Consider the following 122,708-nt stretch of genomic DNA (forward strand, 5'->3'; position numbering starts at 1 on the left):
ACAAAGCATTGTGATTGAGCTTTAAACTGCTAACTACTTTGCTTTGAAATTGTTTTTGGAAGGATTAAAAAGGAAAACAATTCAAAATGGAACATTTTATTCCTAATAAACTTTATTGCAAGAACTATAATTTAGAGAGTAAAACAAATGTGAAAGTAAAGTTGTGTATTTATTGGATTTATAGAACAATGATTTTTAAAAGACTCTAGGTGCTAAACAGAAGTGCCTACAGCCCAGAGCTCACACATGTTGGTAACAGATGATATTCTCCAGAAATGCAGCTTACTTTCAAAACAGCATCAGTTGGCCTTCTTAGTTCCCCGCATATTTACAACTATGTAAAAAGCTGACGTGCTGTAAACCTGATTCAGACTGCATAAATTTAAAACATCCTTATACATTGACTTCCTGGGTGTGGTGTTCAATCCCTATTTCTTCCTCTGCCTTCTAAAGATACATAGTTAAGTTTAAATAATGTTGTAGTAGAGGTACAATAAAACACAACAGTGCAGTAAGTAACTAGTGGATGACAGGATTCCAGCCACTGCCACTAGACTTCCTTCTGTGATGAAACATTTATTGTCTGCGTGCCCTCTATCTCCGAGTCTATTCTACTGTCGCTTCCTCTTATTTTGTCACTTACTCTGTGATGTGTTCCTCACTGTTACCATGAGTCAGCTTTGCCTGGCTGTTCCTGTCATAATACAAACAGAGCTCACAGAGGGAATCCCATACATTTTTGCTTTTTGATGGAGCTCCCATCTCCTAGCACTTAAAAATACTCGATTGCTTAAGAAAATGAGAATGTTATGAGAAAGTTCATTATGTTTGAGAGTCATTTCAAAAAGTGATCAGATTCATTACACATATAGTGGAATATTTCAAATCTTGTTTAAAAAAAGAAAAAGACAAAAAAAAAACATTTGGAAATATTATAAGCTCGGGATATCTTTTTTTCACCCAACTCTTCTTTAAATTTTTCTCCAGCTTTATCCCTGATGTGTCTGAGTTGTTGCTTGGTCTTCCTGAATCTATCTCTTCACTGATAGTCTCTATCAAACCTCTGAGACCTTCACATATCAGCTGTATTTAGACTGAGGTCATATTACACAGAGGTAGGTTATCTTTGCAAATTAGTTGACATCTGAAGGCATTCAATTGCACTGACTTTCTTTATTAATTAAATGTACCTTAAAAATAAATGCACACCACTATTTTTAGGTTTCTATTTGCTAATAATGTGTCCACGTTTGTGTCCACGTTTGTGGTTATATATATATATATATATATATATATATATATATATATATATATATATATATATATATATATATATATATATATATATATATATATATATATATATATATAAGGCACTGCATGTGCCTGCATTTTCTGCACAAAATCTCTAGAGATTTTGTGCAGAAAATCTGAAGTGAATATCTGGTGCAGCTGTACTCAGGTTCTGAAATAAATTGATTTTCTAAAAGTATATTTAAAAAAGTGGTGTTAAGCGAGGCAATTTATTTTTTTTTGTCTGAAGCACAAACCTTCTCAGACTGACACCCACAGTTCAACCCACTGCCACCACGAGACATTGGTGCAGCGGAGAGAAAGATGTGGCTGGCTGGCTGGTTGGCCGGTCAGGCTACACTGGAATGTGGGGTCTTTTGTTTGTCTGGGAGAGGAGTGGGTCAGGGGGAGAATGCCATTGATGATTGCGGGGAGGAAGAATGAACCTCCAGGAAGTGTTCTTGCTGTCCCCTGCTTCCCCCACTCTCGTTCTCTCTGTCTCTCTCTGTCTCTCTCTGTCGTTTTTTTTTTTCTTTTTTTCCAGTGTGTGAGAAACTTCACCGTGCCGAGCCTCTCTCCGCTGAGGCCACGGTCCCCAGGCACAACCACTGCTTTGTCTTGCCCTGTGAACACACACACCCCTCCTCTGCTGGGTGCCTACGTTTGCCAGGGTATGAGAAACACGGGGCCAAGGCTCCTATTCTTATCCACATCACTGCCCCTGGAAGGATGTGACTGTGTCTCTGTGCTTTGGTGCTGAATGATAAATTGTGTTTTTGCACACCCTCACTTTTAATTCATCAGGACTCTGTTAGTTTTACATCTTTTGTTAAGTTTAGTCTTGTTCTTATAGTCTACTGGTAACAGCCAGACTAAAAATGGAATACAGTACTAAGGGGATAAGAATCTATCTGGTGGCCTCTTCCAACCAGTGGCTGCCGTCTCCCTTCACATTGCTTACTCCCTTCTGTGTCAGGAGGCTGCGAGGAGCTGCAAATGGCCCTTTCAAAGCGCACGACAGCTGGAACACGGGGCAAAGGTGACTGAAGCAGTTGGGGGAGCACAAGAAGGGCCAGAGGGGGGAGGAAGGGAGACAGAGGGGCCACGAGATGAGCAGCTGCAACTTCGAGCCCCTGTTTCTTCACATTGTCACCGCCTATTGCCTTAATGATTACAGAGGAAACTCAGGATGGTGTTTTACTCATTGCTTTTCAAAGGATTTAATAAAAGCGCTCTTTTGTAGCATAAATCTGGTTCAGAACCTGGTCTTGTCTGAAGAAACAAAAGCACTATTTTGGTTTGGAGCCAGGGATTTTTTTTGACACAAAACTGCCTCAGTGGATTCAACCTCCAGAAGTTCACAACAGGCTACTGACCTGCTATGATACAATAAGGTATTTATGCTTCTTTGATTGGTTCAGATACCACAGAGATCACTTCTCTGAGGCAGAAAATAGCTTCTTTCATCCAAAAGCAGATGTAAAACCACATGCAACATTTTTGAGAAGCTTGCTAAACTAATCAAATTTAAACTCTGTTTTGGAGATACTGAATATTTCTGAGAAAATGAAAGAGCTACATGGAATTCCCTGAGCAAATACAAAACTGAAGCCTCAATCAATTTTGGAGTTTTATTTATATTTATCAACTAAGAGACAATGTAGATGAATAATAGTTTGTGGAACCTGAAAATGTACCAGATTTGAACTGATTTGTTTTTGTATAGATTTGAAAAATGAATGAAGATACATCCCAACAGCCACAAATGTTAAAAATGACTTTGTTTAAAATGTTAACAATTTTGGCAATTTATTTCATATGAATTTTGGATCCTGAACATGATCCAGACTTTGAGGATGTCCTATGAACATTTCATTGCATATCTAAAAAAATATATTTACTGTATACATACATGTGAAAGCTAGTGCACACATCTGGTAAATTATTAATTCAGAAGGGTCCAACAAGGCAGCCTTGTACAACACCTTTGGAGGTGTCAAAGCCCCAAAAATATCAGAGTAAAAGGGGCTGAAAGCAAAATAAGAGTGAAACATTTGAAAAACGTACAATGATGTGGAAAAATCTCAGGAGTTATGGCTACTTTGGCAACACATAATTTTGTAGGATATGTTAGTTTTAAACATTTATCTGCAGTTGTTCCAGGTTCGCCACACACTGAAGAGATTTATGACGCTGAAAGCCAGCTCTGTTCGTGGGACAGGTGTTTTAAGCAGACAGCAAATGTACTCTGCCCCCTCCCCTCTTCCAGTGTAGTACTCTGCTACTTGCTGCCGCTGTGTGAATTCGCGGAGTAGTACAGAACTTATTGTGGCGGAGTGCTATCGCGAGACTTGTACCATTATCAACCTGCTTTGACACACACACAGCAGCGCTGTGAGCGCAGCCTGCCTGCCTTCCCAGGGTCGGGACTGGAAGCCTCAAGAAACGGCAAGAAGAAGCGAACATCTGGCCGTACATCATGAGAGCACCCCGGAGCTTGTAGAAGGGGAGGAAAAAGACGACGATAGGAGCGGTAGTACATGTAAGTAAGAGTGGGTGTTGTTTTCGTGCCTTTTAAAACGGAGAAAGCGAAAGTTTAAAAAAAAAAGAGTGTCCCCCTCTCGGCTTCGTTCAGCGCAGTTGGCTTTCTGCTTGTGAGTTCCTCCGCTGTTTAAAAGGCTCCCAGTACGGACACGGAGCTCGGTTTTCTCCTCCTTTTTCTTCTTTGTAAAACAAAGTCGCGCATAAATAAGAATTTTGCATCATAAGACCTTAGCGTCGGGGTGCTTTTCTATAAATACTTTGTATTCTCTTTAAACAAGTGCTTCCAGTTCAGCGCGTGTTTGACTGTTCATTAAAACGCTGTTTTGCGATATTAAAAAAGTTTAAAATGCAGCGTAATGTAGCAGCAGCTTTAAATACATTCATTTTTTTTTTTTACCTAAGTTGTTAGGCTTTTTTTTTTTTTTTACTGCGTTGCCCAGCGTTAACATATGGCATAAAGAGGAGCACAGCTGGAGGTAGCGTTTCCATTGCGGTGATGTCAGAGCAGCTGACTCCACAGCTTGCAGTGTAATTAGCAGGCAGAGCAGCAGTTTACTCACTCTGCACCGCTCTTATTTTTTCACCTCAGCCTCCCGGACGAGCTCTTTCACTCGCATTCCCACTTGGTTGTCCCGTAAAAGGCTTTTTTTTCCACATACGGAGAAGCCCCGGTGAGTGTGGAAGCGCAGGCAGTGGCGCAAAAAGTGGGTATGCAGGGTATGCAACGCATAGGGGCGCAGCACCAGAGGGGGCGCCAAAACCCCGTCTGGAGGGGGCGGCGCGCCGATGATGTTTTCCCGTACACTAATGCGCGCCTTACGCTCCTTCACCTCGCGCACATAACGAGGTAAATGTAGCGAGTTTTACCCTTCACCTATCGTCGCCTGGGGGGGGAAGGGGGGGGGTGCTGAGTGAGCGTCGCTCCTTCACCCTGACGTCCCGTCCCTCGGTCGAGGGGGGGGTTTGGGGGCGCCGATCTATGTTTTTGCATCCACCTGAATAATGTGTAGTTGCGCCACTGAGCGCAGGGATACTCACTTGGGAATCATTTGGAGGGGGTCCGTTCAATTCGTGAATCAAGGGAGGGTGAGCGCAAAACTTAAAAAAAAATATATATAATTAACTTTCAAGTTGGGCAAAGTTAATGATATTGAATTTTAAATTCAAAACCAGTCCAAGTTAGGAGCGGACCAAGCAGCTGTTTTGGGGGCCCCTGAGAGCACACAAAATATGCCTCAAAATTTCAAATTTCTGCTCTATAAAGACAATTTAAATAGATTTTTAGATTTATATGCATTTGTAGAATTGGATATAGACGGTATGGCCTTTTGCCCAGGATGTAGCTGTGTCAGAGGGTGTCATAACTATTATGAAAATGAAAAAAACAAGAACAGATCAAATGTAGATGTGTGACCTACACAGTGAGCACAGATTCCTCAAAAGACCATTTAGGTATTCGCAAAAAAAAAATGCAACAACTTTATATTTTACATAATCTGAGTTGTTTTACCATTTCATATCTTTTAAATAATAGCCACAGTTATTTCTACACCAAACAATGTCACCTTAATAGTATGGCATTTTCAACACCAGGACTCTGTGTTTTTCTGTGTTGCCCGGGCTTAATAGAGTTTGGGTTAGTGCTGCATAAATCCATACCGTTCACATTTAGAGCAAAACCCTAGTCTCTACAGCACTTTCACTTACATCTTATTCATGTCTCATTAGAATTTAGTTTTATGTATTTGTTTATTACATATAGTGAGTTAAAATTGGGGTACCTGATCAAATTCTGCTCCAGAATTTTTTGCATCTTTGTCCAACTCTGTTCAGATCTTAAGGTATGAGCGGTGGCCATTCATGCTTTAATGATGCCCTGGGCAAGTGCCTCTTTAATTTATTTTCTCCAATTGACAAATGAATATATTTTTTTTTGTGTTTAGGAACATTAATCAAACTAAATTTCAAATATTATAAATGTAGAATATTTATGTCCAGGTTTGACACATCTTTATATTGCAGTTATTACATCTGTCTCGATTTAAAGATTGCCGTAACTTCACAAAATAAAAAAAATTAAAAATAATTTTTTCTAGCTCTTGTGCCATCACCAGTTTAATGACGCCCTGAGTGGGGAGCCATATCTTCCATATCAGAATCTACCATTGGATGTGCGCCTTTTGTTGTAATATAAAGTCATTTAATATCTCTGTTTTTGCGCTATTTAGCTCATATCGCTGCTCATATTCTTTGTGCTTTAGGTCACTACATGTTTACCTCTAAAGCTCTGCGCTGTGCCCTCTATGTGCTCCTCGCTTGGTTTATCCACTATCCTGTTTTTCCTGTTTTTCCATCAGGTTATGAAGGAAGAATGGAGTTCCCAGACCATAGCCGCCAGTTGCTGCAATGCCTGAGTCAGCAGCGTCACCAAGGCTTCCTCTGTGACTGCACTGTTCTCGTCGGGGAGGCTCGGTTCAAAGCGCACAGAGCTGTGCTGGCCTCCTGCAGCATGTACTTCCACCTCTTCTACAGGGACCAGCTGTACAAAAGGGACGTTGTGTATCTCAACAGTGACATTGTGACAGCTCCGGCTTTCAGTCTCCTCCTTGAATTTATGTATGAGGGGAAGCTGGAGTTTAGCGCGCTGCCCGTGGAGGATGTTCTGGCCGCAGCCAGCTACCTCCACATGTATGATATAGTGAAAGTCTGCAAAGGCAAACTTAAAGATAAGGAACTTTCCTCCCTGGATGAGAAGTTAGGGGAGGGCCTAGGACTTGGCTGCGTGGACAGGGAGAACTCCTCAGATGGTGAGCTGCACTGTAAGCAACTCATTCAGCGACACATTCAGGGGCTCCAAAGGGCCCCCCCGGCAGAAGACTTTGACACAGACAACAGTGAAGTCAGGCTGGCTGTCACTGATTGTGATAGGTCCATGCAGAGCAGGCAGAAGGCGAACGGTCACTCCGGCAGGTCCCCGGACCTTGTAGGTGTCAATTATATGTCAGCGGAGGCCGAGACCTGCGTCCAAACAGCTGGAAAAACAAAAGCTGATGTCAGTAGCTCCACCGTATTGCTGTCCCAGAGGTCCTGCGCTTCAGATGACATGGACTGTGCGCTGGATTTGTCTTTCAAGCCTCTGTCTAGCAGAGATCTCTTACACCCCTCCTACGTCTCGGGACAGCTGGCCCTCGACAGCCAGCAGCAGGGCACTGAGCCACTTGTTAAAGACGAACACGACTTGCTGTCAGAGCAGGAGGACAGTGAGCCGATGAGCCCTGAGAGCCAGCGCTTTGGGAATAGTGCCAGGAGCTCAGTGGTGACAGGGTTCGCTGCCCTCTTCCCAGGCAACAACGGTGCTACAGCCGCCCTGCTCTCAAAGGAGGAAGACCTGATGGACGAGGAGGGGGAGGCATGCGGGAGGCGGGAGGGCGCCCCAGGCAGCGAGCCGGACAGGAGGGGCGGGCTACTGGGGAACAGCGAGGAAGAGGAAGAGGACGACCTGGCCTCCTCCGACATCTCCACCTCCAGCGGGGTGCTTCTACCTCCGGGGCAACAGGTGTGCGTGTGTCCCCTCTGCAGCAAAGTCTTCCTCAGCCCCCACGTGCTGCAGCTGCACCTCAGTTCGCACTTCCGCGAGAAGGACGGCGCCCGCTCCAAGCTGTCCCCGGACGGTTCCGTCCCCACGTGCATGCAGTGCAACAAGACCTTCTCGTGCATGTACACCCTGAAACGCCACGAGCGCACCCACTCTGGCGAGAAGCCTTTCACCTGCGGCCAGTGTGGCAAGAGCTTCCAGTACTCCCACAACCTGAGCCGGCACGCGGTGGTCCACACGCGCGAGAAGCCTCACGCCTGTAAGTGGTGTGAGCGCCGCTTCACCCAGTCCGGGGACCTTTACCGCCACATCAGGAAGTTTCACTGTGGCCTTGTCAAAACTCTTGCCATTGGATAAAACACCTCTCACCAGTGCCATATCAGACAGAATGTCCTTTCATACACTGATTACTACTACATTTTTGCTGTTCTTATACGCAAGTTGGCAGTTTTTTAAAGACATATCTTAAGTTTATAAAGATGTAGCAACTTTCAAACTGGAGCTGTTTCTTGTGCTGGACTGTGTGAGAGGCTGCTGAGATTACTGGATCTGTGTCAGAGAGTTCAACAAATCAGATGATGCACTTGATATTTTCTGTCTTGTTTATTGTCAATCTGTTGAGTTTATTTGCTGAAAGGTTCAAATCCTTTTGGCAATACGCAATGCTTACACACAATCGTCAAGAGAGAAAGAGAATGAGTTTTGTTTGTGCACATGGGAGATGAGAACCGTCCGTGAGTAGCAATATATGATTTCCTTTTGGAGCGCCTACATTATTTTATTATTTATTTGGGGCTTTTTGTAGCCCTTATGCTGTCATGAAGCATAAACACAAATGAATGAAGTTTAACTACTGGAAGTTTGAGTTTTTACTGTTTAGTTTTGGAAATGAAGTTTTTATGTTGTAAGAAAAGAAGCATGCAGGTCATCATATGTATTCTTTTGCCTTTTTGATGGATTAAATTTCCAGCTCCTTTAGTTTTGAACACATCTAGGTGGATTGGCCTTACATTTGCTACTTTATAGATGGAACAGAGATGAAAAGTAGCAGAGATGCACCGATCACGAGTCTCTTGATCAATACTGATTTCAGTTTTCCCACAAGGTCTGCCGATATTGATTCTTCATAGCTATTTTTTATCATTCCGGACTATAATACCCATGAAGTACAAGAACATTGAGTATTATACGAATATCCCAAATATCCATATTTTTTTGATCAAAGCATATAGTCCTAACCATCTGTATTTTTCTCTGAATTAAACTGAACAAAGTGCACCAAAGCAAATGCTTTTAATGCATTTACAAACATAGAACACTTTTAGTTGCATTTATTAAGCAGGGGAAAAAAAGCACATTATTTGACCTGCTAACCACCAGTCAGAAAAGACTGGGGAGACTGGCCTCTTTCAACTAGCGATTGATTGGTTTGTCGCTAGCGATTTAAATCATCTTTAGACACTAAATATAATCCATCCAACAAAAATATTTAATTAGAGTAGTTTCTATATTTGTAGGCAGCAGACAACAGCAAGATTATCTGCATAACCTAGCCAAAAATGGCTCGTCTACCCTGTTTTTCTCATACTAGGACATCATAGACCACAAACTGCCTGTTTTTTTAGTTTTAATGCATGTGATGAATTGCAAAAAAAAAAAAAGTTTTTTTTTTCAATGTTTGACATGTTTATTACAAATTTGAGCAAATCAGGGCCAGCTATCGTTTCTGATATCTGGCTCTGGCCCAAATGGATCGGTGCATCTGTAGTAATTTAAATTGTCATCATCAGAGACTGAATATAATCTATCCATCAAAGATATTTTATGGTAGAAATTCTCTTTTTTTTAAAATTAATGCTGCGAGTTAAATCCTCTGCTCAAAAATAATCACAAATCAGTTAGTCTGTCTTGTTTATGTATGCAAAAACAGGACAGACCAAAAATGTTCTTGGTTTATATCCATTTAATAAATAAGGGGGAAAACTGATTTTCAACTCTCCGATCTGATCAAGGGAAATTGCCTGATTTTCAGCTCTGACATATTGATCAGTGCATCTCTATAAAGGTATTAAACTAATGTTTGTAACACTGTTGCCTAATGAAATTCCTAATGTTTAATCTAGTGTCCTTCCTAAATTAGCACATGTTGCTATGCTTTTATTTTTTAAACTGTTGAAGCCTTTAAAAAAACGTGGATTATCTTCAAATGCCAAGTAATAACAAGTGTCTTTTTAAAAAATGATCCAAAAGCATTACCAGTCACTGAAAAAAGGCAATATGTTCTAAAATAAATCTGGTTTGGTTTATTGACTCAGTTGGGTCAGTTATTTGGCTGGTAAAAGACCTTGTTATTTATTTTTTTTGGTATGATACAAAAGGTACACCTATGGTGCAGAATCAAATTTAGAAAGCATCAAACATTTGCCATTTAGCTGCTGCTACTGAATTTTCTCCTTGTTTTGCACCTCTGTATGTGTCTAAGTTACTACTGATGAAGCCTTTGTCTCTTTATGGGCAGGAAATGGTTCTGTTTGTTTATGCATAGGTGCTGTTATGGATTCTTAACTTGGGAGTAGCACTAAAAGTTCAAAATATTCATCTAATCTGTCCTGAAAAGACTTGATCAGAACTTATTTATTAGTTGGACTTGGTTCAGGGTTTACTTTTAGGTGTTTGTTTTTTGTTGTTTTGCCTAGCGATGTTGGTACACATTAACTGGTGTTGGGTTTGTCGGTTTTTTTTGTTTTTTCCTTTTTTTTCTCTGTGCAAATCAACTTACTGTAATCGTATTTTAATATATAATGTTTTGGAAAATCTCTCCAGAGTTTTTTCCATATATCTCACATGGAACACAGAGAAGCACTTCTTTTTAGCATGCATATAATTTCAACACTATTGTCTAGGCTGCTATTTCTTACTACTTGTGTATTTAATGTAAATATATATTATATTTATCAAATGGGTTTGTTCTTTTCCCCCCATATCAGAAAGTGTGTGAGTTGACGCATATTTTTCAGAGTTTGTTTCCTTCTCCACGTCCAGGGGATCTATTGAGCTCCACCTTCTAGCTACAAATCATTTAGTAGTGCTCAGACATCTGCTCTGACAGGTGAAACAGTTGTTCACAAGCACAGCTGCACCAATACACTACTGGCTACCTATAGAAACCAGACAATACAGGCATTGTCCCCCCTACACCCGCCTCCTTCACCTCTCTCTTCCAATTCCAGGTAGTTCTCAAGGGATCATTGTGTATCTCTCTGCTCTCCGAAGCTATGGGGAGAAAAGGCACTTCGAGCCTCTTTTTGCACTTTTTCTGAGTTGAATGAAACCGGTGGAATGTGAGAAATGTATTTAGCAAAGGCGGACAGTAAACAGGTGCATTGTTTGAAGGCTTCAAAGCATTTGGTAGAAAAATGTCCATTGTTCCCTGATTAAATTTTTTTTTTTTCTGGTCTTTAGAAAAAATCAAATGAATTCAGAAACGGCTATTGATATTTTTTTTCTTACAATGAATAAGGAGGAGAATTTTGCTTGGAATTGCAAGAGTCTGTGGTTCTTCCACCCGATTCAAACCCAGCAGTGATGCTTGAATGAAATAAAAACACTCCTTTTCACACACATCACTTCTGATAAGTGCTGGTAAAGTTCATTTGAAATGGAGCACAAAGGAATGTAGATTTTCTTTCTTTTTTTTAAAGGAACTTTTCTGATCCTCTAATGTACAGTGGTAGAATAACTAACACGTAAAAAATGAGAAAAAAATCTTGATTTTGTTTGCTGTTTTTATTTATACCTCCAGGATGATCACCAAATGTGCCTTGTAGACACACGAATCGGTGCTGCATCTGGAGAAAACTTTTTCATTTCTATTTTTTGTTTTGCCTTACAGAAACAATTTCCTGCTGATATTAAGATATTTAAGTTGTTGTTTTTGTTTTAGATAAAATGTTTGGGCAAAACTAAAAAGCATTCATTAGTGATGTATTGTGAGAGATTAAACCAAGGGGGTTGAAATTTTGTGAATAAATTAGCTGTGGTTGTGTTAAATTGAAGTCAAACACCTTTGTGTTGATTTTTTTTTTAAGCCAATACTACTGGAAATTAATCTGTTTCATTTGTATTTTTATTTTTATGTCACTGTTGAATGTGAAACACAGACTTTTTTTCTTTTTCTTCTCGAAACAGGGCTACGTTTGCCCCTCATGCTGTATGCTCTTTCAAATCGAAAGCAAATCACTGGAATTGTGTCCTCCGCAGGTTACAACTGTGAATAATCATGAAAAATATTTATTATTTCATATGCTTCCTGTACGACATTTTGTTCTTGGTTTTAATTTGGCTCATATGTGGAAAAAAAAAATCACTTCTACATGTCGAACACATACATTTTCAATAGACTTTTTAGAAGTGCCATTAGAATCTAATATAATTTTTTAAATGAAAGTATATTTTCTAGCAAGCAGTTGCTTCAGTGTTAGCAGTGTAGAGATTTAGAGGACAATCTTTGTGCAGAATTGGCATTGCTTAGATACTGAGACAATTTTACTTTGATCTTTAATTGTGCATTTTTCTCTGTTTGGGCTTTTGTTTTTGGAGTGTGACTGTGTGTGTGTGCTGTGAAAATGTGACAATCTTGATTTAGGTCTTTTATTGAGATTCTACATAGAATTAAATGGAACAACTTTATCTGTTTGTGTGGCAATCTTTTTGTTTCCCCACCCCCTGGTTCCCTTTTTAAGCAGTTTCACACCAGCTGATTATCAACTAACTTTGAATAAAAAAACAACAAAGCAGATTTTCTACCATAACATTTCACAAGAAATATGTGTGTCAGAGCTTACGCAGATAGGGAATTTTTGTTTCTCTTATCACAATCCAGAGTCCTCTCTCATGTCTTTTTAGCTTGTTTCTTAGTTGTTATATTAGTCTGGAGACTTGTAGATAAATATTCAATTGAAAGGCCTAAAGACGACTCATTTTTAGTTTTCTGGCAGTCCACCTGATATTAATTTAAAATGCTTTACTATTTTAATGATTCATAAAGCAGTTTAACAAAGTTCACATAGAAGAGAAACGGGCCCACAGCTTCACATATCCTCCATATTTAACCAAGAGAATGAGGAGCCTTTTCACATATTCACAATTTTTTTGCTAAAAATCTCTTAGTCTCCTCTAGCAAACCATTCCAGGTAAATTCCCAGAGGATGTTTTGTTTGTGCTGGTTGGAGAGAAGAGTCTTCTTTCTAGTATCACTTAAAAACTCCACACTTGGCTGCAGTTCTCCAGGAAGCAGGAAATAATTTTTTTTTTCTAAAAGAGATGTGCCTTTTCTGCTGTCATATTTCTATCCCAGTGAAGGTTTCATAAAAAAAGAAAATCTTGACACTAAACTTTCTGCCCACTGAATAAATGTACTCCACTGGATTAAAAAAACCAAAGTAATTCAAGATTATGCTACTGCAGTAAAAGATGAATTTATTTGAAGGCTTTTTACACATTTTCACTATGGGTGCAAATACAGGTGGGTGTCATCGTATGCCAATGAGAAGTCCTTGTCTGACACACTAGTGGTTGCTGTGTGTATGGAGTGCTGCAGTGTGTACAGAGACAACAGTGTGACAGTACTTCAGGTCTTACAGGCCCTATCTGTCTGAAAGCGTAAACTGACCTCAAGGACAGAGCTGTTTCAAGACGAGCTCCTATTGTTTCTGACCTGTTTCCAATATACCGAAGAAGAGATAAAACCTCCATAACAAACCCACTTGATTGCTATTTAGTTTTTACCAAAACGCGACTTGATTACACACATTATTTGTGTGTAAACACACTCAAGCCAAATGTGTGTCTAATTAAGGAGATTCATGCCAATTCACTGAACATTTTCAATATGAAGGACTTTTAATTATTTCCCTGCTGCACCATGAAAGAAATCCAGCTGCTTTGCTACGTGATCCCAATCGGGATGTGCTCGGGTTCCCACCACCCTCCCCCAAATCCCAGCTCACCCACACTCTGGGAACGCCACATAGACAAGAGCCACATCCAGCTCGCCCAGAACTGCCCGCCCCCACGGCCCCCCAAAAAACCACGGCCTCATCCCACTGCTCTATTGTGTGCGTGGGTAGTAGCTCAGCCGGGCTATTGTCTGGCGCAGCTCCCCAGCACGTACTTTATGCACAAACAGACGACACGGCGGCGCTAGCCAGCCAGCTCCAACATAAAGAAAACAATGTCCTCCCAAGATCATTCACAGCCACCCCAACGGCCTCAGCCAGCTTACGGCACTGTAAATAAGGGCCCTTCTCAATGTTACTGTAAGCAGCCACAGTGGCAGCGGGCCTCAGAGCGCTCACCGGCACCAAACATCTCACATCTGCCTTCAGGGATCCGGGGCTTAAACTTCCTGCCTGTGTGCATTTCTTATGAACCAACACATTCACATGGAAAGCAGGGGCCATGTGATGGGGCTTAGCTGCAGGGTGACGAGCTGGGATATGTGCAGTGTAACTCGACGGAGTAATAAAACATTCCTCTCCAAGGCTCAAAGCCTGGTTCTTTTTGTGTGTTCCTGTGTATGTGTGTGTTTGTGTTTAGAGGTACTTGAGAGAAGTTGAGAGGAAAGTTGTAAGTGTCCACCACCTCAACAAGGCCAGCGGTGGGAGCCCTTGACCTCTGCAGGGACGGACTGCCAGGGACAGCTGGTGGGGCCAGTGTTTATTTATTTATTTCTTAACAAAGGACAGGTGGTCACACTTTGAAAAGGGCACACAAACACGTCCACACGCACGCTTGTGTACAGACAGTATACACACACACACACACATACGCATTGTTAGTTTGCCCCCCTGGCTTACACATGCATATTGTTATCATCCACTTAACGTTTGGAGGAGCCATTCTTTTGACTTTCAGAAAATCTGAGACAATATTTCAAAGGACATATAAGCATGATTTTTGCAACTTTTCTGTTTCAGTGGTGTTCATAGATGTTGCTCATGATAGTTATATTAATTTCAGTATGAGAAAAAAAAAAAGGCAGTCGTCCATTAGTAGTGGTGTTACATTTCAGACACCAAATCGATACATAATGTAATGTCCACCAAAGACCAAAGTAGCAATAGCAAAGGGTGGCTTGAAATAAGAGGGTTTTTTTTAAATATATATATTTATATGGTTTTTTATTCAGTGAGGTGGACAAAGTCAGGAGAAATGACTTAAAGCAATAGATTACAAACAAGCTTCCATGGTTATTATGTTGTGGGATGAAAGTGGAGACCCATGCCTGTACACATCAGAGCAACAATGTTGGTCAGTACCAGACCAGAAATTGCGTCTATATGAAGGAATTTTAGGGTTATGAATAACAATGTTGCTGTTTTTCGTGGTCATTTGCTACTGTGACGAATTACAGGCACTTTACAACAGAGCACTTTTAGTTTCCCCACAACAATCAGTTGTTCTGACCAAAAAAAAGTCACTTCGAGCTAATGCTCATTCATATCATTTCATCCATGATATGGATGAAATGATATGGATGAGCACCACAGAAGTTTGACAAAACTTCCCACTTCTTTGTTTACATCTGGTTGTAAATACAATAAGGCCATATTAAATACACTAAAATCGTAATAAAAGTATGTGGCAATCTCTCGTACTGTGTTGACCTTATTTGGACCGTCTCCCTGCAATGGTGCCAAGATAGCGTGTCCTTGGTCCAGCATACAGCTGTCACTAACTCACGCTCCATCCACTCAATGACTCATATTTATAGCAGCAGCATCACTGGGTTTGACACTCGCCACGCTCAGACCACAGCTGGTCCTCCAAAAGAAAGGGTGAAAGGCAAAGCCACGTGGCCCGGTCCAGTTGGTGCTGTCTGGTGCCTGATGGGTGATTATGTGGGGCCCCACTTGCTTCTTGCCACCATACAGATGAAGGGTTTTTTCTCAGCAAGGCTATATACTCAACGCAACTTTTTGGTGTCAAGGATGAGGATGTGCTTGAAACCCTAACAGCTGTACTCCGGTTTATGGAGGTACATAAAGTCATCATTACAGGGTTGAATACAGCAAGATGGGTTGAGGGAAGCTAAGCATCATATGCAAAGCAGTCAAGTCAAAGAAGATGATTGGAAAAGAATGCAAAACATGAATAATCATAATAACATGTTCAAAGATGGAGCTCCAAGGGTATGAAACCTACAGTGATGGAGAGAAGATGCAGTGTCCTCTACATTTGATGAAATCTCTGTATTTCATTTTGAACTTTTACGGCATCCCTTTTCCACTCTTGTTCATCACATTTTTTCAATGGTTTTAATTAATTACTCTGTCTCGATAGATGCTTATGAAATATGCTATTTTATTGAAACCACCCAAGAGTAAAAAATCAACTTGGGTCTGCCTTATTTGATTGTTCACTTTCCCATTTTTAAAAGTGCCCAAGATAAATGTGTTACGTTTCTCATGTGGATTATTCAATTCCAAGACACTTTGATCCACTTTATACATTGTGGATTACAAAAAAAAGAAAAAAAAAAGACTTAATTTCATAGTAGTTGTAAGGGAGGCAAATATTTGGGACACTCAAGGCTGAGTAACGCTCACTGACCCCTCCACGAGCTAAATGTGCTTAAACAAAGAAAGGCAATTTTTCAATAGAACATAGATTATCAACTTTTATCATGTGTGAATGTATTCAAATATATTCAGAGCTGCTCCAAAAAAAAAAAAAAAGTAAAATAATCATAACCGAACAATTTCAGCCACTTCCGTTGCCTAAAAACAAGTCTAGCTCGCATGTATTGAGCTTCTTTTGTCCAATAACCAGCAGAAACACTGCAGCTTTAAACGCCACATATCTACATCAAGTCTTTCATATCCAACTGAATTTCTTTTAAAAAAAAAAGTCTTATCAAGAAATGTGCAGACAAGTTGACGCCTGGCTCCCCCAGCAGCTGTCTGCTCACTCAGCCAGAAGTCAAGCAGTGCCCTCGGACACCAACTGCAACAGCTCCCCAAAGACCACGGGGGCCACAACTGGGCCGCTGAGCAAGCGATGTGACTCGACGGCTCACAGGCACATTTGCAATAAGCTCCGCGAAGCGCACTCGAACCGAACACCGGCATCCACTACTACGGCGTGTGACTGGTTGCTGTAAAGCGCTGCTGAGAACAATTATTTACAGTGTACAATATCTGACCCTGAAAGGCACCCGTCGCCAGTGTGATGAACAGCAGCCAACACAAAGTGATGACTACACCACCCCAAGGTCGGGTCCGGTAGGGATAACCGAAGCCAAACTGCTTCAAAGCACTGGTTCTGTTCCGTCTCTCGTTTGTCTTGTTTCAGCAAATAAATCTCAAGGTCATTCCAGAAAAGCTGGGTAGGAATTTCATTATCGTCGTCGAGCCAAAATAAAACACTTTGGTTGAAAGGTTGAAGGAGTTTGTCTTCAGACTGAGACTAATGTGTTCGCGCGCAAAGAGAAAATGCGAAGATGCCAAGACTCTTTTTAACAACTCAGCTCTCAAACAAGTATTTCATGAAGTGTGCTGCCACCTGCTGATGAGTAACCTCCAGACTCAGGTGTTTTTATATATATATATATATATATATATATATATATATATATATATATATATAAATATTTTCAACATATTTTAGTGCCAAATAGCAGGAAATAAATAAACCCCTTATGAGATGGAATATTCTGAAACGAAAAGCCCTCCTGTACGTGAAAGCATTGAGTTGGCCCCCTCATTGGTCCGATTATGAAGATGAATGAATTGTAACTACTTGGATGCGAAACTGAAAGTAGATCAATCAAGCATCTCTGCTACAAAGATTAACTATGCAGAAAACATTAGCGAGATCTACAACCAAAAAAGATCTCTCTGTTGGAAACAATCCTGCTTGCAGTTTTTATTTTACAATCATACAGTTGATCAAGCAAGAACATTTCTTTTACAGCAGTTTTAACTCTTGTGTCAACTGTCGGTACCGAACACCAGCTGATGCCCGCAGATTGCATAGTAATAATTACTCACAGCAAACATTTACCCAAATGAATGAGATATTTCACTGCACCTTTCCCACCATGCGCAGCTTTTAGAGGTCTAAACATCTGGAGAAATTAACAGTAGTGGCAATTATGTTGTTTTAAGTTGCTGACAGGTGTCCTATTTTATGTTTTAACTACATTGCTGCAGTGCAGGCAAAGCCTCACAAGTTAAATCAGCATATTGTATGGATAAATGTGACTTTCACAATCCATTCATGGCTCCCCAATGTATTCTGTTGATCGTTTCTCTGAGAAACAGAAGGACAGAGCATAGTTAGCATCAGAGTAATGCTGGTCAGAGCTGGAGCAGAAACTGCAAAATGTAACGTAAAGGCTGGTAGAGTCGTAAGTGTTTCAAATTACGTCCATGGGTTACAGATGGTGCTTCCCCTGTGTGGTAAATAACAGGCAGAGTCGTTTTAAATTCCCCTGTAACGTGTTGCTTTGCTAGGGGTCCAAGCTCTTTCAGGTTACTTTTCTCTCTAGGTAAACTACCAAATAAATAAGTATTCACTCAAACTCTAATTTGAACAATAGACTTAATTAAATATATCAATACTTTTGTTGTGGGTAGACTTTGTGTTATGCATTATTTTGGAATTTAAAAAAAAGCAACAGATCGTTCTTCTTCAACTTGTGACTCTGTCTTTTTTAAAAACATATATCCAATTTGGAAACAATAACTGAGACATCAATTTCCCCCCCCCAAAAAAAACATCTGAAAAATTAGAATATGCTATTTAATGCCGTCAAAACAAAATTTACAAAGTAAAATGGACTTAATAAAAAAAAAAAACATTCAAGTTTATTTCAGTTCATTATAGAATGAAACACATATATACAAGAACACATTTCAGTCATAAAAACACGTTTACACTGTAATCTTTGTAATATCTCATGGGGGCAACTTTACATGATCAAGTACACAATCTGGTCCTTCCTGTTGGTCCTGCTTATGTTGAACAGCTGCAGCATAGCACTTCATCGTATGGTCCGCTGTAACTGGAATGAAGAGGGTTTAAAATGTTAAATATCAGATGAAAACTGCTTAATTAGTCCAACAGAATTAAACATCCAACTTTCTCAAAATTCAGTTAGTTTGGTTTTTTTCACCAGGCTGAAAATGCTGCAGAGATGCAAATCATTTACAGCACAATTTATCTTTATTGATGTTATCTGAAGACTTTATGACTTGTGAAGATTCATCAGCAATAGTTTAAGAAAATATAGTCAGCTTCTGGTGTTTTATCCTTTTAATGCAAGTCAAGCATAAAACTCAAAATATATTTATTAATTGCTTATTTCAGGATTCAAATTAATGCCAAAATAATTGAGTAAATCAATGAAGTTAAATAGCAAAGATAGAAAAATTTAAATTCAAGGTCCAAAGTAAAAGGAAAACATTTAAAAGCTGCCTTGGGAGGATTTGTCTACCCCTTCTGGCAGTAAATGTGAATGACAGTCATGAGAATATGTAACATTAATCTACGTCCCTCAGTGCTTAGTTACAAAAATGCCATCCAGCAAAAATTTTATTAAACTTTTTTTTTTGAAACTCAGTATAAAATATTTCTGGCATACTTACAAAGATTAAAGCCCACTCTGCTAGTTTCTACCATTACCAAACAAGTATATAAAAAAAGCCATTTCAGACTAACAACTCGTATACGGCGTCTTTCAGATGCATCCTTAAACCTTTAACATTTTCATATTTGGTCTCATCTAACAAAAGAACCTTTTCCACAGATGAAGTATGCTTTGCAAGACTTGTGGCTGAAACACATATTTTCTTTCAAAAATGTTTCTTTTCCCACATTTTTCCATAAACCCAACAATGGCTGCTTCTGACCATACCGTAGTTTTACAGTCGTATCATCCTATTCCCATTTTCTCAATAATCTGTGAGCTCTTCAATATTTGAGATTTTATTTGTTCCTTTAAATTTGACATGACCTGCCTCATCTAAAGCCTTTGCCGAGTAATAGTTTTTATACCAGGATAAAAACAGCTGGACTCTTGGACCTCTACAGGAAAGGTCACTGTTACAATCCCATTTAACCCCAGAAAAGTCTGTAGTTGTAATATTCGGATAATCCCAGGAGCATTCAAACTTTTGCAAGACAATGTATAAGTACAGACAGGGGAGAAGTTAAACTTACTCTATGATGGTGCAGACAGAGCAGCACGGGCTGCAGCAGCTGGAACACTGTCTGGTACAAGAAGCACAAGCCAGTCTGTCACACTGGGAACACAGCGTCCTGGAACCCTGGTTTTTATGACAAACACAGCAGCCTGTGGGAGCCGCCGGCACACCTACATAAAAATACACCCATTTAGGCTCAGACATTAAAAACTTGCAAGCACAAGCCAAGCCTGACATCTGCTGGCACAAAGCATCAACTGTTAAACAATGTTTCTGCCAGAAAAAGAAAACAGGTAAGCTCTTCCAATCCATGTTTTGTAGCTATATCATTGGTGTAAGACACATTTAAACAACTGTGTAATTACTTAAAACCAACAGAAGTCAAGAAGCAATAATTTCATCTTGGACTTCAGCTGAAATCATGGTTTGAATCAAAGTCAAAGCCTACAAGTAAAAGCAAATGTTGTAGATCTGAGCTTTATGAAGCATCTGGTACATACCAGTCATACCAGTGCAGAGGAATGTAGAAACAACAACAGACAGGGCATTAATTACATTTACCATTACATGTTCCTTCAAACCGCTGTGTGTGAGAAGAGTTCGCCTTCCTGCAACCGCGAAGCATTTATGGATCGGAATGTAAAGTGCCTTTAAAAGTCAGTAGTGTTTGGATCAAAACTTTTACTGGCTTTGAGTTACCGATTTAAAATCTGCTTTGAATCTGCTTTGTCCAAATAGTTGTAGACCAATGTTGACTAATACGTGGAAGTGCTTCAAGTTAGGAGACAACAACTGTATGCTTGGGCACACAGTTACGAAGCAAAACAGCTCTCTGCTGACAGTAGTTCATAAAACCACAAATTATAGAACAAAATGCAGACAATAAACAAAAGTGTAATCTTTGTGCATCTAAAAAGTGCATAAATAAGATTGTGGGAGTCATGTATTATACTCCCCTTCACAAATTTACAAAACCTAAACCATCCTTCCGGTTACATCCTCTCCGTTTCAGGCTTGTTTTGGTAAAACAGGAAACCTAATTATTGTGCAGGCTGCATGTTACGGTTATCAGGAAAGTTTATCTGGCCTCTGGTCTAGTCCTGCACCACCGTGTATTGCAGATGAGATGTTGTTCTTCACAGCGTTTGTTTAAAGTTAATATTTAAATTATCTTTGCTGTGCATCATGTTTGACCATGAGACCACTACAGCCTGACCTTACCTTGTACAGCATGCGTTCTTGTGAGTTTCCCATCCTGCCCAATAAGTGTCTGTCCTCTCAGGAGTGTCTGACTGCATGCAGTGTTTTGTTCTTTAAACTGTGAATCTGGGCACTTCTCCTCTCCAGTCCATATTTTCCCCACTACAGCTTTCGCACCATTGAAAAGCAGGTTCTTTGTCTTTTCTGTAAGAGACAGAAAGAGCAAAACAATCACACAAGAGACTCAATAAGCTGTTTAACAAAAACAAGTGTGTAAACAGCAGCTGCAAATGCAGAGAACCACAACCAAATGTGCGCAACGAAGCTAACACCGTGGCTAACAGGGAGCAACAGCGATACGTCGTCCACAACCATTTACTTACCGTAAATTTCTTGCCTATATTTATTTCCAAACACGCCGTAACTGTTTATCTCCCGCTGCCCAATGTGTATTTTGTACTGGGAAGAGAAGGATTCAGGAAAAGGATAAGTTCGTTTGGGCATTTTAGCTGGTAAATGCGCAGTCCCCTGTTAGCTACGCTAACACCTCCACACTTGTTTATTGCGGGAAAAAATGGCAGGAGGCAGAAAGCAGCCAATCACAACCAGAACGTTATCGTCATGTGACAACAAGCTCCAATCTCAGATTGCTGCTCTTGTACCATGTAATCAACTTTCAAACCCATTTAAGGACATGATGTTGCATTCAGGGGCCGTCGAAAATATTGTAATAAGTGATTAAACTGGGGTCTTTTAGCTTTCAGAATTGGTTTTCAGTTCTTTTGATAAAACGAATAAAAAAAAAACAACCGGCAAAAGATTATTATATTCTAAGCTTTAAACTCCTTTAACACTGAAAATATTTGGAAACTGAAGAGCACAACTTAAATTTTGAACATAAAATAGTTTTAACATGTGGGGGACAAAGGCAAGATGAGGAACATTACTAAAGTAAATCCAACAACAAACAATTAGCCTAAACATTTCTCAAATAAATAACTGGTGTCAAATACAAATTTGGTATTTGTATTTTTATACTACCAAATAAACGAAACATTATATTAAGGCACTTAAATTTGAACATTTTCTTTTAATTTTATGTAGAAGGCCAACAAAAGTAGGACTCAGTTGTTAAGTGAGAGGAAAATGATTTGTAGTTTTCAAAATATTTTACTAATAGAGTTCTGAAAACTGCAGCATTGGTATTAATTAGTGATAGGCTATCTGAATCCAGGCTTCGAGGCTTGTACCGAGTAAAAAGAGGGCGTGTCCGATGAAGCCCCGCTTCGAGGCTTGTGTTGTCTTGCTGAAAACCACGTGACTGGCAACAAACGAGGCCTCGCATTACATGGATCACGTGAGTGCTTCATTTTGCGTGTCGGTTTTCAAAATAAAAGCGCGATGAGCCGTGCTGCATCATGGGTTGTTGTCCATTTGGTCGCGCATCAGAGGAGGATATTTGTCTTCAGTGACCAAAATAAAATGAACATTGACCAACATATTTGATGTGTATTGATGATGGCACTCATCAAAATGTAATGTTTGTTACTAGTTTTCTCAATTGTAGATTATGGTTTTTTTATAACTATATTTTTGTGATTTTGTGATGTAAATCTCTTTGAACTGCATTGTTGCTGAAATGTGCTACACAAACTTGATTGTCTGAAATGGAGCCAGCAAGAGGAAAATCTCTGACATCTGGGAATACTTTGAGATTAACCTCACAATAAAATTCTTCTTAGATAACAATAATTAACCTCTCCACCTCCCAATTTCTTACCTTCTGCAAAGTTCCACTTTATTTGTAGTCTAATTAGCAAAGATATATCAGTCTTTCACAGCAGAAACAGATTTAATCCTGTTGCAGAACAAGAATTCAACATGCAAATACAAGGGATCAGAGCCAATTAGAAATCCAAGAAAAAGTGAACGCCCCAACAGGCACAGCACTCCCGAGACACCAAAACGTCAAATGTCTTTATTGTCAAATCAATCTGACATAAAAGAACCCAATACAACCACTGACATTCAACATAAACCAGGCTTAGATTGGCTACAAATAATTTTAATAATTAAAACATATGACAATTAAATATGGGTTCATTGATTCTCCTGTTACTAAATATGAGTTTGATGAAAACTTTGACAATATTGCATTTAGTAATTTTTGGAAGCATGATCCACCTGAGTGACAAGACTGTTACAGTTTCTCCAGCAGATGTCACTAGTGAGCAATGAATGAAGCATCGAGTAATGAACCTTTTTGCAAAGCAAAGGGCTGGAAAGCTTCATTGCTTCATGAGGCTTTAGTATTACTCTCGCTAGACTCAGATACCCCTAAAATCTAGTGCAGCCAATCAAGCAATCAGAAATGATCTAATTAGTAAATATAGTCCACCTGTTTGTAATTTACTTTCAATATAAATACAAATTTACAGAGATCTCAGAGTTTTGTTAGTGAACAAACACTTTTAACATTTAGCTCATCTGGAAAAAAAGTTATAGGGAAGTTCAATGTAGGGTTAGATTATAATTTAGTATATCAAGCTTTGGAAATCTTCTTTACATATACATTAGTTCAGATAGATAGATAGAAACTTTGTTGATAGCTTTGAGGACATTCCTGTAAGCTTTTATATTGCTGCTCATTGTAGCACCTTCAAAACCGGGTATGTTTGATTGCCTCAGAAAACACTTGATTGATACATCTCATTTGTTGTATACATATCTCTTTTTTTAATTCTTTTTTTCAAAGAGAACATTTCTTTGCGGCTAAAACATGCCCCTTTGTGCCAGTCCTTTCTTCTGTGAGTTGTATTTTGGTTTAGAACATCTGGATCATGCACTCTCTGGACTTTCCAACACCAACCCACTTGACTGGAATGAGATAGAGAAACGGATGATCAGAAATGGCTATAGAAGTCATCATCAAAAGCTAAATAAATTTGTTTATTGTGTCTGTTACTAGACAACATTAATTGTTAATCTTTGAACTCCAGTAGAAACTGAAGTTTGAAGATTTGAGATTTTCGTGTCAAACATACTGGGGACTCCAATGTGGTTCTCAATGAAACGAATGTAGCTCTGTGCCTTGGCTGGGAGATCATTCCACTTCCTGGCTGCAGATGTGTCTGTCTTCCAACCGGGGAAGGTCTCATATTCCACCTCCACTTTGTGCAAAATGTCCATGTTGGCTATAATTAAAACAGAGCAGGCATTCTCAATCAGGCAATGTCATAAATCTTTTCTATATTTTTTTTCTTTTCTATTATTACCTGGGAAATGAGGGATTCTCTTCCCACTAAGTTTATAGGCAACTCCGACTTTAATTTCATCAAGCACATCCAGAATATCAAGTTTTGTCAAAGCAATGCTGGTGGACACAGGGACACGACACGCTTAATTCGATTCAGTTTTATCTCTTGAAACGGTAACTAGGATGGTGTAAGACTCCAAGTGTATGAATTACGCTTCACTTAAGCTTCTCATGATACTCACGCAGTAAAGCCATTAATCATATGAGCATATCTGAGAATGACAAGATCCAACCAGCCGCAGCGCCGCTTCCTTCCTGTGGTCACGCCAACTTCATGACCTCTTGTCTGGAGTAACTCTCCAACTGCCTGCAGAGAACAGAAAATAATAGGCCATTCTGTCACTTCAAGGACTTGAATGACGTCAGTTTACATATGCAGTAGTTACTTTGGCAACATACACAGAAGAAAATGACAATAACGCATCACACATGCAAGAAGCTGATTTGACATCCAGACCTTTAACTCTCTGGTCAGTTCATGCAAAAGGTAACATAATTCCGGCTCTTATAGTAAGAATATCCTTAACCAAGAATCTGGCCCTAAATTTATCCATAAGAATATGTGGTGTGAGAAATCTGACAGCTGCACCAGCCGAAATAAACTGTTTACACAATTACACACTGTACGTGTCAGACTGAAAATCCCAATGCTGCCCCATATACTAAGGTTTTCAAAAGTTACTGTTTCATACTCTTACATTTTCTATCACACCATTTCTGTAGCTTAAAGAAATTTAAATGAAAGACTGATGGCGCAATTATTTTGTCTTACTGTGTGGAGCTAAGAGTAAAGCAGCTTTAACCACCATTTACCAACCAAGATGCTCTTCAGATTAAGATGGATATGATGCAAGAAGAAACAATCTGTCAGCTGCTCTGAAACAAGATCTTTTTTTTTTTGCTTATTTGTAAGTTCGGTCACTTTGGAATTAGGTAGCGGTTAGAAAAATCATGGAAATTCTCCCTTTAGGTAATAACATGAAGATGGTATTGCATTTGAAGAAAGCAGTTTGGTCTTAAGCAAAAGAAGTATTTCCCGCTTATTTTAAAGGATTTTAGACTTTATAATCTTTCAGACAACCTCTAAAATACTTAGACAGGTAAAACCCAAATTAGGTTTTTGTACTCCAAACATAGATTAACAAAGATGTTTTGAGGTTTGTACTTTTCTTAGGATTGAGACCACCTTACATTGTAGCAAGTATTAGAGCAGAACTATAAAGCTTAGCAGCAATGCCCCCTCTCCACCTGCAGCTGTGCACTGCCAATCAGATGACTGAAATGAGAACTTTCCTCATCGAGACAGATGCATTTTTCTGTCACAGAATGTGACAAAATAAACACAGACAGATGGTTGTGAAAACTAAAGAAGTCCCAATCATTACTAATAAATAGGTGATCCAGATTTAAAGCAATTGGCAAGCTATGAGCGGCATGCTTGTTACATAGCCAAGTGCAGGCTAACTATTTCAGCAACTTGTCCAGCTAGTTAAGCTGCTAATATCAGTTTGTTAGCTTTGTGTTCCTTTCTAAAAAAGCACAGTTCCTGATAAGTGTAATATTCTGCATTATGTAACCGTAAAACATTGTTACAACTTATAATATAACTAATGTTCACTGTTGTATTGTTTTATCAGCAATAGAAATAATTGCTAATTTTAAGTTTTAAGTGATCATAAGATCCAACAATACATTTTTGGGTTTACATTTCTGTTTAAATACCACCTTTGACTCCTTTGAGTCAAGGATATCACACTATTAGACATGAATACCCACACGGTGTTAGCAATATTAGCAGAAACAAATTTTCCCAGATAGCAAATTATTGATGAAACATCAAAGTCTTACATTTAGTTGTTCTGTGGGAAAGGCTCCAATTCCCACTCTGGTGGTGTAGGCCTTGGATACACCAAACACATCACCAATATTGAGTGGTGGGATGCCGAGTCCAGTGCACACCCCTCCCACAGTGCAGTTTGATGAAGTCACAAAAGGATATGTGCCTAAAAAAAATGCAGCATCACTGGTCTTCACTAAAAACATGCTATGTTATGTGTTCAAGATTACTTTGGAATGATGAAGTTTTACCAAAGTCAATATCAAGAAGAGCAGCATTGGCCCCTTCAACCAGAATCTTCTTTGGAGGTCCATGAAGAGCCTCATACATGTAATAGACTCCATCTCTGACCATTGGGCGCAATCGCTCTGCAAAATCCTTTGTGAAACAAAACACTTTCATAGTTGAAACAAAAGACTTTTATAGCAACTTTCAAAGTTGGAAGCTTTGAAAGTTGCACGGTGTTCATTGAATGAGATAATCTTGGTGTTTTGCAGTATTAATACTCTCAAAAGTATTAATACTGAGTAGGTGGCCAGATTAGGTGCATTTGCCTATTTCATAAAGACCTAATGAAATACATTGAAATATAGTAAACTGTGGAAAAAGGTCAAGGGCTATGAAAGATTATGAATACTTTTCCACGACTAACAAAATCCCACACCTACCTTTAGTTTTTTTAGTTGGTCATCAACATCAACTGTCAAGGAGGGATACATGGACTGGTAATTATGCACAAGATTCTTAAATCTGAAAAGAATTTTCAAAATAGTATGATCCATGTACATGGAAGACTTTGACATGTTGGAATATTTTTCTTTTATTGATACCTGGTGGAGAAGTCATTGAAGTCGCCCAACAGGTCACATACACGCAGCCCAATGCGAGAAGCTTTGCTGGAATATGCTGGACCAATGCCCTTCTTTGTTGTTCCAATGCTGTCATGGAAAATAAGACACAGCATTAATGAGGATTAGGACAGATTAGGAACATATCCAATTCTGATTTTCCTTGTATTCCTCACTTCTTTCCTTCCTGCGCTTGTCTTTCTGTCTCCTGTAAGCCATCAACAACTTGGTGGAAGTCAAAGACTGAGGGGAAAGATAAGATTTAATTCTGTTAAACACACAATTATTGCGACAGATAGTTATCTGAAGGAAATGTGCCTACCCAGGTGAGCTCTATCTGAAACTATCAGTCTCTTCTCCCAGCCTTTCAGACCTGGTCATGGAATAAAAATCACATCTAAATGAGAACACAATTCCATACTTCAGACTTTCTTTTAAAAGTATTTTACAACAAAATACCTTTCTTCTCATTTTTATCCCCCTCTTCAAACAGTCCAGGTAGATGTATGACCACTCCGTTACCTAAAGGAAAAATAGGAAAAGACTCAGTAATGCTGTGAAGGCTTCAGTTTCTGTAAGAGTCATAAGAGTAAAGCCTTGTTACCGATGAGTGAAATGCCTTTGGTGTTTATGATTCCACTGGGGAGAAGGTGGAAATCATACTCTTTGCCGTCCACTACCACTGTGTGTCCTGCATTGTTGCCCCCCTGTAAAAGTAATGGTAAATGTATGGCACCTTGCAAATATATTCATGAATTTTTCCACAGTTTGTCATGCTACAACCAAAAACTTCACTCTATTTTATTGGGATGTTTTCCGATAAGTCAGTACAATGTAGTGAATGGCTGTAAAGTGGAGGTTTTTACAGACAAAAATTTAAAGGTTTGAAATCAGTCTGTGTTACCCCTTAAATTAAATCTAGTGCAAACAATTCCCTTACACCTAATTACCAAATAAGTACATCTGTGTGTAAGTTAACCTCAGTATGAATCCAGCTGTCCTATGAGAACAGAGAATAGCAAGGAAGCATCATGAAGGTGAAGGAACCTACCAGACAGGCCAGAGATAAAGTTCTGGGAAAGTTTAAAACAGGACTGGAATATAACGCAATGTATGAAAGTTTGGACATTTCTCTGAGGACTGTTCACATGAAAACTATGTCTGAGTGTGGCGCAACTGAAAATCTACCAAGAATATCCACCTTAACTGATTTGCTGGGAAAAGAGAGAATTAATCCAATGAGCAGCCAAGAGATCCATGCCATCTCTGAATTAGCTGCAAAGATTAATAGCTCAGGTGGAGGAATATGTTGCCATTTTCTTCCGTCATAATTGTATACCTTTTCTGGGATATCCAATGATAGCCATAAAAAGTCTCATATGCAGTTTTCCATTATCCCTACTGAAGACAAACATGGGGAAGAAAGTCCTCTGCTTAGATTGTAGGGAAATTGAACTTAGGAATTACATGTAAATCAAACTAAAACTGGAAATTAATCTCAACACAAAATCTCCACTGTGAAAAATGATGGTGACGGCATCAAGGGGCAGGGGCACTGGTCAGAGTTAGATGGTAAAATGGATGATGCTACATACAGGGCATTCCTAGAAGAAGTTACAAAAGATGTGAGACTGGGGCACTGATTTGGCTTTGAACTGAATAAGGACCCCAGAGATACAACCAAAGCTTCCACGGAACGGCTTAGATCAAAACACTTATATTAGAATGGCTCACTCAAAGTCCAGACCTAAATTCATCTGAGAAACTGTGAAGAAAATTAGATTATTGTTGTCCACAGTAATTATGGAATTATGAATGTTATAGAATAGTAAGTAATTATATAAGAAGTAATTTTGTTGGTCTATCAGGTAAATCCTCATAAAATATGTTCATTGATGCTGGTGCTCGTGACATAAAGAAATGTGAAAAGATTCAGTGGGCATCAATGCATGTTACTGTATTGTTACATCAGAATGCTGAGTGGCAATGACAAGTCTCATATTTGTGTGAGACATGGTGACATTTTGTAACCACCAAGCTTTTCCAGAACCCAATTTAACAGGCTTGGCGCTCTGCTCTTTCCCCCCCACTAGACTGGCCTTCTCACATATCAAACCAGCCAGAGAATGTGACCTCTCCGGCCCGGAGGGTGGGGGTCTAAAGCCTTCAGAACACAGGGTACCAGTTCCCGACAGCGAAGAAAGCAAAATACCCCAACTGCTGAAAGGGTTGAGTGTGTCTCGGTGTACGATTGACCTTTACAATGTTGTGTGTCAATGTACTTGGACAACAAACCTGCCCGAGGTTACTTCTCCTAATTATTTGACATGAGATGGAAATGATATTCCACTTTATGCTGCATTTATTGGTACACTTGCCACAATTATTGTTACATCAGTCAACGACCGATAATAATAATAATTAAAAAAAACTTGCTAAAAGATAAGGGTTCCAGAAAGCACACTTGATTTCCAGGTGTTTTCCAGTCTGAACGTCAGCACATGCCCGCTTTTATTCTAACATGTGCAAACCCTCTAAAAGGCACGTCACTGAAACCACCAAATAAAAAAAAAATCCCAAATTCTGATATTTACCTGGCATCGGCAGATAATGTCAGCTTCGGTGGCCAAAAGGTCGACAACTTTCCCTTTTCCTTCGTCTCCCCACTGCGCACCGAGAACCACCGTCACCTTGTTCCCCGTCGCGTCGTTGCGCGCTCGCTTCTGTCCAGCCGCTGACGGCTGGTTCTGGGTTTTCTGCTCCTTGGACGACCAGTTGAGCGACATAACGACGCCTGCTTTAGTCTTCCAGTCTCAAGAAGACTAAGCCGTCTCCAGGAGAGGCATTGCCATATCTGTAACTTCAGAAGGGGTGATGTCAGAAGCAGACGCACAGAGACACGTAGCTCTCCAAGTGGTTTCCACCTCTGCTCAAAAGCTTTGACACGCAAGGGAATATTCATAAAGGAATATTCATATATTTAGGAGCATGACAGGCAAATATGTTTATGCAGTGATATATTTTCACACTGAAAATGCAGAAAAAAATATATCTTTGAGGATGTTGATAAGGACAAAATATATATTTAATCGCTTTAAAATTAAATCATTATGGCATTTTGCTAAAATAAACTTAATGTCAGACAGTTGTATGTTGGTCTTACATTTTGAAAACTAAATATTCATAAAAATGCTTTCTTTTTTATTCTCAAATTGATTCCCCTTAAAGCTTGTTTATGAACTGAAACATTCAAAGTGTGGCAAAAATGCAAACCCGAGGGTTGTTTCAGGATAGTGGATGAGGATATCCTGGCTGTGTCTGGACTCGGATTTACAAAAGCAGCAGCACAAAAGTTACCATGGCGATTTATCGCAGCTAGCCTGCGCCAGACCAGGTTTAGTTTTGCCTGGTGTCACCTGCTCAGTTTGTGGCCGATCAGAAACCAATTTCATTGTATCTGTCTGTTTTAGTCTTTCTATCATCCACTGATTCATTTTCAAGTATTCATTTGCTGATAGAGAAGCAAAGGCTTTGTAATCAAGTCAGGCCTATAATTTGTAGCATGCCGCCCTGAATGAAGAATGACCCTTTACTGATGATTTGTAAGTCCAATAGTAATAAATCTGAACTTAAAAACGTTTAAAACTTAAAATAACTCTACTTTTGTAATTAAAATGCATAGTTTGAGTCCCACAAAATTTGAAGCATATACTTATTTAGATAGTAAACATACCTTGTGCCTCTATTAAGGAAGTTGCTCATAATAAAATATATTTTATAAGCTCCGTTACTCTGTCTTTTGATTGCCGTTAAGCTGCATTTGCGCTAACAGTTAAAAGGGAAGCGGCGCCTTCAAAATAAAAGCATCACAACTCAAACAGGAAATCAGCCATGGTTAAAATTAATTAAGACTAAATCATTGGTACAAGTCATTTGGACGTTATACTCAGCTGTAAAATTCTTGACTTGTTGTCGTGTTTGTTCTATATAAATAAGATGTGTAGCAAAAAAGAGCAACATTAATTAATAATTAAAGTTATGATTAAGGTTTTGAAGTGAAGTTCAGATATTTTGCTTGAAGAATTAGTGCCAAAAAGCACAATCCATGGTTCCATAAATTAAGGCACCATTTATGGAACCTTAATTAATATATCAGCCCACCACCACCATCATGCTTGATCCTCTGCATGATGTCCTTTTTTCTGTAATGCTCAGTTTTTTCCACCAGTTTTCACAGCACACCTTCCAAAAAGTCAACCTTTAAACTTTTCAACTAATTGTTTTCACAAAAGTCTTGGGTGATAAGTTTTTTTGTAATATGTTAGAGAAGCCTTTGTGTTCGTAATTCACGACTGGTTCTGACCTTGGAAAATTGCTATGGACACAATTTTGCCCAGAACAATGGCCTTAACTGAAGCAAGTAATCCCTGCAGTGCTTTTTTATTGTGACCTCCTGACTCACTCATTGAGGTCTGTGCAACATAGCTTTCATTTTCCATGGTTATATTGTGCTCAATAACTTTGAATTCTTTGTTCCGTTTTGGGACTGCACAGTGGGATATTGATTCCTGGGAGTGAATCCCAAGATGGGGTCCTTCTGATTGGAATTTTGATGTTTTCTCTGTTCATGTAGGAATTCTCTCCAGGGAATCCAGCTTGCTCCGAAAACATGACAGTCAGGTTAATTGGTATGTATACAACTCTTTGGACTAAGTGTGCTAATGCATTGCAGTGTCCAGCACCAGCACTACCCTCCGCATTGATGAGCGCATGTCAAAAAATACACGTTCAAAAAGAGAGTACATACAAAAATGAACTATTTTGTTTAACGTGAGATCATGTTGTAATATAAACTTATTTGGAGACGTTTTACCCATTTTCATCAACCGTCAATAAATGTGGCCAGCAATGTATATCATGGCAAATTTTATTGTTATGAAGCACCCAGCAAAAAAACACAAAAAGGGCTGGGGGACAAACACTTTGAGGAAGAAAGAAAAATACAGTAATTTTATTAAAATATATTCAACATTAAAAGTTAGTTATTTATTTCACAGATTGCTAGAATATAAAGAAATTGAGACAAAAGCTGCTTTTTTTGTTTTGATAATTTAGACATCTCGCAATGACATTATCTTCTCGATGGGTGCTGCAGGGTAACCACAACTCATAGCAAAACACATTTCACTAATTACAAAATATACAAACATATAAAGCACATTCATATTTATATATCTTAGTACAGCTCTGCATTCATATAAACAACAAACTCTAGTTTACATAAAGTGACACTTCAACACCCATGCTGTGCAAAATCAGACCTGGATGTTTTACTTCTTGGTCAAAGGGAGATTCTGTAGATGACCGATGACAACTTCAACATCTTCAGAGTTCTTGCAGTAAATATTCTCATTTTAGACCATTAAAATTTTTTTCTTCAGCTTATAAATCCAGCATGAAATTAACATTTTCTTTTTCCTCTCGGTTTCCTTTTTCTGGAATCACCTGTAGGGAAACAGATATTGAAATGAATACAGGCTAGATACATTTTTCCAGAAATACTTTAATATATTTAGAAATATATAAATGTACAGATTAAAATGCATCTAAACGGAAAAAAAATACATATTTAAATGTTTAAGTGATGAAACATTTGAATGCATTTACATTAGTTTTCATTGCGTTAAAAGCACAGAGCCAAGTTTACAGAAAGCACATGGAGACTGTTGGTAGACAGTCCCACTTGTAGTTCCAGAGAATGGACAGTTAAATATGGACAGAGGACACAAAAGTGAGATTTTATGGGGAAAGTCAACAATGACACCACAGCGACTTTCACACTGCAAGTCCGACCGAGATCAGAACTGGATTAATTGCTGCGCATGGCAGTGCGGCGGCAGGTTTTTGCTTCCACCAGCTTTGATTGGCATTAGAATCACCTCAAGGAAAGATTTCAGCATGGCCAAACACTGAGTCTGAAGAGTGTTAGAGAGCAAGCATTAAAAAGGGGGTCAGACGACACAGACATATGAAAAATATCCTGATTCCAGTTAGACCGACAGATGACGTGTTATTGGCACAGAGCTCTGACGATGATTGAGTTCGTTAGGATAATCCTGATTACAGTCTGGCACCGGGTCGATGTGACCTACCTCACTGCAACACACAGCCTGATTTATGTTTAGTGTGTCGTTTCCCACTTTTCCCACTGTTACCTTGTGTTTCAGAGAGTCAAACGGAAAACAGAAGATTCAAAACAAACTGACCAGAGAGTTAAATCCATTCAGTATTTAATATTTGCATTTGTACTGTTCCTTAAAAATGGATGAGGTCATGCAAAAGTGCTCATATAAATTCACCAAGAGATACAACATGACAAGTAAATTGAACAAAGCAATATAAAATATGGCCTCCCTTTTAAGAAACATTGAGAAGCTAGTATTCAAAGCATGATCTTTATTGTAATGAATGAATGGGTTACCTTGACTACTCCTTTTTTTGCTTCGCTTAAAGAGCTTCAGCTGTTTCTTTGGTTCAGGCGCAACAGAGGCGGACACTTCCTCAGAGACCGACGGCACGTCTTCTGGTTCCTGCCCATCTGGGACGTCGCACCCGCTGATGCCCTCATCGAGTGCAACTACACTCGTTTTTGGTTCCGAGTGTTTCCTACTCCAAACTTCGTCCTCCCCGCATGTCCTCACAGTTACATATTCCTCGTCTTCACCTTCATCTTGTCCCCTCGCTTCTGGTAAATGGCTTGTTTTGTGGTCTCCTTTGGGAAGTTCACCACATTTCCCGTTAGTGTCTGTAACAGATGAACCTTCTTGGTTATCAAGGCTTTTGCTAATGCCGGACTCGTCTGAGACTTCATGCACCAAGGTCGATGCGCTGTCCAGCACGGCCTCAAGCAGGTCTGAATCTGACAGGGATGAAGGACTGAGGACGCTAGTCTCCGTTGAATCTAAAGAAAAGCTGTTTGTATGCAGTCCTGGTTGAACTTCAGCCTCAGGTGGTGGTGTTGTGTCTGGCACAGAGGCAGTGGGTTTCTCTCGGCCGTTACCGGCCTGTAGCGATGCCGGCCTTTCCAGAGGGATGTGCGTCGTCGTAGATGGCTGTCCAGGGGTTGGATTGGGAGGCACCGCTGTCCCATCTTGGCCTGCATTCAGCTGTGGAGCTTGTGGAATCTCTTCTGTCGGGCTGATGAAGCCGTTCACTTCGCCTTCGGGGCGCTGGTGATCCTCTGAGTGAGGCTTGGTGGGAGTGGAGGGTGCGGCTCCTTCGTCTGCAGACTTCACACTTGAACCTGAAGGAGAGATGCAGGTTGTACTGATGGAGATACACAGGGCCAGCCAGAAGTTTTCATCCACGAAGCATGAGTTTCAATGGGTTTTAACTTTTAATGACCGATTTGAAAAATTTTTTCAGAGAAGGAATGACTAAAAACTACCCCACTGATAATTTACAAAGGAAAACGGTATAATAATGTCAGGATAAAAAGAAAAGCTGAAATATGTCAAAGGCAAAATTATAAAGACAGACTAAAAAGCAATGTTTTGGTGCCTACTAATATTTGCATAACCATCTCTAATCACCTATAAGCATATTTAATGATCAATCAGCAGAATTGGCAAAGCTTATCTGGTTTCTTAACATGACTGTGACTTTTAGTTTCAGCATAATTTTCCTTGTAAATTTATTGAAGTCGTTTGCTGTGTAACCATTTCAAATAAAGATCGGTTCAAATATTGCCTCAAAAGCCAGAAAGAAAAGACAGCCATGTCAATCAGAGCACGTAAACTCCTGAGTGGCACATATTAGCTGAATTACTGTCCTTCACTGGTGAATCACAATAAGCAAAAAACACACAGCAGGCATGAGAAAGAGCTCATCAAGCAAAGAAACTCTATAGTAGCTTCACGAAGCAGCTGCAACAACGCTAGCTTAGCTAAATGCAGGCTGGGAAGAGAAGCACATATAATCTTAGAAGACAGGTTGGTGGTCTGCGGTTAATGCATTGAGGGATGGAGCAAGGAGCTGAGGATGGAAACCACCATCTCTTGTCCTTACCAGGTGGGCAGGCATCTCTACGCATTTCACTAGAAGAGAGGCTTTCCGAATCGCACCTTGGCCGGGTCTTTCTCAGGCTGAAACCTTTTCTGATGTCTGCCAAGAGGTGGTCGATGATACAGCCATCATTTTGTGGCAAAACGCCTCTCTTTACTGCAACAAATAAGGTCATTAAAACAATAAAAAAATATTAGAAACACTTAGGTACACATTCTGGTGAGAAATATACAATTACTGCTCGTAGGACAGATTTACGTTGCAGCACTGGTGTTGCACAGAACATAAACATACATTTATTTGGTTATTTGGACATCAGAAGTATAAGGAACCACTTGATTCTGAGGAAATGTTTACAGTATGCCCTTTATGTTGAATTTCTAGGAAGATATCAAAGCACCAGGGCAGAAACTCAAAACTACATTTACTAAGGATTTGGGTTGCACATCAAGTGGGCTCATGGTGCTCATTACCTCTATGATAAATGCCAAGGGGAAAACTTTAGACTATTTTCTCATTCAAATCAATCAAAAGTAAGTTTGTTGAGAACGCAGCTTGCCTTTGATTAAAGAGCAGTCAGCCTTCTTGTCGGGAAAAGTAAATTAATGGTCAGGAGCTCAATTTAACCAAAGAGTTATGATGTGCAGCAACTGAATGGTGAATTAAAAGGCCCAAAACCGCAAAGCTGACCTGTCAGTTACAACACAGGGATGTTTAAACCCAACTGATGTGGAACAGTGATTTTCATTAGCGTTTGTTCGTCAAACTATAAGAAACAAAAATCATAAAAGCTTAAGTAGGTGACTGAAAGTTATTCTTTTGCCCTGGAAATTTTCTCCAACTCAATTAAAAAAAAACAAAAAAAAAATCTATATTTTTGGGTCAGCATTTTAGATTTCCAGAGCAAAACTTACTTATTTTTCCATTCTCTCCCTTCCGTCTCTTTGATTCTTCTTCTGCCAGCTGCTTCTTTCTCTTCTCAGCCTTGGCAGCTTGTTCTTTCCTCATTTTGTTCTCCTTTCATCATGAAACAAAGAGTGTCACCATCACTGATGACTACCAAATATACACCGCAATTTGTCTTTGAATCACTCGGGCGGAAACAATAAGCCTTCATTCAACCTCGAGTCAATTGATACATATATTCCTAACTGAACTCCCACTCATGCAAGTCAGCCTCAGCTGTGCAGTGTCGTACAGACTCCACACACACACACACACACACACACACACACACACAAAAAAAACGGTTTTAAAGTAAATCTGATATTATTTGAGATAACTAGCATTGAATTATTTTCCCTCACCTTTAGTGCCTTGATAAAAAGTTCTCTGAAAGTTCTGATGGTTCCGAAGAGCTCCTCGAGCGACAGCTGACTCACATCTTCGCACAAGTAGACAGCCAGGTCACTCCTCTGCTTCTCGATCTCTGTGAATCTTTCATTTAAACTTTGGCACGCCTTTAGATTTTCCTGCAGTAAAGAGCAAGGCCACCTCTTAGGATGTGATCCAGCTGCAGGGAAAGAAAACATAAAAAAAGGCAAGCATTTTTTCCTTCAGAGTGACCTCTTACCTCAAGGATTTTTGCGTATTGCTCCTTCACCTCATCCACAGAGTTTGACACTTTCTTGGCAGAGTCATTGAGCTGTTTGAGCAAAGCACCGGTTTCTGCCTGCATGGACTCCAAATTGGCCCTAGGAAGAACCCAGAAAGCCCTTTGTTACACATCTCAAAGATCTGAGAATCAAGAGTGAATCGACATGAAAACATCTGTGAAATAGAGCCACAAAAAACGACAAATATTGAAGTTAAAAAAAATACATCCTATGTCGTGTTTCCAATTTTCTCTCCAAAGCAGATAAACCAGTTTTTAAACAAACAAAACGCACTTCTAAAAACAGGAAGAAATTACTATATATAGACGAGCCATTTAGGTTAGGATTTTTACAAAGCAGTCATCAAATTGATATGTGACCAATCAAATTCAAGACAAAAAAAAAAAAGATTGAATGATAATTTTTCTGTGGGCTCCACCACTATTAAACATCTTTAAATCTGCAAATGGTGATAATCAGTAACCACTCTCACCAAATTATCCCTCTACTTGTTAAGCCACAATATTTAGCTTAAACAAATTTTGCTCAGTGTCGGAGCCACTTTGCACTTTAGATTCTGGATGGACTTTTAATGGTAACAAGAACTGAGATAAAAAATTAAAAAAAAAAAAAGGTCACAGCGCCATATAGTGCCCTGGAATGGCAACTACAGCAGATGCAGTGCATATTAAACGTGGAACTTTTCCCCAATCAACATCCAAAAATACTGACAGTTTCCAGACATGTATGTAAACAAAGCCTAAGTTTCTCCGTTGGGTTTTAAGTTTCTAAACCCCTGGTCTTATCTTCTTCCTCCTCACCAGATAAATGGCCTCAAAATTTAATTTCAAGAACTAAAAGTCAAGCTGAGGACTTTAACTGCATCACAATGTGTATTCTGCAACCAGTGTACTATGCACTGCCTCCCAGGATCAGTCTTCTGCAGTCCTCAGCTGTGGTCTCAACTATTTTGTTCGCAATTTTTAATTAACATCTAAATGAATATAACTACAAGTACCAAAAGAAAAAAAAAGTCATGAAAATGAGTAAATATCTCTGTACCCTGCTGCTTTCTGACATATCTCTATGTCATCCGGCAGAGCCAGCAGCTCCTGGTGGTTCGCCTCTGCTTCCTTTGGAAAACAAGACGCAAAGTGGGTAATTAAACATGTTCATGACTGATTGAGAGGGAAATAAGTCTGGACAGCTGTTAGCCTGTATGTATACCTCCAGGATGTGATGAAGCAGCGTGATACGGCTCTTGTTGGCCTTCGTCTCCGTTAACTTGAGCAGAGAGCTGATCTTAAAACCCTCAGCATTTCCTGTGTGACTTCCCTGAAAGTAGATTGACAATTAAAAAAAAAAAAAATGCACACGATGGCTAAATATCATCTCAAGTAAATGCATAAAAGAGTGTAGGGGGTTGTTACATAGTTGAGAAAATTTCCAACATCGAGGATGAGTCTGCAGAAACTGGGCAGCAATGTGCTCATCTGGAGAGCTGGGGAAAAAAAAAAAAAAAAAAGTGTTGCATACAGTTTAAGCGTTTCAACTGACGTGCACCGCCCGTGTACTTACACTGGCAGGCCTCCTCGACAAGCTTCACTTTAGGCCTGAGCATCTCCAGCAGTGATGCCGTCTCCTCACACAGCAACATGCATTCAATTCTGAGCTGATAACTGAGGACATGGACAGGAAAACGTGTCAAGTAGAGGTGCATCACAATCGTTCAAATGACCAAAACCTTCATCCATTTCAGCAACCGAATTCAAACAGTGAAACTCCTGTACATCAGTATTTTGATTCCATCTTGCAGCTGACGGAAACAAATTTTGTCTCCGACAATTTGATTACATAAGTGTAATTAAAAAAAATTGGATTTTTATGAGATATGCTGTACGGCAAAGTGTTTTCTGGGGGCCATTTGCCGTCTCTGGATTTATTGTTCTGCAGCCCTGAACTGCAATTCAAGAACAATTCAAATTTTACCCACCAACACAGAGGGAGACTTTATTTTTGACTAGGGCAAAATTATAGTCAAATTAAAAATATTACAAAACTGAATGCATTTCTTATAATATTTTGCCTTTCCCATAACTTCAAAGGAAGTAGGGCCACAGCTATCCAGCAAGTTTTATTGCTAAAAATCAGACTATTTACATGTTAATCTACAAAAAACATTAAATACACTTAATGTATCATTGAGCAGCGTAAAATGTAGCTGGATGTGGGCCATTAAAAAAAGGAAACAAATTTTACAAAAATTGTTTCCTTGTTGGGATCTCATAAAATATAACAATTTTCAAAAAAAACTGAATTTTGAGTTTCCACTAGCTTTGAGCCACAAGCATAAAAAAAACCACTTGAAATATTTGTACATACAATATATACTGAATAAACGAGTTTCACTTTTTTTAATCAATTGCTAGATTAAAACCTTTCGACAGCATTAAGATGTGCACGTATACAACCACACAGAATATTTGAAATCAAGATGAGGTAATCTAAAAATGTGCGGTAAAGCTAGAAATAACGCTGAAATTTACCATGGCATATTAAGCAGGGAGGTGTAAAAGCGATCAACATTTGCCAGCTTGTCTTTTTCTCCTTGGAAGGACTTCAAGTTCTCAATCTATGCCAAAAATACACAAGAAGTAAAACTTCAAAAATAGGTAACGAGTTAGCAGACAGGTGTGCCAAAACTATTTGAGTAAAGACTGCAACAAACCTCATGCTTCTCTGGTAGGAGCTTCATAAGCTGTTTTAGCGCCTCTACATCAAACCTACTTCGGTCTCCTGTCTGGATCATGGCTACAAACTCCTCATTTGTGCTGAGCATAAAAAAACCCAAGACAGACACTTTAGAAATATAGCATGATGCACAATAGCTTTTTTTTTAGACAATTGAGAGTAAAATCTCACCATTTAAACTGCTTCAGGAATATGTTCATATTCAAGTTTTTCTTTGGATCAATGAATGTTATCTACAGAACACATAGAAGATACAAAGATTGATGCGTTTTTATCAAGGCTGACAAAAACACACGTGCGTTCTGTCTGAAGTAATGTTTCTGAGGTGTTCACCTCTTTGGGCTCCTTCTTCACAGGAGCAGCTGCTCCCTTGTCTTTGGGCTCGATGACGGGCAGACAGAAGAGCTCCTCGATGCTGCCGTAGTCTGGCTCGTGAGGAGGCGGTTCTTTCTGAACCGACGCCCACATGGACTGACCATCTGCGCTCATGGAGAGGAAGAAAAGAAAAAAAGAGAGAAAGGAGACCTGATTTAGGATCATTAGGATTAATGTTATATCCAAACACTGGTTTGCAAAAATGCAGCTTTTCTAAAAATTAAACAATGATTAAAGAAATTGTTTATTTTGATGAATCTTTCATTGTCAGTTTGGGGTGGCATTCAGTTTCTATGCACCATGAATCTGGAACAAACTTTCAAAAAAACTACAAAGATGCTGAAAGGCTTAATTACTTTAAATCAACATGGTTATGGAAACCCACCTGTTTCCATTAACAATGCAATATGTTCCTGCTCATTTAATAATTTGTTAAAGTAATATGTTTTTAATGGTGCAAAGCATTTTGAACAGCTTTGTTGCTGAAATGCGCTATACAAACAAACTTGACTCAAAGAACAGATACTAAAGAGTCTATATCTTCAATTGAATTTTCAATAATTTTAATCACATAAAATCCTTAAGTCTCTTTAGAAACTATTGGAATTACAGAACTGTTAATTCTTCATCTGTGAAAACAGTGAAGCCTGGAATAAAGTTGAAAAAAAGTTAGTATTTCCATTATTTTTGCACTGCAAAACAATTATGAAAGTAAAAAACAAACCCATGTGAAATGCATTTTACCTGGGCAGGAGAAGCCAGAGGGAAGAAACTCCCAAATCAAAGAGTTTGGGAGTTTACAAAATAAGGAATTCAAATTGTTCTGGTGATTTCCCTGAGGTTCTGGGCATGATGGAACAAGTCAAAGACGCAGTGATAAGGCCTAACCTTAGGCCCCCCCGCCTAGTAGTGTGTAATCTCTGTTACTGATGTCAATACAGCCCTGACCAGTTGAGGCAGAGACTTCGTTGGACCTCTGATGGTGTCCTGTGGCAGCAGAGGTCTGAAGTTCATTACACTGGGAAGTGGGGTCTCGTTGGATCCAAGCCGTTTCCACCACATCCCACAGGTGCTTTAAAGGATTGAGATGTGGGGAATTTAGAGGCCTCGTCAAAATATTAAGGTTGTTGTGCTGCTCCCCAAACACATCAGGCAACTTTTTCTTTACCTTTTGGCAGTGGCATTATTCAAGTAAAAGAGACAGCAGTCATCAGGGAATACTTTTAGCTGAACAGGGGTATAGCATGTCAGCAGCAACCCTTACGTTGCTGGTTAGTGTCAAAGGAAAACCCTTTGAAGGAAGCCCCTAAGTTTGTAAAATGCCATATAAAGGGCAGGCTGAAAAACAAAAGTCTTGCAGTTCCATTGCATTTAGAAGGAGTTCATTTTTGAAAACGTTCACGCCGACGTTAAACACCCGAGTCCGAGTCAATCTTAAGATGTACGAGAATGCAATGACGACTTGCCTGTGACAGAGCGAAGCTTCTGCCAGTTGAGCTTCTTCATCTTCAGAGTGGGGCATCTGCTTGGCTTTGATGGGGTACTGGATCCCAGGATCAGGCTACTTTGAGGCACAATCATCCCTGGCGGAGGAGGTGGAGGAGGAGGCATCCCGGGTAACGGAGGAGGAGGTGGTGCACCACCCATTCCTGGTAATGGTGGCGGAGGGGGAGGCATGCCCGGGCCACATGGTAGTGGTGGGGGTGGTGGAGGCATTCCAGGCAGTGGAGGGGGTGGTGGTGGAGGAGGTGGCCCACCCAGCCCTCCAGGTAGTGGCGGTGGAGGAGGAGGCCCACCCAGCCCTCCAGGTAGCGGCGGCGGCGGCGGTGGTGGTGGCGGCGGCGGCGGGGGTGGAGAGGCACAGAGAGGCTTCTGAGTGGATGCTGTGTTGGTGTCCTGCTCGTCTCCATCCTCCTGATCCAGACCAGTCTGCACAGCCTTGTCCACCTTCAGCACAAGCCCGTCTATTTCATGGTGGCCTTCGCAGCTCCTCCCCTTGAAGAACATCAGCCGCTGCATGATCTTCTCACAGGACTCCATCTGGGCTGGAGCACGCAAACACACACAGCAACGAACGACACTTAAAAGCATTTCTCACACAACAACAAAAGCTTTCAGCCTCGCTTTAATGATGCACTTAAATCCGTCTTCCTGGGTAAACGCTCGCCTTCGCACGTTAATCATGCTATTAGCCTCTTTTGAGTGTTGTGTTTAGTGAATGCATTGCCGTGGCAGTGCTGACTCACAATCCTGAGCGAGGAGTATGGCTCTGTTGGTGATGGACTCTAGAGCCAGCCAGATGTCGGTCCGGCTCGGCCCGAGCAACAGAGCGGACTGCAGGATGGAGAGCAGCTGGAGGGAGGCTGGAGAGCTGCTCACCTGCAGACACATACGAGTTGGACATGGGAGAAAAATTCTCACGGATAAAATCTGAAACCTGCAACTTTGCAGCCACTTCACATATTTCTCTGAACATGGAAAGGACACAATTGCTCTTGTTCCATTAATCCAAGTGTTTTTGTTCCCACTGCAAATGGTTAGATTGTGTTTTGAATGAATGAAAATGAATATTTTGATGTAATAATGACAGATTATTTCCTAGGAAAAGATCATTCCTCTAAGTAAAAAAAAAAAGAGGAAAAAAATAGATATTTTGCTTCCAAATCAGTTTTTTCTTTCCGTATCTCCATGTTTTCTGTCTGCTGTTCTGGTACAAACTAATTAGAAACTGCAATGAAGTTTGTCCTTCTGAGCTGCAATGTTTCCAACAAGAAGAGTTCAATATTCGATTAATAATTGGGTTTACAAGCGGTACTTTAATACATCATCTACACTGCCCTGAATGCAACCAAAGCCTGTATTTATTTACTTTCTATGTAATTGGATAACTCCAGTCGTTTGCTGCACTCACCTTGTTGAAGAGTGCGGTGAACACCTCTTGGTGATTGCTCATATCAATGCCTCCGTACACTCGCAGCAGCTCCTCCTCATCTTCCGCCATTGCCTCCTCGAAAGCTTCACATTGAATAATCAAGTCTTCGTCCTCTTGATCTCTGAAAACCCAATATTAGAGTGAAATCGGTTTAATTCTAGCTCTAAAATCTCTGTCTCCAATCCAAAGCTAAAATTTAAAATATCTCACTAAAGCACCCTGGGATTTTTATGGTTTAGGAGCTCATAAAAACATGGTTCATTATTCTTTGTTTTACCAAATACTACAGTATGGACAGGTATGTTAAAAGAAATGAACACATAAAGAGAACTGTATAAAAAGGGTCTTGTTTTATTATGAACCTATGCAATTAGCTGAATGTTTACATTTATAATTTTCACTTAAAAATAAAAAAAATATTTCAGATAGATGACCATCTTTTAGAATGGTCATCTAATGTACAGTAAATACATTATGAGAACACATACAATTATTTTCAAGACTTATCTTGTGAAAAATAATATTCCATATCTTCTGTACCTCTGCAAATCGCAGGGAATCAGTTAAAAACATTTTAATGAGGCAGAGGTGAAAGTGTTTAAACAGCCTTCTTGGCTGCTGAAGTCTCTGCAGCTAACCTTCTTTTCTCCATATTTGTCCTGCAAATTATTGTGCGAGTATGTCTCCAAGTACCATTAAAGGCAGATCAAGCAGTGCCTGCAGCCTGTTAATCACTTTAATAAAATATACTGCATGAATTTTATTACTAGAGATGGAGAGAAAGAGGACAAGACTCATCCACAGCAGGCTTACCTTAATTTTGGCAGAATGTCAAGTAACTGGAGGCCTGCAAAAAACAGAAACAGTAAAACAAAAAAATAAAGCTCAAACTATCACAACATTCACGTTTTAGATTTTTTCTAAGGTTATCTTAACAATCCTTCAGCACTTGGGTGCTGTTAGTTCGGCATCAATGTCCGCAGATACCAGGTGAGCAATCATATAGTAGGAGGGGTCAATCAGGTGGCTAATTGCTTTTGATGTGGTGGGAGCTGACATGTTTGTTTAGCTGCAGCTCCCTTGTTTGCCACACTGATTTCTGGGTGCTGCTCCTATGGGGGAGCATTGTGTGTTTCTTAAGGCTCAGATTTCCAGATGGCACCTTGTCTTAAAGAAATGATGAAACTCTTAAATTAGTTTGATCCATCCACCCAAGACTGATGGCAGTTTCTCAGGCACGAGCTGTGCTGCTAAACTTGTGAAAACAGAATGTTGCACACACTTAGTTCTCAGGCGTTTTGTGTGAGAATTAGGCCATTGGACCTATTCTTAGCTGGAGACCCAGTGACAAAGAAATGCATTACAAAGCTAACGCTGCTGACCGTTTGCGTCCACTGGCAAACATTGCGATTACCTTGTTCGTGAACTGAACAACTTACCGATGAATTCCTTTCTGATTTTATCTCTCTGTCTCAGGTCATCTGTGCTAAAGATGAGCGCATTGATGACACTGAGGAGTGTGACCATGTACGGGACGTTATCTGTGCCCTGCAGCTCGTTCATGATGACGCTGAAGCGATACTGCTGTGTCTTCAAGCCCTGAAGGAGGGAGAATCAGACATGAGCAAGGAACCAGTTAGCTAGCGCAAGCTCCAAAGCAGGTGAGCGTGTGGCAGATGCATCCGTTCTGCTTGCCTTGTAATGATCCAGAGCGTCCAGAGCCAGGCGGTGACCTTCTGCGGAGAAGATGCTGAGGGCGGCGAGGAGCTCAAACACCTGCTTCTTCACCATGATGTTCGAGGTGTCCAAGGCTGCAGAATATTTGTATTGTCACGTTAAGTTCTCACACTTTTGGTTATGGTAAATCAAATTTTCTTTCTGCCTCATTACTCTAATTATTATCTTAAGTTCAAGCAGGATGTGTTGTCTCGCTGTCTTTGAGATTACTCAAAACTGAACTTTGCAACACATGTGGCATTTTGCTTTAGATAAGAATCCAATATTTACAATGTTTACATTGTCATTGGTCTGTACAGTGTCTTCCAACTTCACTCTACTGGAAGGGAACAATTGTTCATTTGCAAAATAAAAAAAATCAATATTAACCCATTTTAGATCTGATACACTTATTTCTAAGTGCGCCCAGAAGTCACTTCATTAGAAAATTGGGTCCACTTGTGTAATATTTTCTTATTATTGAGAAAAAAACAGCTGTTGACCTTAAAGTGTTGCTAGAGAATATTACAGCATCTACAGAACATTGAAGATAGCTTAAACATGGATTTAAAGCAGGAACAAAATAGATAGCAATGCCTCAAGCTTTGAACATCTCATAGACTGTTTCATTTATCATCTGAAAATGTAAAGAAATTGGTACAACTGCAAGCCAAGATGGTAACTATGAAGGAGCTGGAGAGATCCATGGCTCAGGAGACAAAAGACAGTTATTCATGATTTACTCCATAAATCTGACTAAATCTGCCACTGTTGAAAGAAAATCAGAAGAGGTACTTTGTGCAGTTTGACTAAAGCCATGTGTGGGTGGAGGGCCGAGGCAGATGTGTGAAAGAATCTCCTCTGGTCACATGACAAAACAAAATTTTGTAGAATAAATGCAAAATAATCTGAACTCTGAACAGACGGTTACCATGGTGAAACATGGTGATGGCAGCATTATGCTGTGCAGATGCTTTTCATCAGCCGGGATAGTGAAGTCAAAGTCAAAGGGAAGATGGTTTCAGATAAACGGGGCATTCTTTGACCTTTAGCTATTTCGTAGAAAGTCCAGAGTAGGATGTCTAAAGTTGCTCGGTAAAAACGCACACAAATCTTTTCAGCTATTTTGCCAATAAAGATTCAGAAATCCTAAATAAATATTTCTGCGCACCATGTGAAATCTCTGTTAAACACATTGAGGTTTATGGTTTTAGCGTGACAAAAAGAGGAAGAGTTCGAGGGGTATGAACATTTGTGCAAGGCAGTGAGTGCATGACAGGAAACTTCGGCTCAGCAGGATGAGTCACAGAGAATCCCTTCATCTTGTGGGTTATGACCAACACAACAAACATTACATAATATTGGAAAAGGGTGATTAACTGTGCCTCGCTTTAATTTTTTTTTTTAATTGTCTGAGACATGAACACACGTTAACGAGAAAAGCTTGTTGAACCCACCTTGCGAGAGCTTCCTAATGTAGCCCTCATTCTCGATGATGAAGTGGATCCCCGCTGACGAGTTCATCACGGCTCGGACGCAGCTGACGCACGTGAGCTGCAGCAAGGCGTCGGCGATGCGGGAGCACCCGCGGCCTGAGAGCCGGTCCAGGGCCTCCAGGAGCAGATCCAGCCCGCTCAGCTCCAGAAACTGCACCATCCATGTCTGGTCGCTGCCTTCCAGGCGACGCTTCAGGCCCGAGTAGTTTACCACGGTGGGAACCTGCAGCAGCCTGATGCACAGCTCGGGGTCGGCGCTCTCCAGGTTGGCCTCCTGCTGCGTGTCGGAGTCCTGAGAGGAGCCCAGGCGATCCCTGACCGCTGCCCACTTCTTTTTCCCATCGGATATCCCCGACATGGTGCTCGGCAGACTGCAGGGCAGAGCGATGAAAAGCATTAAAGGTTTTGTCAGTAAAAGAGGACGAAAATCCACATTTCCTTTCAACTATTCTTTAGAAGTGATAACAGGTTATTTTAGACGGCTAAAAGGGCCTGCCAGTGACTGATATCCAAGAACCATGGCTGCTATATATACAGTGCAGTCACATCTATCTAAACAAGAGGAAGCAGGCTGACAGACGGCCTTATCGGAGGGAATAGAGAATGGGAAACGACAAGTCTGCACTTTGTGGATGAGCAAAAGATATGTCAGCAGTCCAGTCATCAGAAGCTCTGCCAAACATTCCAGCTTAATCTCACAGTAAGCTCAACTCAGAGAGTTTGCGTTTTAATCCATAAAACGCAACAGTTTGGTCCCTTTGGAACAAGACTTCTGTCACTTTAAATAATCTATGAGAAAGCAGGGATCATCTATAAGCTAGAGGAGAAAGAAAGAGAAAACCTTCAAACCTTCACTTCAACATTTTAACAAAGATGAGTACATGTTATTCTTCTTTTGTATGATAAAAAAAACCGCAACTCAAAAGAACACCAGGCGAAGCAAACAAAGAGTGAAGTTAAACCAAAGTTTTTCCTAAAGTTTTTACTATCTGTTACGTAAGAAGGAAATGGCAGTGAACAGGAACGGGAAGGTCATGATGAATGGAGACCCAGAGCATCCTGAAACTCATGACTGCCTGTAGAACAACACCTCCAGGATTGTTGGGAAGAGCTGCCAACTGGGGTTGTTCTGTTATTCCCAACAGCACAAATATCACCTTCAAGGATATGAGCCACCTTCAAGGAAAAACTTTGCTGTGAACTAAACTTCTCCTGCTATATGAAAAGGCTGGAAATCCCCACAAACAAGGCAGCCTTAAACAAAGCGCTTATAAATTGTGCTTTTTAAAGATGTTACTGCCGACCATGCAAAGAGGGCATGAGGATGATTTCTAAAAATGTAAATTTTCAATTGGTCCACAATGAATTTTGATATTATGAAAATGCTATGTTTCATTATGTAATTCAAAACTCATACAATATCTAGAGCTATTCACGCAGAGTGTTATATTTCAAGCGTCTATATCTCATTTTTGCTTATTTTATTTTACACATTCCTCTTATGTTTTGCAAAAATAATGCAGAAGACTTGACAGTTGGCCTGCAGACAGTCATTGCCCTTCCAGAGACATAAAAGTCCACAAAAGGTCATATGATATATGAAAAGTTGAGCAGAAAGAAACAGTGTGACAGAAAAACATACACAAACAACTTGGCTAACCATGCTGCTGACTTAAGTGAGATCCCTCTCTGTGGGAGGGTTAGCTACAAACGGTTCCTGCTGAAAAGGGTGGCTGATCAGGGCGCTTTATCCAAACATATCAACAAGAAGTTAAGTGAAAGGAGTGTGATAATAAAGATGAGGATGTGATACTACATTCATTAAATGTATTAAAACAATGTGGGCTTCCTTTACCACTCAGTGGTGCCATGTGCTGATTACTTATATACCATGATGCCAAGCATTGATCCCACAAATTGTAGAGCACATGGACATAACGTTCGTAAATTTTGACGTCGTTAGATGTGGTGTCACTTGTTTCAATTTTTACCGCACTTTTTCCTTCCACTGAACTTTAAACTAGTATGTTTGTATACATCATGATTGAAACTGCTGGCTTCTTTAGCAATGGTCTTTTGTGGTTTACCGTCCTTCTGACAAAAAAATCAGTTGGACAACTGTCAAAATAAAAATAAAAAATCTTCTGCATGATTCTGTAAAATAAATCTGTATTTTGCTTCACATTTTAAATCAAACAACTACAAAAAAAACAAACTTTTAATGATATCTTTATTTACTGAAGTTTGTGCTTCATCTTTAGCATTGGCTGCTGGAAATTCAGTGACCTTTTAGTGGCATAGAGATTCACAAGATGAAAAAAATAATAAACTCTCTGCAAAAGTATTAAGCTCAAACAGGGCTAAACATTTATGTGAATATGGCACACCCGTTGAAAATTTATGCATTAACAAAACTGTGCAGAAACAGAAAAAGAAACAAAACATATTTAGTGCAGGCACAAATGGACACATGTGCTGCACAACTGGCCTTTTCTGGCAAAAACCACAGAGCAAAGTCCCCTTCTTCTTAATAACTGCCATAAACTCCAGCCTGAGTTCCTGAAAAAGCGCATTCCCACAGTCAAATTCAGGCTAAAAAAGGGAATCTCTTCCCCTAAAAACATTAATATAAATGTTTAAACCATAGACTTCGGAGGAGCCTCAGTTTTAATATTGGGTTGTTGAATGTGCTCTGCTGATGATTTCACACTTGGAATGCATCACATATACAGATGTGGCACTAAGTTATAAACATGGGTAAAAAAAACCCCAAAACAAAACACAGCGCTCTATGAAAGGTCATGCAAAAACAATCCTGAAGTGCTCTGCTTTACCCTGCAGTAATGATGCCTTCCCTGAGAGCCATTACTGCTTTTAAACTACAGAAACAAGCAGCTTGCAGATTGCTTGTATGAGTCGCTTTTCTGAAAGTGTTTGGCAGAAAGAAAAAAAGCGAGGAATTGTGAAAAAAAAAAAAAGCGACATCAGATTTTAAATCGCTGCGTGGTGTTAAGGTAAAAATTGGAATTATTTTCTCACATTTTCTGGTGAGACATTTGTCAATTCTGACTGCAGCATTTTAGTCCTGCTGCCACTGTGAAGAGTGTTACCGTGGCAGCAAGCAGGCAGACAATGGCTGTTCACAAAAGGCCTTCTGAATACCCTTCAAAGAGCTGTGTTCATCTCTGACACACACACACACACACACACACACACACACACACACACACACACACACACACACACACACACACACACACACACACACACACACACACACACGCACACACACACACACAAAAAGGATGGAATGCTCCCTGCACTGTTCAGGCTAAAAGCAGTTATGCTCTGTGATCTTGTTTCTTCTTTCACTTTCAGTTCATCACGCTTTCCTAGTGATTAGGAGCTGAGGAGCAAAAGTCCCAAGTTGACGCCTGAAATTTAGGGGAATTTTAACAGTTAGGAGAGTTGTGCTAAATGGATTCTGGTTCTGTTATGACTAAGACACGTCAGGCAGGCTGGAGTGTGAACTTTGAGCAGAACTTCCAAGGTTGGCTTGAGAACTTTTGTGATGGAAAATTTTATAATGTGCTCCTCACCCCTCTTGTGCTTTAGATTGTGTCTGCATGATCTTATCAGGAGATTGGTCAAGCTGCATCTAGGTGTAACTTCCCCAACCCAGAACTGAGGCTGCCTTTTATGAATCAAGCAACTTCCTTTCATTAACAGTAGACAAATGGCAACACCATCCATGTTGGGCTCCCCTGGAATCCTTGGTGCAAAACAATCTAAGATTCACACCTATAATCCAATCAAGCCTTTCTTCTCTTTGCTGGGAAATACCCAGAGACGGCGACAACCTGCTGCTATATGACCGGCTGACCAGAACCTATAAAAAGAAGCCAGAATTCACTTAGTCAGAGCAGACTTGACAGATTCCTTTGACTCTGTACTTTTGTTCTCACCTTGCAAGGTTTTAATACATTTCTCATTTTCTTCTCATCCAGACTCTTGTCAAAGTAATTTTTTCCCCCCCACAACACTTTTCAAAGGGAAGGAAAGGACTTTCCCGGGACAGGAAACTTGGCACGTGAGAAACATGTCAGCCTAACAGTAGAAGTTCCCTTTTTGTACGACGTGCCTTTTCTTCACAAGGATTCAGATGTGTAAGTGACGGTCAATGAATGTGAGGATCATTAAGACTTCATTTATTTCAGTAATTTAATTCAAAAAAAAAAAAAAAACTAACTAACTTTGTGTTATGTTGTTTGCATAAGTCAACATCAGTTAATTTACGTACTTACAGGTCATAGCTTGTAAAAACTCAAAATTCTGTTTCTAAGAAAAGACAAAAAAAGAGAAACAAATTGATTTTTAAAAGCAGAAATGTGGATCAATGTAGGTCAATATATTAAAGACTGATGTGTTAAGGAGGCGGAGGTTGCTTTAATGGCAGCCTTCAGCTTGTCTGCGTTGTTGAGTCTGGTGTCTCTAATCTCTAATCTTCCTCTTGGCAACGCTACATATTTTCTCTGAGGGGTTTAGGTCAGATGTTGTCTTTCTTGGCTGCCGGCATTTTGGTCACTTCAGTTGACTGTATTCAGTAAAATAAAGTCCTTGGTTACCCTTGTAGTATGGTGGTTGTTATTTGAATTTTGTCTTTAGTCCCTTATACCCCTCTCCTTAGCAGTGGTTATAGTTGAGGTAAAAGATTTCTGGTGTCTCTTATTCAGAAGTGGCTTAAAACAAGAAAGGTGATAGTTGTAGCACATGTTCGGCATACATCTGCGAGCAGTTGCTCTTAACGCAGCCAAAGTCCACACCGAAAGGTTAAATTAACTTTGCTTCACAAGGAGATCAAGGTAGTTGCCTGTGCAACGTTTTCCTTCCACTTAACTTTCTATTAATATAAATGGACACCACATTCTAACAAAACCCAGCTTCTTTGGCAATAAACTTTTATGGCCTTGCGTAAGGTGGCAGTGACCATCTGTTGGACAAATGTCAACTCATCGGCAGGTTACCCCTTTCACTTGTGCCCTTTTTTTGTTTTACCATGTGTTATCCTTCCACTCAACTTTCACTTAATACTTGGATATCTCATTAGCAATTTTCTTTTGTGGCTTAGCCTCCCTGTGAAGGGTGTTGATGCGAGATAATCTTCTTCAACATCACTGTCTAAGTCATTACATAAGATGTTAAACCGGTTTATAATATTTACATTTTCTGAGAAACTAAATTGTGGATTTTACACATCTAAAGAAACCAAAATAGACACTTGTAATATATCACTCTGTATACAATGAATCTGTTTGAACTGAACTACTGAACAAACGTCCATTTTGATGATATTCTAATTTACTGTAATGCACCAAACTGTCAGCAATCAAACCGTGCATTTGCATTTTCTCTTCAGGTAGATATTGGCACCTTTAATTCGTCGACCTTGTCTGCCAGAGCTCCCACGTGTACTGCTAATAGCAGGCTGATTCACTGCACACAAGACATGCCTCCTCACAGATCCTCTGCTTCCAGCGCCCACACAGCAGCCCACTGCCACTGTGGCGGCATCAACACTTGTGAATGTGCAGAAACATCTCCACGGCTTTATTTCCTCTAAAGCATATGCTGATGGATTTTTTTTTTCTTTTTTACACTTGCATGTTATTTCTTCCTCGTTTGTCTGCTAAAGTAATTCAAGAAAGTCAAAGATTTAAATTGAACTAAATAAGAGGGGGTGTTTGCAGTATTTTCACCGAGCCATTTTTTGACATCTGCATGGACACGTAAGACTGAGGAAGGAAGATTTGACATCAAAACTGCCCTTTAAACTTCTATGGAGTCCTTGGAGTGAATGAAAACAATTAGTGGAGCTCAAAAAAATGCCAGAGAAAACATCTGGGGCTTCTCCAAGTCATCTCCTCCCTTCTGTGTTTTTAAAAGGGAGTGACCAGTTTTAGTCTGCAGGCACATATTCTGTGTTAAAATAAAACATCATGCGGTGTTTTAGTTTCTTTTTTCTCCACAAATTTTCCCTTTTCAGACTGCATATTTTAGCAACTGATGGGACATCCAAAACCATGTGTTACTACACACCTGATTCAGAAACAACCCTTATAACAACATTCCTCTGCGTGGATTCTTGTTTATTTGATCACCACGTCCTTCCTCCCTTCCTCCTGCCCATAGGTAAATATAGCTACAGTTTGGTGGCTTATTACCTCCAAGATGGATCGACAGGACTGTTGCATCCTGTCACAGACTCAGTCTGCATTCAGCGCTGGCACACTGTTAGAATTAGCACGTCTTTGTTGTCAGTTTGCGACATTTCCACATGACACGAGACATAACATGACATGTCCGTAAACGAGAAAGATTAGAAGAATTAAATGTTATCACATTGCAGATCACATTTTGAATGCAATGCCCATACCTGGTTTTATTCCATGAATACTCTCTCAGTTTGGAAAAAAAAAAATCGCTTCTTCCTTAGACTTTTACATGGCGGCGCGCGTTGCAGGCGTTTTTCTTCCTCTTCCAGACAATAGACGAGATGATGACCCCTGATGGTTTGGGCTCTGCTTGGCAGGACAGAACCCTTCCCGTGGAATGCGGACCGCAGCCTGCCGCTCTCCAGTCACCACGGCCCCTTTACTCACTTGTAAAGGAGTCAACGTGGCAGCGATACCGAGCTGCAACATCCTGTTAGACTTTCAGAATAATTTGGTTTGAGTCAAGCTAGAACGATATGAAAAAAGTAGGCATTTCCGGGATTATTTCAATGGATCAGAACATACTTACAATTAGGATATTGCACAGAAACAACTAATTGAATAAATAAATAAACAAATAAATAAATAAATAAATAAATAAATAAATAAATAAATAAATAAATAAATAAATAAATAAATAAATGTTACATTTAGATCACGACTGTCCAGTTATTAATACTCTCTAAAAGGAGAATATGCCACCATACAATTCGAGCATAATAATGGAAAGTTAAGTGAAAGGAAAAGGTGCGGTAGAAAAATCATACTGACCAATCCTGGTGTTAAACCCCCCATGAGCCAGAGATAGTGTCAGAAGCATCTCGTCTGGGCAAAGCTAAAAAGGACTGTGCTTTAGGTCAGAGTTACAAACTCCGCTTTCTAGATAAAGTAAATTTATTTCATTTGGAAACAAAGGTTCTAGAGTCTGAAACAAGAGTGGAGAGATGACGAATATAAATTACATAGAGTCCAGGTTCTCAGACCTGGATGATTTGTAGAGGCATGTCATCTGCTGTATCCATTCTGCTTTCTAAAGGTCATAGTCAGCTCAGCCATCTACTAAGGAATATTATCACTTTATTAATTCTTGTCACATGTGCTCAGAGTCTATTCAGTCTGTTCTCACTTCACTGTGACTCTTCAATTCGAATGCCTTGAACCTATAGGAGAGTACTACATTCTCCATTCCCTCCTTACATCGTGGGAACTTTGTAAATACACAAGAGTAGCTTGAGCTGGCGGAATGAAAATCTTCTCAGCTGAAATGTTTGAGAAATGCTACTTTCTTTAACTTACTGTAACAGATGCTTTTTGTAATTTCCTAAGGTTGACAGTCTGCTGTCTCTCTATTCAGTTAGTGATAAAATATCTCACTGAGAAATAGGACACTCCTTCAAGAGAAAAAAAAAAGAATAATTACTTCCCATTGAGTCCTTTCCTTGGTGTCAAATTATCTGACTCAATGGTTGTTCAGAATTAAACAACAAAACAATCTGAAAAATTTGTTCAACCTCACATACATGGGTTTGGACTTTGGGAGGAAGTTTGGAAGAGTACCGATGTAGAAACACCCCAGGTCTCAGGTAACAAAGGTATCTGTGCCAAAGTTCAGCACATAATGGAATACTGATTCCATTATATCATTCTAATGATGTAATGGATATATCCATTATGCCATTATAATGATATAATAATGATATAATGGGGTAAAACATATTTTTACCCCGTGTGTACGGTGTAATTTAGAAAAAAATCACAAATGTAATAATTACTTAATTACTTAATTACTGTCAGTAAGAAACTGACACTAATTAAGATGGTTAATTATCTGGGACAGGGTTTTTCCCCTTAATATAATGCTTTGTGCAATAGCTGCAATCCTTTAGAAATCATCACATTTTATACATAATCTGGGTTTCGGTTTTACAGGGTGAAAGTTTTACTTTTATAGAAGCTCTGATGCTTGTGCTTTTATTTTGAAAGCAGGAATTGCAGATTTTCCTCTCCCTGTGTGTGCATAGTTGTGCAACTTTAAGCTCTCCATGTGATGCTGAATAGAGCCAGTAGTTGGACCCCCTCACCCTCCTCCCACACAAAAGCACCATGAGCAGGAGCCTGACCTCGGGATGAAAGCAGGGAGAGAGAAACAGAAAAAGAGAGTTACCCGATACACTAAATCAGACCCTTGAAAGTAGATGCCGATGCAGATTTTTATAATACTCAAGAGGAGGGGGAAGTTCTTCCTGCAATTCAAAAAGTCAACAATACCCGCACTTTCGATTCCGTGGGAATCAAAAGTGTTAAGAAATGTGTGTTTCTGCGTTTTAGCGGATCAGATTATGCTTGTCTTTGTGACTTGAAAGAATTTCACTTCACCAGACAAAAGGCAGAAATGATCTGAGCTGTCATCCTGCTTTGCAGATCCAAAACAAAGGCACCATCACAATAAGCCGCATTGTTGCATTGAAGAATGAAGCTTCTATCCTGGGGACTATTACCAAGACATAAAAAGGAGAATAAGTTCTGAACTTCTAACAAGATTATTGATGTGTTTCCAGCCTTAGCAAAATAGTTGCTGCACATTCCCATGTTTAACCAAATACTAGAAAGTAGATAATATGAAGCCATCATGAAGAGACTGCTAATTCAGCTTGTGGAATGAGACACACGCTGTGATCCAATATGTAATCTTCAAAGCCAATATCTTTGTTTTTATAAATGTCCAAATCAGCAGTAATTTTGCCACTTTTTGAAAACAAAACAAAAAGCAAAAACAAAAACAAAACAAACAAACAAAAAAAACCCCCAAAAACAAAAGTAGCCTGAACTGAGTATTTCACCTTGATATACACAAGAGTTTGGTAAGATTACATGATATGACTTTCCGCCCAGTGACTTGGGATAAAAAGAAATCTTTCAGCTAACTTTAAAAGATTTACAATGCATAACCAATCAATATGGTGTATTATATGTGCAGCACATCATTTTCAGATTTCAGAGAATTTTAGCCTTATTTTGGCACCATCCAACAGCCTGTCAAGCGTATCATAAGGCATTACTGGAGCATTACTGGAGATCACAGAAATGCAGACAGGCTCGCTTATCAGAATTTGTGTTTCTGGCCAATCAAATTGGAACGTTTGCCTTTGTTCTGTTTCTCACAATAAATATGTCCCTCCAAGTGTCTTCACAATGGCCTTGCTGGATTTTTAGATTTAATTGGAGCAACCCCTTACCTGACAAGTGGAATCCTGGAGTCTTCAAGATATCAGTGTCATAAGACGCTGACAAATGTCATGCTTACTAATACTCAGGAAGACCTGAGTCGGAACTGGCAGTCTACCTTTTCTCTGCATTGCCTCCAGACAGACAGAACTGCTGTTGGTGCTGAGAAGCTGCAGAAGATTTGAGAAAGCTGGATCAGAGAGAGAAATTAGTTCTAAGAGGGGAAATGCCCTCGCCTGACCCCAAACAAGGCACATCACTGGAGCTCTGCCATGATGCTTCTCCACCCCTCAGACTAGATATAGTGAGAGAAAAATAGGCAGCTATACCACCTTTTCCTTTTTTTTTTTTTAGAAATCCCTGAAAAACCACCACGTTTCAGATAAAGGTTTGGTTTTACTTTCTTTTAGACAATATTTTGAAGTTTAATTTCTTATGCAGAAAAGTTATGATTTTATCCTTTTAATAATAGTTTGTAGAATAAAATTCATATTGGCAACTTTGGGTTATCTCTGCTTGCTTGTGCATTTTACTCAAATAAATGATCAGTAAATAGACCTTGGGGTGATTAACAACATTCTTGATCATTTAAAAATGATTAGTGTTTTTTTTCCCTCATATTCTTGTGAATTTCAATTAAATAGTAATAAAGGTCTCGACTGCAGTAAAATTAATTTTAAACTTGAGAAAAATCTAGGATTCTCTTTGCTTTTTTAATATTTTTGTTTTAGAATTTGTTCAGTATGAAGTCTAAAATCCATCCCTCAAAGTGAGTTTGATAAATAATGAGTCAAATCAGATTGAATGATTTATGTGCATTCATAAAAGATTTAAGTAGCTAATTAGTGCTACACATGCCAGTGTCTTAGCTGCAAAACAGTTTCTAGAAATTGTGTTCTGGGTATTTTCATGTAATGTCATCTATCATGAAGAGGAAAACTAAAGTTACAAGACACAGAAAGAAGGACTCACCGGGACACCATTCAAACAAGTACATCCTTATACCCAGAGAAATTTAGAAGCTATTTGCTTTTACATTATGCTTATTTAATGCAGCAACAAAAACTTCAAGGAAGTTAAAACGATGAATAAAAATGTTAATTATGAGGGAAAAATAAAAGTGAATTTCTCCTTTTACACCGTTTTATACAAAGCAGCTTGGAAACTGTCATTTGTTGTGCTTATTTTAATGAAATGTAGTATAAAACAAGATAAAGTAAAGCCCGAAAATTTCCGTCAAGATTAAGACTCTTAGAAATAAAAAATAAAAATAGAAAAAATAGAAAATCTGGCAAGCCCGAATTTGCTTAGCAACAAACTGCATTTCCCAGCATGCAAAGTACATCCAGGTTGAAAGGTCGTCGACGTCAAACTCATGCTGCCTGAAAAACTAAAACAACAGCTAAATTAGCCAAACGTTACCACTTCGGAATCAGTGTACACGGTATTAAAAACGTTTTGTTTGCTCTGTATAGTTGCTCTAGTTTGTTTCAAAGTAAAAATGTCTGGAAAGGCGAAGGAAATCTTACAAATGGACCTGTATGGGTTGCTCGGCATTGAGAGCTCAGCTACAACGAAAGAGGTACGTAAAAGGAGGAAGCTTTAAAAACAAACCAGTTCTATTAGCAGATGATGAAAAACATGTGAAAGGTGGTTTTGCTATTTTCAACTTAAAATGAAAACTATAAAAGCGTATTCCTATGAAGCAGGCAGGAAGACTCTGTTTATGTGCCTGACTGAATGTATTCATTTGGTTTATTGCTGTAAAAATAGCACAATTACAGTGCATCTTACCAATTAAGATAAATGTCATGCAGACAGCATGAGGGGATTAACTCAAGAATGACCCGACAAAATAAAAATTAAAGAATCAGCCTGTAAGCATACAAACCAGCTGCTGAACCTCGCAGCTGCACTAATCTAGAATGGCCACTAGATGGAGACGTCGCGGCAGGTATTTTCTACGTGTAACGGGTTGAAATTGTTGGCAAATTTAGGATATGAGAAAATAAAATCGTAAAACAAAACAAATAGTAAGATAATCTAATGCAATTAAGGTGATTCAGATATTTGATAGACATCGTTTTGCTCAGAGTATAAAAAAGTTTTTAAAGTCTTCTCACTCTTGCATATCACAAGCTTGCTTTTTTTCTTCATAATATAAATTATTAGTTCAAGAATGAATTTGAGGTCATTAAGCTTCCCTCTTTTGCCATGATTTGCTTAAACTTTAATCACAGTCTCAGAGAAGTTGACCACAATGTCCTTAATACCGCTTTTTCCATCCACCGCCACATCTCTCCAAAATCCACCGGCCTAAACAAGGAGGAATTAAAATTACTGCCAAAAGAAGGGAAGTAGTTAATTTCTTAATTGGATTTCAAAGTGTTCTCATTCCCAGAGGATTATCCTTGAGGAAGTCCGTGGTTGTGGCTTGGGCAGAGCTGAAGCTCCAAAATTGAGAGCGGTGACTCTCTGCGGTCTGTTGATGGTTCAGAGAGATAGTGGGATTGTGAGTACGTGTGCTGAATAAAATCAGAGGACTCGCGCAAAAATCAATCAAATGTGTGACGATGGATGTCATCAGACACTTATCCCAGTTGTTTGGCCTGCGGCCTCATCTCTCTCTAGGCAGGCTGTTAATCAGGGAGAAAGGGAAGAAGCTCATCCCAAAGTCTGTTTATGTGGGTTGTCACATAAACAGGCATTACGTAAAAGCCGTGTTTTACAGACTGTAAAATATTGCTTTGACGCAGGAGTATTGCATTGAGTGTATGTCTGCAAAACCTAATTTTTAAAATCCATTTCTTACATCACTGTAGCTGAATTTGTGATGTTCTTTGATATTTAAGAAAAGCTAGTGAAACTTATAAAATCTTATGATTTAACAGCTGCAAATAACTGGGATTTCGGGTAGTGGGGAGGGAAAACCACCAGAGTTGTACCTACCGCAGATTGCAAGGTAAAGACATGTCAACAAGTGGGACCACACAGATGCTTTTGTGGTTTATTCTGCTTCTATAATTTTAATAAACCTTTTACCTAATGAAATGCAGCATGAAGCAAAAACATGCTCATATAACTTACTTTTTGACAGACCTTTTAGGTGCACAATTCTAGCTGTTCTTGTACAAGGCTGTTCCTGATACAGAGACTTGCAAAAGTAATCCCACCCTTAAAACTTTTCCACAATCCCAAGATATTGCCATACATTTCAGTGAATTTAATTAGTATTATATGTGTTGGACAAAAAGCTTTTTAGCCAGGATATAAAACATTATTTAGTGTTTTCTTTGTCCTTGGAAGCTTGTAGAAAATAAAGCGACAATTATGCCTAAACTGGAAATTCTGACCATGAAAGTTGGATGTCGCCATGCAGCCTTTCCTCCATTGCCACACTGTCATGGTGATAGACACAATGAAAGTTAAAGGTACAAGGCTTTTCTTAAAGTTTGCCTCTTACTAAATCATTGGAGTGCCATAAAGCCTGTTATTGGACATCTTCCTTTAGTGTTTCTATCCATAAAAGGCAGCGAAGTGTGCTGTTGTAGAAAACGCCTGGTGTTCATCACCATGAGCACACATTGCCCACAGTTAAACATAGTGATGATGGCATCATGCTGTGGGGAAAGACAAGAAAGCTGGTCAAACCTGTTCCAGGCTGCAATAGATTTGAAACAACAGATAAATTAGAGCATATTTATATATTGGAATGGCCCAGTAAAAGTCCAAACCTAAATTCGATTGAGGATGTGTGGTAAAACTTGGAAATTAAGTTCTTTTTTTTTTTTTTGTAGTTTTGCACTGAAGTTGTGATATTTGCAGATCTTCTCACCCTAAAGCTAAGCTTGCATTATATTTATGAAGAAAAATCTTTATAAATCTTTATTCAGCAATGATCTGGTAGAATGGGTGTACTTCTACAGGTTGATTAAGGAAAACTGTACATATCAAAGAGAGCAAAGTCTGAATATTGAATCAAATATCCAAGCAGAACAGAATTGTGAACAGAAATCCAAAGCCGTTTCCAATATTTCAGCCTGTCTGTTTGTATTCTTTAACTTTCTTACACAATTATCCAGTATTTTGTGTTCTACTACATAAAATACCAATAGAATACATGGAATTTTGTGGCTTTAATGTGCCAAAATGTTCAAGGGTTATGAATATGTAGAACGGACTGTAGATCTTTTATAGATCGTCTGTTTTTTGTAAACGGATAAAGATTGCTAGGAAATATAATCTGTGACTAATACTCAATTTCAAAAGGACACTTTTAAATATGCATATCCTCCTGAAATGATCAAGCGAAACTAAAGAAGAGTTATCCTCCATATTGCTACCATAATTTGATTTCACAGAGCAGAATGAAATGCTTTCACATTTTTTTGGACATATTTCAGAAAACCTCTCTGTGCCTGAAATGATTCATAGTATCAGACTTTTACTTGAAGTTTTACTATTTTGCTTGCACATCATAGTATCTTGCTGCAATAGTCCTCAACATATTTAGTTTTCCTCTTCTGCAGGGTTCCTAAAACTTAAAAGGATGTCAGTGTTGAAAAGATGGCTAAAACTTGTCAAGAATTTTGTTTTGCCACTATCTCTGACACCTTAAATATTACATACTGAAACAAGTATGGACAGTGGTCAATAATCAGGTGGAAAAACAAGAGAAGAGCAGTATCACTGAGTATAATGCTTTCAGTTTTCTCATGCTCAAAAACGAAGATTGATGTTCTTGACTGTTGCAGAACTTCACATAATTATCTTCTGGAAACTCCAACATATTTGTCCTTCCACATTCTTCCTCCAAATGGTTTATTGAACCTGTCCTGCCTCATTGGGGCTTTTACATAGCTAAAGGTATTGCAGAAATGTACTGAGAAATGTCAAAATCAAGTAAAAAGATGTACTTTCATGCACATTTTAGTTTAATAAAGCAAATAAACCTGAGACTTTTATTTGCATTGGATTCAAAACTAGTACCAATATTGAAGAATGCACAGCACACAATTTTCTCTAAAACATTTGACACAAAAATGCAGAATTGCTTTTATTAACACAATATCATTTTGGTTCTGTTTAGGACATTTACTTCATGTCATAAAAGTGAAATTCATACAAGAAACCTTGTATGCACTCATCCTCCCTCTGTTCAGTAATACTCCTTTCACAATTACTCTTTCTTCTCTGCTATCTTCTTCTTCTGGCTGCTGTCTTCTTTCAGCAAATAATTGCCTCTAAATAGTGGAGCACAGCAATTAAGAGGGAGAGTCCCATGGCAGTGAGGCAGCTTATCAGCCTCATAGGTTCTGCTGTGGCTGCGATGCGGCTAGGACACTCAGCAGCAGTTTGTCAGCAATCATTTGGCACCGGGGACGAGTAATGAGGACAAGATGTACGGAGGAATCAGTGCGGTGGAGACTCAAACCATTTGGCTACTGTTGGCTGCTTGCTGCTGCAGGATTGCTGTCTTCTCTTGATCTTGTGACTTGTCCTTCCACAAACTCGAGCGTGGGAAATAGTTCAGCGATTTCCTTCATTTAGTTCCTCACATTTGAAAGCTAGAACATTGGGGTGTTACAAGGAGTAGCAGTGGAGGAGGAGTAGAATGCAAATTATGATCAAGATTTATTTTTTATTATTATTTTTCTTGTTTTGTTTGCATGCTATCAGGATTTCTTTGTCCTTTTAAAGATCAGTAAAGTCTAACCAAAAAATGACCAAGAAAGTTGTATTGGAAGATTCAATCCTGTCTGAGCTGATTATTCATTTCTAGGTTTTTGAGCCAATGAGGTCTTGTATTCAAGCCTGCTGGCACTTATGGGAGCTACAGTGCCTTGATGAAATATGAAATTATACTTTAGAGAAAAAGAAATGGGAGGAGGAGGAGGAAAAGATGGTGAAATATAAGTATTTAGAATGCAAATAAATAAAATCAATGATTTGGAAATATGTTAAAATTGTAAAAATTTTGGCTTTCTTTACTACATTTAGAGCTGATGTTAAATATTATGTTGAGAAATGTGCAAATATTTTCTTTGATTGATATTGATATTGATATTTTGTGTTGAAAACCTTGTTTATTCCGCAAATTAGCAAGGGAAAATAAACTCAGGAAAAATTAAGGATTAACATTTTTGTTTTATTAGTTAAGCATCAATTGTGTTGTGATAACAAAACCCAGGAACATATTTCTTAAATGTTACTGCAGTGTGAAAAAGGTGAAGCAGATTCAAACACAAAGTACAGCAAAAATATAAAGTGGAAGAAAAATAATGCATGGTATTCTAATTAGACAGAGCATTTTTGTCAATTTCTCAGCATAATTCCTCAAAATCAGTCAGACCGAATGGAGAGCATCTCAAGTCGTGAGATGCTTCCCAGTTGTACTTTGACTGGACCCTTCCAACAAATTAATATGCTTCAATTTGTCCATTCCTTTGTATCTCCAGCTGGACGGTGAACCTGCACCCCAGTCTCTGGTCTTTTGTAGCTTTTGCAGTCAGGATTACACTATGTTCATCTCCATACATCTTGCAATCAACTCTGAACAGCTTATCTGTCACTGCTGATAAATATCAAACCCCCAGACATACTAATAACTGCCTATTTTAATATTTCAAATACCAAACATAACTTACTATGTATTAATATGCGACCATCTCAGCAACTCCACAGAAACTAACGTACATGTTCTTCATTATTTCCCCTCTTGGGGTTATAGCAAATAAGCAATAAAAAACAGTAATGGCACTCCTTGATTGGCTGCCTTACAAATGCCCAAAGAACCGCCAAAGGCTTCAGCTTCTCAAATTGGTTTTTGCCTCGAATAATTTAGTTCGATTTACAGGAAAATCTGTAAATTATGGACGTTTTTCTATGAATAATTTAGAGTTGCGTTACGCAGAAAAATCCACAACTGGGTTAATCTACAAATACTGAACCACAAATAGGTGGGGGTCCACGGTGTAGTGTTTCATCCACTTTAGAGTTCTGCCCCATTTTATGTTGGTCTGTCACAAAAACTCCCAAAGTAGATTGGATTTTGTCACGTCACAAAATGTGAAAAACCTCAAAAGACAATGAATGTGTTTGCGAGACAGACTTCTGACAGTGATTAAAGGAAAATGGAACAAGTCTTGAATAAATTGTAATTATTTATTTCAAAGTCTTTACAAATTTTAGGACCACAGATTGCCTTCAATCATTACCTCTGTTGCTGGAAAAAAGAAACTGTCTATTTTTTGTAGGGTGTGGCGAATGCATTCAGAGCACAGACTTTGGTTTTTAACTTGCTCATATCTTCCTAAAAGTGTTTGGAAAATTTTAGAAAGAGCTATAATTGGAATTATAAAGCAAAGAGCGAGGAGAGACAGATGGAGACAGGCTGAAGCCAAAGACCGGAGCCAGAACTGATCTGTCTGCCAGTTTTAGTTTTAGGATCATTATTTGTCCCAGACAGAAAATACTTGGTATTCTTTTATAATGCCTAGTACCTGAACATCCTGAATGCAAATATTCACTTTGAAGTAAAGACAAATAAAAAAGAAGAGACCTGTTGATATCATTGAAACTTAAGGCCTTGTGCTTTGTACAGTCCATATCTGTCTGCATGTGTTTAAAACTGGGACTCATTTAGGTTGTTGCTAAAAATGCCGCATGTTGCCACATTCTGCTTTGTTTGGTCAACATTGGGGCTTCGTTTGCACAGTAAAGGTCAGGTTGTGCTAAATAACCTACAGGGAAACACTGCAGAAGACAAATGTAAATGTTTCCCAGACATGAAGAAAGGTGCTTCCACTTTTTTCATGGCCTGTAGCGTACTGGCAGGGGATTGATTTATGTGAAAGTTGGGACGGAGCGGGCCGGGGAGTCGGAATACGTGAAAACATGCGGCACATCGGAACGTGTGATTAGGATTTGTGTATTTAAGCTGTGCTCACATGTATGAAGGAATGTACGAGGCAGATCTTTAGCATGCAATGCACGGTATATATCTGAGCACGTGTTCTTGGAGTTGCGTGCAGAAAGTCGGAGCCCCTGTGGTCTTCACAGAAGCTTTTCCTGCTTTCTTTTATTTCACCAGTGGAGGAGACGTCTAATGGGAAGCCCCCCCTTAATAGGACAAGTGAAGGGAAAACATTATAAGCAGTCACCCTGTTTACCCATTATCATCATCTAAAAAGAGCCATGACTCATTTAGAAGAAAAGCTGTAAAATTCAAACTTAAATTTATAATGCTCCATACTTTCCATTGCCTTTCAACTTTTGCTTGAAGTCGGCTTGTCCTGAGAACCTTGACTTCTTCTCTTTCCCGTACATAATCCCTCTTAAATTCAGCATCATTATACTGAATTAGCCCACAAAATCCCATTTGCTTGTTCTTCTGAGAACTCAATAAACTTCTGGTAATTCCAATCCTTTAAATCAATTTTAATTATTATATTTTTGAGTGCTTTTCTTTTGTGTTTACTATATGTATTAGTGTTTACTATATGTATTAGTTTATTTGTAATATTCATTTGCTTGTTTACTTGGCTGGTTTGTCTAGTTAATTTGTATTGATAGCATTTTCTTGGCTGTATTGGTGATCAGCTCTCATTAAATTTACCTTTTTTTGTTTGGCATGTTAATGTTCGCATAGATTTTAAATAATTTCTAAATCCCGATAAATTTACTGTGCTTCTTTTAATCGCAGGAAAGAAAACCATTGCCCCTCACAGATTTTAATACATTATGAATAATTTTTTTATTTATTAATTTTCTTATGTATATGAGCCAAAAACATGGAGCAAAAATGTTATAAATACCAATGTTGCAGAAAAACATAACATCAGCTAACTTTCTAATGTGACAATAATTTTTTTGAAAGCAACAAGGATGAAGAAATAATAAGAAATTACTGTATTCTCCTTTTAACTAGATCAAAAAAGCTTACAGACAGAAGGCACTGACCTGCCATCCAGACAAGAACCCAGACAACCCCAAAGCAGGTGAGGGAAAACTTTTTATTGTTTCATTTAGTCTGTTTTTGCCTTTGCTGCATTTTTATGCACAAACTTCTATCATTATTCTGAATTATCTGACTTTTAATGAATATAAATGTTGTAAATACACACTGTAGCTACCACAAAACCTTTTTTGTGTTCAATAGCTTTGATCCTTAACCCTTAGGTGGAAGGAAATTGATTATTGTATTTGTGAACAACTCATAAATCATCACGGCTGAAGCCTATCATAAACTGGAAGATATACTGAAACAGCAGCATCATTGTTTCCCTGACTAGTGAGCACCTAAAAAGCTAAATATCATCTGAAGAAAAATGTTATGGTCATAGAAGGCCAATATTGAGATCTTTGTCCCCAATCATGAGAATATTCTGAGCAGTCAAAGTAACTTTTAGACCAAAGAATAATGTACCAAGTTTCAAGCATGGTGGTGGAAGCTTCATTCAGGTGTCGGTTTTGCAGATATCCGAGGTAATAGTGTTCTAGTTAAGAAGTAGAAATTCTAAAATAGTGATGCAAACATCATTGTAAGTGTTACTTTTCATAAAAAAACACACCACTTGTTCAGTTTAGAGTTGCAGGTGCCACATGCTATATTGATTTGGATGTGCTCTACTGTGTCTTGAAAAATGCATGTTTCCTCCCCATCGCATGACTGTGGATGTGAATAGCAACCAATCTGAAATGCAAGTCTATGGGGTAGTAGTTTCTTCCTGTTTCCCAGTGGGAAATCTGACTTCGGAGGGTGTTGTGGTTGATTTTTTTTCAAATGGGGAGTCAGAATTTTCCAGTTTCAAGTACAACTGGAACGCAGCATTAGATGCAACTTGGACCTTCAACAGGGTGATGATCCCAAACTCTAGAAGAGGTGCTAGAAGAACGGTGTCACAAAACATGGCCAAAAATCAAGCCAATAACAATATGTTAGTGTAACATTTAATTACAACATATAACAATATGTTGTAATTCAATTGTATTTGAAAGTCAATTAAAAAACACCAAATTGTGCTTTTTATGTATGCTCTGTGATTTTTCTACCCTAAAATAACAACAGTTCTAATAAATCAGAATATTAAAAGGTGATATTTCGGCCATTTATGGCTAAAAAATGGGAGATTATTTATCAGGTGTGTATTTAAACTCCTGATAGGAATTGTAGATAACCAAATACACACTGGAGTATTTCTAATCAGATAGACAAGCTTGGAAAATCCTCATCAGCACCACAGTTGCCTCAGTTTCCATCCTTTTCATAGCTGGTGAGTCGGTCTGCTCTCTGCAGTAAGGAGCAAAGACTTTCACTGTAGCTTTTGGTCAGTAGGGGGGGTTGAAGCAACTTGCACAAAAGGCTGGTAATGAGGTATGTTTTCAAGGGAGGTTACTGTGGTTCCTGGATGGTTTAGATGATTTCTGATTGTGACAGGAAAAAAAAAAAAATTGGAAATTGATACGGTTAGGAGGTTGAGAGGAATAGTACAAAAGCAGGGGGTCGGTTTCCCAGAAATGGAAAAGGAGCGGTTTGGAGGGCCTCAACATTTGAACTCACACATAGACAGACTTGGCCTCTCACGCACGAAAGCAGAACTTGACTTGGAACTTGTCATCCTAAGGGGGCAGCTGTATGCATGGAAAAGGAGACTTAAAGCTTATCATTCTTCACCGATTGACGATACCCCTCATAAAATCCCTCATTTTTCTCAACCAACCATATTGTGACACTATGAGTTGCCTTTTAGGCATGGCAGATTCTTCTTAACCCCCCCCCCCAGTCCCCGCTGGATTTCCTTTGAGCCAGTTATATCCATGGAGGTAACCTGACCGCCTTTGCTAGCACTATCATCTGTTTGTGTGTATTGCCAGTCCCCACAGGGAGTAACAATATCATCCTGTTGGGCCTTCCATAAGTGAATGATTAAGGTTGGCCAGGATGGTCAGTGGTGTAGGATGAGCCCGGGGAATGTGGTCTCCTAGTGTGTACATTTATAAATTTGGGTTTGTGTTAAGTGACAGCTGGAGTGGAGGGAAACTGAGGATGGATGGAGAGAGGTGAAGACAATTCGCCATTTCTAATTGGAGGAGGCAGGTTTTATAAGGGGAAACTTCTGGTTTCTTTATGTAAATGTTCAATGCTTTATCCATAAATTAAGTTTACATCGTGTGTAGATTTATTCTGTTTTCTTTTATCTCCTTAATTGTGAAACATTGACTTGTATGTCTACATTTTTATCACTTATTAGCCTCATTATGTATTTTTATTTTTGCTGTAGAGCTCACATATTTGCCATTGTCTCTTTCTTACAGCGGAGCTCTTCCATCAATTGTCCCAAGCTCTTGAAGTTCTCACTGATGCTGCAGCCAAGGTGAGACCAACAATGTATTTTTAACCTGTAAAAATTCCCCTGATTCACTCCCACACCATCAGACAGTTTGTACCTGTGACTATCGCTCTTTCCAGGCTGCCTATGACAAGATTCGTGCTGCCAAGAAACAAGCTGAAGAGCGAAACAAGAAATTAGATGATAAAAGGAAGAAAATTAAACTTGGTGAGTAGTTGCTGTTTACTTGTTTTATTATAGGTACTGTAGGGTTAATGAAACAAAGTCAAACATTTTTAAAACAACTGGCAGAAACTTCATTTTGAACATATCATGAGTCTATTTCTTTTTCAGACTTGGAGGCCAGAGAACGGCGAGCGGAGGCTCAGAGCCAGGAGGAAGTGCAAATCACAAGAACACTTGAAGAAGAGGTAAGAATATCTGAAGTGTGTTGAACAGTAAGAATATTTTGTCACATTAAAACCACGCAATCAAGACCAACACAATCAAGTTCATAATTGGAAAGTGGAAGAAAAGTTACGCATGGTTTTCAAATTGTTTCTCACATAAAAATCCAAAAATTGTGGCATCCGCTTTTATTTAGCCCCCTTTATTTTGACAACATCCAACATGATTAGCTGCAGTCAGAAGTCTCCTAATTTAGTATAGGGAAATATTTGATTTCTCATGCATACTAAAACATATTCATTAAATTAAAATGCCATCTACTTTGTTTTGTGTACTATGATACTCCTACGTAAATCACATAAAGTACAATATCTATATTCATTAATACAAGCACACACAAAATCCATCCATCCATCCATTTTCTTGCACCCTTGTCCCTTAATGGGGTCGGGAGGGTTGCTGGTGCCCATCTCCAGCTAACGTTTCGGGCGAGAGGCGGGGTTCACCCTGGACAGGTCGCCAGTCTGTCGCAGGGCCACACACAAAATGATAAATTATTTTTGTAATATATTTTAAGTTGTTAAAACTATAAGCAGTGTTTTAATGTTTTGTGTTGATGAGTAGTATTGGGCAAATTATTAAGTTGTGCAAATCTGGTCGACATTTGACATGATGCTTTCAGCCTGTGAATGAGGTGAAATTTGGTTCTGTAACATATTTTGCCTCAATGTTAAAATGCAAAACACTCTAAGAGGATTTAGATTCGTATGGATTTAGAAACCAGGTACACTGAAGTCTCTGGTTCGATTGTCACAAATTCTGAATAAGTTTGTACAGAGAGAGTTAACTGCTCAACAGTCAGGAGAGGTTGCAGAAGAAGAAAACTTTGTAATTTAGAAATGGGACAGACCACAGATGCTTCCTGGAAATGACTTATTCTAACGTGTCCAGGAAAGTCTGAAACACAAGCAGGTGCTTTATTCTGTTCTTTGTCAAATACGTGTTCCTGATTCAGTTTCTAGTTGAGTCATCCAGCCACTTGGGGAAAGATCAAAGGTTCAATCTGAGACAATAGTTTTTATTATCTTTGATTATATTTGTCACTAAGACCACTAGAACATTTTGCATAACTTTGTTCTGACTGGAAGATACAATTGAGAAAGGTGTGGTTTTGTTCATGACGAGGAGTGGCATTTGGCACTTAACGTGTCTATGTATTACTGTCGTAAAGTGTAAAATCTATTTTTCTTTACGCTCATAGAAACACAGACCTGGACCGAAAACTAGCTCAGCATTAAAATAGCAAAAGATCATAATTCAAAGAAATTCTGTCTACAAAATGTTCATGCAGGTTTGTGATTAACACCGTATTATTTGGGTGTCTGACCCTAAAAGATCGCCCGCTTGAGGGAGGAGGGATCCCGACAACTTGAAGAAGAGCAGAGGCTCATCAGGGAGCAGATCCAGAGAGAAACAGAAGCACAGCAACAACCAGGAAACTACACTCAGAGAGGTTTGATTTCTTCTTGGATTTATCCATCAGCAGTCTGTGCTTGTCCAGGTTATCATAAATGTATCGGTGTTTTCACGTTCTGATGTTATAAATTCAGTTTGATCAGCTAGTTGATGTTTTTTGTTTCCAAGCAATCATCCAGCCTGTCTAACCACACTAGCCACCGTTCTGCCTGTGGTTCACCAAATATTATTCAAGCAACGAACAATAACAATAGCTGAACTTATATGAGAAGAGGTTTATTTTAGTTCATTTGGCAGTCACGCGTCTTGGCAAAGTATCATAGGAATGCAAAGTGCCAAGCACGCGCGCGCGCACACACACGCACGCGCGCGCGCGCACGCACGCACGCACGCACGCACGCACGCACGCACGCACGCACGCACGCACGCACACAGAACTGTCCGTCATACCTCGTTCCTTTTCCTTCGTTGTTTTAAGCGGCGGAGTCTTCTGGAGATGTAAACCTGACCCTCTTTTGTGGGTGTGCAATTACTTGTTCATCGCCTGTACATACTTTGAGTCCTCTCTGTTTGCACGCACTCAGCCCTCCCCTGATCCGAGCCATGTCTCCAAAAGTAAAAAAAATGTACCACATGGGAGCCATTTCTAAGTTGCTGTCTTTCGGCACAAGCCCCTTGACGACTCTCTTGAGTACCATATTTCAATTACACAGTTGCTCCTTTGTCTTTTTACCTCACTGTCTCAACCGTCTCTAATGCTTTTTCTCACACTCAGGAGGGGAGAGATATTCCCAGAGCAACGTAACCCCAAAACTGAAGGTAAGACTCAACACCTAAGGGCAGTTTGTGGAAATCAGAATGGGAGGCTTGGTATACATTTTACACAACCGTTAGCTGTTTGTAATTTATTGTTCAGAGACCACAAATGCCATCTCATCACTTAGCACATATGTTGCTCTCACACCACTTCCTCCCGATTAGGCACGATTCTGTCAGGGGACCAATATTTATGCCAAAAGAAGGCTTATTATATTTCCTCCTGGAAATGGCCTGGTTCTGTGTGTGTTAACGGATGCAAGGAATGTTAGCTAATGTGTTTACACCCTAAACCTGGTTCTAGTAATTGAAAGCCATCTAAAGCAGCGGCAATATCCCCAGACGTTTGTATATTCAGCTTGAAAAACAAAAAACAAAAGCTATATTGACAGGATCCCAAACCACAGTCACAAACACGAGAAAGTCGCAGCAAATGTTAAATGTTCTTTTCTCAGTTTAGATTCCTTGCAAAAGTGTTCTTGAGCTTTTACACATTTTGTGACCTTTTGCCCATTTACTCCAATGGATTTGGGGATTTTCTTTGGACTAAAACAAAGCGGCATATAACAAGAAGTGGAAGGAAAGTAAAGTTTTTCAACTAACTAGTTTGTGAAGAGTAGAGATCATAGTTTTTTTTCAGTCTTTAGGTAATTTTATTTAAACCTGCACCTGCACCAAAAATCTAGATCTGTTTTGTGTAAAACTAGGATTGCGTATTTCAATATCCTTTTGAAGCCACCCACTAGTGTTCAATGTTTATTTCCATTTTTATTGAAAAATATCATTAATCTTTCAGCAAATATGAACAATTCATCATTGGCTTTAAAACATTGCTATTTACCAGGCCCTTCTATTAATTTGCCATTTGGATCTTTTCCACTAATATCTTTACTGTTTGTAAATTTATTTAAGTCATGATCTAAAACAGCAGTTTTGTGGGCTGGAAACATCACATCACACAAATATTTGAGCATCTAATTTAAAGATTAATGGTTAGGACAGTTATTATTAAGCAAGGAGAAAGTTCTGCTGGAGGAGGGAATGAACATTTTCAGCGATAATTATTGTACAAATGCTACATGGATTTGAAAATTCCCAGAAAATGTTTCTTTGACAGTGAGCAGATGGCTGGAACTGAATCAACCCCCTGTGCTTGCCATTCATTATGTTGCTCTCAGCAGTTGCCATAAAACTGGCCGGTTTTCTGCTGTGGTTTGTCTGAATATGAGACGTTGTACAATATCACTTTTTTTTTTTTTAAGGAGTACGGGAACTCATTTCAGCATTTAGTGACAGGACCTGAGAACAGAAAAAATAGGAAAAAGTATCCTAATAGATTATGTTGCCTTCTGTGGTCGCTTTCATGCCGAATTGAATTTTCAAGAAGATTCTGTAGCAGTAGAAATTTCCCATATGTAAAAAGACACGCATGGGGATCAGCCTCTGTAGGAGTGGATGGTGAATAATCAGTGTTCTGGTGAGACTTGGTCTAGCAGGTGACTCACCAGTTTTTGATGCACACATCCTTAGATCCCTCATTCGTGCACCAACAGGTATGGATGGAAATTGGCTACAGGTTTTTCAGAGCTTAAAAGATTCTTCCTCCTGTAGCTGATGCTTTTCTAGATGTTTTTTTTTAAATTTTTTATAGAGTATAGCCTGGCTGACAATGTCTTGTTGAAGAAAAGGGCCCCGCAGCATGAAACGTCTGGCACCATCTCTCAACATGGAGATGATGTATTCAAGGAGATATGATGTGTTAGTTATCTGCCACACAGAGTTTTGCAAAGGCCAGAAAAGTAAAATTCTGTCTAGAGCACCTTCTTCCACATGGGTGCTTATGGCACTCTGCAAATGTGACTTTTTTGACTGTCTTTTAACAGTAGCCTTCTTCATCCCTCTCTGCCCCCAATCTATGAGGTGGACGTCTAATAGTTATCATGGCAAAGGATTCTTCCACCAGAGCTCTGCGGCTCCTCCAGAGCTGCTACGAGCATCTCTGGTGCCAAATGAATTATTCCAAGTTTTATACAGATGCTATTTTACTCACAGCTGGACTCTCCTTTTTGATTTCCTGAAGGCAGTTTAGTGTTTGGGATTTTATTTAGAGGCTGGTGGATTATCTTTGACTACTTGTATCAAAAGATTCAAGTAATGATCGACAAGCTCAGGCATCAACTTGCAGAGGATTGTTAAGTTACAGTTTTGAAGGTGAGTCCCCATGCAGTCTCTGATGCCCATAATAGAAGCTTCTCTCCATTCGTGCAGCACCAAAACTGTTATGAATGGAAATTGACTGCAGGTCCTGCAGGTGATTCTGTGCCGATGTTTCAAGAGCGTAACGAGTTCTTTCTCCCGTAGCTTCAGCCTGTCCTGATGTTTTTCAGCTCTCTGTTTCTCATCAGAGCCAAACTTGTCTGGCACGGTTCGCCTCCTCTGCAGCTGAGTTTAATCACTTGTGCTTTAAGGATTATCCATTATCATGCACTTCTTTATTTCTTGAAAGTGATTATGACTAATATTGGCCTTTTTGTTGTTTTTTTTGCAGTTAAAATGGAAATGCAAGAAAGATGACGAGCTGAATGGAGGTTATTCTCAAGATGTTCTGCTTAAGCTGCTTCATAAGGTGGGTGTCCTGAAATGTAACTTGTGCTGATCTGCTATAAATGAAATTATTTATTGAAATCTTTTTTTCACGCTCTTAGGGTTTCAAGAGCTAACTCTGAACAAACCTGCACGCAAAAGTCCACCCTTATTTGAGGCCTGCATGACATCAGTGCTCTAGATTGTTTACACTTCCCCCTAAACAAGGCCTATTAAGTTTTGTAGCAGTGAAAGTGCTGAGGGCAATGTTGTAGTGCCCTTTAAAAGCCACGCACGGCATTGTTTGTGCCCCTCTTACCAGGTGATTAAACGGTACCAAGGGAGGTTTTAGGAAATGTGCTGTTCTCATGCAACCCACCACCTACTGCCACAATCTGTCATGAGGGTTTTTGGTGGGGTGCAGGTTGGCCTCAAACTGGGATGGGGCAAGTGTCTGTGACGTCAAGTTGCCCAAAGTAATACAGCTGAATTTGCTCTGTTCACGAATGCATCCAGTATGGTCTTAAAATAAGTGTTCCTGTTCGAATTTCTAGGCAAAGAAAATGTGTAATGTTTTTAATGGCAACCATGAGTGAGTGACAGTTAATGGTTTGGATAAGCAGAAATAGCCAACCCTCTGTGGGAAAATGCGGACGGTTATGAGTGTGCATGTATGCGTACGTGAGTGGACTTGTGTACTTTGGCTGCCTGCAATAATAAATCTTTGTTTAAAGGGGCAAAAAAAGATGTTAAGATATTTATATTTCGTGAAATAGAAGCCTTTTGAGACTCTCCTTTGTCACTGTTGGCTGGATTCAGAGTGTCCTCAGTGAGCATTTGCATTCCTAGAGTTTCGAGTTCCCAGAAAGCTGAATTTTCCCCGCCTTCTCTTTGCTCCCATGAAAGGCTAAAACAGGGAACAGGTTATTACCAAATGGCCTTTCCTTAGAGTTGATAGAGCTAAACATACAAGAAATATTTTCTATTCTCTAATACTGTCTTAAAAAGCAATTGTATCATAACCTGTCTTTATTTCCATCATCCAGCCACCAATGTGGGGGAAAATATCAATTTCTGACCTATTCCTCTTTTACTCTCTTAGATATGTAGCTAGGGGTTAATTGCAGCAAAATTTTTCCAGTACTACCTACACTTTAATTTCAGTGTAGTTTAATTTCCAAAGCTTTAGACATAACATTCAACATAGGGAAGACTTTTATAATCAAGATGAGAAACTATGGTGCATCTGTGACATTAGTAAGAACTGAAGATCCCCCCCAAAATTGATGAAAAGATAAGAAAACTAGTCAAGGATGCTGTCATGAGTCAGCATGAAACAATAGTCACCTATATTTTTTGTATGTCTGGGTTTCTTTCTTGCCATCCTATCTGAGATCTGGAATAGCAAGACAGATATCTTTCTGTCTCAAAGAAAAACATCCAAGCCTGACTAATGTTTTCATCTTCAAGAAAAATAGTGACTGAATATGTAATGGTGTGATGAAACAAAGGTAAACTGTTTTCCCAGCTGTTGTTCCAAATGATACAGTTTTCTTCATATGGTACTGGAGTCTGTATGTTGGATTTATTTTTTTACATCACCTAAACTTGCCGTTGTCTCGGGTGTGTAAACTTTGTATTTTATACTTTTTTTCTTGTGAATACATGTGACCCAAAAAAACCCCCAACTTTTCTCCAATTCAGTAAATTGCTAACTTGTATTTCTCAAATGTGTGACATTCAGCACTGTTTTGAATCTTGACTCTACATATGTTTTTGTTTTCATGGTTATGGATTATGCTGTGAAAGGAAATACTAATTCAAATGTTCTGCATCTTTCTTTCCCTTCCACCTCATGCTTTTATCCTCCTGCTGTGTCATCTAGTACGGGGATGTTTTAAATGTGATCATATCAAGTAAGAAGAAAGGAAGTGCTGTTGTGGAGTTTGCATCTGTAAGAGCAGCTGTAAGTACCCGAGGCCTTCACATTTACTGTTCTGGTTAGGATCTCCTTAGGAGACTTTTTGAATTGAACCACATTAGTTCACCACTTGCCACACAGTCTTAGAACGAGTTTTGAGTTAGATCATTACTAGGAATAATATCTGACAGACGTCCTGACCCCAAGAAGTTGTCTTTGACCTAAAATGATCCCGCGCTTTCAAAATTGTTGCACTGATTGGAACCATCGAACTGAAGCACTTGAGTCATTGTTCCCCACTGTCTGGCTCCGCAGGCTCTTTTTAGTTTTGGTGTTCCTTTGTTTGTCGTTTCCTCTCAACACAACATTTCTGTCAGTCTACTGGATTTAGGCAGTGATCGTGGCATTTCCATGGCTTTAGAACCTTGCGAAAGTATTTATACCCATTGAGCCACAAACTTCAATGTGTTTTTATTGGGATTTTGTGCAAACAGACCTGCACAATTGCATGCTCCTACATTTTTTTTTAGCAAATAAAAATCTGCAATTGCACAAAGCCCCTGTGCATCAACAACTCTGCTCAAATTCACTGAGACTTTGTTGAGAGCAGGTGTGAACGTACATTTTTAATATCTCAGATCCTTAATTGGTTTTAGCTCTTTACCTTAACTGGGAAATGCTAGCTAATTAAAATCACTTTATTTAAACTGTACAACTTTTGCTCTTGCTGTATGTTTAGGATTGTTGTGCAGGGAAGTGAATCCTCATTTCAGTCCAGTCTCAATGCTTTTGCAGGTATTCTTCTAAGATTGCCCTGTACTTAGCAGAAAGGGGCAGAAATGCTTTACTGCCCCTGATGCAGTAAAGCATTTCCACAGCATGATGCTACCACCAGCAACCACTGAATCTGTTGATCAGACAATTCACATCAAACGTTTCAGATTTTTATTTTATAACCAGTTTTTTTTATTTTTTATTATGGATTCTTTTCCTTCTCCTTCCACTTATACCCTACTTAGTGGTAATCTTACCCCAAAAACCTTATGAAAGACATTGAAGTTTATGGTTTATACCATGAGAAAATCTGAAAAAAAGGGGCACATTATAAAGGAAATTTTAACCTCAACAGTATATTTCTGTTTGTGCATCTGTTCTGTTGAGGAACGTTGGTTCTAACCAAAATTTAGCAAAGGTTATTACAACTTCATGCAAAGCATAGAGATCAAGTGGTTTAATTAATGCTAATTCTATTTAAATATCTCATTTTAGGAACTGGCTGTTAAAAATGAAAGTGGGCTGAGTGGTAACCCCTTGAAGATTACATGGCTGGAAGGACAGCCTGAGGTTGTTGCTGCGGCATCCCAAACCGGCCATTTCATGTCTTCACAGGTACTCTTATAACACAGAAATGTATTCTTTTATATTTCCTTCTGCTGTCATAGGACATGCTTCCCCAGTGTTACAACGTTTTGCTGGTTGCTGTTTCTCCAACAACAATATTAACCTCCCTGTAGAAAGAGTTATGTAAATGTTCAGATTTTTATTTTTTTTGTTCTTCCATATCAACGGTTCAAATGTTGCCCCAGAGTTTGCACTTTTGTTCTTTTTGGCCACAGTCAGTGTGGTCGGGTAAGTGGACCTCAGTTTATTTGTTTTGGAGTGGTGAGGCGGTGGCCTCTCACTGGTTCAGAGAGCCTGGTTGGGTGCTCATTAATGTAACTGACCTGGGAGAGTCCAGGAATGCTTCACTTCACACGGCAGCCAAGGGGAGGCACTGTGCAATAATGACAGCCAAACATGTCAGCCTGACTCTCGGGATTATTTTAAGAAAAGCTTTTGTGTATTCATACCGGCGTTTGTGAACTTTAATCCTCAAGTTTAGTTGTTTTTTTTTGTCTTTTTACTTGGATCCTTTAAAGATGTGCAACTTCTTATATTGACCTTTTGTAATATTTTGTTTTTCAAATCACTGTAAAATAGTCAGGCAAATATCTATTAAATAATTTCTTGTAGCATGAAAGGGACATAATAAACTATAATAATGATTAAGTAACAAGTAGAAACAAACATAAGGAACAAAGATAACTCTGTCCTCTGCCCTGGTGGTTCTGCCGCCTCTGCCTCTCCCTGTTTCATCTGGAGGGACAAGTTGACGTTAACTTCAAGATTGGTTCAGTCTGTCACACATTACTATAAAAATGGGCAGATGGTACTGGTGTTTCCTGCTGCTAAGCTTTATTATATCTTAAAAGTTTTTCAATAAGAGCTTAAAGTAAGTTACAAAGTGACACATGGCACATGTCACATTTTAAGAAATATTTATTTATTTTTTCCCAAATGTAGCAAAGCGCGTATGATGAAAGATGCCTAATCTTCCAGGGAGTGAGATGATGGATGATACACCAATCAGAAGAGGGTTTGAGGTAGTGATGGAGACATCACCTACTGAGACCAAAAAAAACACAGAATGTCACTTGCAGATAAAATAGGTTTTGTTAACTGCACCTTTGATCTTGCGAGGTTGTCTCAAAAAACCTTCGAGAAAAGGAGTTCTTGTAGGGAAAAGGTTGCATCTCATGTGTGGGTGTGCATTACAGTTTCCAGAAATGACATTTCCTAATTCAACTGAGATTTTTATTAAGCATTTTAAGATTGATCCAGTCTGCACAATTTCCTTCCTAAATTCTTCAGCTTCTCTGTCAAAAATGTCTAAATGTTTTTCAATCAGTGGACTTTTTCTTTGCACTTATCTGTGTCTCTGGTTTCTGGTGAACTGTATTTCAACCCTCAGCCCAGTGAGGGGTGTCAGACCTCCTACATGGGGTTAGAATCCGAGACTCAGCCTGCACACTGGGACTTGTCATTCTAATCTTTTTAAATGCTATTATACTAACTCAGTTTGCTTTTCTGACATCCAAAGCTGATTCTTTTATACTTTTTTTAAACCTTTTTTTCATTGCAAGCAAGTATGAAAATGTTATTTTGATTGGGTAATTTTTCATTTGGCGCTCAATGCAATACTTGTCCGTTAAGAGATGCCAGACAGTTACAGTATACACTATTGTAGATTTTGTCTGGAGGTAGTGGACATTGATTGGGTGGATTCTGGGGGAAAAAAAACAAACCATTTGTGATCTAAACATCTGATCTCTCCCTGGTTCCCCAGCTTTGGCCATCTGTAACTACATAGGGTCAAAGTGGGTGAGGTCTTGCTTTTTTAACCTCATCAGTCCAAACACAGTGCTCGGCAGGCCACGGTGGGACTAAAGAGAGCTTAAAGACACAGATGACTTCACCCCAGTTCTCGCTCCTTTACTTCTTGGCTCAATAAATGCATCTGGAGTCAATGGGGCTTTTCTAATAAAGAAGGGAGCTGTGTCATACTCTTCATCATGATCCCTTTCTAAGAAAGTTTAACACATACAAACTAAATAAAATCTTAATATTTGTCTAATAATAAAAAAACCTCATTACTCGGGGAGGGGGGGGGGAAGAAGGCATTTTAGGTTTAATCTTTTTGGCTTCACTGTGGATAAAACAATTGGCAAAGGATCAATTTAAATAATATGCTAGACCTGCTGAAATTTCTAAGTGAAGTACAAAAGAAGTGAAATTCATGCAATACATCATGCTTATTCAAGGATATAAATGTAGACGTATTAATCAGTGGCCTGAAGAAAGAAAAGTCATAACTCTATAACTCTGGATTTCCATAAACTCCTGAATACAGGAGAGGTTTACGGATTAATCTCACGAATACTGGCTCCGTTTTTCCTGAACTCTTAAAAAGGTCAAACTCCTCCCCAAAAAGCTGGTTTTTGCTGTTTTTTTGGGGGGGGTTTTCAGTCTGCCAGCCAACACATTTTGTAAATCTCCAGACCACTTTCCTTTATTTTAATAAGAGTGTTAAAACTTGTTTCAATTCACAAAAGAGAAGAGATGCCATGGCATGATTCATCTCATTAATTCCTGTCAGGAAATCGTGTTTATGGTTCTCTTTTTTTTTTCTGTAATTTTCTGCCTTGTAAGTTGGAATAAAAGGATAAAATATCATATGAACTGCCATAGTCAACAAGCAGGTGGTGGAAATGTGAAATTTGAGCAGATTTGTGGCTCTGCATGCCTATAAGAATCCCCAAAATTTATGTTTTATAAAATTGTCTCCTTCAACATATTGGTGATCAGATCAAACAAATTCAAGCCAAACGCCACTGTACCTATAAATTAAATCTCTTCTAAGACGGGCTCATGCTTGCAGCTTCAGAAAGAGGATTCACACATGTGGCCAACCGTATAGCTTGCAGTCTAATAACTGATAGACTGTAACTGCAGTACTTCCACAGATGTCTGCCAAGACATATGCTTGGGTCTCCTGGGAGATGATCTCAGCATTAATCACTGTGTGTTCATGGTTCAATTTAGGATATCGTATTATTTAAGGTTAATACATCATACAGCATTTAAATCAGAGTTTTATATGCCTGCCTCTTCCATCGAGACCCAGAGTCAACTCGGGGTTGTCACGACAGAACCAGATGCATCAGATGAGCTATTCCTGGACTTTTTTTCCCCAGTGTGCTGGTTTCCTAGTGCCTGAAAAGTGGATTCTGAGAAAATATTCCTTCTGTCTGGAATAGATGCGTAGCGTGTGGCCCAGCCATCGGTATGCTGAAATCTAGCTTGAACCCTTTTCTGCTCGGACACGATTGTGTAAGAAAAAGATACGCTTCGCATCTTACCCTGATTGTATTATTGTTTAGTTCTTATGGCCCTAAAAATTAAGTCAAAATGTTTGACTTAATTTTAGGTTGTTTTTTTTCAAGACTATATAATATTATAGCTGTGAGATGAGTTCATAAGTTTCACTTTGACATATGTACATTTAGTAATGTTTGTGAACGTTAGTCACATTTTGCCACTTTACACCACAAACCTCAATTAATCTAAATTAGATTTTATGTGATAGACCAACACAAAATGTAGGATAATCAGGTATTGTTTGTAGCATCTGTTTATTTTAATCTGATACCCCTAAAAATCCTCCAGCACATCCAGTTGCCCCCAGACTACTAATCGTTATTAAATAGAGCTTACCTATTTTATAGAAACAGAAAATAAACGTACATTTGAAGATTTAACTCCTCTTATTTGGTCTATAATTTTGTGCCATTGCAGCTGCCCTACTTAGCACTTTTATTTTTCATTTGTGAAGTAATTGAGCTTTAATCGTTATGAGTCATTGTCGCGAACAAGGCTCCAGCTTTAACTGAGTGGTGCAACACCTGGCAATATCCACCTTTATTGTGTTGATTTAGGTATGCCCCAGAGCAATGGAAATCATCTAAGCCAGTTGTTTTGTTAAATTAATTGTAATGCAATATCTTTGACTGTAAAACAGGCATGTTTTAATATATATTGCCATCCATTTCCACATTGAATTATTTGTACCCAAGACAATGATTGCTGGAAAAAAAAAAAAAAAAGCTTGGACACCAGTGAGATGCAAAACATAATCCATCCATTTTGGCTTCTTTTGCTGTGAAGCCAAGTACATGTCGGCCCATTGTTGTGTAAACAGTCCCATTCAGTTTATCCACAAAACCACCAATGATGGGATTTGAATGGTGTACATTTTTTTGCCTACCAAACCAAAGTACAAACCGGTAGATTTTGCAATGCAAAAAATGCTTTCACAATAACTTTTGTCATAACACATACAAGAAACAGAGGTATCCAGTTTAAAACATCAGGCACCAAAACAGACATACAATGCAGATGTATCCAGGAATAATGCTGTTTCTGTTTGGACATGCATAGAATACTGAGTCTTTTCTTGAAGCAGGACATTTGTGGTTTTTGTATTTCCCAGCTTGACCTTTTAGGGTGCAAAGGAATTTAACATTTTCCGGGCTTGTCCCACATATCATCCTCTGAACCCCCCCCCCCCATTAGTAGACCTCAATTGTCTGCACAAATTCCCACTTGGATGATGTGAGAAGAAATGCGATGCGTATACATGAGACGCAGCATGTATTTGCTCAGAGGGTTGTATTTAAGTCCTCATTAGGACCTCTGCTGCCTCCCCCTTCCTCTCCAGCCTCCCTGCTTGTGTAGATGTATAGTGTTACTCACCACTACTTTCTTTCTTGAGCGCCATCCGCCAGATCATCGCACTCTGATTTGCAGCTAACAAAACAGCATGTTCTGCCATTTCTTTCTTCTTATAAGGTCTTGGACCTGTGGCACGGCTTGGTATGCTGCCCAACCTGCCACCACTGGCTGGCTTTTATTGGAAGCAGAGCGAAATGTTTGTTTTCACTGTACTGCCGGGAATGAGAAATGGGGGGTACCTTGCTCTACCTTCGAGTGGGGCCGCCAGGATGCGTGCGGAGGAAAAATTGCCCTGTGCACACAATAGACGGGCAAGCACGCCAAGACTCAAGACATCACAGCTCAAGGACCTGGGATTTCAGCCTCAGCTTTTCTTTTCTTAAACACAACACCCTTAAATCCTAACAGCTGCTTTGAGTGTGTGCTGGGAGGTTATAATAGTAAAGAGGAAATGTAGATGAAGTTAGAAATGCCCAGACATAAAAAAAAAAAGTTCATATCTTTACCGTTCTGTTGTTGGCAAATGCTGGTTACCATAATGCTCTATGAACAACATCATGTTCTCCTTAGAGTAACAAGATGTTCATTTGTTTGTTTGAGAATGTCTTTACTTGTGTGCCACTGCATCAAGTAAAGATCTTAGGAAGCAGCAAATATAAGCTTTTACTTTATTAAGTATTCTTGTTAATAAAACAGTGTTGGGTCTTCCAAAGAAGTAATGACGTCAGTATTTCGCATAGTTGCACAGTTTGTCGGTGATCTGGAGAACATTGTTCCCGAATGAGTTTGTCCAGATCCAGGCTGAATAAAGAGCTACTGTCCTCGTAAATTGATCTCCAGTTTGGTCACAGCTTTCTGCAGACTCTTTGTGCTGACCAGGACCAGGCCCGCAAATTGAATTATAAGCAGAATTATCCAGTCTTTGCTACACTTTATCACGTCCTCACGGTTATGCAAAGTTGTGTCCCAAGAGGAGTATTAAGTAAAATTTCTTCTCCAACAGCCATTGTCTTACCAAGTTGTTCAAGGTTCTTCAGTTGTGCAGTTTGTCCATCACCCGGAGAACATCCTCCAGGATTGAAGGGCCCAGGTCCAGGCTGAATGAAAAGCCACTGTCCTCATCCTTAAATTCATCAATGTGTTCACAACTCCCTGTGAACACTTGATCTCTATCAGAACCCACGCTGCCACGTCCGGGCCGGCAAGTCTGATTAGAAGCAAAGTCATTCCTCGTTTCATCCACTTCCTCGTTTTCGCACTTATCTTCTTCCTCACTGTCCAGAAGAGGCAAAGAGTTGCACTTCTTTCTCTTCTGGTCCACAGACCACTCGGGGCTCTGCATTCCCTCCGTTCCATCTAGGTTCAGACGCGGGGGCTTTGGTGGTGGCTTGCAGCTCAGGAAGAGGTTCTGTTCGCTCTTGGAACTTTGTCGGAGCAGGCCGTGACCCGTTTTGAGGAAGGATAAATCTCCAAAACTGTCGTCTTGGCCGTCGCTCCCAATGTGAGAGACGTGCCGGAAATCACCCAGGGGTAGACTGATCATTTCGACAGATAGCACATCTCTCCTCTTTGAGTTCCTGCTGGACCAGCGACTGGAGGATGGATTTCTGTACAGCGACGTTTTAAGTGGCATCCTGATGGATTTACTGGAATTAGACTTTGATCTCTGTGAATCCTCAGGAAATGATACAGCCTAAATACATAGTGCCATCTGCAACAACAACAAAAAGACAATTAGGATTCAGCAAATGATGGTCTGAAGCAAGTCTGAGTTTGCGCTTGTTCTGGTATTCAGCACCAGATGTAAGTGCAGAGGTCTGTTCTCAGATTTAATGAGAATTGACAGCCATTGTTTAGAGACTGCACCTGTTGGTCTCGATCGTAGCGCAGTGAAATTTAGTATGATTTGGCAGAAGAAGGATGACCCAGCAATGCTTTGAAGCCTTTGTTTATAAATATTTATTTTCCAAATCCTAGGTTCTTCCCATAAGTGCAGGTGTGGTCTTCTGCATAACCTCCAGAGGAAGTCTATTAATCTACTTAAGAATTCCAGTAAGAAAAGCAAAGCACTGCAAACACCAGAAGAGTAATTGCTTAGTGTTTTGGGTCTCTTCACACAGCTTTTAAAGAAGGAGGTATTTTTCTCTCTTTAACTGTCAGAAATCAAAATAAATTTGATGTGGAAAACAAAGTGGTGGAATGAATGAAGACACTTTTTGTAATCACCTCAGATGGTGGAGTAAAGTTCAATTAGATGCAGTTATTCCTCTAACAATGTCACTATTTTTGGCAAAATCTCAGGTTTGCTATGCAGACTGGAAAAGTCAGTAATGAGCTTTTATAATGTATTCCAGTAAATATAGTAAAAATAAAATTAAATTCAGTGTGGGAAGAAAAACATTTGGTTTTTCCATGTTTTCTTTCTTTAATCATCCTAACTGATGAAAGTCTATTTTTTCAATTGGTAGATTGATTTTACATTGATTTTTTTACATTAAATGCACATGCTTTATCTTGATTTGTATCATTTTATCCACCACCATTTTTCTTTTTCACTCATGAATCAAGTGGACTCTAATTCGAAACTGACTGTAAAGTGCCAGACAGAGCATTACAGCCTCTATTTTTGGAAATTTTTATAAAAGGATAAAATTACTGGAAGTGATAAATCAGATTTTAAAGAATCTGCATTTAGTCCAGGAGGCTTTTTGAATTATAGATTTTAAAAATGGATATGATTAATGTTCAGATACATCCCAGGCTGTGGCCCTATTGTGCACGTTATACCAAAACCGTAAGCTATTTTGGGCAGATGGTGCCACTCAACCATGTAAGCAAGTTTTAAATTAAGACCTTTTAGTCGAATGTCCATAATTTTCTGGGAAAAATCTAAAGTACTGAGTCTGGAAAATAATTGCTTTGTAAAACAAAATCTATAGCAACTATGATATCTTTCAAATCCAAGGCTCTGTTTTAAATTCTTCGTATTGGGCAACATCTTGCATAAACGGTAATTATGTAGCATCTTACAGAGGAAGAGCCTTTGCATTTCGTGACCTGTAAGCATTTTATTTCCAAAACCAGAGCCCTGTTCATCAACTCTGGCATGTCGATTAGATAATCTCCTCGCCGTAAATGATTTTTACAGCTCTACATTCGTGACTTGAAACACTAACTCTGTAAATTTGTAAGCCACTTCAACAAACATGCTTCGTCGGGCTGTAAAACGTTTTATCGGCACTTTAGCAGCAGCGGGAGGTTGAAGAGTGTGGACACAACAGCATTCCTTTCCAAACATGTCAGGTCAACCAAAGAGGAGTGTTATGATTCAGCTGTGAGGAAACACCTCATGGCTAAGTAGAAGTCCAGCTCAATGAAACAGATTGACCAAAAGAACACAGTTGTTTTATTTATTTGACCTTTATTTATACAGGTTGTCTCATTGCGATCCAAGATCTCTTTTACAAGAGATACCTAGCTATTGCTTCTCTTTCTAAGCGCTTTCCTCAGCTCCAGGGTCATAATAAATAATGAAATGGGTTTTCTCTCCAAGCAGCTTGTCTGGAATGACTAAAAACAATAAAACAGATAAAAATGGATGACTATATAAACTTACCAGTCTCGGTGCTGTAAAAAAAAGAAATCCGGGATATTATAAGCCCACACATGCACACCCGCCTCAGCCAGGAATCTATGCTGCTTCTAACTGCACAAGCTCTTCGTCGACAAGATAAGACTTGTCATTCATCAGAGAGCAATGCTTACTTCCCAGCTTTGAAACACTGACACAAAGGTGTAGCCTGTTACCGAAGAAGGTTAAAGAAGATTTCATTTAGGATTAATTACTGGTAACTGCAAAGAAACAATTCTTACCGTTTTCAGCTGGAGAGAGCGCTGTTAGTTCATGGGCAATGAATCTTTTGTTTCAGTTGGCATAAAATCCGGATTGCGCTGCAGAATCACCTCCAGGTGTGTTGCTTGTGAAAGGCCTCCTTGCGTAAATGATAAACCAGAGGAGGTCAGAGTACAAGGGCATCCAGGTGGAGGCTTTGCTTTTTTTTTTGTCTCAGCTTTTGTGAAGTCAGCCTATTTCAGAAAGTCTGCAAGTCATCAGAACACCATCGTGACTGCAGAGCAAGTCTGCCCTGCAGGGATAGGTGTTACAGTTGAGTTTTGCTGTTTGATTGGCTGCACCCTTTACCTGTGGGGGAAGTAGGTGGTAAATTATAGCTGCTCATTTTTTCCATGTTCCATGTTATTAGTAAAGATTGAAACTTTGCTGGATGGTTTAGTTCCAGAGAATATGCTTGAAAGAGAGAGGTGAGGAAAAAAAATTGTTTTAGCCTCCACTGATTGCGTGCTTATTAAAGGTAGTTGTAGTTGGTGAGCAAACAGGTTGATCACAAAGAGAAGGGGGGTTAACAGATGTCTAATCTCCACGCTATTGTCCCTTTTCTTTCCTGGTTTCCTGATTTCCTGTCTGCTGTTGGCTTGGTAAAGCCCCACAGCCAACCCCACTCCACAGGCTCTTCTGCCTGAATGGAGGCCTTTGGCTTTTCTGTATAATCAAACAACAGACATGTCTGAACATGCACCCTGGGTTTCACAACAGAAATAACCGGCTGTTTCCAATTCTCACGCCTCCAACATGTTGCCTTTGCCCTCGTATGGTGAGGCTGTAACGAACTGTAAACCGTCTCAAAACAACACGTTTTCTGCTCTGCTGCACTGATTGCTAATAGTCAATGGCAAGAGTCGCATTTGCTTATCGACTGTACAACTTGTGTTTAAAAAAACATAGCTGGAATAAAACATGAGGTTTTCTTGCGAGATGCATGAAACTGTGAAATATGAGGGTAGCAGGGTCATCTTCTGGGGTATTTTGGTTCATGAGGGACTGATTCATAGCACAAAATCAATGATGACATGAAAGAATATAATCTGGAAATATTGAAACATCTCAAAACATGAGCCAGGAAACTAAATTTTCTGCACAAATGTTTTTTTTTGGACAATCACCATAGGTAAATCACCAACATAGTAACTCAGTGACTTAAGGACAAAAAGAAAATGATGTTTTGGAGTGACCATGACAACTTTCCGATCTTAGTCGCATTGAAACTCTGTGAAAACTGCTGAAAGGGTGTGTGAGCGAGCATGGCACATTACAAATCGAACAACCATGTCAGGAGATATGGGCCAAAATTCCGCCAAGCTATTGTGAGAAGCTTGAAGAAAACTCAAAACGCTTGACCCCAGTCATATAGCGTAGAAGGTCAAGTCTACATTGTAGACCTCTGTAGAAAGTAATTCAAGTTCTCGCAAATTATCTTCCATTATTCTTGAATTTCGTGGATATGAATCATTTTGGTAATCCTAACTGACTTCAAACAGGAACATTTTAGTCAGATTCAATAGCAAACAATGAGAATAAAAAGGATGGGTGACTTTTTATACAGTGTATGTAAACATCTGGTTTCAGCTGTAATTTTGTCAAAATATTTCTTATGCATTCAGGCATAAAGGAGGAGAGCTTTGTACACAGCTTTGTCCTGTTCTTTGATTTTAAATATGCATGTTATGAAGGAGAAATCCCTTTTTTTTCAACATTCCTTTTAAATTCATCCAATAAACAATAGGCGTGCCGGCTTTTCCTCTCTTCTTCTCTCGCTCCTTGCTCCAGTGCCAGGACGGTCTCCAAGACTAGACACAATTACTCACGCAAATGAAACTAGAACCTCTAGCCAACTCTGAAAGAACATTTTACAGCATCTCCCTTAAGAGAAAAACTTCCGTCCTCCACCTACAGCCACAAAGCTGCTTTTATACTAGCAGGCACTCAGGTTGAAGAGCCTGTATTATCCGCAGTATTTGGAAGTGAGTTCAGAAGACCTTCAGGCTGACAGATGCTGGGCTTATTCCCCTGATGGTGTTCTCATGCTATGTAGCCTCCAGACTGCTAGGTTTAGCCTGAACTTCATTTCAGTATAAACTTATTTTCTGAGACCTGACCATGGTGGGCAGTGTGGTTTGATGCAGCTATGCTGGGCCTGAAATCATGGTTTTTCTTCTTTCTGCAAAAAAAATAAAAAAATAAATAAAAGAAGTGTTTCCAGATATTGCTTTGACTGGTGCTAGAAGCCCAAACTGAGGCTTTGGTGGATCCTCCCCGAGCCCTTTGTTGTGTGTTCTTCAGCTCCCTCTGTGCTAAGGCTCCTAGACGAGCTGCACTTAAACAGGATTTACTGCTTGCTTTGTCTGATTCCCTTTAACTAAGACATTGTTAAATCATGTCGAAGATGGCACACATAGCTTAACTGAAATCAGTCGGCCTGTATTTCACTGGTGGTTCTTCTAAATCTCAGATTTGGGATTAAGTTTTAAACTGAAGCTAAGGTTCGTCTTTTTTCACTTCTTGGTGCAGCTTAAACCTGACTTTTCAAGGTGTTTATACAGAAATGTTGCAGTGTCACAGTTTTTCGATCATTGCAAAAAATCCTAAATGGTAAAAGCAGGGTTTTTTCTGCTTATTTTGTTTGTGTTAATCAATGTGCAATCAATTTAACAATTTAATGAGGGATACAGTCCAGCACAGACCTACACATTCACCTTCAGTTCTCCTTATTTAAATAGAGTCAACTCACAACAAACGTGAACTTATGGTACTATACAAGGCGCGCACGGTACCCAATGTAGATTGGAATTCAGACAAAATGTAATTAAAATTAATCAAATTAAATTTTTTGCAGTGCAGACATTTAATCAGAATGATGTCTAATAAAATGCCGTCAGATTCAGTTGATCACTTCTGACCAGCCTTTGAGGTCTTCATGGAAAGGCTGCATTTACACCAAGAAAAAATGACATATAGGTGACTAATTAAAAGAAAATGTTCTTGATATAAACTGCAATTAAGACTTTTAAGTTTGTGATTTTAACATACTAAAGTTGAAAAATACTAGAATAATACTTGAGCATGAATACCTTTGATAGGCACTGTAGTTTATGAATTAGAGCAAGAAGAGAATAATAGTGAAGAAGAGTGTTCAGTATTTCGTCCAGCAATAAAACTTTAGACTTAGCTCATGAATATCTAGCTGCTCTAACTGAAAGCTTCATTCTACACCTAAATCTCCTAAAGGACAAAATCAGACAGTTTTCTCCATGGGAGAGGAGCCTGATAACTAAAAGGTCTCCCTCTGATTACGCCTTGAAACCTCAGAACAAGGCAGAGAGGCGCTACAAAATAATTATTAAACATAGGATGGTTCTTGGTTTTTCAGAGCTATATGTAACTTTCTTTCTGAATTTAGAAATAGCCAAAAACGAGAAGCTTAAATTAAAATACATATCATCTATCTTACCTCCTGACCCCACTAAGGGACAAGGGTGTAAAGAAAATGGATGGATGGATCATCTATCTTTCTGACTGCAGGATTTAGGATGACATTTTTATTTTTTGCAGGGGATTTTTTGATAATAAAGATTTACAGTAGTGTAATCTTGAGGGCAGAATATTGTTAATTTTGTCAATATTTTCCAGGTGAAAGAAGGGTATCCAGACAAGCCAAGACAGGAAATGTGGGGCAGAAAGTTGAAAGTGGGAGACAAAAATAAAGAATAAAAATAGAGAATACAGGAAAACACCCTCGCATTTCTGAAAACAGTTACCACAAATTGTATAGCAGTAGTTACATTCAGTAATCATGTAATTAAAAAACATTTTATTTATTCTGATTTAATACATTGCTGCTTGACCCAGTTTCTGTTTAGATCGCAATCCTGAGGTATTTTACTTTTGAACTCACTTGAATGATGCACACCTTAGTCATCCTGGTTCAGATAAAAAGGCAAGTTGAGACAATACTTCTACAACCACAACATTAAAGTCATGCTTTTTTTATGATATGACCAAAGGTTGAATCCTGTGTTTTCTTTTAATCAGAATTGGATCACAAAAAACATTTCACTTCCTGGCTTTATTTACACACATGCTGATGAATCAGATTGAACTCAGAAGTTGGCAACAGAAATGAGACATGCTTTTTGCAACCCCGTAGCAGTTTTTTTCTGAAAACCTTTATTTCTTTGGGATTGAATAAAAAATGCCAATTCCATATATGCTGCAACTTTTTTTCCCTACTTAAGAAGAATTAGAAAAGCAGGTGTAATAATATGTCATATTTCAGCAGTCCTTACTGGATACAAAACCATGTTTAAATCATGGTATGCTGACTTCAACTCATCAAATGCTTAAAAGAGGGAATTAAGTTGACAAAAAGCAGAAATCTTCAATCCAATGAAACATTTAGAATTTTTGTAATTTCAGCCTTTTTGACAGCCTTCAGGTTACAGATTTGAAGCCTAACAGTTGCACAAACTCATTTGTTTTACTAAAGAATATCTTGCAATCAGATAGCTTTTCCAGGAACAATATTTTTATTTTTTTTTGCAAAAATATATTGTTGGAAATCAAGTGAGGCAGAGGCCCTTCTTTTCATTTCTTTTTATGATTTTTTTTTATTTTTTTAAAGCCCATCGATCAAATAGAGAAATGCCTGGAGGTAAGGTCTTTGTAGCCATTTTTCATTTCACTGTTTATTTCTTCTACTTCTACAGATTCCAAAGGCAATCTCTGACTCCACATAGCAGAAGTCGGTTCAGATTAAAACATTGACCACCGACAACCACATGCACCGTTGCTCATACGTAAAAGCACAAAGCTTTGAAGCTCTGAAAGATTTACCTTTTGAATTCATAATCTGTTTATGCCTTCTGAAATCTGTAAACAAAGGTCCACAATCCAGCCTGTTTTACACTGGAGAAAAAAAAATCACATTTTGTCATTATCCCTTACTCTGATATCATCATTTAGTCTGAAAATTGGGTACAAGCATCGTGAGATGATCAGGAGGGAGTCTCCTTCATTTTTTGGTATTTCTGCCATTCTGTTTTTCAGATTATATTTTTCATAAGTGCTATGTTGAAGTATTTGAATTGCATTTGTCCTTCTCTTTGGCTACGTGACTTGCACAGTAAAACAAACAAAAAAAAAGATGTTGGACTGTCACAGTCAAATGCTTGCAAGATGCATATGAAGACAAGAGACAAATTTGAGCAACTGTTTCAGTTGTTTTTAACCAACAGAAACTGGATAATGTGGTACATCTTCTGTGTTTTATAATGAATGATGATTAATTCACTACTGAGTGCGACGCTTACGTTTCGTCTTCGCAGGAATGCCACTTTGACCCTTCTTGTGTTGCTCCATCATTTGGCACACGCATGCACACACACACACACACCGAAAAGATTTCTAAATTTAAGTGTGTAAGAGTTCGACTCCCATAAATCACATAACCCAGTTGTGACACACAGAAACACACGCTATGCCACCGCACACACACTCCAGACAAATGGTACCGTGATTAACCTGACCACACTGCATTACAGGCTGAAATGTTAGCCTGAAACACAGAAAAGGCTTTGGAGGGGGGAAAACCCCATTCTTGTCTCTGATTTCTGTCCAGTTGCTACTTGGCTCAGCGAATGTCTACATCAGTGTTTCTCAACCTTTTTTGGGCCAGCGCCCCCCTAGCCTTTATCCAGGTCTCTCACCGCCCCCCACCAAAGAATTTGCAGGCTACTTTGCACTGACCATTATTTTATTAATATTACTATCACTATTGTAGATGTTTTGATTTTTATGCTTGTTTCTGTATTTATCATCAAATAATTTCCCAGAGAATAAAAAAGTCATGGGAATAGAAATTATTTTCACAGGCGTCTACGAAAAATGCAATGAACATTCAAGTTAAAATCGGTAGGTCTAACAGCAGCCAATCAGAGTGGAAAAAATATTCTTATTTTGTGTAATTTTCTAGTTGTTAAATCTTGCACAAAATGACCAGATAAAAAATGTACAACATGCCAGTTTAAACTGTGAACTATTTGCAAACGACTGAGCTCTGCAACATTAAAACATGGATAGAACTGTAACTACATTAATCATAACTCTTCTTCTCTTCGGTTCAGCTCTGTGCTGCCTTCAGGAGAATGGGACATCGGAGTATCATCCATAAAATTTCACCCACATGGCATTTATTGTGCAAACCAGAGCTTTCAGTGAAAAAACAAAAGTTACAGGTCCTTTTAATGCAATACAAATATGAGACAGAAACATGGATTATATCTTTATATAGACCTGTCTATTGATTTACTAATAGTTTTACTGGACAGAAATTACAAAGAACAAATCTGGTTCTTAATCAAATCCTAATGAGTAAATTGAATGTGTCATGGAGTCATCAGCCTCATAACATTAACACTGACATGAAAAATAATATTGAATAAATAAATATATCAAATCTAATTAAAAACATAAATAAGTGATAAGTTATTTACTGTTATGGTCTGTAAGATATATTTATTCTCAGTACTAGATGTGGTCTCAACAAACCCCATGGCACTTCAACAATATTATTTTACATTTTATTTGGAAATAGTGTCTGTTTATTCTTGCCACACAGTCCTCTGTATTAATTATTGCTAGAAATGTCTTGCCATACCAGTTTATTCCTCTGTATCTACTTTAGTTTCTTAGTCTATTCTTGCATTTTGTTCTTCATTAATTTCCATTTAGTTTCATTTGATTAGTATTATCCTCTCTTGGTTTATTGCTATGTCCACTTTAGTTTCTTTCCTGTTGCTAGATTTATTTTATCGTTTAATTGACGATTAAACGTCATGTGTTTCACATCATGTGTTGATTTTTCACCGTTCAGCGTCGGATTCTCTGTTTTTATGCCATAATTCACATCTAGTTTTTATGTCCCGCTTCTCCTTTTTCAGAGTTTTGCACAATGTGCGCGTCTCTTTTTTTAAGCCCCTAAGGTGCAGGGCGATCGGGAAGCGTATCGATGAGGAAAAGGCACACTGACATAAACCTTTTAAAACAACGGAAACAATTTCGGTCTTCTGATTATTGAAATTTAAAAAGTGCTGTGTTGTTCTATTACCTCCGTTTCATACTGGAGGTAATGAAACTAGGGGTGTTAACCCCTAGTTAACACAGCACCGGTGTTAACTAGGGGTGAAAGTAGTTTTAAATTCTTGGGGGTACTTTGAGAGAAGTATAAAGCACACTTTGGAGTTTCTATGCTGATAAAATTTTTGCGACACGATAAAAGCTGTGTAGCTCTTGAATTGCTACGAAGTGGAGCTGTATTTCCCTCATCCCACTGGCTGCAATGTCGACACGTTGAGATGCCGTGAGACCTAAATTCTGAACATAGCCTTCCACATCGGGTTGATGGGGTAACAGGTCCAGAAGGGAACCACAGACATCTCTCCCAGGCCAGACTAGACACATAGACCATCTTCATCAGTTCATTTTAAATCCTGAATCGTATTCAAAAACAATCTAATTATTATTAATGATAATGTCACTAAAAGCTGCTACTGCTGCTCATCTGATGGAGACATAAGAGAGAAGCTACAATTCTTTTAAAAACAGATATAAACATTTGTTTACCAGTTGGTTAAATAGTTAGAATACAAGAAAAGTGAAAAACCAGACTCATAACCAGTTTACAGGAAAGCATAGAAATGGACTAATTTATCTCCTTCTTGGCTATCAGCAATGTGGGCTGCTGATGCTGTGCTGCTGTTGGTGTCGAGCTCTCAGTTACACAGAAAACGCTGGAAGACATTACGTCCTGTTCTATTGTTTACGTTTCCGCACCATACGGAACAAATGTGTTCGAGTGGGTCGTTTACAACCCATCAAATATGGAGCGGCAGCAGCATCATTTCTTTGCGATCATCCTTTATTCTATTTCTATGCTAACGTGTAAAATTATTAAACCAAAATTATTTCTTTGCCCTTCTCCAAGCAGGCAAAATTTCTTGTCACAATTTACAACAGCAGCAGCAGCAGAGAATGTCTGTAAGTTACATTTAATTTTACTTTTAAGATATTTTTAAGTCAAGTATGATTCAAAAATTTTAAACCTGATATAATAATTAAAAATCCAACTTAAATTAATGGTTTTAAAATTCCATTGCCAATCTAAACTTAATATGTCACTATTAAGATCCCTGTTTTAATCCCTAGCCTCCTAAAATATACCCTTCTTAAGTCCGTCATGGCGCCTCAAATGATTAAGTGACGCAGTTGCAAAGTAGTTTGAGTCATGCAGAACTGATTTGATCGTTTCCATAGCAACGATCAGAAGCAAGACATTCCCTCAGAACTACAGTGACTCATTGTAGCTATGACCTCATCTATGACATCTGAGGTTATGAAAGCTTGGCTCTCAAAACAAGAGATGCTTGGGTAGTGATCCCTGTGTTCAACAAGTACTTTTACCATGGAACAAATTGCATTCAAGACAATTTTTTTTCCAATTACTTTTGGAGCAGGTTATTTAATAACAACAAGAGTAAGAAAGATTTTCAACAAGCTACTTCCAGGAGTTACGTTCGATATCACTAGTTACAAGGATGAGAACGAATATGACGTGTTTGATGAGTATCTGTTCAAACCTTCCTCCACTTTGGCAAAATCAACAAATCAAAACGTACAGCAAGCTTCCCCGGCTGGGGCCATTTATAGTGGCTCAACAGGACATAAAAAACAGACGGATTATTCAGATCACTCTGACAAGGACACAGCGGATGAGGACAACGATTTCCCCAGTTCTCCCAAAGTACACAGACTGAGGAGGGTTGGAGCAATAAGGAGGAAATCAAGGCGTCCAAAAGCTCAACCTGAGGTCTGAGGAAAGCAGCATTACAAGACCGGACCCATCAAGAGAAATCGTCCTAGGGAACAATTTCTCTAATCCCAAAGAGCAAACTTTCCCGGCTGGGGAAGTCTCTTGATGGGTTCAGTCTTCTAATGCCGCTTTCGTTGACTAATTTCCCCGTCTGGGGAAGTTTGTTGACAAAATTCAAACTTCAAAATGACAAAATCCAAAATCCAAATGGATTTTGTCATTTTGAAGTTTGGATTGAAGAGGAGAGCGTTGAGTTTAAAAGATCAACCTCTGTGCTGATGATAGGGATATTACAAGACCGGACCCATCAAGAGAAATCGTCCTAGGGAGAGATTTGGCCAATCTTCCAAAAGAGCTAACTTTCCAGGCTGGGGACGTTTGTCAACAGTCGAATAATTAGTTATTAATTAATTCAATTATATAATTGAATTATATAAATTAATAATCACATTATTTAATAATAATTATTATTGCTGTAATAATATTTATTATTATTAATTTAAATATTAATTTTTTATATTAATTTATTATTAATATAAATATTATTGTTGTAATAATATTTATTATGATATTTATAGTATTTATGATAAATAATATCCATCCATCCATTTTCTTCCGCTTATCCGGGGTCGGGTCGCGGGGGCAGCAGCTTCAGAAGGGAGGCCCAGACTTCCCTCTCCCCAGCCACTTCTTCCAGCTCCTCTGGGGGAATCCCAAGACGTTCCCAGGCCAGCCGACAGACATAGTCCCTCCAGGGTGTCCTGGGTCTTCCCCGAGGCCTCCTCCCGGTGGGACGTGCCCGGAACACCTCACCAGGGAGGCGTCCAGGAGGCATCCTTACCAGATGCCCGAGCCACCTCAACTGGCTCCTCTCGACGTGGAGGAGCAGCGGCTCTACTCTGAGTCCCTCCCGGATGACCGAGCTTCTCACCCTATCTCTAAGGGAGAGCCCAGCCACCCTGCGGAGGAAACCCATTTCGGCCGCTTGTACCCGTGATCTCGTTCTTTCGGTCATGACCCAAAGCTCATGACCATAGATGAGGGTGGGAACGTAGATCGACCGGTAAATCGAGAGCTTTGCTTTTTGGCTCAGCTTTCTCTTCACCACGACGGACCAGTACAACGCCCGCTTCACGGCAGACGCTGCCCCAATCCGCCTGTCGATCTCCCGCTCCTTTATTCCCTCATTCGTGAACAAGATCCCCAGATACTTAAACTCCTCCACTTGAGGCAGGACGACCCCCCTGACCTGGAGAAGGCACTCTACCCTTTTCCGGCTCAAGACCATGGCCTCGGATTTGGAGGCACTGAGCCTCATCCCGGCCGCTTCACACTCGGCTGCGAACCGCTCCAGTGAGAGCTGCAGATCACGTTCCGATGAAGCCAACAAGACCACATCATCTGCAAAAAGCAACACTTCGGCTGCACCTAGAAATTCTGTCCATAAAAGTAATGAACAGAATCAGTGACAAAGGGCAGCCTTGGCGGAGTCCAATTCTCACCGGAAACGAGCCCGACTTATTGCCGGCAATGCGGACCAGACTCTGACTCCGGTCATACAGGGACCTGACAGCCCGTATCAAAGGGCCCGGTACCCCCATACTCCCGGAGTACCCCCCACAGGGCCTCCCGAGGGACACGGTCGATCGCCTTCTCCAAGTCCACAAAACACATGTAGACTGGTTGGGCGAACTCCCATGCACCCTCCAGGACCCTGCTGAGGGTGTAGAGCTGGTCCAGTGTTCCACGACCAGGATGAAAACCACACTGCTCTTCCTGAATCCGAGGTTCGACTATCCGACGGACCCTCCTCTCCAGGACCCCTTAATAGACCTTACCAGGGAGGCTTAAGAGTGTGACCCCTCTGTAATTGGGGTCACACTCCAAGGGGGAACCCTCCGTTCCCCCTTTTTAAACAGGGGGACCACCACCCCAGTCTGCCAAACCAGGGGAACTGCCCCCGATGTCCAGGCGATATTGCAGAGTCGCATGAGCCAACACAACCCTGCAACATCCAGAGCCTTAAGGAACCCCGGGCGGGTCTCACCACCCCCAGGGCCCTGCCACCGAGGAGCTTTTGACCACCTTGGCGACCTCGTCCCCAGAGATTGGAGAGTCCAACCCAGAATCCCCAGGCTCAGCTTCCTCAACAGAAGGCATGTTGGTGGAAGGTCTTCGAAGTATTCTGCCCACCGGCCCACAATGTCCCGAGTTGAGGTCAGCAGCACACCATCCCCACTATAAACAGTGTTGGTGCTGCACTGCTTCCCCCTCCTGAGACGCTGGATGGTGGACCAGAATCGCCTCGAAGCCGTTTGGTAGTCTGTCTCCATGGCCTCTCCAAACTCCTCCCACGCCCGAGTTTTTGCCTCAGCAACAACCCGAGCCGCATGCCGTTTCGCCTGCCGGTACCCATCAGCTGCTTCTGGAGTCCCACAGGCCAAAAAGGCCCGATAGGACTCCTTCGGCTTGACAGCATCTCTCACCGAAGGTGTCCACCACCTCCGACAGGTGGTGAGCCCATTGGAAGGGGGACCCACGTCTCCTCTTCGGACTGAGCCCGGCCGGGCTCCGTGGGTAAAAGCCCGGCAACCAGGCGCTCGCCGTCGTGCCCCACCTCCAGGCCTGGCTCCAGAGTGGGGCCCCGGTGACCCGCGTCCGGGCGAGGTAAAACCAAGTCCAAAGTTTGTGTCCATCATAAGGGGTCTTCGGGTTGCGCTTTGTCTGGTTCCTCACCTAGGACCTGTCTGCCTTGGGTGACCCTACCAGGGGCATAAAGCCCCAGACAGCATAGCTCCTAGGATCATTGGGACACTCAAACACCTCCACCACGATAAGGTGGCAGCCCAAGGAGGTGACAGCCCAATATTCATGATAATATAAATAATATATGTATGAGAATATAAATATTATTTATATTACTCACTGATACCAGCAGTCATTGGAGAGCTTTATGTAGACTAGCAGTTCTCAACGTGGGCGGTAAATATTATTTATATTCTCATAATTATTATATTCTATTATATATTAGTATTTATATTATTATATAAATAATACACATTATTTATATATTATTATATATAAATAATATATATATAATAAACACATATTTATATATAATAAACACACTGATTGTGTTTAACAGTGTGTTTATATATATATATATATTTTGTTGTTGTTGTTGTTAAATACTTAATGAAACATATTTACCGTGTTTAATTTTTGATGTAAATGACTTATACTCACAAAGAATGAGGTATAGTCCAAGTTTGTCGTTTATTGAACGTTCAAAAACTACAGCGGCGGTGATGAGCCACAGCAAAGATAAACAAAGTTAAAACAACCCGAACAGGTGATCAACTCTAAACCACTCGCACCTTTTTACTCTCCGTCTCTCTAAGCACACCCGTTGCCATGGCAACCGCCTGCGCTCCACAAGTCGACCAGAGATTACGTTAAAAACATAACATTTAGTCCGTTATGATATTAGGTTTTCAGGCTTGATATTTATTTTGCAATCATTAATAAGCCTTCCTGAACACAGCGGTGGTTGATTAGTTAATTTTAAACTCCTGCTCTGTTATTTTGGTAATGGAACCGAAACACACAGAATTGCGCAACACCTTGTTGAAACAATAATCACTGAGATTATTATTGTTGTTGGGTCATTAATTTGAACATTTTTTGTTGTTGTTCTTTCATAAAGTTACAAACATTTTAAGCGAGCCAGAGGAGGACGTGCTGCTCTCAGCGTCCTGGCTGCGTTCTGTTTGTCACCTAAAGCCGAGATCGACTCAAAACCTTCCACGATCGACATATTGCACCGCTGCTCTAACAAAGCACGAACAGTTCAGAAACAATATGATATGGGAAAAAAGTTATTTATTTATTAACTGATTAAGTCTGTTTTAGATTGTTCTTGAGAAACGAATCAGTCACGGCTGATTAGTGGGCGCAGTCGCGGCTGCACAGTTTAACCCATTAATTTTTTACAGCAGACAGCCGCTCCCCTCTCTTGCAGGTACTGCGTACCCCCTCTAAATCTTTTAGGGGTACGCAGTACCCTGCCGTACCCCCTTACTTTCACCCCTGGTATTAACGCTATAAAATGAACGCTCTCTATCACCCATGGAGGGATTTCTGGATTTCTTTATTTAAATTCGTTCATTTTTCAGAGGGTATCGTGATTTTAGCTACTAGTAGCAGGAGAACGGAGCTGCGCCAAGAAGCTAACAGAAGCTAACAAACACTGAATAGAAGAAGAGCTGCCATCGATACAGTTGCAGCCAAGCATGGTTTAATGTTACACAATACAGTTTTACCAAGTTGCTCAAAGTCTAAACTGTTGTGCATTTTAAAGGTGTAAAGTTTACCTTCGACCAAACGCCCCCCAAAGGCATCCCAGTGCCCCCCTTTTGTAAAAATGTCCGCTAGCGCCCCCTGCCGTCCTCTGAACGCCCCCTGGGGGGCGGTACCGCCCACGTTGAGAACTGCTAGTCTACATAAAGCTCTCCAATGACTGCTGGTGTCAGTGAGTAATCCATTATTCTGTAATCTGTCAGGCTGCAGTGCTCACAGCATGGAATGACAAGTATTTTAACAAGACGCGCTCATCGTACTCATGCTGTAACTTGTCGTTTTTATCACATACACATGCAGTCGCCTGTACTTCACGCGTACCAAGAGGAGTGGCGTAATGGGAAGTGGATCTGACGAGTTGCGCTGGGGGAACACGGTGGCCACCTGCTGTGTGAGCGACTTCCCGCTGCGTGTTAAACTGGCTGACTCACGGAGCTGATGCTGTTCAGGATGCCATTACTGTTCTGGGATCAGGCAGGAGTTGGGCTGTTAGGGGAAATCAGCTGTGCTGATGTCATATAGCTAATCGTCATGTTTCTTCGTATAAGAACATATCATTGAATTTGAATGAAAAGATGATTTTTTAGATAAGTGAAACTCGTGTAGGTTTTTTACACACAGTGACGTATTTCAAGTGTTTACATTTGTTCATTTTGATGTTTATGGCTTACTGCTGTTGAAAACCTACAAAAATGTATTGTCTCAGGAAATGTTAATATTACATAAAACTTATAAAAAGTGCCACTTTATTATTTATATATATATATATATATATATATATATATATATATATATATAATTTCATATTGTCTTTAATCGTGTTTTCATTTTTTTCGTGGAATACACATTTTTGAAGCTGCATACTTATAATTTACTTCCTTTTTGCAAGTTGAGGTTGCAGCCTTCAGCTTGTCTGCGTAATTAGCTCTGGTGCCTATCGTCCATAATTTCAGTCTGGTCTGCAGCCCAATCAAGCAAAGTAACATAAAGGTTCAATCGAACCTTCTTTTGGTACCACTGACTGCGAGGACAGGTGCCAAGGTTATCAGGAAAGGAGAACAATTAGTGGTCTAAAACTTCCTGATAGACTGTTTCTCATGAAGCCCATAACCTTGATGTCTGTGTGAAAGCACTGACTCCAGCCACAGTCTTGCACACTTGTTTCCTACCACACTTTTTCCTTCCACAAAATGTTCCACTACTATTGCCCGCATAGGCATGACTTTTTAAGACGTGTTAAGAAATTTCTGCCGTCAAGTCCACAGTCCTCTCCGTGATTGCGTTTGTCATAACACGCATCTCTGAGTTGGAAGTCCTGGTTTTGGGTGGTGTTTTATGGTTTCCAAGTCACGCTGGGTTCCGGCATTACGGCACCAGACACCCACACACGCACGCATGGATACTGTATCAGTGTTTAGTTACTGGGTGATGCACTGGCTGAGCATCTAAATAGCAAGCTAACTCCCCAGGCAAGGAAACATCGCTTGTCTCAAGCAAAGGATGCGTCACGTTTCCCATATAGGACCTGTTAGTGATCAGAATTCCTTTAATGCTACTGGACTGTATGTTGGTAAAATGTTATAGACCTGCAGGCTTTCAGGGCGCAGTTTGGTGGTTTCTCCAGCAGGGAGCATGATAGAGGAGGAATGTATTATGTTGACAAGTTGGCTCTTATATACTTGTTTATGTTTTATTTAGCTTGAAGATGCAGGAGTTGTTTATTTACCTAATGGCGTTCGCGTGACATGTCATACTTGCGTGCCAGACAAGGGCTTGAGTTCACATTATTGGAATGATAATAGCAGCTTTCCTCAACCCAGGGGTGGAGTGGAGGGCAGCTTCCCTTCACGGACCCTCCGCTCTCTTCCCCCTTCTCACTTTTACCCTGTGCCTTTCTCTGCACATGGATAGTGGAGTCCCCGTGATGCTTTCCAGATGTCTCAGCTCAGCGACCAGATTGACAAAACCCTACATCTTCTCTTTAAGTTGTTCTCATTCGTGTCCTTTAGAGAACGCACGCACACCCCCAGCCCCCTACTCTATCCTGCGTTTCACTGTTTTGGTAAGGAGACATTTTCTTGGCACAGAAGATATTTTTTATATAATCCTTCTAAAGGATGGCTCATGCTGCAGAGAAATAGCCACTCTTTCCTTTCAAAATGTGATTTTAATCTGTGCCACATCAGGATCAAATAAATGCCTTAATACATGGTTTCCTTCCTGAATTAAAGTTGCTCTTTTCTTTGTGAAGATGCAAACACTTCTGTTTCGCATTTGCTGCCAATGCACAGATTTTATGATTTTTGTGTTCCTGTCCATTCATTTCCATTTAATGCCTGTGGATGCATCATTTGACCCATTGTTCATCCATTTGTAAAATCAGCCATTGAATCCTAACAATGCTTCTCTCTTTGCGTCTTTTTATATTTAAAACAAGCATTTGGATTTTTGAGATCCGAACCAAAAACTGTCTCTTTAGCTCTGTCTACTAAACTGAAATAAACCCCGCTTCCCTAATGTGCCATCTGTGTTTTCCGTAGGGTTCCCTTTCAAATGAGCGCGACTATGAGACGGTGGTGATGATGAGGATGAGGCAGGCTGCCGAACGTCAGAGGCTCATCGAGGAGATGCAGAGAGAGGACGACGAGGAGTCGTAGCTTTAGTTTCATAAAGCCTCTTGTGTTTTTGTTTTATTGTAACATAGTGTGGAAAATAAACCCTTTTGATAAAATAAAGCAGTGTTTTCATTTGTCTCGTTTTCGCCTGTATATTGATAATGTTTGACTAGGTGCAATGTAGACAAGTTAGACCTGCTGTGTGTAGTGCCACACTACACGGCTACTGAAACAGCTTATCAGAAAGGCCAGAGAGAACTCTGTAATTGTTAGTTTGAAATGATAAAACTTCTATAAATTCAGTTTTCTGTCTTGCTTTAAAACCGAGAGTAGTCAGTAAAAAAATGTTTTTAATTATTTTTAATAGGTTTATGCATGATTTGTGGGTGGTCTTTGACCTGTGGGTTAATTTTATCATCACATAGGTGAATCTCAAGTGAAATGCAATTGAAAGGTTTATTTTAAGAATTCAAAAAGGGAAACTCATATGAGAGTGATTAATTAAAAACAAAGATACATTTATCATTGTTTTTAATCATCAAATTAATGATGATTATAACTGACTGCTAACCCCTAAAGAAAACAAAAATTGTTTCTCAGAATGTTGGAACATTACACAAATGTTAATTTCTGTATTAAAAAGTGATATTTACCCAAAAATGTTGGGCGAATTACTGCATCAAGAATGCGATCAGTCTGACGCTGCTGGATATGCTTCACAATCCTCTCAATTCTGCTGGCAGCTTGTTCACCATTCTCTTTTTTTAACAGTTTTCCTTCCACTCAATTTTCCAGTAAAATGCTTATAAACAAAACTCTGTGATCACCTAGCTTCTTTAGTTATTACCTTCCATTGGTCTACCTTCGGGCTGCACAGTGGCGCAGTTGGTAGAGCTGTTGCCTTGCAGCAAGAAGGTTCGGTGTTCGATTCCCAGTCTGGGGTCTTTCTGCATGGAGTTTGCATGTTCTCCCTGTGCATGCATGGGTTTTCTCTGGGTACTCCAGTTTCCTCCCACAGTCCAAAAACATGACTGTCAGGTTAATTGGCCTCTCCAAATTGCCCCTAGGTGTGAGTGTGTGTTTGCATGGTTGTGTGTCCTGTGTGTCTCTGTGTTGCCCTGCGACAGACTGGCGACCTGTCCAGGGTGACCCCACCTCTCGCCCGAAACGTTAGCTGGAGATGGGCACCAGCAACCCTCCCGACCCCACTGAGGGACAAGGGTGCAAGAAAATGGATGGATGGTCTACCTTCCTTATGGAGAGGTTCAAAGACTTCCCACTGGACAAATGTCAAGTCGGCATCTTTTCCCATTATGACAATTTCTGAATTAAAAATCTACTTTTCAGTGGTTTTGTGTATTTTAAAGTTATTTTCCTTCTTGTAATTCAGTCAAAAAAAATAAAAACTGACAGATCAAGTTTTTCTGTAAATGCTTATGTGGCAAAAGCCATAACCATAAGCATGAACAGAAATAAGTATTTAAAATCTATCACTTTGTTTGTCACTTTCTGGACAGAATTACTGAACTTGGTTAATTTTCCAATGATATTTGAATGTATTTAAATTCACCATTACATTCAGATTGTGATTCAGATATCACAAAAAGTTACACTTTTTGTTCAAATCCCATCCATATCATACAGAGAAATATTTTGGTTTTGCTTATTTTTTCTGTGCAACACCAATAAGCATCAATTCTTGACACATGGTGCGTGCTTAGTCTTTTCTTGTTGGGTTTTAAAAATGCCAGCTTTGCCTGGCTGGGCAGCAAAACAAGCTGTTAAAATAGCTCCATGATGTAATGTTCATCAGTCAACCATTATGTGGTCAAATGTGACAAGTTATTACCTCATTACTTGTACCAAACACGTTTTGACGTACAAATCTTTCTTCCCTGTAGCATGCATACTTTATCAGCTACTTTAGGGTAAGTCGGGGGCAGTCCAAACCACAGACCGTGTGATGTGACTGTGTGGAAATCATTTCTGCCCCATGTTAAACCAGCAATCAGGCTGTGATTGGAACACTAGGTACGCTTTTATGGAATTCTTGTGGCTTCATTGTGATGAAAAGCAAGCTCACTCTGGAGGCTCTCCATTTTACATCTGATGGTTGGGATGATAGTTCCTCTTGGTTTTCTGTTTCCAAATATCCTCGCCTCACTGAGGAGGCATTGGCTTTTATTTATTTATGGTTCTGTTTATTGAGCTCCCAGTATTTGCTCCACTTTAATTGCTTTAATATTTGCACGTGATCTCTGCAAAACATTTAGTTTAGTTTTGAACGTTTCTTGGAAATGTGCTCTGAATTAGGGCTTATGATCAACAAAGCCCTTAACTAAAAATTTACAGCAACTATGGTGGTTGATACTGTCGACATTATGTTTGCTGCTTTTATTAATCCTTTGTCGCACACAGTTGGATGGTTAATGCTGAAAATGGTTCAGTATCATTTACTGATTCACTTTAGGCTATTTCATTATCAAAACAATTTTGTAACAAAACAAGGTTGTAAAACAACTACTGTTGGTGAACAATAGACATATGAGACAACTTTTCCGAAACAGAAATCGGGGTATGGCAGAAGCCTGTATAAAAATAATAATAATAATAATAATAAAAATGCTATATTTTAAGAATGGCATTTTCACGACAAGTATGTGTAAACTGCTGACCAGCACTGCAGTTTAGGCTTTTACACAAACGCTTCTCTTGTGCATTCACCAGACTCTTAAAAAGAGGACTGCACGTCCTTTCTATAACCATTTAATTGTTGTTTCAGGATTATTTAAAAGCTGTTTTTGTTGGGAGACTTGCATTGTTGATTGATGTTCACCTCATGCTCAGTACTCCTTGTACTACGCAGGACACGGGCCCCTACTTTTTTTTTATTTTATATTTTCTGTTTTTACAGGATGTAAAGCCAACATTCTGCAATAACATTTGTGTTTTTGAACTTCTGGGTTTCCATTCGCACACTTTCACTCCAACTCCGCTTTTGCTGGATCATGAAACGGGCCGCAGAGCGTGCAAAATTAAAGAACACATTTTGAAATATGTGTTCTGCCCCTTGATATCGACCCTGACAAATTTTGATTTGTTGCTCCTAGATATTTCACAATAATCTTATGCAACATGCTAAATCCTGCAGAGATTTTGCTTATTTATGCTCTGCTAAGTGACACGCTACCATTCTTTGACACACATTCGGCCAGTCCTTGTTGTGGTCATCATGAGTTTTGTAACAGAATCTTCTTGCTTGGGAACACACATCTTGCCAGTACAGTCTGTTTTCCTCGTCTCTCTGGCGTAATGGTGTGTCTACTACTCTTTGTCCTGTCATTGTGTTATTTAGGAGCCACATGGAAGCTTCGCAACAACCAATCCAGTCATGCATCCCCCTGCCACTCCTGCGCTGCTTCTCCACAGCTCTGTTACACAACGTCCAGCTGTTAGTGGTGTGGTGGGAGACATCTGCTCCTCTCCTCCCGCAAAATCCCCTCATAACATGGTTTTGTTTATATGTATCCTTCTCTACCCCAGCAATGTGATACAAAAAAAAAAAAATCAGAAACACACCACCTCTGTCTGAATGACAACAGAGGAAATACAGTCACAGGAAACACATTGACCACCAAAACTGCCCAAAGCCAACAGTGGTTTCTGCTGCTGCATGCAAACCAGCAGGGGAGGACGACCTTGTTACAGCATCATTCTCAGGAGAGATTTAATGTCTTCATAGCATCGTAGCCGTCTTATCTGAGGATGATCTGCCTCTGCTTCATCTTCAACTTGGAGAAGGAAGCTATGTCATGCATTAGACAGCAGGTCTTGTTAAGAGTTTGCCTGGGAACAAATCTGGGCTGCAGGTTAATGATCTGGGCTGGCCCCAAACTCACGCTGGCAGACCCAGGGCTCAGATGAAACCACCCAGTGTGTTTTGGCGGCCGTAGCCAGGCTGTTTCATGCCTGACATGCAAGTGTCTTATCCTAAATTATAAAGCATATTTTCATGGTGTGAGGTATGTTTATCAAGTTCTGTGCATGACGGGTGGCTTGCAAGATGCTGCACATACAGATCCTAACAAAAGTGTTCATATCCTTTAAAGTTTAATTTTTGTCGTATAAAAATCACAAGCTGTGATCTATTTTATTACGATTCTGAGTGACGGCGCCATGTGATAAGGTGGTTTACAATTTATGTGAAAATGAAATCATACACGTGGTTTTCCAAATTAAAAAAAATAAATACATCTGAAACTTTTGACAATTATCATTTCACTTTTGACTATTTACAAAACAGTTCAAGCTCAAATACAGCAGCAGAAGAAGAAAATAACTTTCATATTTTGCCACAAGTGGGTTTATGTCTGCATTTTTATTGGGTCATTCTAATCAATCTGCTTGGATCTGGACGTTGTTGTCGTCCTGCTTGAAGGTGAACCTCTGCCAGCATTTCTGTCCCGGCTGAGGAAAAGCTTTCTCAAATCAATTGATTGTGATGTAACAAGATGTGACAAAGTAAATGCTTTTGCTACGCAAGGTGAAGCAACGAATGTTTTTATTGTTAGATAACAATGAATTGCTTATTGTTAAAATGCATGTATTTATTATTTATTGTTTAAAAAATGTCAGATCTCCACATTATTCATTTCATAAACGAAATGCTAATTTAATGTACAAAAATCTTTCAGCATAAGTACAACAAATTAGAGTTTTTTTTCCCCCTCCCTGCATGACAGAAAGGTTCTCTGACTTCATATGGACAATTAACTTCAACACACCTGCAGTAAACTACATTACTAACAAATGGTCCAATAAAATCTCTGGAATGTGGTTCCACCATACTGGCAACCTGTTCAATCAGAAACCTTGTAGAAAAGATTTCCTTAGTTTTAAAGTTGCTTTCTCTCATCTGTGGTAATAAACGCAACATAATATAAAGTAAAAAAAAAAACAGATATGAATTTCACCTTGGCAAAATTCTTCAGTCTCTTTTTTTGAAGGCTATCAGGTGATAAGTCAGTCCGTCTCTTTGTGGAGACACCACACCAGCGTCTGTCCCACTCCCGTCATCGACAGGACACGGAAGCCAATCTTCTCCAGCTTGTCCAGCACCAGGCGAGGCGGGTCGTCCACATGGTATTCAGAACTAAAATAAGCATAAACAAAGTAATTCTGCCTTCCACAGATGTGGGATTTCTCTCTTTCAGTAAACTCTGCTTGGAAAGTACATGGCTGCTAAGTGTTCTGGTGCTCATTCACTTCCTTCCACACCTTGGTTCATTTCCCAGAAGGATCTGAATCAGATTGCCAATGACAACACTTCCCTGCTCTGTAACCCATCACCTTGAATGGTTTACTCTCAATCTGTGAAGCAGAAGCTTTCCTCAACTACACTTTTTTTGTTCCAGCCAATTGACTTGATCTCAGCTCTGCTGTCAATATGTGCGCTTTAACAGCCAAAAAGAAAGAAACACCCACTTTTAACTGTCAAAATTGAGAAATATAGCCCTGCGAGAGCAGATTTTCACCAATCCAGCTCAGCTCTGCATGTCTGTGGAGGTCAGCATTCCAACAGTGCCTTTAGAGATTACTCTTTTCAGTTTGTCAGATGACGGCGGAGATAGACGAAGTTTCACAGGATAGTTTTAACCCCAAATTTATCTGCAGCGTGTCACAAAGCACCATAAGTGTTTCCATTTGCAACCACTCACAAATTGTTTCCCAGCATGGTTGTTTTTCTCGCCCCCAGGTAACTCATGACAGCTGGATCAGAAAATTCGTCTCCTACATTCGTTGGACCAGACTCCTGAAAAACAACGGTTTGATATCCATCAACAGTTTGATTTTCTAAATGAATGTCTCTGGCTATTATTTATGCAACAGTAGCTCTGATGCAGACCTCTGGCAGGTACAAGATAATAAACAGTAATAATATCAGGGCAGGCTAAAAATAGATGATCTAATACTCAGAGGCTATAGAATTAGGTTGCTGGAGCTGAGCAGGCTGGGAAATGAACATGCATGATAAAAGAAACAGAGACGGATGCAATATGTGTAACAGTATTTAAGACAATGGCAAGAAAGACATTCAAAAAGGCTCATTTTTCAAGCTGTGTAAGGTGCCAAATGTGCAAAAGGACAGTATATAAGATCAATTTGCTTTTACATATGTAAAATTACATTGGAACTGGATACACTTATTTGATGAATAGCTAAATGTAACATCATAAATCACATCATCTTAATTTCTGTAACTTGCAGCTAATGAAAACCCAAATTTAATCCACTCACTCCACCAGCTTACCATGTCATGGTTGTGGACTGATGAGGACTTTAACAGATTGTCAGTCTGTCACAGAGCAAAATTTAAATTTTCCTGATAACCATTTAGAAAAAAATAGATTTAATACAGAAATGGTATGATCTGGTCACGTTATGGCCGACACCGCCATGGGCGGCCTTGATTTTGTCCTGCAGACAGTCACTGAGACCGTCCACAAAAAGAGTCACTGTTAAACTATGCCTCCTGTTTACAAAGGACCTTTATCAGACTTGTTAAGAAAAACTCCAATGAAAGGAAAAAGTGTGGCAGAAAAAGGTGAAGAAATGCAACTGATGGCCATGAGAGGACGGTGAAGCAAAACCAATTCAGGAGTTTGGGGGAGACGCACATGAGGCATTGACTGAAGTTGGAGTCGGTACCTAAAGCGAAACCTCAAACTAAAAGTGTTTCATTATTTTACTTAAGCCACACATGAGTCAGAGACAGTGTGGAAAGAGTTCTTCTTGGGCTTCGCTTTTAATGTCTTTATTAATCCATGCATGGATGTTATGGAAGTGTACAATATGTCTGCACGATGCATCCCTCTGTCCAAGGCATTTTGTTCCCCAAGGGAGACGGATAAAAAGACTTTGAGCTTGACTAAAGAACCTACTGCTCAGTGGTCCAAAGACCTCTTCTCAAATTAGAGCTCACTTTGCATATTATTTGTAGATTAAGGTCCCAGAGTCTGGTGGAAGAGTGGAGAGGCACACGGGAGTTTTTTGATCTCTACTGTGAGATTTCTACAGTCAGTGACGACTTGGGGAGACTTTTCAGATGACTTCCCTCTGTTGACAAGCTTAATGGAGGTGTTGCATTCATTTTCCAGCTGACTCGGCAGCAACACACACAGGCAAAAGTACAAACACCTGATTTCATAATGGTGACATTACTGTGCTGATTGGTCAGTAAGCTGGCCTTAACTAAACCCTGCAGATGATTTGTTTGATTTTGTCAAGAGCAAGACATAAAAAATAATTTTTACTGGTCTTATGTAATTTGGAAACATTTTTAGAAAATTACATTGTGGGTTTTCATTTGTTGTTAAGAATATGACTTGAAATTCTATCCGTCTATGTACGATAAATTTATTTAATAAATGAGTTTCTCTTCTTGGCCTGATTAACAGAATAAATGAATATGATATTCTAATTCATTGAAGTGCATTTTAATACTCATTAAGATTTTAAGTCAGTAAAACTGTATAAAAGAACAATTATTTTGCCATTTGTACCCTGCGGTGCACTGTGAAAAATTTTAACTTTTGTCTCGCCCAATAAAAAAAATAAACATTAGATTTAATTGGTTACCCTGCAGAGCTCGGCCAATTATATTCACAGGAGTCTTGCTCTGTGACTGTGATGGGAGAATGTATGTGTGCTGATCCATTCATTCAGAAAGTAACTACATAGCTATTTAAATACAGAAATAGCTACATGTTAATTTCAAAAATAAAACTAATAATTCACCAGCATTGTGCATTTAATGAATTAACAGTTATTTGTTTTCAAATTTAACTTAACAATTTGACTATGGTCTGAATTGTGCCACTGTTGGAGCTCCATACAACATGGAGGCTTGTCTGCTTTCCTCTGCACGCAGAAAATAAGAGGCCTCCAGATAAATATTAGGTTCAAGTGGCAACTATGATTGATAAGTAAAACACTGGGTGCTGCAGAGGCTAAATAAACAAATCCTGCAATCTCCAATCCAAGCAATGCTTCTGTAAAAGCAAGGCACGAGTTATTTATGTGGGATATATACACACCAGTCGGATCTGCGTGCTGATGAGCATGTAAGGCATCCCTGCCCCTTGGCTTTGGTCCTGCTATCCCCTGGGAATGACTCGAGAGGTGCCTTCAAAGACGCGACTGCCTCTGCAACAACTTGCGCTCCTGCTGTCAGCTCCGTACGGAATGCGGAAACACCCACCGTGACTGGCCAATCACGGCTCCCCCTCGGCCAGCTCTGCAGACACGGCATGTTACTCAACACCACCGCTAGTTTATTGACACGAGAAGGAGAAATGCCGGCCTGTGTGCGCACATAGAACAAATGTTTTCTTAAGACCAGTTTTCATTCGGTTTAATTAAAGTTGTGTATTTTTACCTCTTCTCTGCAAATATTTTCTTTGCAAATATCGGCCAGGATTTCAGGAGCAAACTTCCCATTTTTTCCACCAAGACGCATAACACATAGGTTTTATGTAATATGCATGTTTTTTTTTGTTTGTTGTTGTTTTTTTTGCATTTCCGAACATTTAATCTGAAATTGCAGCATAATTGTGAATATATTTGCCCATGCTTTGTTTTCATTTTGTTTGATTATTTTTCTGCTAGAGTATTAATAATTTGAATTCTGTGGACTAGAGAGTAATGGACTATGTTGATCAAAGCAATCAAGTGGATCAGGTGGATCAGGTTGATCAGGTGGAGTGTCTGAAAACATACGTTTGCAGAATACTAAACTAATGTCTTGGGAATGCCAAAAGAGGTAGATTAATTTTTATTTATGCCTCAATTGCCATATCTAGAAAAAAAAATAATTTAAAGCTACTAGTCAGACTTTTTTTTATTTTATTAAAAAAAAAAAGCGTAACACTTTATTTGAAGGGGTGTGCATAAGACTGACATGACACTGTCATGAACATGAAGGAGTCTTTATGAATGTTTATGACAGTTGTCATGAAGTGTCATTCAGTAAATAATGACACTTTTAATGCAAAGTTGCTCTAAAAGTTGCATTGAAAGTCCATTAAAAATGCCAACTTTGCATTAAATTAGCATTATTTACAAAAGCATGCAAAGCTGGCATTTTTAATGGACTTTTAATGCAACTTTTAGAGCAACTTTGCATTAAAAGTGTCATTATTTACTGAATGACACTTTATGACAACTGTCATAAACATTCATAAAGACTCCTTCATGTTCATGACAGATGTTATGTCGTGTTTATAACAGTGTGATGTCAGTCTTATGCACACCCCTTCAAATAAAGTGTTACCAAAAAATGATCAAAGAAGTAGGTCAACTTCTTTCAATGAGATATTCAGAAGAGTGACTCATTTTTAGATGTATTTATTTGAAGAAATCTGTCGGGAGCAAATGCTTTTATCTCGGAAATAATAACAAAGCCATGATGGAGTAAAGTTTAGATTAAAATCCAGACTTTTGGTTGTTTATGCTGATAATTTGCTCACATGGACATTGATATTTCAAGTCTTTATTTTCTTGAAATCTTTTGTGATTACAGTTTCCAGACGAGACAAATTCTGAAGGCTGTGGTTATCTCTGTTGCCCATTTTTCCTACCACACTTTTTTCTTCCACTAAGCTTTTTATGAATATACTTCTTTAGCAATGACCTTTTGTGACTTGCCCTTCTGTCAGATGAATTAGCTACTCTCTGGATCATTTACAGAGAAAAAACAACTCACTATGGAAGCAGCCTCATGTTTTTATCAGTTCTTTTCAAACAGACGTCCACTTCTTCAGAGAACCTCCCACGCCGTTCAAAACAGACTGCTCTCTGTAAGCAGTCTCTCCCTGTTTCCTGGACTCCTGCTGTGTCTTCCTGCACTTGTTCATCTGCTGCTGGTGATTAGAGTCTGAGGGCAGCTCCTCTGCAACCTGTGGTGAAACGTCCCTGGTGGGTGCACACAAAACACTTTGACCTTTTGACTGGATCTTGGATCTTGGTGTTCGACTTCTCAGCTGGAGTGTGGTTGTAGCAACAGTTCCATAAAGTCTGAAGAGAACATGATAAGAAACTCATTTTAAGTTTTATGTCATTTGGACTTAAATTTTGCAATCTTTTGTTTTTTTAAGCATTCAGTCATGATTTATTTTTGAGGTCACTGTCCTGCTGTATGACATAGTTTTGGCGACGCTTCAGCTAAGGAACAGATGGCTTCAAATTGAAGTCTAGAATCTAACTATACATGGAGAAAGGGTCATACATCTGCAAAATAAGTCTAGATTATCAGCTCTCCATCACTGTGCCTGACTGTTTTTATGAGGTTGTTTAATATAATTTATTATAATTCTATTTTACTTTGGTTCCCTGCAATAATCTTGTAATCAGCTGCAATTAACCCTCAATCTCTGGAGGCTAAATAACATCTTAATTCTTTGGGAATCAACAGTGGTTTATGCCATTTTTCATTTTTTACATACGTAAATACAATTTCTTTTTTACCGAGAAGAGCAATTTTTGCTATCAAATAAAAATTGAGGCTTAGATTTAAAAGAGGTCATATTGTTGCTTTAGTTGTATTTTTTTTCACTCTGTTGACTCGTTGAATTGCGAAGTTGGAGGAAAATCATCAATGATCTCCAAACTTATTTTGTGTGCAAATAAAGATATAAAAATTGTGGAATAAATTAAGGCCCCTCTGCTCTGAAAACATCATCGTAATGTTCAACACAACCAGTTTTCTTCAAAAGTCATCCGGTTGGTACACATATGTGGGCAATGTTTTCTCCCCCAGTATAAATCCAGTTTATCTGTGAAGGCCTCAGAGGTTTATTAGGGAACATTAGTGAGCAAACTGCATCACCAAGGCCAAGGAACACAGTAATTGGAAAATTATGGAGCGGTTTATAGCATCATTAGGTTATAAATCAATATGCCAGGCATTGAACATCCCAGAGAGCACTGCTCAATCCATCTTTTGAAAATCTAATATGGTACAAGTTCAAGACATAACCGGCCACCTGAACTCACAAACCAAAAAAACCAACAAAAAAAACAAAAAAAAACAAAAACAAAAAAAAACTAAAATAATTAGAGAAGCAGCCAAGAGGCCCAATTTAATTCTGGAGGAGCTGTGGGACATTTGGAGCTTAATAAAGGGAAACCCTGCAGAAAAAGAGGTTGGGCTTCAAGCAGAACAAACCTAAACATACAGTCAGAGTAGTGATGGTTTAGATTAGCGGTTCTCAACGTGGGCGGTACCGCCCCCCAGGGGGCGTTCAGAGGACAGCAGGGGGCGCTGGCGGACATTTTTACAAAAGGGGGGCGCTGGGATGCCTTTGGGGGGCGTTTAGTCGAAGGTAAACTTTACACCTTAAATCCACAACAATACCAGTTTAGACTTTGAGCAACTTGATAAAACTGTATTGTGTAACATTAAATCATGCTTGGCTGCAACTGTATCGATGGCACCTCTTCTTCTATTCAGTGTTTAGCTTCATGGCGCAGCTCCGCTCCGCATCAGTTCAGCATTACCGGCTGACGCTGCTGTGATTCACTTTGTCTGGTATTTATGTAGGCTACATATGTTTAGGCAGTTCTGTGATCATGTCAAAGCAGCAATTTATATTAAAAAGTGTTTTATTTCCGTTTGAAAGCTGCCCGCTTCCATGGAAGGACAACAGAAAATCGCTCTTATAAACATGTAATTACTAAAATCACGATACCCTCACATTGTATCCCTCTGAAAAATGAACCCATTTAAATCAAGAAATCCCTCCATGGGTGATATCACGATAGAGAGCGTTCATGTTATAGCGTTAACACCGGTGCTGCAAGTGGTCCGACATGAAACGGGTTTGATGGAACAACGGTACCAGCACATTTAAATTTCAATAATCAGAACACCGAAATTGTTTCCGTTGTTTTAAAAGTTTTATGTCTGTCTGCCTTTTCCCCATCGATATGTTTCCCGACCGCCCTGCACCTTAGGGAGTTAAAAAAAACAACAAAAAAAAACGCCGCGCACATTGCGCAAAATTCTGAAACATGAGAAGCGGGCAAAACGGAGCGACGAACTAGATGTGAATTATGGCATAAAAACAGAGAATCCGACGCTGAACAGTGAAAAATCAACATATGATGTGAAACACATGACGATTACGAGGCGCAGCAGGTGATGAATGAATATTACTGATGATCAATAAACAATAAAATAAATGTAGCAACAGGAAAGAAACTAAAGTGAACATAGCAATAAACAAGGAGAGGATAATACTAATCAAATGAAACTAAATGGAAATGAATGAAAAACAAAATGCAAGAATAAACTAAGAAACTAAAGTAAATACGGAGGAATAAACTGGTATGGCAAGACCTTTCGAGCAATAATTAATGCAGAGGACTGTATGGCAAGAATAAACAGACACTATTTCCAGATAAAAGGTAAAATAATATTGTTGAAGTGCCATGGGCAGGGGCGCAACTACACATTATTCAGGTAGATGCGAAAACATAAATCGGCACAACCCCACAAAGGAGCGTAGAAACATACGCTCACCTCCCCCCCCCCCCCAGCCCCCCTCCTCCAGACGCCGATACGTTTAGGGCAAAACTCGCTACATTTACCTCGTTATGTGCGCGAGGTGAAGGAGCGTAAGGGGCGCTGAAGTGTACGGAAAACATAATCGGTGCGCCGATTCAAAACATCTACAATAATGATAGTAACATTGATGATAAAATAATTGTCAGTGCAAAGTAATCTACAAATTCTTTGGAGGGGGGCGGTGAGGGACCTGGATAAAGGCTAGGGGGGCGCTGGCCCGAAAAAGGTTGAGAAACACTGGGTTAGATCAAAGCCTGTTCAGTCGATTGAATTGGCCCAGTCTGAATGCAGAATCTGCAGCCAGACTTGAAGACAAATAATCACTCATGCTCTCTATCCAATCTCACTGAGCTTAAGAGAACTTGTAACAACAACAACAACAAAAAGATGGTTGGAAATTTCAAATCTATATATATAAATTTGGTAGCGACATGGGAACAAACTTGTAGAAGGTGATTCTACAAAATACATATTTTGTGTGTTTGAATTCAATTGTAGCAAACATGTTAGGTTGTTATTTATGAAAAAAAATATTATAACCAATCAATTACTGCATAAACATTGACATTAAAATAAATTGAAGTATGTGGCTGGACTAAGTGTGAGAAAGTTGATGGTGAGTGAATACTTTTTCAATTCAACTTTAGACAAAAGCTATTTTGTTCAACTATAATGCCCCTTCCTCCAGCACCGTTATGTTTTCCAAAATCAATAGATTTCTGTCGTATCAGTTGCTGAACCAAAAGAAGAGTTTTGACTGCTGCTCAAAACTGAACATGCAGAAACAGAAAATTATGCTGAAGTCAAAGTTTCAGCAGGGAAAAGAGGAAAAACTGCTCCCCATCCCTCACATGCCATTTGTCACATAAAAATTATCCTTGGAAAAAAAAGTTATGTCTCCTAAAGTCTAACTCCCTGTGTGTCAGATATCCTGAAAACCAACATCACGCTTCCTGTGATCAGTGTGCATGCGACGGATTTACTTGCTGTGAATATGCGTGGGAGAAGAGCTGCACCTGGAGGCCGCTCTGCTGAAGCAATCGCTTTAAATCACAAAAGTAGGAGCTGAATAGGCATAAATTATACAGCAGGCCTGTTTGTGTAGTCAGTGATTTACTGTAGATGTTTTGGAAAGGTCCTGCAACATTCAGGTGGTGGGCTTTAGACAGTGGGAGAGCACAGACGGCAGACAGCTCTGTGACATATCTGGTGTTAGGGTTACACAGCATATAGGTTTACATGGGTTCAACGTTGATGGATCGCTGTCGGTGCTCACAATCCTTCCGCTGACTTTTTGTGCTTGTGAATTCATACCTATGTCTGCATCTGGGTGTGCAGTGTGTGCAACTTAAGAGTTTTGTGCTCGTCTTTTACGATTAGACATACCCATGACCTCTTTTCCTGTTCTCTATTGTCTAGATTACATAAAGCGTCTCAAAGTGGAGAAGCCTTCCTCCCTCTGCTTTTCTTTCTCGGTTACTTCGTCTCGCCTCCTGCACTCTATCGTGCTGCGCTTACTGACAGACAGACGATACCGCCGGGCTTAGCAATTGCACAACATATCACAGTGGTACATAATGCCACGAAACATTTCGAGAGCTGTCACCAGGTTAGCATTTTGTTGAAAAACACCAGGATGTGGTTTCAGCGGTTCCACGAGTTGGAAAGGAGGTTTGTTTGGGGAGACAGTGATTAAGAATAATGTCATTACATATTTGGAATGACATTCACTTACCCACTGCGTCTTTTCTCTCGTCACTTCAGTTGGGATCTTAAGTTTGTGCACGGTGAGCGTCCCCGTCGGATACCACAATCCGGCTTGGCTGGGATATTAGTAACAGGAAAAGCAGCAAAATGTGAGATAAACAGAGACAGAGGAGAGTTTTCAGTAAAGCTTTAATGTGACAGGCAGCTTTAAAACATGGCTTGCCTCTCTGCATTCCCTGCTTGCTTTCTGCTGCGTTCTGTAGATTTGTCACAATAATTGGCATGTAATGACAGCACGTTTTCAGTAACAGACTAAGGCGGCTTTAAATAAAGAGAATAACCATTCTCTTTGTTCAATGTGAGTCATATCAACCTGAAAGTAAATTTGCTCAGAAAAAAAGATTCCTGAAACAGTTGTCAGAGATGGAAATCTTTTAGGATTTTAATAACTCAGTGGCTCTGAACTGTATAATTTGAAAATCAGGTGCCTTTATGCACCATTTACTCTTTTCCCAGAATGATTCATTGTGAACTTTTTGTACAGATGCAGAATTTGTACAGCGCAAATTCCTGGAATAGTGAAACTTAGTCATGCTGACAATCTCTTTTCCCCCCTGAGAACAAATGCAGTAGTTGGATCATTTCAGTTTTGATTTGACTTCTCTGAAATACATGTTCGTGTCTGATGACTTCAGACATGAAGTTATTTCCTTAAGTAAGAGAAATTAGTAAAATAAACGCTCCCAAATATGTTTTGAGAATACTCATGAATCATCGTATTATTTCCACAGTCCTGTTTTTATACTCCTGGTTGTTATGAGCCTGTGCCAACCTCCTCAGGCAGGTCAGAAGGATGAATTTTGGGGGTCGAAAATAATTTTGTTGTCAGGCTATTTCTGAAAAAAAAAAAAAAAAAAAAAAAAAAAACAAGACAGAGACACCATAGAAACAAGTAATTTATTTATTTTTTGAGACAGTAGCAGATTGTAAATTTCACATCCTTCATTCCAATACAGTTACGATATACGAATCCAAAGTACAAATGCTTCATATAGTGACAGGACCTGATGCTTTATGAAGTGTTCTTCATTTCTTTATGACTTAGACTTGCCTAAGTGTTATCACTGCATGTCTGTAAAGAAAGATATAAGGACTGAGAGGACTTTAGAGAGGTGGATCATGGGATGGCGAGGGAGGAATGACATGAATGCCCACCGCCATAGGACTGAGTCAAATTAAGATTCTCATCAGGCCTGTGGTTGTCATCATGGCTCTCATTATTTGTTGCACCATGTGGTTGCTGTTTATGAACATGTCCAGCAGAGGTAATCTGCTCTGTATATCAGCACAGCATCTTTGCCCAAGAGATGGCTTCTTTTTGGGAAAATGGCTGCAGCACAAAGCTTGGCAGAAGCAAAGGGACAGCTTGACTTTGTTAAAGGCATAACAAAAGCAGAGAAGAGGCACAAGAAGCTTCCCTAGGTTGGTCTTCATTGCACAGGGGGCTTTCTTTGTTTTACTGAAACATCATCTAAGCAGATGTGGAGCATAATGTGACGTATATTGTGAAGATGGTCTGGGAAGTGGCTGTTTGAGTGTTTGATTCTATAAACAAAAATAAAAAATAAAACAAGGATGCCTGTTCTGAGAGTTTATGGGGTCTACAAAATTACCTTATGAATATTTCTACTTTGTAAAGTGAAGTATTAAATCTATGTTTAATTCACCTTTAGCAGTCAATAGATTCTTCAATGATAGTATCAAACTGAGAAACGACCATGGAGTGTGAGACACACATCACTATTTCAAGTTTTAACTCTTTGCTTGTGTTGTATTGGGGCTCTGTGATGTACCGATTAGCAGTCAGTGTCTTAAAAGCAGTAGAAAGCTGCTGGAGAAACCTGAATTTAGTCAAACAGAAGAAGTTCTTCATGGACTGAGGTTTACAGTGGTTCATTGCCATTGTACAACAATATGGCAGACTATTAATTTTGATATTTTGGTAAAGCTCTTCAGCCTGTCCATTTTCTATAAATAACAAAAAGAAGCAGCTCATATGTTTAATTGAAAGCAAAGCAACAAATATTTTTGTAAACTAAAATGTTCTTAAATTCATCTGCGCTACATTTAATCAGAATGACAAGGTTTTCAAAAGTAAAGTGGCTATGCTTTAAGTCATTAACTAAAAATGACATTGAAGAAATTTTATTTATTTTGTATTTATTGTATTTTAATTTGTTTAGTTAATTTCTTGACACTTATGAATCTGTATTTCTGAACGTTGTTCTGGTAGCTATTGACCACAGAATAGGGATTGTTGTCTAGCTACAAACCCCCCACTTTAAGTTTATATCCCTAAGTCTCATGTTTATTGAAATAAAAGAGGACATTTTCTATTAAAGTGTTTTGCTTTGTTGGATACTCCTGTAGTGGGTTACACGAACTTACAAACACAAACATATATGAAAGAGAAATTGGAGAAATGACAACCCTGACCAGAGTCATCAAAAACACCACTTCAGTGCAGGGTGGGGGTGCAGTAATTTATGAACATAATGTAAGATTTTGTCGCCTTTTTGTGACAGGAGACATGAAAATGATCATCTTGGTTTTAAATCGCTCAAGAAAATGTGTCCAGAGTTTGACTCTTTAACTCGTTTTCTTTCAGCAGTCAGATTGCCTGACTGCTGTGAGCAACATAGAGCAAATTTTTGGAGCACTGCCTTGTATTCACACACAAATGCTGTTATGGTTTCTATGAGATGATAAATGAAGATGACGGAGAGGAGTCTCATTTTTGAAATGTAACGTGGTCGTCGGTGGTCGCTGTGTTCCCAGACCAGCAGTTTACTGACACTTATTCATAATATGCTGCTTTATCGTGAAGCTCCAACCAAAGAGTGAGCTCACACGTGGAGCTCACACATTCACACTGGATGCACAGTTATATTATGTGAACGCTTTATTGTTGCATGTTCGATATATTTCTCAAGTTTCTCACTTTGTCAAACTGAGCGATGAAGTTTAGGATCCAGTCCAGGTGTCTTTTTGCTCTGCTTCTTCTCTTCTTCTCTGTTCTTCTTCCCTTCATCCCACTGTTCACCGTTTCAGGTCTGGTTTGTCTCCTGCTCTGCTCTGGTCACCTTAACTTTACTGCCTTCGCTCTTGAAGATCCTCTTTATCTTTTAACCATCACTCATGTAGGTGGAGTCCTGCAAGGATGGTCATATTTTATGTAAAAGTTTAAACTCTGAGCTAACAAATGCATCTATTACAGTGGAAAGAGTTGGCACAATTACAAGATGTAACCGCTCAGGTCAGCATGCCGACATCTTGACATGTAAGCATTTTGAATGCTCTATTTACAGCACACTTAGATGAAGTGTTTTGTGCTTAATGTAAAGGGAGTAGTGGATTGGAAACGGGAGAAATTTTGGATGCAGGATCAGAGTTCAGGCAAGTTCACTGCTAGACTAATGGGATCTACTGATTTAAGTTTGGTTTATAACAATAATGAAAACTATGCATAATCATAGTTACTCATACTTCAGTATTTGACAGTAACTGGGTCATGAAGCACAACTGCTTAGCATCTCATGGATGTTTATTGTAAACCAAAATTCTTGAGATTGCTGCTATAAGAGCTTAGTAATAGTACCAATGAGCTTTAAATGCCAGAATTCAAAGTTAATGTCTATTCAACTGATTTTTGTCTTTTTTTTTTTTTTTTAAGTATATTCATTTGCTATTGATAGCTGGATGGTCATTAAAACATGAGCCGAGTGTATAAAGTAGCAAGTGTATAAAAAAGCATCTCTATGATCAGAAATGTGGTTTTACATTAATGGGAAAAGTTATACCTTAAGTTCTTCTTGATGGGATGAGAGACTTATGTAAAATTGACTTTTTTCAGTTTTACATCAAGTTATAATGTCGTCCCCTCCTCAGAAACATACTTGGAGTGTTGCTTTGATTCTTTCATGCATGTTTGAGAAACCCTTGAGTTTGCTGTGCCGTCGATTTGTATCTGCCTACAAAACGCCGCTTTTTTACTCAAAGCTCCTCCTTTGAGTTTACTGAGCTTCTGCCTCACAGAGCTCCCCCTTCCCACTGCTTCACCAATCAGCTCCATCAGACTAGAGACAGCAGCAGTTAGCAAACACCTGGTGGGTCTGCAAGTCTGCTGAGCTCATCAAATGAACTACTTTTCAGTCCAAATCTCCTAAGAATGGTTGTAAACAGCGCTGTGATGATGTGCTGAAGGCAAAGTGTCAGAAAGAGCAAGAGTCTCTAGAAGAGACAGGGACCAATTTCCAATTGTGAAATCAAATTTCTAGTGGATATAAGTTGATATAAATACAGCATTGGTATAATAACTGAAGGTAACATACTTACTTGACTGTGCTATAAAGTGGCCCTACGTGGCTGTAAAATACATAGCCCTTTTTATGTTGTAATTCTTGTGCGGTCTTCTTTCATTTGGACCACTTAATGATTCATTTTTACTGTTTTTGGCTTTCGTCTCCCTAGTGTGACAGTGGGTGAGACAGAGCAGTGAGAGTAGCAGCATGTAGGAGACCTCAGAAGGATCAGAACATTGCGTTTTTCTGTTTCGTACTGGGCCGCCCAGTCGTGTTCCTTCCAGGAAAGCTTGAGTTATGAGCTTGAGTTTGTCTGGGTGATGTTGTTCCGTTTACTCAAAGCCACAGAGACTCCCTCTTTGTACCCCTCTCCAGCTTTTTTTCCTTCCCTCGTTTATTACATCCTCACCCTCCTCCATCTCCATCCTCCAACCTTCTGCTAGTGTCCTTCACTGCCATATTAAATCCACTCCTTCCTCCTGTGTCGGTGGCTTCGTGGGCTGCTTTCTATCTTCCCCCTTTGTGTCTCCAAATGTAGCCGCCTAGGGTGAGGAGCTGTTTCTTATTCCCTGTCAGACGGATCCCAACTGGGCTGCAGCCTAATGAATCATTTCCTGTGAGATATAGTGAGAAAATCACTTTCAGAGTTCTGGGAGAACAATCGATGCAGCAGGCACCTCACATGCCCTCCTTTCTGTTCTCCAGCCACAGTGAGCAAACTCACCAACACATGCAGTGTATTCATACCCTTCCAATGGTTTTTCACATTACAATTACAGGCCCTAAGTTAATTTATTAGGACTTGATGTGATAGGCCAACATAAAGTAAGGCATTACTGCAAGGTGAAATGAAAATAATACATGGTTTTTAAAATGTTTTATGGATAATGATCTCAAAAGTGTGCATATTGATTGCTCCTCCCTGGTAAAGTCAATAATTTGTAAAAACCCCTTTCACCGCAATTACGGGGATGTGCCTCTTGCAGTTTTGCACTTCTACAATGTGAAGCTTTTAGCTATACTGTTTTGCAAAATATCTCAAGCTCAAACACTGGATGTAGTCTTGGATTTAGGTTTGTTGGAAAGGGTCAATCTAAAACATCAATGTCCTTTCCTCTCTAAACCATTTAATTGTAACTTTGGCTGCATGCTGAGGGTGGTTCTCCTGCTAAAAACTTAAACTCGGTCTGTTTATTAATCTGATGACACAGATTAATACACATTCTGGTCCACAACCATTAAATTTGCTTGTGGCAACATTTGACTTTTAAACAACACCTTCCCTGTTGTTATTTTTATATGAATTCCAGATTTGTGGAATCTCACAACTGATTGTCCCATGTGCACTGTAAAAGCCAGCAGCCGTTTGGTGGTCATGGTGGATTTGCACCTTTGGCATTGTGTTTGTATGTTTGGATAATGCATTGGATAGTGCCACATGTTCAAAAATTGGATATTATAACATAGCTCTTCACAGCTTTATCCCTGACCTTTCTGCTGTGCTCCTTGGTCCTCATCAAGCTAATTTGTTCTCTTATAAACCTCTGAGTCCTTTACAGAAATACTGGATTCATATGGACATTAAATAAATAAGGCATTTTTTTCCTTCCACTTCACAGTTATGCACTGCTTTGTGTTGTTCTTTCACATAAAATCTCAATAAAACTATTTGATATTTGTGGATGCAGCAGGATATAATGTGTAAAAGTTCAATAGATAGGACTTTTTCTGCAAGGCACTGTATACGTTAGCTTGCACAGACAAGCTAATGTCATCAGCGTTTTATTGGCAGCTACTTTCATCCAACTGAAACCACAAGTTGGACTGAAAGGGTTTTAGGCAAATTAAAAAATGTATATAAAATATTTTTTGATTATTTCAATGTCCTTTTCTTTCTTTTTTCCTATGTCAAGAAAATCACTCATTTTCAACCTTCAAATCTTACTATTCGAGTTGTACCTATAAGCAAGTTTCCTGTGTTAATAAAGAGCCACTTCGACTCTTCTAACCACACACGCACGCACGCACGCACACACACACACACACACACACACGCACACTCTTAAACGCATAACCTGCTCCTTGTCACGTATTGTCTCCATCTGGTTTTGTGGACCGCCCCACTCCACAATCCGTGTGACTCGGCAGAACATCCTCAGGAATTCATCCAGTGTGTGTCTTACTGTACAGGCAGAAGAGAAAGGCGACAGTATGTGCAGAGTGTAGACTGGAGAATGTTTTCTCATGAGGGGCGTGCTGCATGTGTATGTTCGGCATCATTAAGCAGGTGGCTCCACATCAATGTGCAACCCCACTGTTCAGAGGAAATGCTCCTACAACTCCCAGGTTGCCTCTTGGCTTCTCAGATTTTTATTTGTACACTGTAATGGCATTTGTCTCGCCTTGTTTTATCCCACCCCCAGATACTTCATTTAAAATCCCTTTCTCCTAATTACAGCTTTCCCTTTCCCCCATTGGGTTGTTTGGCTTGGCTGCTGGCCCAGATTAATACGCATTGTGGTCCCCAACCATCAAAACCATTTGGGAGGACTATTTCCCCTCATGCATGTTGAGTGCTTCACCCTTCGTTCCTCCCTTACTCCTTGTCCTCGGTGTACCTCTCCATTAAAGATACGTCTCTGGCAGCCGGGCAAAGGAATGAGCCAGAAAAAGAAAATACCACATGGAAAGCTTTTTCTGTTTCCAACCACCACTTATCTAACAGAGATGTCACAAGACTTATCAAGAACATTAGGTAAGAACCGCTGCTCTGCCCCCTTCCCTCTCGTCCCACATCAGTGACACGTGAAGTAATTTTCTCAAGAACTGGCTGTATTTTCTTTTCCCTTTAAAACATCAGATAATCACACCCAAGACTGCTTTTTGCATGTCAAGCTCTATAAAGACATTAGGGGGCATGTTAAGTACTCCAGAAAAAAAAAAAAGTTTGTTTCCAAACTCAATACTGATTCTCAGTTCTTGTATTACTGAGGCTAGGTCCAAGATATGCCTCAGGATGTTCTTTTTCCCCAATGAATTTTATTCCACGAGCTCCTGCCGATTTATTAAACAGTGGTTTGGCTGCACAGGTTCTGGCACCAAGCTGCGGCTTGTGTTAGTTGTTTCTAAATCCAGTGTTAGATACCTTCGGCTTTTGCGGAATTCAATTTTTCCTGTTCGGTTATTTCCTCACCATGATCGTACCATTTCTCATGTATTATAGTTGGCATCCTGACCAGCAAGGTCTGCTCACATCTCATTAGTGCACTGACAAATGAACAATCCTTGTCCAACCTCAACAATAGTTATGCTCTTCTGTCCTGGATATTTTTATTTTCCTGATTGATTCCTCATTTAATCTTGCTCTTTTCTAAAGCCTTTACAAGGCTTTTCCAAACACACTTTTCTAGATTTTGAAGTGTTAAAAGCATAAACTTCAATACCCTTTATCAGTAGACTGAAACAAATAGTGCCTACTTGTAAATTACAAGGAAAATTATACAAAGTTTATGATTTTCAAATGAAAATCTTAAAAATGTGACATGAATTTGTATTGTGCCCTGTTTGATTGTGATAACTTAATGCAATGTAGTACAACCAATTGCCTTCAGGACCCATTTGATGAGTGGTTAGAGTCTACCTAAATGTAGTATAAATTCACTATAAATACAGCTACTCTGCTACAAAACCTCATGGGTTTGTTAGAGCTCATCAGTAAACATCCTATGGGGCCTTCAAGGGGCAAAACTTAAAAATTGGTCCTCAACAACACCGTCTGGTCTAACTGATCAGGAACAATTTTGCAAAGAAGAATGGGAAAAATTTGAATCTGGTGTGGTAGATCTGAGCCTCTATTGCTCTGGTGTTTAGGGCCTGTTCCTGTGCAGCCAGGATGAGAGCCTCTGTGCTGTCCTTGAGTCCAGCTTTTTCCAGCCATTGGTAGGATTTCCTGATGTCAGCCACTTCAGTTATTTGTCGGTGGTACATCCCATGTAGGGGCTTGTCCTCCCATGATGGTACCTCCAGCACCTCATCCTCTGTTCCCCATTGTCTGAGACATGTATTGAGCACATTGTCTGTTGAGACCTTGTCCTTGGTGTATTTATGGATCTTGGATTTCATCCTGGACAGTGGCTCTCATACTCACTAGTCCTCTGCCTCTTTCCTTGTGGCTAGTCTCAGGGTGCTGGATTTGGGGTGGGACCCTCCATGCATGGTTAGTAGGTTCTGAGTCTTAACATCCGTGGTGTTCATCTCCTCCTTTGGCAAGCTAATTATTTATTTTTATTTCTAACACACAGAAAAGACAATCAAGAAAGAAAAAAAATAAAATAAATGGAATGAAACAG

At 39.5% G+C, this 122,708-nt stretch overlaps 7 protein-coding genes across 12 annotated transcripts; 2 read left to right on the forward strand and 5 right to left on the reverse strand.

Moving 5' to 3' along the window:
- The first annotated feature begins 3,569 nt into the window (after positions 1-3,569).
- On the forward strand, positions 3,570-12,121 carry zbtb42 (zinc finger and BTB domain containing 42). Its single transcript, XM_008399444.3, has 2 exons — positions 3,570-3,835; positions 6,195-12,121. Exon 2 carries the CDS (start codon positions 6,209-6,211, stop codon positions 7,787-7,789), a length of 1,581 nt encoding a protein of 526 aa, XP_008397666.1. The 5' UTR covers positions 3,570-3,835; positions 6,195-6,208; the 3' UTR covers positions 7,790-12,121.
- Positions 12,122-18,281: 6,160 nt separating this feature from the next.
- On the reverse strand, positions 18,282-21,434 carry siva1 (SIVA1, apoptosis-inducing factor). The gene is made up of 4 exons (XM_008399443.3): positions 21,225-21,434; positions 20,863-21,045; positions 19,658-19,811; positions 18,282-18,500 (listed from the first exon to the last, which is right to left on the reverse strand). The coding sequence occupies exons 1-4, from the start codon at positions 21,343-21,345 to the stop codon at positions 18,452-18,454; spliced, it is 507 nt and encodes a 168-aa protein (XP_008397665.1). The 5' UTR covers positions 21,346-21,434; the 3' UTR covers positions 18,282-18,451.
- Positions 21,435-22,804: 1,370 nt separating this feature from the next.
- adss1 (adenylosuccinate synthase 1) lies at positions 22,805-29,722 on the reverse strand. Its single transcript, XM_008399442.3, has 13 exons — positions 29,437-29,722; positions 27,447-27,549; positions 27,302-27,364; positions 27,165-27,215; positions 27,019-27,085; positions 26,825-26,932; positions 26,663-26,744; positions 26,246-26,372; positions 26,006-26,160; positions 24,340-24,464; positions 24,117-24,214; positions 23,886-24,035; positions 22,805-23,718 (listed from the first exon to the last, which is right to left on the reverse strand). The coding sequence occupies exons 1-13, from the start codon at positions 29,626-29,628 to the stop codon at positions 23,666-23,668; spliced, it is 1,374 nt and encodes a 457-aa protein (XP_008397664.1). The 5' UTR covers positions 29,629-29,722; the 3' UTR covers positions 22,805-23,665.
- A 2,029-nt stretch (positions 29,723-31,751) lies between these two features.
- LOC103458541 (inverted formin 2) lies at positions 31,752-52,438 on the reverse strand. Of its 5 annotated transcripts, XM_017302585.2 has the most exons (23): positions 52,205-52,433; positions 45,733-46,142; positions 44,255-44,370; positions 43,999-44,158; positions 43,373-43,406; positions 42,539-42,680; positions 41,874-42,006; positions 41,094-41,672; positions 39,586-39,731; positions 39,424-39,485; positions 39,230-39,332; positions 39,048-39,133; positions 38,080-38,180; positions 37,932-38,002; positions 37,729-37,836; positions 37,564-37,634; positions 36,480-36,600; positions 36,214-36,378; positions 35,821-35,923; positions 34,910-35,062; positions 33,324-34,145; positions 32,995-33,057; positions 31,752-32,347 (listed from the first exon to the last, which is right to left on the reverse strand). In XM_017302585.2, the coding sequence occupies exons 2-22, from the start codon at positions 46,127-46,129 to the stop codon at positions 32,996-32,998; spliced, it is 3,735 nt and encodes a 1,244-aa protein (XP_017158074.2). In that variant the 5' UTR covers positions 46,130-46,142; positions 52,205-52,433; the 3' UTR covers positions 31,752-32,347; position 32,995. The 5 variants fall into 5 exon arrangements, 4 of the variants coding, with proteins under 4 accessions (XP_017158074.2, XP_017158075.2, XP_017158076.2 ...); XR_014085925.1 differs by having other exon boundaries at positions 32,995-34,145; positions 52,205-52,434; XM_017302586.2 differs by lacking the exon at positions 32,995-33,057.
- Positions 52,439-56,598: 4,160 nt separating this feature from the next.
- dnajc17 (DnaJ (Hsp40) homolog, subfamily C, member 17) lies at positions 56,599-99,802 on the forward strand. Its single transcript, XM_008399437.3, has 11 exons — positions 56,599-56,850; positions 64,198-64,267; positions 66,585-66,643; positions 66,739-66,826; positions 66,953-67,029; positions 68,402-68,519; positions 69,258-69,301; positions 71,847-71,924; positions 73,767-73,847; positions 75,072-75,191; positions 99,592-99,802. Exons 1-11 carry the CDS (start codon positions 56,770-56,772, stop codon positions 99,706-99,708), a joined length of 933 nt encoding a protein of 310 aa, XP_008397659.1. The 5' UTR covers positions 56,599-56,769; the 3' UTR covers positions 99,709-99,802.
- On the reverse strand, positions 79,074-84,844 carry LOC103458539 (cdc42 effector protein 3). 2 transcript variants are annotated; one of them, XM_008399435.3, is made up of 2 exons: positions 83,787-84,844; positions 79,074-81,624 (listed from the first exon to the last, which is right to left on the reverse strand). In XM_008399435.3, the coding sequence occupies exon 2, from the start codon at positions 81,544-81,546 to the stop codon at positions 80,947-80,949; it is 600 nt and encodes a 199-aa protein (XP_008397657.1). In that variant the 5' UTR covers positions 81,547-81,624; positions 83,787-84,844; the 3' UTR covers positions 79,074-80,946. The 2 variants fall into 2 exon arrangements, with proteins under 2 accessions (XP_008397657.1, XP_008397658.1); XM_008399436.3 differs by lacking the exon at positions 83,787-84,844 and adding an exon at positions 83,530-83,756.
- Positions 99,803-104,210: 4,408 nt separating the features above from the next.
- On the reverse strand, positions 104,211-107,982 carry gchfr (GTP cyclohydrolase I feedback regulator). Its single transcript, XM_008399434.3, has 3 exons — positions 107,763-107,982; positions 105,384-105,478; positions 104,211-104,818 (listed from the first exon to the last, which is right to left on the reverse strand). The coding sequence occupies exons 1-3, from the start codon at positions 107,796-107,798 to the stop codon at positions 104,689-104,691; spliced, it is 261 nt and encodes an 86-aa protein (XP_008397656.1). The 5' UTR covers positions 107,799-107,982; the 3' UTR covers positions 104,211-104,688.
- Positions 107,983-122,708: the final 14,726 nt, after the last annotated feature.

Source organism: Poecilia reticulata, chromosome 22 (assembly GCF_904066995.2).
Source record: "Poecilia reticulata chromosome 22, P_reticulata-male-v2, whole genome shotgun sequence".
Lineage (NCBI taxonomy): Eukaryota > Metazoa > Chordata > Actinopteri > Cyprinodontiformes > Poeciliidae > Poecilia > Poecilia reticulata.

What these genes read in the sequence shown, in the direction of transcription:
- zbtb42 (XM_008399444.3), top strand. Translation starts at nt 6,209, where the DNA reads ATGGAGTTCCCAGACCATAGCCGCCAGTTGCTGCAATGCCTGAGTCAG.
- LOC103458539 (XM_008399435.3), bottom strand. Translation starts at nt 81,546, where the DNA reads ATGCCACTTAAAACGTCGCTGTACAGAAATCCATCCTCCAGTCGCTGG.
- adss1 (XM_008399442.3), bottom strand. Translation starts at nt 29,628, where the DNA reads ATGTCGCTCAACTGGTCGTCCAAGGAGCAGAAAACCCAGAACCAGCCG. An exon ending in TTCAGATAGAGCTCACCTGG is followed by an intron (nt 27,086 to 27,164) that starts GTAGGCACATTT and finishes CTTTCCCCTCAG; the next exon opens with TCTTTGACTTCCACCAAGTT. An exon ending in TTCCCACAGAACAACTAAAT is followed by an intron (nt 24,465 to 26,005) that starts GTAAGACTTTGA and finishes TGTTCTCTGCAG; the next exon opens with GCAGTTGGAGAGTTACTCCA.
- LOC103458541 (XM_017302585.2), bottom strand. Translation starts at nt 46,129, where the DNA reads ATGTCGGGGATATCCGATGGGAAAAAGAAGTGGGCAGCGGTCAGGGAT. An exon ending in ACGCTCTGGATCATTACAAG is followed by an intron (nt 44,159 to 44,254) that starts GCAAGCAGAACG and finishes TCCCTCCTTCAG; the next exon opens with GGCTTGAAGACACAGCAGTA. An exon ending in TGTCGAGGAGGCCTGCCAGT is followed by an intron (nt 38,003 to 38,079) that starts GTAAGTACACGG and finishes TTTTTTCCCCAG; the next exon opens with CTCTCCAGATGAGCACATTG.
- siva1 (XM_008399443.3), bottom strand. Translation starts at nt 21,345, where the DNA reads ATGCCCAAACGAACTTATCCTTTTCCTGAATCCTTCTCTTCCCAGTAC. An exon ending in ATATAGGCAAGAAATTTACG is followed by an intron (nt 21,046 to 21,224) that starts GTAAGTAAATGG and finishes TGTCTCTTACAG; the next exon opens with AAAAGACAAAGAACCTGCTT. An exon ending in AAGAACGCATGCTGTACAAG is followed by an intron (nt 19,812 to 20,862) that starts GTAAGGTCAGGC and finishes ATTTTTATGTAG; the next exon opens with GTGTGCCGGCGGCTCCCACA.
- dnajc17 (XM_008399437.3), top strand. Translation starts at nt 56,770, where the DNA reads ATGTCTGGAAAGGCGAAGGAAATCTTACAAATGGACCTGTATGGGTTG. An exon ending in GCTCAGCTACAACGAAAGAG is followed by an intron (nt 56,851 to 64,197) that starts GTACGTAAAAGG and finishes CCTTTTAACTAG; the next exon opens with ATCAAAAAAGCTTACAGACA. An exon ending in TTGCATCTGTAAGAGCAGCT is followed by an intron (nt 73,848 to 75,071) that starts GTAAGTACCCGA and finishes ATCTCATTTTAG; the next exon opens with GAACTGGCTGTTAAAAATGA.
- gchfr (XM_008399434.3), bottom strand. Translation starts at nt 107,798, where the DNA reads ATGCCTTACATGCTCATCAGCACGCAGATCCGACTG. An exon ending in TCAGCACGCAGATCCGACTG is followed by an intron (nt 105,479 to 107,762) that starts GTGTGTATATAT and finishes GTTGTTTTTCAG; the next exon opens with GAGTCTGGTCCAACGAATGT. An exon ending in ACCATGCTGGGAAACAATTT is followed by an intron (nt 104,819 to 105,383) that starts GTGAGTGGTTGC and finishes TGCTTATTTTAG; the next exon opens with TTCTGAATACCATGTGGACG.